The sequence below is a fragment of the Zootoca vivipara genome, chromosome 15, assembly GCF_963506605.1.
Source record: "Zootoca vivipara chromosome 15, rZooViv1.1, whole genome shotgun sequence".
Classification (NCBI taxonomy): Eukaryota; Metazoa; Chordata; class Lepidosauria; order Squamata; family Lacertidae; genus Zootoca; species Zootoca vivipara.
This window is the reverse complement of record NC_083290.1, coordinates 1,817,031-1,958,616: the sequence shown is the minus strand read 5'-3', so window position 1 is coordinate 1,958,616 and position 141,586 is coordinate 1,817,031. Positions and strand designations below refer to the sequence as shown.

Here is a 141,586-nt window from a genome sequence, read left to right as displayed (position 1 = left end):
TGCTGTTCAAAGCACACTTCCTTACAATGGGGCAATGGGTGGTTAGGTTTCTGGGATCATGCAAATGGTTCCGAGATGAATATTCAGAAGGCAATGAATAAATCAGTGATGATAACGATAATAATTATGATGAAAATAACAGAATCATAGAGTTGGAAGGAATCCAAAGGATCGTATTTTGGTTTCCAATGCAGGAATCACAGCTAATACAGTACTTCAGTTTTAGCCTCTATTGTGGGCCTTATCCTTGCTGTGGGGTGTTAACTCCATTGTTGGATGAACGCTTTTAGGAAATGTTTCGTGGGCTGTTCTTTTTAATCTCCCATTCAAGTCCACCTGCTTATTATTTCATCTTCTTGTTTACATGATTTGTCTGTGCCCAATGTCAGTGGAAGACAGGAGTGCCTGGCGTGCTATGGTCCATGATGGGGTCACGAAGAGTCGGACACGACTAAACGACTAAACAACAACAACAACAACGTCACCCCTACTCAGAGCAGACCCATTAAAGTGAATAGGCACAACTCAATCTGCTCCATTGCTTTCCATGGGTCTGCGGAGAGCATCACTTAATTTGATACAACCCCCCTTTTATATGTAGAAAGAGACAAATATTGTTGATGTTGTTATCCCACATTTTCCCCAGCCCGGGACTGAAGGCAGCTTACACAAAAACCCAAACAGCTAAAACAGAAGAGAATCGTTAGAAAGCAAATAAACTCGAGCAGAATTGAAACAGTACACAATAATGATACATATATTTAAATAATAATAATAATAATAATAATAATAATAATAAACGAATAAAATACAGAGCAACAACCCCGACTAAAATGGAACCCTCTTCTCAGAGTGCTCCTGAGCATGTGCAAAGAGCCCGACGCGAGGCTCCTGCCCTGCAAAGTCAATGCGTTTCTGCTGCCCGCGTCCACTCTCCCCGCGGAGGAAAGGACCCAGGTGCCCTGAGCTCCAGAAGCCAGGATCCCTCCCTCCCTCTTTCCGAGGGTCTCGAAGGGACCCAAGCGTCCGTCCCGCCCGGCGCGGCTGCTCCCGGGGACCCAGGCGTCCTGCTTCCTCCTCCTCCTCCTCGTTCCCGGCGAGGTCGCGCCTCGCTGCGCCCTCCCGCCGCGCGCCTCGCTCCGCCTCCGGAGGGCCGGCCTTGCGCGCCCGCCCGCCCGCCCGCCTGGCTTCTTCCTGCAGGAGGCGGAGGCGCAGGAGGCGGCTGCTGCTGGCGCTGCTGCTGCTGGCGCTGCCACCGCCGCCGACGGCCGCGCTGAGCCGCGGAGCCCGGCGGCCGAGGGAGCCCGAGCGGGGCGGCGCCGGCGGGGTGGTCGCGGCGCGCGGCGCCCGCTCAGGATGTCGCGCAAGGTGCCCCGCGCGGAGGTGTGCGCCGACTGCAGCGCCCCAGGTGAGCCCGGCGGCGCCGGGAAGGCGGGCGGGGAAGGAAGGGAGGAAGGAAGGAAGGCGGGGCCGGGCCGGGCCGGGCCTGCAGCAGCACCAGCTCCGGCGCCCGCTCCGACGCCGCCGGCCGCCAGGTAGGGCGAGCCAGCGAGGGAGCGAGCGAGCGCCGAGGCCGGGCCTGCTGCTCCCGCTGCTGCGGCGAGACCCGCGCGGAGCCTCTCCGGGAAGAGAAAGGCGAGCCCTTCTTGGGCTGCCTGGCTGGCGTCGCCCCCACCGCGGGCGCCCCGATCGGCCCCCGGGAAGGGGACCCAGGCGTCCTGGCGCACCGCACCCCACCCCTGCTACACGCGCTAGGAAGAGGACCCAGGCGCCCTGGTGCCCGCACCCCGGTGGAAACACCTGCACCCAGGTGTCCTGGCGCCCCCCTCCCCCGTAAACACTAGGAATAGGACCCAGGCGTCCTAGTGCCCCCACCCCTGTTGAGGCACTGGCAATATGAGCCGGCCATTCTCTTTCCCATAGAAAGAGCAGGAATAGGACCCACCTCCCCATCATAGGGAGACTAGGAATATAGGGCCCTGGTGCACGCCCTCCTTACCGTGGAAGCACCAGGAATAGGACCCAGGCGTCCTGGTCCCCCCCCCTTTATCATTCACGGACAGGGATATTTGCATTCTTAATCTGCTCATGCCGCTTCTCTGAGCGATGGGCTCAGGGGCAAGGAGGACACCTGCTCCACATGCAGAAGGCACCAAGTTGGCTTCCGGTTGGCCTCTCTGGTTAGGGCCGGTCGAGAGACACCCCACCTCTCTGGTGTCCTGGGGAACTGCTGCCAGTCAGTGTGGGGAGTACAGGGATCGATGAGCCAATGGTCTGACTGCCTTGGAGCCTCCTGCCCCACCCAGACCCTCTTTCTTTTTCCTCCTCTCCCAGGCATCTTTTGGGGCCCCTCCCAACCAGCACCGAGGAAGGAGGACCCCCCCCCATGCCTAGGCCTTCACACACCCCTTACTTATCACACTTCTAGTGACCTGGGACAGAGCCCAGCAGCGCTCCCATCCTGCAAGCAGAACCCAACTGTCTGGGTGCGCCCCCTGACATCCCCCTGTACCCTCGGAGAGACATGTGTACACATGTGACCCCCATCTTTCAGCTGCCCAACCAAGGCCTTCCTAAAGCGGCCTGGCATTCCTTGGGGTCAGTGTGTGTGTGTGTGTAGGAGATTGTAAGATCATTGGGGCAGAGTTCTCCCTCTTCCAACTCATTCCAAAAAAAAAAAAAACATCCACCACTTCCCTGTGGATCTGAAATGGGGTGTTTGCTCGTTATATAAAATCCGGAGGCCTGAATTGTAGAACATTCTTCTCCGGCAGGAAATCGCAGCTCTTTCTCTCCCTCTCCCCCCTTTCGCTAATTAATAGGAGATCCAGGGTCTTGGTTGCTATTTGTAGTTTCTCAGGAGTTAAAAGTTTCATGGGGGTGGGGTGGGGAGATCCCTCACCAGGTGTGTGTCTGCGTGTGTTGAGATTTATCCTCACCTGGGCACAGGTGTGATCTCTTTTGTGGTTGGGGGTTTTTTTTCCAGGGTTGGCTGGTTGCTTCACGGAGCAAAACTAGGCCCCTATAATTTAGGAACAGAGGAACTTCTATTGGGTCAGAATGTGACTCCGTGTAGCTCAGTTGTGTCTACACTGACTGGCAGCAGCTCTCCAGGGTTTCAGGCAAGATGCTGCTCTGGACGGTATGGCAAATATCTAGATTTGATAACACAACTTTTCTGTAGAAGTCTACTGAAAGCAGCTTAGCGCAGAAGGAAAATAAATGCAGATCATTGCATCATTACGGCGGCAATCAAATATGGCTAAATTGTTTCAGAATGTAACAAACCTGCCAAATAACATTGTTTGATTATGTGTTTGAACCAGGGACACCCTGTCCCATGGAGCTAGGATACTTCCTCCTAGATTGCAAGCTGCCTTATACTGAATCAAGCATTGGGCCACCTAGCGCATTATTGACTGGCAGCAGCAGGGGGGGGGGTCTTTCCCTGGGCTACCTGGGAATGCTGGGGATTGAACTTGGGACCTTCTGCATGCAAGACAGGTGCTCCAACAGGAAGCTACAGCTCTTCCTTTAAAACAGAAGACAAGGTTCCGGTCCTCATGGTTCTGAATTAAAGGCTGCTTTCAATTGGAACAGAAGAATCCATCTGCAGAGTCCATTGTCCACCCGGCTCAGGGCTGTTTACTCTGACTGGCAGCTGCTCTCCAGAGTTTCAGGCGGAAGATATTCCCAGCCATACCTGGAAACAGCAGAGATGAAACCTGGGGTGTGCTGTGTTCAGGACAGAGGCTCTACCATGGAACTATAGCTTTTGGCCCCAGCTGGTTAATGACTCTGACTATTGATACTGGGAGATCAGTATCTACTGGGAGATCTACTGGGAGATCTCTGGGTGGTTTGCAGCAGATCCGCAAGGATTTCTTACTCCTGCTACGTTAAATGACTTTTCTTCCCATCCCTGCCATTAGGCTCCTGAAATGAAGAAAATTTGATGTAACTTGGAACAGATTTTTGGGGAGATATGGAAGGACCCTCAGCTCAGTCCTAGTACAGTCATACCTTGGAAGTCGAACAGAACCCATTCCGGAAGTCCGTCCGACTTCCAAAACATTCGGAAACCAAAGCTTGGATTCTGATTGGCTGCAGGAAGGTCATGCAGCCAATCGAAAGCCGCAGAAGCCCCGTCAGACGTTCGGCTTCCAAAAATCGTTCGAAAACCAGAACACTCACTTCCGGGTTTGTGGCATTCAGGAGCCAAAATGTTTGAGAACTAAGCTGTTTGAAAACCAAGATACGACTGTACTCGAAACCAATCTCTGTGCCCCATCATGCCCTTTCATTCTAACTTGGCTCACTCTCTTGAGCTGTCCATGGACCATAGCCCAGTGGTAGAGCACCTGAAGTTCTTGGGTTGAACTGCTGGCATCTCCAGGTAGGGCTGGGGGTGTCCCTTGCCTAATATCCTGGAATATCTGCTGCCAGTCAGTGTGGACAATACTGAGTTAGATACACCAGCTTGCTACATTCTTATTTCGAGAACCAATGTGGTGCAGTGGTCAGAGTAGGACCTGCGAGAGACGAGGGTTCAAATCCCCCTCGGCTGTGAAACTCGCTGGGTGTGACCTTGAGCCAGTCACTGCCTCCCAGGCTGACCCGCCTTGCAGGGCTGTTGTGGGGATTAGAATGAGGAAGAGCTGTCACCTTGAGATGATTGGAGGGAAATGTGGGGTAAAAAAGAAGAGATAAACAAACATTTAAGCCAGCCCTATATTTATGAGCATGTAGCCTGGTATCTTAGAGGGTTGTTTTAAAGCGAAGAATCATAGCTCAGAGGTAGAGCACCTGCTTGGCATGCAGAATGTCACAGCTTCAATGCCTGGCATTTCCTGGTAGGGCCTGAAACCCTGGAAAGCTGCTGTTGCCAGCCAGTGTAGGCAGTACTGAGTTAGATACCCTAATAGTTTGACTCTGTCTGTATAAGGCAGCCTCCTATGATTACCGGCAGTTGAATGTGAGAGCTCAGACCTTTCTTTCCTTTTTTTAACAACCCCACTGCACTTGCAATGTGGTAGGAAATGTTCTGTATTTACAGCATTTCAGCACAAATACCGATTCTGGGTCAAGGGGATGACTGTGTGAATCGTTCTTTAAAAATGGGAAGGGGGAGCAAGGTCCTCAACTGCTTATGAGTCCTTTGGTTGTGGGGGAAGAAAGGGCTAGATCGGAGCAGGAGCCAAATTTGAGCCTCCCTATACAGGAGCAGCCTACCTCGGAGTGCCCTGCTTGTGATCTTCCTTCCGCTTGCTTTGTGGGGAAAAGACTGTGGCTCCAGTCCTTTGTGGCACCTACTAGATTGGGCTGGGTATGTGCCCCCCCAAAAAAAACTCTGGAGAGAACTACTGCTGCCAGTCAGTGCAAACAATACTAAGCTAGGCAGGGCAATGATGCTAGTGTAGGGAGGTTTCTGTGTTGGCCTGGAGGATTCCCTGGCTTGGGTCTGAAGTCCTTATCTTGCAGAATGGCCTGTTGAGGAAGTGAACAATAGAGAAAAACATTAGAGGGGGGGTCTGTTTCCTGCAGAGGGTAAATGCAGAATTTTGCTCCTTGCTCTGCCTTGCTATCATCCTTATGTGTGGGTAAGACACACCCTCCATCCACATCTCCCCGCTCTGCAAAGAATAATCTAAATAAGTTGTTTTTAATATTGTGTTTTATTTTATTTATTCTGTACAATATATGCACTGTTTGATTGTAAAAGCAGCAACAACCCTCAAAGCAGTTAACAGTGAAGATACCGGTAACACAGTAAAACGATCAAGGGAGTGAATTAATCACAATAATTTTAGACTTATTTTAGACTTTAGTAAGAGCTGTTCGGCAGTGGAACTTGCTACCAAGGAGTGTGGTGGAGTCTCCTTCTTTGGAGGTCTTTAAGCAGAGGCTTGACAGACATATGTCAAGAATGCTTTGATGGTGTTTCCTGTTTGGCAGTGGGTTGGACTGGATGGCCCTTGTGGTCTCTTCCAACTCTATGATTCTATGACTTTGGAAAAGTTAAAAGAACGACAGAGCAAAACTCACACCAGCTATCTAAGCATCTGGCTAGGCTTGCCAAACAAAACTGTTTTTTAGCAGGAGCCGAAAGGGGTTTATAGCTACGGAGGCTGCTTGGTGTCCATTGGCAGGGAGTTCCAAAGTGCAGGTACTGCCACCCTAAAATACTGAGCTCTTGCAAATGTTGCAACATGCTATGGGACTTTACATACATGCCTAATTTTATTTGTATTACACCTTCTTTCCACATTTCAAGCCATGCGCAAGGCAGCTTGCAACATGAAAACTATACATAACTGCAACATCGCAAGCGTAGTCATGAACAATAAACAAAACATCGAGAAATACTCAACCAAACGGAACGGTTTCCACATAAATCACAAGATCTGAAATACAGATACACAAAAACCAACAGCAAAAACACCCCACCCCATTAAAACCCTCCCCCTAACAACACCGCAGCCTAAAAATCTCTTCAGTTGCCTCCGCTATTACGGTAGTTTCTCTGGTGGTGGTGGGGAGGAAATAAGAAATTAAACCAGGGGTCAGCAAACTTTTTCAGCAGGGGGCCGGTCCACTGTCCCTCAGACCTTGTGGGGGGCCGGACTATATTTGGAAAAAAATATATGAATGAATTCCTATGCCCCACAAATAACCCAGAGATGCATTTTAAATAAAAGGACATATTCTACTCATGTAAAAACACACTGATTCCTTGGGCCTTAGTTTGCCTACCCATGAATTAAACTTAAGGTTGCAGGTGCTGGGGTGGCCCTAGCGTCCGGAAAGCTTCAATTTCATTTATTATTTCTCAAAATCTATATACCACTTGGTTATTAAAAAAACCCAAAACCTCAATGTGGTTATGAAAAGTATAAAGCAAAATATAATTATGAGTAAGAACCATTAAAAAATAATTAAACCAGCAATGAACAATATAATCAAATAAAATACCAGTATTCTAGATATCTGGACTGGCTTGTCAAAACAAAAATGTCTTTAGCAGGCACCGAAAAAAATACAGTGAAGGAGCCTGTCTGATATCAAGAGGCAGGGAGTTCCAAAGTGCAGGTGTGGCCTCTGATTGCTGGGTGTGACTCTGCTGGAGATTCCCAATGTAGATGGGCTAGACCTGATATTGGGCCTTCCGCTGTTCGTTCTTTCCTATTTCTCCCCTTTGTCCTTTCCTTTTGTTTAGAATGATCACAAACTTGGGGGACGCTTTAAAAATACATTCTTCCGTGGTTTTGCAAGGCCTGTCCCAAGGGTGGGTAAAACCTGTGGGACTCCAAATCCCATCAGACCTAGTAGCTGGGAGTCGGGGATGATGGGAGTTGTATTCCAGCAATATCTAGAGGGCCGCAACTCCCCTGCCCCAGCTTATGGGGTGTTTATCCGTCTTGTTCCCGTGTCGCTGAGAGTCAAGTGATTCCTACTGGTCACCGGAGCACCCCAGTTCCTTGTCTTGGATTTTGTGGGGCGATATTGCTCTGAACCCGGGGTGGGGGGAGGCTCCTTTCCGATACAGCCGGGGGGGGGCACCAAGGATTGGAGATCTAGCTCCCCTTCCCACCTCCAGCCTCGGTTTCCTTGGCGGCAGGAAGAAGAGGGATGCCGCTGGCAGGGAAGGCTCTCCTGACGCATGAGAAGCTGTTCCTCGGTGCCAAAGGCTCCCGGAGGCACAGAATGCAGACATCTGCCAAGTCAACTCTCTCTTCACTACCATCTGTGCTGGATGAGCCCCCCCCCCACATCCTTCAAGACTTGGGAATGGGAGGCTGGGAGGAATGGCTGGAGAGATCCTTGCCGGTGCTTCCGGTTGGCGCTGGGGACCCCGAATTGAGAAGGAGGGGCATGAAAATCCTGCCTGAAACCCCAGAGAGCTGCTGCCAGTCAGTGTAGACAGTACCGACCTAGAAGTAGTAGTAATAATAAGGTTGCCAGTCAAAATAACCTTCTCAACTCTGGCCAGCTATATGAACTTAGTAATAATAATAATAATAATTTATTATTTATACCCCGCCCATCCAGCTGGGTTTCCCCAGCCACTCTGGGCGGCTTACAACAGAAAAATGAAATAAAACAATTAAACATTAAAAGCCTCCCTAAACAGGGCTGCCTTCAGATGTCTTCTAAAAATCTGGTAGCTGTTTTTCTCTTTGACATCTGATGGGAGGGCGTTCCATAGGACAGGCGCCACCACCGAGAAGGCCCTCTGTCTAGTTCCCTGCAACTTGGCTTCTCGCAACGAGGGAACCGTCAGAAGGCCCTCAGTACTGGACCTCAGTGTCCGGGCAGAACGATGGGGGTGGAGACGCTCCTTCAGGTATACTGGACCGAGGCCATTTAGGGCTTTAAACACTTTGAACTGTGCTCGGAAACGTACAACCATTGGTCCAAGCAGTGTGTGATAAAATAAGAATAAAGTGCAAATGATTACAAACTTGGGTCAACAAAAAGCGATAAAGCAATCTCTATGCAGCTGTACAGTTGAATAAAAGAATCCCAATGTGTTGGCAGTGGATATAATGGAACAGTGAGTTTGCCTATGGAACTCGCTGCCACAAGGTAGATGGTGAGAAGTCCCTGGGTTAGATGACTTTAAAAAAGATCGGACATCATGACCTACTGAGGCCTGTGAGTCTCTATGGCCGTAAAGAGTCTATCACCTGATATACCGTACTTGGTGAGCCTCTGGGTATATTGGGTGAGCACAGAATTGTCGAGTTGAAAGCAGCTCTTACTATCAGAGAGTTCTCCCTAATGTTTAGCCCCAAGACCCTGCAGGCATCTTGTCCTTGGCTGTCCACTGTCTGAAACACAACACTGGGTTTGGCGGTCATCTGATTTAGCATGGCATTTTTCGGTATCCTATGAGGCTGAGTCTGGCTGACAGATGGCAAAGTTGATAGGTGAATTGGATGCTGCCCTGGGCTCCTTTGGAAGGAAGGGGGCGTAAACTAAATTCATAAATTATTATTATTATTATTAAGAATGATGCTTCTGCTTACACACATGCCCTATGTGCTGCAGACTCCAGGATCCCAGAGCGGATGGTACCACTACTTGGGGGGCGGTGGGATTCCCTAGGGCAGGCATCCCCAAACTTCGGCCCTCCAGATTTTTTGGACTACAATTCCCATCTTCCCCGCCCACTGGTCCTGTTAGCTAGGGATCATGGGAGTTGTAGGCCAAAACATCTGGAGGGCCGCAGTTTGGGGATGCCTGCCCTGGGGGGGGGGAGCTGAGAGGCAGGGGGGGGCACCGATGCCAATGCCAGCCAGACTTTCAAAAGTAGCTTTCCCTGGCTCAAGCTCACCAATTTCGTTGAATTAATCAACCACAAAGTTTTAACTTTGAACAAATGTGTGATTAATTGTTTCATTGTGCTGTGATCTTCCTTCGTGGGCCATGCAAACCGCTGTTCTGAATAATGCTTTTTCGTGGGGTAGGGGGCACTGCGGATGTGTTTATGGAATGGGGGGTGTCCCCTCAAATAAATTGGGAACCACTGAACCAGATCCTGCCTTGTTTTGTCAGCCGGGGCTGGAGATTGCTGTCCGTTCTTTCCATTCTCCGCAATCCAAACTTCGCAGGTCAGCCATAAACTTCCCCCCAGGCCAGGAGAGGAAGGAAATGTCGGGAGGGGCTCTCCATCTGCAAGCCCTGGGCATATCCTGCCTTGAGTTGGGCTGTGGTGTCAGGCTTGTTTTCAAGTTTGGGGCTGGGACTGCCTCCCCCCCCCCCCCCCAAGTCTGTCGACACCTATCTTGCCTTCTCTTCTACACAACCCCATGAAATCACAGTTTGGTGGGGGGAAAGGGACCCAGGAGTCCTGCGGCCCGCCCACTTTTCCAGGCCTCATTTCCTAGCTGGGGGCGGGGCGGGGTTGGCTCTGTTTTAAGTTCCTCCCCTTTGTGGGTCTTAGGAGCTCCTTAGCAGTTGCCCATCTATGTACCTCAGTGTTGTCCACACTGGCCGGCAGCGGCTCTCCAGCATTTCAGGCAAAGGGCGTTCGCAGCCCTGGAACTTCTACATGCCACGCAGGAGCTCTGGGGCTGAGCTACAGCTTATCCTCTAAAAATAAAACCAGGTTCTAGTCTTCACGGTTCTGACTGAAGGGTTGGTATAAATAGGGACTTGTGCAGGCCATTGGGCTATCCTGCTGGCTACTGCCTGCACTGACTGGCAGCAGTGGCTTCCGGGTTTGAGGCAAGGGATCTTTCCCGGCCTCGGGGAAGGGCATGGCAGAGTTGGGAAAGGTGCAGGAAAGGGCGACCCAAATGATCCAGGGGGTGGAGTGACTCCCCAGGGAGGAGAGCTGGGTCTTTTTTCATTTACAGGAAAACTAAGAAGTGGCAAGAGAGGAGTTAATCAAATTATGCAAGGCAAGGAGAGAGGCGGGAGAGAAAAGCTTTTCATTCCCACTCATCATGCTAGAACTGGTGGACACCCAGCGAAGCTGAAGGCTGGAAGATTCAGGGCAGACCAAGAAAGAGTTGAACTGTGGAACTCCCTCCCACAGGAAGCAATGATGGCAACCAACCTGGGTGGCTTTAAGAGGACTGGGCAAATTATTGGAGGAGGAGGAGGAGGAGGAGGAGGAGGAGGAGGAAGAGGAGGAGGAGGAGGAGGAGAGGGCTATCGCTGGCTGCTAGCCAGGAGGGCCATGCCCTGCCTCCATAGTTGGAGGCAGCCATGCGTCTGAATGCCAGTTCCTGGAAAACTCAGGAGGGGGAAGTTGCTCTTGTGCTTGGATCCTGCTTGCTGGTTTGCCATTGTGGCATCTGGTTGGCCCCTGTGAGAACAGGAGGCTGGGCCCTCTTTTGCCTGATCCAGCGGGCTCTTCTGGTGAATGCCAGGGGTCAGACCTGCGACCTTCTAAAGGCAGAGCAGGTGCTCTCCCACTGAAGCACAGCCTGCTTCCCCAAGCCATTCCTCACCAGCAACTCATCCTAGCATTTCAGGGGGTTGGGCAAGATGACCACTTGGGTCCCTCTCAACCTGACAGTTCTTTGGGAACCAACTCCAGGTGCGGCAGGAATAGGCAGCAGCAGGCTGCTCACAGTTGATTCGGGGGTTTTTTAGGACGAGCCTCTGCGCTCCCAGCTGTCTCCCACGCCCTGTTTCTGGCGGAGATTTGCATCCCACAGGCCTCTCCGAGACATGATTGAACAAGGCCAGGCGGAAGCTGCGGCCTGCGAGCGATTTGGGAGCCGCCGCTTGGCTCTGAAGCCACCGTACCCACATGAAGCATGCCCCCCCCCATTCGCCCAAAGAGGGAACAGTTGTTGCCAGCTGTGGCCGCCCATCCAAGGAAGCTGGGGAACTCTGAAGCAAAGGCTGGGTGTTTGTTGTGAACAATGGAAGTGGCACAGAGTTGGGTGAGGAATAGGAAGCGGACATGGAGCAGCCGCTTGGCAGGCAGAAGGTCCCTGGGTAGGGCACGGAAGGGCTCCCTGCCCGAAACTCTTGTGCATTGCTGCCAGTCTGTGTAGACAGTACTGAGCTGGATGGACCAAGAGTCCGACTTGGTAGAAGGCAGCTTCCTATGTTCCTGTTTCAACCCTTTATTCAAAACCATGAGGACCAGCATCTTAGCAGTCAGGTTTTTGGGAACCATCTGGTTTTAAAGAAAGGGCTCCTGAGAGTTCTGTGCTGTTTTTACTCTCCAAATTTTTGTTACTTTATTTTTGTTTATTAAATTTGTATACCTCCTTATACCTGCAGGTCTCAGGGCAGATACAGCATACAATCACAAAATACATAATGAAAATGAAAACAACCCTTTAACGCCCCCTCCACCAGCACATTTTAAAAGGGCACATTGCATGTCAGCCAGCCCAAGGCATGGTTGAAGAAGAACATTTTTGTCTAGCGCCTAAAGATATATAAAATGATTTTTTTATCGTTTTGATTCTGTCAGAGCTGAATTACCTTTCAACGATTAGCTTTTTAGCTGTTTTGTGTTTTCTCTGAGTTGCTTTTAATTTCTTGCAAGCCACGTCGAGTCCTGGTCTGGGAAAAAGGCAGGATATAAAAATATTCAATGCTTTTTTTCCTTCAAAAACAACCATGTTTAGGGGTACTCTCATTTTCCTACGCCTATTGAAATGCTGCCTCTCAATTAGGCCAAACTTAGATTCACAAAATGTTTAGGGGTATGCGTCCCCCCCTTACGGGAGGCTGTGGTACTTTTAGGGGACTTGGAGCGTGGCCTGTTGGCCATGGCAGGGTCAAAGCTGGGTGAGGGAGCCGGCGGGGTTGTGGGCGGGTGGGCTGTCTCTCCCTGTATGCCTCCTTTGCTGGTTGACCTTTCCATCCTGCTTGCTTCTCTGTTCTGGAAAAGAGAATGAAGAAGAAAAGGCCCTCTTGTCAGGGCGGCACAGCTCCCCTCCCTTGCAGACCCACAGCGGGGAGGTGGCGATCGAACCAATTTTTCAGCCGTGTGAAGTACAAGAGGGCGCAGGGTTGATCCCTGGCCCGTCCTGGTTGAAAGGACCTCCGTTCATGGGGAACAAAAGAATGAAGGATCTTAGAAATTGCAGATATTCCAACCCCTGCAGCGCTGGAATTTGCAACTGTCCCATATGGGAATCGAACCAGCAACTTTGCTGTTATCAGCACCACGCTCTAACCAGCTGAGCTATCCAGGGAGTGTATCGTAGAATCGTAGTAGCATTGGAAAGGACCCTGAGCGTCATCTTGACCAAGCCCCTGGTGAATAGGCATTCCTCTGTGGCGACCGTAACCTAGGTTTAAAGTGCCGTTTGGTGGTTAGCTTATATATCTGGGTTTCTAACACGCGGCTCAATGTCAGAAGTGAGGTTACAGGGAACCAGGCAGAAAGCCTTCTTGGTGGTGGCTCCCACCCTGTGGAATAAACAGCTATATAGTGGAACCTCGGTTTTTGAGCGTCTCGGAACCTGGACGCCGAAAACCCGGAAGTACAGTGGTACTTCTACTTACGAATAACTCTACTTACAAATGTTTCTACTTACGAATAGAGCTCCGTCTGCCATCTTGGATGCGGTTTAGATAGGATTTTTTCTACTTACGAATTTTTAGATAGGGTTGCTTCTACTTACGAATTTTTTCTCCCAATGCATTCCTATGGGATTCGACTTACAATTTTTTTCGACTCACAAATGTGCATTCGGAACGCATTAAATTCGTAAGTAGAGGTACCACTGTAATTGCTTCTGTTTTCAAATGCGCCTCACAATTTTTGCCATTGAAATTGCCGACAGCCCTTTTGCGCCTCGGTCGTCGAATGTTTTGGAAGTCAAACGGGGGTCTTCCGGTACAGAGGTTCGACTGTACGACTTTTAGAAGACATCTGAAGGCAGCTGTGTTTAGGGAAGCTGCTAATGTTTGATGTTTTATTGTGGTTTTTATATCTGTTGGAAGCCACCCAGAATGGCTGGGGCAACCCACTCAGATGGGCGGGGTACAAATAAAATTAATAATAATAATAATAATAATAATAATAATAATAATAATAATAATTTATTATTTAGACTCTTGATTTAACAGCCTTCCGAGATGGGGAGGAGAGGCCCCTGTATAGATTGAGGCATTGCTTCTGTCTGGGGTGCCCCTCTGAGCCAGACTGACTGGGGCCTCTCTGTTCAGGGTGGCCCTTTGTGCCCTCAGTCTCTGGAGGAACGGGGGACCTCCTCTAGGCATTGGGTCAGGGTGGCATCTTCTGAAGCGGCCCTGCCTGGCAGCTGGCGTGAGTCTTCGCTGGGTCCAAGGCAGGGTGCCGGCCATCTCTCCGCCCCCACCCAGCAAACAGCCTTCCCCGGTTTCAAACGGCCTTTTGTGCCAGAGGAACAAAAGGTCCCCAGTGATTTGGTGGCAAGGGGGGAGGGGGAATCCAGGGACTGGGCCTCCCAGCAAGGGGGAGGCGAGTGACGTCTCAGAGCCTCGGGGCAGCGCCCAGGGCCCAGCGTCCCCTCCCAGGGGCATCACAGTGGCAAAGGCAGCAGAGGCCACACTTAGAAATCTTAGCAAAGAGGATTCCAGGGCGTTCAATAGTTGTGATTCCTGCCCTCCAGGGGGACTCTAAGGATCCCTTCAATTCTGTGATTTAGCCGCACCTTGTTAATTGTTTGTTTGTTTGTTTTTTCAAACAAAACTAGTTTTGAAATAATTGTAAATAGTTGGTTTTTTAAACTGATTAAATCAAAGAATTGTAGACTTGGAAGGGACTCTGAGGATCATCTAGTCCCGTTGTTCCCAATGTGGGGGGCAATTTGATTTTTTTTGGGGGGGCGGCAATTCAAGAATGAGTTAGACCAAGTTAATGGCCTTTTAGGCTTCCTCCATGTGAATAAGAGTTCACTTTCTGAATAATAAGAATTCTATGTCACACTGGGGGTGTGTGTGAATTCTATGTCACTGGGGGGGAGCAGAATCAGGATTTTAGAGATGCTTAGGTGGGGCATGGCCAAAAAAAGGTTGGGAACCACTGATCTACTCCAAACCCCTGCTGGTGTCTTCTTCTTGTTTTTTGTAAATTATAAATCTTGTATTATTGTAAATTATAAATCTTTTGTATTATAAATCTTGCGAAATAAATAACCTGAAAACTTGTTTTTCCCTCTCTTGTTTCTCCAATGCACCCCCCCCCCAAAAAAACCCACAACCTTATCAGTGATATCATGGGTGTCACTGAGTGCAAACTCGTGCTCGGTGCTCTCTCCATTGTCTCTTCGGACTCTTGGTGGTGCAGAATTGGGCCTTGGGTACATTGAGACAGAGGAAACTGCTTTCTACTGAATCAGGCTATTGGCCCACCTGGCCTGATCTTGTTTATACCATGCCTTTAGGATTTTGGGCAGGGAGTGTCTAGAGACCCTAGGCATCGAATCAGGGACCTTCTGCATGCCAAGCAGAGCTGTGGGTGGAGAATAATAATTTATTATTTATACCCCGCCCATCTGGCTGGGTTTCCCCAGCCACTCTGGTCGGCTTCCAACAGAAATATTAAAATACACTAATTTCTTAAAGATTAAAAGCTTCCCTAAACAGTGCTGCCTTCAGATGTCCTCTAAAAGTCTGGTAGTTATTTTTCTTTTTGACATCTGGTGGGAGGGCGTTCCACAGGGCGGGTGCCACTACCAAGAAGGCCCTCTGCCTGGTTCCCTGCAATTTGGCTTCTTGCAGCGAGGGAACCGCCAGAAGACCCTTGGCACTGGACCTCAGTGTCCGGGCAGAACGATGGAGGTGGAGACGCTCCTTCAGGTCTACTGGACCGAGGCCGTTTAAGGCTTTAAAAGTCAGCACCAACACTTTGAATTGTGCTCGGAAACGTACTGGGAGCCAATGTAGGTCTCTTAGTACTGGTGTTATGTCAGGCATCCCCAAACTTCGGCCCTCCAGATGTTTTGGACTACAATTCCCATCTTCCCCAACCACTGGTCCTGTTAGCTAGGGATCATGGGAGTTGTAGGCCAAAACATCTGGAGGGCCGAAGTTTGGGGATGCCTGTGTTATGTGTTCTCGGCGGCTGCTCCCAGTCACCAGTCTAGCTGCCGCATTCTGGATTAATTGTAGTTTCCGGGTCACCTTCAAAGGTAGCCCCACGTAGAGCGCATTGCAGTAGTCCAAGCGAGAGATAACTAGAGCATGCACCACTCTGGCGAGACAGTCTGCAGGCAGGTAGGGTCTCAGCCTGCGTACCAAATGGAGCTGATAAACAGCTGCCCTGGATACAGAATTGACCTGCGCCTCCATGGACAGCTGTGAGTCCAAAATGAGAGTCTTCTGCGTGCTTCTGAAGGAGATGGCAGTGTTCTTGGGCTGAGGAACACGTAAGCAAATTCTGCAATCCTCCTGAATTGGGGTGGGGAGTGGAGGGTTGGCACTGCAAATTTCGGTGCATCCCCGGGGAGTACAGGGTGGGGGTGCCAAGCTTGGAATAGCTACTTGCGTGGGAGCCTCTCTTTAGGTTTTTAGTTTTATTTGCACATAGGCAAAGGGAGGTGTGAAGATTGCACAATGTTTTAACCATGAAGTCTGGTAGCTGTGCGGTGCAGAAGGAAATCGGCGGTGGTGGTGGAGGGGGCATAGTTAGAACAGGGTGAATGTTGCAGCCTTGCTTCTTCCTCTCTCCTCACCCGCTCCCTCCCCCCCCCCCAAGATTGTTCCTCTGATGCTTTATCTCACCAAGACGCCCATTCTGCCCCACTTTTGGGAGCCACATTGGGCGTCTCAGAAAGATGAAGGTGCCATTTGGTGCCTAGTTTATATATCTTGAGTTTCTAAAATTGCTCGCTGCTGGAAGTGAAGTTACAGGGAACCAGAGGGCCTTCTTGGTAGTGGCACCCCGCTGTGGAACGCCCTCCCATCCGACGTCAAACAGATAAAGAACTATATAAGTTTCAGAAGACACCTGAAGGCAGCCCTGTGTTGGGAAATTGTTAATGTTTGAGGTTTAATTGTGTTTTTAAATCTGTTGGCAACCCAGTCAGATGGGCGGGGTCCAAATATAATAATACAGTGGAACCTCAGTTGCCGAATGCTTCAGAAGCTGAACAATTTGGAACCCGAACGCCCACAACCCGGAAATGAATGATTCCGTTTTCGAACGCGCCTCAGAGGTCAAATGTGTTTCTCCATTTTTTAAAGGGATTTCCGGTCTTCCAGAACAGATTACAATTGACAACCAAGATTCCACTGTAACAACAACAACAAGTATTTAACAGCCTCCCTAACTTATATATCTGAGTTTCTAACATTGCTCTTATGATGTCATTATGTCCTTAAATCAGGCTATGGTGAGGTGAGGTGAGTGGAGGCAGTGGAAAGAATGAGATTCCCACCTGAGGATGCTTTTAAAGCAGGGGTCGGTAAGGTTTACCTCGCCTGAGCTGGTTCACTCCAGCGGAGATCCCTCTGTGGGGTGATTTCTGGCATTTGCGTCTGCGCAGGCGCAATTTCCGGCTTCTGCGCATGTGCAGACGCGATTTCTGGCTCCGCGGAAGCGAGTCCCCGTCCATGTTGTGCCGGTTTAGCGCAGTGCGCAGGGACTTGTCGAGCAGGTGGATCGGTTCGTGGACCCGTTAAACGACCTCTGTGGGCCGCTTGTGGCCCATGGGCCTTAGGTTGCTGACCCCTGTTTTAAAGTGTCAAGGCCTAAAACACACTCGATTTCTCTCTTTGTCACCTTGCTGGAAGGGGAAGAGTTGTCTCGATGTTTCTAGGGCGGCCTTTCGGGTTTCCTTAGCAACCAGGCAGGAGAGACAAGGTGTGTCTCTTCTGCATCAATAGATTTTTGATGGGTGCTCTCCCACCTCCTAGCTTTCCAGTGAAGATGGGAGGGGAATTCCCTGGAATAAGGTTTGCTGCGGAGGGGGCAGAATCTGCATTTCCAGATCTTGGGGGGGGGGAGGGAGGGCCCCCCTCCCACAGCCAGTGGTCAAATGGAGGAGTGTGGATGCCATCAGGGGCTGTGGACTTGAGCCCAGACTTAGCCCCAGAATGTGTGGGACGAGGATACTGTTCTCTGAGCATGTACAAAGGGTTTTTTTGGGGGGGAGGAAGGAGCATGCTGCATGAAAACGTTAATGTTTCGTATGAAAATTGTTCTTCTTTATGGCACAGTGCATATTTTTTGTTGTAAATTAGCAAGTATGGCAAAGGAAACATCAAGCTAAACTATGCCATAGGAAAGAGGAATAAAAATACAAGTTTTCTTTAAAAATGAAGTTTAAAAAAAGAATGACTAGTGTAAAATATATTCCATTGTGGGATGCACAGTTCATATTTATATAAAATGTATCAAGTGTTCAAAAACATTGCCAGATAAAATCACATTTAGTAGTCTATTTGTATGTATAGTGTAGGGTAGTATATTTATGCTTTCAAACGCAAAACAAGTTACCTTTTAAGTAACTAAGTGATGGCTAATAATAATAATAATAATTACAGAAAAGCTTCTCCTCTCCCTGCTCCCCAAGCTGAGAGTTAGAGGCAAGTCAGAAGTCCAGAGGCCCCCAAACCTATTTAAAAAAGAAAAATTAAATGTGCTGCCTTTGCATCTGATGCCATCTTGGTTTTACTGGATGATTTAGTTATTTTTAATGATCTGACAATATGAGGATGCCTTTGTAGGTGTGAAGAGGCAGCTGTAGCTGTTTTTAATTATAAAAATTAACTCATCAGAAGCATCACCACCCCCATTTCTGCTTCCCGATATTGTTCGTGTTATTCATTTACAGCTTGCCTTTTTCAGAAAAGCGCATGAGCCGTCTTCACATGAAATCAGGATAACACAAGGCACCCAGGTCCCCCTCCTGTAGCTCAGGGGTTTAGAGTACTTGCTAGGCATGTAGAAGGTCCCTGGCTCAGTCCTTGACATTTCCAGGTAGGGCTGAGAGAGACTCCCTGCCTGAAACCTTGGAGAGCTGCTGCTGCTGCCAGTCAGTGTAGACAGTACTAAGCTAGATGGGCTTAGTGGTTTGGCTTAGTATAAAGCAGCTCCCTGTGTTCTTTCTCCAAAAACACATTTCCATTTTCTTTTCGTGAATATACTTTTAAATTTCGTTTTATAATGTATATAAAACAGAACCGAAGTTAAGAGCTGAAAGTTAAAAGATGAAAAAACAAGAAGCTATAAAATAGGCACGGAGAATTGAGTCCAATTGCACGTGGGTTAAAATAACAAAGTCCAAGTAAAGAATATTAGTGTCATCTGATTATCAGCTCCGGTACAAGGTTGGGACGAGGGTTTTCTTGAAAATGTTGGCTCTGTTGTACATGTAATAAAGGAATACCAAATCATTTTTAAAAGGCCTGGTCCTTGTCAAAATCCCAAATTATGCGTAGTTTTCTCCATTCTAGCTCTATTCCAGAGTGATTAGTACCAAGCGTCCAGAGTGATATTTTGGACCATTTCCCATTGAGTTGCAAATAACTATTAGAGCTGCCAAGATCATATAGAAGACCAATTCTTTTGGCACTATATCTACATTGGCACCATCATAAACATTAATTTTGGACAACAGACCATGGTTTCTTTAGTAACATGTATCGTTTCCATCAAAATTAAGCTCCAGGAATTTTGCGTTGACTTACATTGCGACATTTCCGAGCACAATTCAAAGTGTTGGTGCTAACCTTTAAAGCCCTAAACAGCCCCGGTCCAGTAGACCTGAAGGAGCGTCTCCAGCCCCATCGTTCAGCCCGGACACTGAGGTCCAGCACCGAGGGCCTTCTGGCGGTTCTCTCGCTGTGAGAAGTGAGGCTACAGGAAACCAGGCAGAGGGCCTTCTCGGTGGTGGCGCCTGCCCTGTGGAACGCCCTCTCACCAGATGTCAAAGAGAAAAACAACTACTAGACTTTTAGAAGACATCTGAAGGCAGCCCTGTTTAGGGAAGCTTTTAATGTTTAATAGATTATTGTATTTTCATATTTTGTTGGAAGCCGCCCAGAGTGGCTGGTGAAACCCAGCCAGATGGGCGGGGTATAAATAATAAATTATTATTACATTCCCATCCTAAATGTGCCGAGTTCATCGCAGCAACCACCTCCAACAATTAGGTGACACGGAAGAAAGCGTTTCTGACATTTGCAATTTCAAGGCGTTTTCCCTAAGGAAACTGGAAACAGGCATTAAGGGTCGCGATTTCCAAACTTTGAAGCTTGTGTTTTCTCTCCCTCCAGACCCTGGCTGGGCGTCAATCAATCGCGGAGTGCTGGTCTGCGACGAATGTTGCAGCGTCCATCGCAGCCTGGGGCGCCATATATCCATTGTCAAGCACCTTCGCCACAGCCCTTGGTCTGCCACCTTGTTGCAGGTGGGTGGGGGGCACCATTTGGGATTGGGGCGGAGGGACAGTGGCACCCCCAGAAGGGTGGCACAAAGCTGATTTTGAAGCGTAGTCTGCTATTACCGTGTTGGCCCACATATAAGCTGCACCCGCATATAAGCCGCACCTTTAAAATTTGGCGGCTTGGGGGAGGTTTGGGAACGGGGGGAAGGCTGGGCACCGTTGCCCCAGGCTCCTGGGTTACTTCTGGGGGGGGGGGGCCAGGGAGCCATGTCACTTTTGTCGGAAGCGTAACGTTGTGAATATAAGCCACACTTTAACTTTTCACGATCGGAATTTGGAAAAAAGGTGCAGCTTATATTTGGGCCAATACAGTATTATTATTATTATTATTATTAATTTATTATTATTACAATATAAATTACAATATAAAAAAACAAAATATTCCATAATCCATATGGCGAAACTTACCAGAAGAATAAGAAATCAAGATAGCAAACTTTCTATAAAAGAAATGGAAAGGTTTTATTGAATATTTACAGATAAATTGTAAACAGATTTAAAATGTTGGCTGGGTTGTTGTAATAACATGCCGTTTCATAAGCGTATATATTTAAAGAAGATGAATAAATGAACATATTAAGTTAATTTGGATATGCAGAAGATATTAAAAATAAATTTAAGGAACCGCAGAAAGTGGGGGGAGGAAGTCAAGTTTTGAAATGTCAAAATGATTGTAAAATCAGTGAAATGTATAAATCTGAGAAGTATAAATGAAAATTAAAAAAGAAGACAAAAGTAAGAACCAAAACAAAGCACTATAGCCCTCCCACAACACATTTAAAAGGGTATCGGATATCCCTCAGCCAAAGGCCTGGTTAAAGAGGAATTGTAATCTCCTTGGGGGCAGGGGGCTGTCTCTTCCATCTTTCTTTCCAGCACACCAAAATGCAATTTTAAAAAAAATTATTAAGAAGATCCCCAATGAAGGAAGGTTGCAGTGTTCAAATTAGAAAGAAGGCAAATGAGAGGCGATGTGAAAGAAGTTTATAAACATATATATGGCATAATTGGTTGTCCATGTGCTGGAACTCATAGACATCCAATGCAGCTGAGTCAGGGCCGGATTGAGGTTTGATGCGGCCCTCGGCTCCTAAAGGGAATGGGGCCCTTTATATGTCCAGCTGTCCTTTGTCAACAACAAATTCTTGCTGTTTTTTGTGTGTTGAATATATGCTATATGGCAATTTAATATACACAAAACACTGTTGCTGTATGTAGGTTTTATTTTATTTGCTTTTTATCTTACATTTTGGAAATGTACACCCCGTTTTCCCCCCTTTTAACTTTTTTTGGGGGGGGCCAAGAGAGTGGGGCCCTAAGCTATAGCTTGTTGAGCTTATACGTAAATCTGGCACTGAGCTGATTGTTGGGTGATTCAGGACACACAAAAGGCAGGACTTCTTCACACAGTTAAACTGTGGAACTCCCTGCTGCAAGAGGCAGGGACAGCCACCAACTTGGATGCCTTTAAAAGAAAAATGGACTCATTCATGGAGAAGGAGTTTCTCATTGGGGAATCTGGTTGGCCGCCGTGAGAACAGGATGCTGGCAAAGGGGGCCCTCTTTGGCCTGATCCAGCAGTCTCTCCTTATGTTCCTAAACAAGTTTTGCTCAGCTTTGGGGCTGGGGGGAACCATGCCACAGTCTTTGCAGGAGTTACGGGGGCACGGGAGAGGCAGACCATGGAATCATTGAGAGAGGACGTTCAGGGCCTGTATTGTTAAAAAGCAATGAACAGCAGGTATTAGAAGCAATCAAAAGGTAATTGCAACCAGCAGCATACCGAAAAGGACACGTGTTTTAATCTCGACATTCTCCATGCCTGGATGGCCGAAAAGAGCACACCGACGTCAACAAGCAGGGAGTTCCAAAGAGGTTGGTTTCTTCTTACAAGCGTGTTAAAACGAGAATTATTCTGGCACCTGTAAGAAATACCAGTTACACACAGGCCAAAGTGGTCAGACGAGCATCGATGCAACAAGGTGATCCTGCAGGTGAACTGGCCATTTTCCTTTTGATTTTCTCTCCTTCTTTTTTTCCCTTCCCACCCTCCCAATCCCCGCCCCCTGGTCCTCAGATGGTGCACACCCTCGCGAGTAACGGTGCCAATTCTATATGGGAACACTCGCTGCTTGATCCGGCGCAGGTCCAGAGTGGGAAGCGCAAAGCTAACCCCCAGGATAAAGTCCAGTGAGTGCCAGTGGATTGGGGAACGGGGTAGACGGGGGAAGGATTGGGGGGGGTACCTACCTAGAGAGATGGGGGGGCTCATTCCTCCCGCAAGGAGGGGTGGCAGTGGACATTGACCATTCTGCAATTTATGTGGGGGTTACGGGGTGCATAGAGAAGGGAGGGGCTGCTGGGTGATGCCTGCTGTAATTAGGATTTTCTGATAAACCCCTGTCTTACTCACGATGTCAGTGTTGGACCAGTTAGCCTCCACTGACAACTCATCTTAACTGGAGCCATTAAAATAATAATAATTGTTTGACGGTTATTAACAACTCCCAGATAAAATTGCTGCAAATTGCAACAATCTGCAAGAAAATACGACTTAGCGTAAAATTGCAATATTTCTTCTTAAAACGTCTCAAAATCTACTAGGATTTGCTTTTGTGGGAGGGCATGGTTTTATTGACAATATTACATAGGGGCAGCCGGTTTCCCCTGAATTGTTTTCTGTACTCACTTGCAATTCTGGCCCTTGAGGCATCGTTTTTCCTGCCACTGCAGCCAAATCCCAAATTTTATTGAGCATTCGTTCCAAGAAAGTAACTTTTGAGCCATTAGCAGATAGCATGCAAGTTCCTTAAGTGTTCTTTGCATGTGATAGGCGATGTACAGTTGAGCAGTATCGACCGTGGATCTAAGGGAACTTTGCGTTTCAATATGTTTCTTATCATTTTATCACGCACCTGGAATTGGAAGGCAGACCGTACAACCCAAAGGATGAGGGCAGCTTAATTTTAAAGCCCATCCTTTTATTCTGTATAGAGTTAAATCTGCTTTTGCCAACCTGATGGCCTCTCAGAGGTTTTGGACTACAGCTCCCATCAGCCCTCAGCAGCCTGGCTTTGTCTTGGAGTTGTAGTCCAAAACCTCTGAAGAGCGCTAGGTTAGGGACAGCTGTTCTATACACTCTCCAAAGGCCTCTCTGATCATCGAATCATAGACATGTAGAGTTTTAAGGGACCTGAGGGGTCATCTAGTCCAACCCTCTGCAACACAGGAACCTTTTGCTCAACATGGGACTCGAACCCACAACCCTTTGATTAAGAGTCTCATGCTCTACCGACTGAGCTATCCCTTATGCCTCTATTCTTTAACTGTGGCCGAATTCCTGGCCTACTCGGACATCTCAGCCTCCTGCAAGGGCCCTTTTAATAGTTCTGCAAACGAAGCGGGGAACTAATTTTGAACTTGCTGACCACAGCAGAGAGAGGAGAGACCCAAGAGCTCTATGTCTATTTTGGAGCGGAAGCCTGAAAGCGTTGGAGAAGGAACAGGAGCGGCTCCAGTTGCAGAAGACACCTGACGAAGTCATAACTCTGCCTTTGCCAGATGTTTCAGACTACAACTCCCAGCATCCCCAGCAGGCATGGCTGTCTGACGCTGGGGCTGATGGGAATTGTAGTGCAAAGGATCTAAAGGGCACCAGATCAGGCAGAAGCAGAGTTTAGATTTCCATGGACACCGTCGGTCATTTCCACACTTCACCCGATAACTTAGAGGATTCAAACTCTTTCAGAAATGATGTGTGGGTTGTCTGAGGTGGTAAGGGACCCACAGATCATTTCTGACAGTGTTTGAGCTACTGCAAAATCAAAGGGAAATTATTTTGCCCTTCACAGAGCTTGCATTTTTTCCAAGTTTCATTCTGTTCTTACTCTGCACATCGCTCTGATGGCTTTAAATTCTGATGCCACCTGCGCTTCCTGCATTGCAAGGGGTTGGACTAAATGACCCTTGGGGTCCCTTCCAAGTCTACATTTCTATAAGATGATGATGATGGAAGAAGGCAAAAACAATGCATAGCTGCCAAAGTGTTTTGTAGGTCTCTAGGTTCAACTGCATTTCTTGGGTTTATTATTATTATTACTATTGGGGTTTTCTGCCTTGCAGGCAGCCTTCCACTTTACATTCCAATCCATATTTTGTTGTTTTTAATAAAATGTTCAAACCAAGAATTAGGGCCTTCCCAGGGCAGGGCCTGAAGCTTGTGCTGGAGGAGGTGGAGCAGAGAGGGAAAGAGTGCCTCTGGTCATATGCAGAGGTGCTCTTAGCCCTCATTATCCAGAAACTTGATGGGCTTCCAGGCTGTCTGACTCTTCTCAAGGCCACTGCTGTGAATAAACCCCTGATGGGGAGAAAGGCCTCACCTGTACAGTTCATTTAAAGCCGCATCATACAGTTGTAACAGTCTTGGCTTCCCCCAGAGAATCCTGGGAACTGTAGTTTTTTGTTAGGAGATCCCTCCCTCTGTGCCCTTCACAGAGCCACAATTCCCAGAGTTCCCTGGAAAAGAGGAATTGATGGTCAGAACAATTGAGGAATTGTACTTCCGTGAGGTGAGAATGGTGTGTGTGTGTGTGTGTGAACCTAATAACACTCAACACTCATGACAAGCTACAGATCCCAGAATTCCTTCTGGGGAGGAAAGCCACGATTGTTTAAAGTGGTATAATCGTGCTTTAAGTCTGTAGTGCGGACGGCGCCTTAGTGTGGTTCCTCACTGATCTGCTCCTGTCGAAACAAAATCAAAATAATTCCTTCCACTTATCTGAAGAAGTGTGCATGCACACGAAAGCTCATACCAATAACAAACTTAGTTGGTCTCTAAGGTGCTGCTGGAAGGATTTTTTTTTTATTTTGTTTCGACTACGGCAGACCAACACAGCTACCTGCCTGTAACTGATCGGATCCTGTTCTGTATCGCAGCCCCACCAAGTCTGAATTCATCCGTGCCAAATACCAGATGTTGGCCTTTGTCCACAAACTCCCGTGCCGAGACGACGACGGCGTCACCGCCAAGGACCTCAGCAAGGTAAAGACCTCTGTGTGCGCACCTGAAAGGGGTTTACGAAAAGAAGAACTTCATGAAACCATCAGAGTTAAAAGCAATCCTTTTTTTCTTTTTTAAAAAAGTTTAGGGGTACTCTCATTTTCCTACTCATATTAAAATACTGCCCCTCAGTGAGGCCAAACTTAGATTCACAAAATGTTTAGGGGTATGCACCCCCTGTGTCCCCCCCCCCTGAAAAAAAGCACTGGGTAAAAGCAACGATTTAAAATAATTCCAAATATTAATGATTGGAATAAGGTAAAAACCAGATGAAAACACATGTCGGACTTTGCCTAAACAGAGAAGTTTTTAACAGCTGCTGAGCAGAGTACACAGCGAAGGCGCCTGGCTGATATCTCTAGGCAGGGAGTTCCAAAGGACAGGAGCTGCCAGGCTAAAATACGGATTTCTTACAAATGAAGAATGAGTATTGTGTGGCACCTGTAATTATGGCAGCTTCACAGCCTGGAGTGGTTGAGAGGGATTAAATGGGGTGTATGAGCTCTTGTTTTCTGGGGTCTTTGTCCCTCGGTGTGTGTGTGGGGGGCTGGCCTGTTTGTGTGCGCACATGTTTGTAGATAGCTTTGTGTGTTTTCTTCCACCTGACATCTCTCCTCGTCATCCTCCTTCCTCTGCAGCAACTGCATTCAAGCGTCCGGACAGGGAACCTGGAGACCTGCTTGCGCCTTCTTTCCCTGGGCGCCCAGGCCAACTTCTTCCACCCGGTGAGCCCCCACCCCCCGCCACTGCCCCATCCCCCAATGTCGGGTTTCTTACCCTTCCGCATCCTGCTAGGTCTTGGAATATCTGCCCTTTTCGCTTAATTGGTAGAACAGCCGGGAGAGAGAGAAAGAGTGCCTCTGGGCATGCGCTGTGTGTGGTGGTACAGCAAAATCCTCTGCTTTTTGTAGGAGAAAGGGACGACGCCCCTGCACGTCGCTGCCAAGGCGGGGCAGATACTCCAGGCAGAGCTGCTCGTCGTCTATGGGGCAGACCCTGGGGCGCCTGACGTGAACGGACGCAGCCCCATTGATTATGCCAGGTGAGAGTGTCTATAAGATTGACATGCATGCCCCCGCCCACTTCTGACTCTAGCCCCTCCCACTGCTGGCCCAATATTGCCTATCAACGGGGTAGCACTGTGGTCTAAACCCCTGAGCCTCTTGGGCTTGCCAATCGGAAGGTCAGCGGTTCGAATCCCCGCGATGGGGTGAGCTCCTGTTGCTCTGTCCCAGCTCCTGCCAACCTAGCAGTTGGAAAGAACACCTGTGCAAGTAGATAAATAGGTACCGTTGTGGCAGGAAGGTAAACGGCATTTCCGTGTGCTCTGGTTTGCACCAGAAGTGGTTTAGTCCTGCTGGCCACATGGCCCGGAAAGCTGTCTGTGGACAAACGGCGGCCCCCTCGGCCAGAAAGCGAGATGAGCGTCGCAACCCCATAGTCGCCTTTGACTGGACTTAACCGTCCAGGGGTCCTTTACCTTTTTAGCTTTACCTATCAACAGTCTAATAGATGGTTACCTATTTGTGGTTCCTGGTTGCAGCAGATCCATTCTGTTGTGTTGAGTTTGGAACAGGTCTCTTTCTCTCTTTCTCTCTTTCTCTCTTTCTCGTTCTCTCTCTCTCTCTCTCTCTTTCTCTTTCTCTTTCTCTTTCTCTCTTTCTCGTTCTTTCTCTACCTGGGCTACCTCGTCTGACCAATGTCCCTCCCTCCCCACAGGCAGGCATCTCAGCACGAACTGGCCGAGCGCCTGGTGGAATGCCAGTACGAGTTGACGGACAGGCTGGCTTTCTACCTCTGCGGGCGAAAGCCAGGTAAGAGAACGGCACACCGTTCTGAGCAGGAGGGAGCCGATCCTCTGGGGTAACAACCTACTACCGCTGCAGCTTCCCGCCGAGCGGCCTGTCCAGCCTCCCTTCTGAACACAGATAAGCTGGGGGCCAAGGGAGGGGTCCCTGTTCAAGACAAAACAGCTGCAGAGCAGAAACAGGGTTGGCAGCCCATTTGCAGGGTGGGGCCTCCGTACCGTGCACTGAGCCAGACGGCTGGCCCGCCTAGTTCAGCGTTGTCTCCACTGCCTGGCAGGAGCTGTCCAGGATTTCAGATACAGCATCTTTCCCAATCCAATCTGGAGATGTCCAGGATTGAACCTGAGACCTTCTGCATGCAAAGCAGGTACTCAGTGCCGCCGAGTTGCAACCCTCTGAGCCAGCATACGGAGTTTCCTGTGCTCCCATTTAAATCAGCTCCTAACTCAGAACCGTGAGGACCGAAATCTAATTTCTAAGAAAAGGGTTGGCAGCTCGTTGGGAGAGCATCTGCTTTGCACGCTAGAGGCCCCAAAATCAATTCCCAGGTCTCCAGGTAGGGCTGGGAAAGACAGCTCCCCTCCAAAAAATAACCATGGAAAGCTGCCGGTCAGTGCAGACAACACTGAGCTAGATGAGCCAATGAATCTGACTTGGGACAAGGTGTTTTGATATGCTTGTGTGATTCCTTTCCCAAGTTCCCCATTTGTGCGATATTTCTATTTTTCTTGGTTTATTAAAAAATGCAGCAATCGGAATTGTGTTTACCGTGAATGCAAGGGTTGCCTGACTTGATTCTGTTTAGGAACTTCCTCCCCGTCGCTCTTCTCCCAGGAAACTTCGCCACAGGGCCATTGCTCTTTCGCTCACACGTAATGATGGCATGGCTGTTGTTGTTTAAAATCCTTACCTTTCCAAATAATTCCTGGCATTCACTGTTTCTGCTGCAGCAGACCAAGTGGGAATGTATATTTCGGTGGTGCTGGGGAACGAGCCATCCTGCTAATCTTTGCGGAACCAAGGAGTCGGCCCAGGGACCCCCAGGGGTCATCTAGTCCAACCTCCTGCAATGCAGGGGTCCCAGTGAGCCAGCGAGCCCACCTCTGTGCAAGGGGGTGGCAGCTGGATTTGGAAAAGCTGCTCTCGATCTCACTCAACCCATTTCCTTTCTTCATTTTGTCTCTCTACGCAGACCACAAGAATGGGCACTACATCATCCCGCAAATGGCAGACAGGTGGGGAACTGGCACGTTTGTTCAAAACGCAATTGAAACCATTTAACTCAACAGAACTGGCGGACTTTATGCAGGGAGGCCAGCTATTTCAAAGTCTGATAGTCGTTTGTGTCCCTGCTGCCCGCATGCCTTTTAGCCTCCCACTTTGAGAACCACTGCTCTGGGCTCCAAAACCGCGTCCTAGTACAGTCGTACCTTGGAAGTCAGGCAGAATCTCGCCCAAAGTGAGACTCGAACCCACAACCCTGAGATTAAGAGTCTCATGCTTGACCAACTGAGCTATCTACAGCTGAATCAAGAGCCTGCCATGCCGTTGCTCCTCAGCTCTGACCTTTTGATGCTTCTGCCTCAAGGGCTGGGTGGTGGTGGCCCCTCTGAATTCTCCCAGGAGGGTTCTTAAGCAGGTCACTCTCACCCACCCCAAAGGGGATCCTCTGCACCAGATACAGGGGGCCCTGGCTGCTTGTCGGGGTCCCCAGACTGTGGTGTATTTTTTGTCTTAGAATCATAGAATTGTAGAGCTGGAAGGGCCCCTGAGGTTCATCTAGTCCAACCCCCCTGCAGTGCATCCCTCGGCTCAGTTTCAGGCATGGCCTGGGTCAGTGTTAGGCGAGGAGAGGTTGGCTTGATATCTCGACCCAGCGAGCCTCTGCAAGACCTTCAGGAGGCGAGTGCGAATCCCCACCCTTTGGCTACATAATGCTCTGCTTTTGTTTTTTCTTAACATCCTCACTTCTCCTCTCTTTTTCCAACCCCTCGCTGCCTTTCCGGAGTTCAGAGTGCGCCCAAAATGCATGTCTCAAAGGTACTAAGGCCTCAGCTACGTCTGCATAACACCCTTTGTGCCACACGCACCCTCCAAATTTCCGTGGGGTCTAGGGAGATATAACGTGGATTAGCAGTGTCCGTTTTATGGGGTGGGCTTGGAGGAGTTTGGGTGCAAAGGGGCAGGGAGGGTGGGAATAGAATATTTTGTGATCATGTGTGGCCTATCAGTCTGTTGCCACACCCCCAGTCTTCTGCAGGGCTGGAAAATCCCCCAAGATTATGAATGCTTAGAAGGTTAGGTTACCCTTGAGAGAATCTGCCCAAGGGTCTAGGGATCCGAACAGAGCCTGGAGCCCACCTAGTCCAGCACCCGCTTCTCACTGTGGCTAGCCAGATTTGGCTAAATGCCGACACCACTGGCGGCAAGCAAAGTCGTATGGAAACCGGAGGGAAGTGCGATATAAATGGGCATAAGAAGGGCCTATAATCTCCAGTGCTCACTCACCTGAATCCATCGGTCTGAAGACGAACCTGCCTCCCTAATAATAATAATAATAATAATAATAATAATAATAATAATATATTTATACCCAGCCCATCTGGCTGGGTTTCCCCAGCCACTCTGGGCGGCTTCCAACAGAAAAATAAAACACAGTAATCTATTAAACATTAAAAGCCTCCCTGAACAGGGCTGCCTTCAGATGTCTTCTAAAAGTCTGGTAGTTGTTTTCCTCTTTGACATCTGTTGGGAGGGCGTTCCACAGGGCGGGCGCCACCACCGAGAACGCCCTCTGCCTAGTTCCCTGCAACTTGGCTTCTCGCAACGAGGGAACCGCCAGAAGGCCCTCGGTGCTGGACCTCAGTGTCCGGGCAGAATGATGGAGGTGGAGACACTCCTTCAGGTATACTGGACCAAGGCCATTTAGGGCATTAAAGGTCAGCACCAACACTTTGAATTGTGCTCGGAGACATACTGGGAGCCAATGTAGATCTTTCAAGACCGGTGTTATGTGGTCCCGGCGGCTGCTCCCCTCCCTCAATTTTGATAATAATAACAGAACTGTAGAGTTGGCAGGCCCCCCCCCAAGGGTCATCTAGTAAGGAATCCCTAAGCCAAGGAATCCCTGACCAATGGCCACCCACCCCCAGCTTAGAAACCTCCAACCCGTTAAAAATCTGTTAGTCGCAACTTCTTCGTTGGGGGTATTCTGCAGATTTGAACGGTCTGGTGCCAGGCAGGCAGCGTTTGGAGGACGCCAAGGGCGTGTGTGTTGGTGGGGTGCATGGAAATGGGCGGCGATCCTCTCTTCCGCGATTCATTCCCACTTTTTGCCCTTCTCCCCACAGCCTGGACCTCTCTGAGCTCGCCAAGGCAGCCAAGAAGAAACTGCAGGCGGTAAGTCTTCTTTCCAGGGATTATTGCGGACGGTTCTGGGTTTTGTTGTGGGGGGGGGGGAAGGTTCCTGGGGTGTGTGTGTCGTAAGCCTGTCCCTGAGAGTCAGGAGGCCCCCATGGCCAGTTCAAAAACAAATCTCCCCGCCCAAGGCTTTCTCCCCCTTGAAAATGTGCTGGTTTTTTTGCCCCTGAATTGGGGAGCCATCATGACCCCATCCAGATGTTGCTCGAGTCCAGCTGGGGATGATGGGAGACGGGAGACACACACCTCCAACATCTGGAGGGCCTGCAGATCCCCTCCCATAAATTGCTTCTCTTTTGAATAAAGACGGGGGCAGTCCAAATAGAGGCATTCTTCCTTTCCTTGCTTTCTAAAAGTTACCGTACTTTTCCGTGTACAGTGGTGCCTCGCTTAACGAATGCCCTGCTTAACGAAATTTCCGCTTAACGAAAGGATTTTTCGAGCGGAGGTTGCCTCGCTAGACGAATGCGTTTTATGAAAAATTCGTCTAGCGAATTGCGGTTTCCCATAGGAATGCATTGAAATTCAATTAATGCGTTCCTATGGGCAAAATAAAATAAAATTCAATGCATTCCTATGGGATTCGCTAGACGAATTTTTCGTTATAAGAAAAGACCCGTGGAATGAATTAAATTCATCTAGCGAGGCACCACTGTATAAGACTAGGGTTTTTTACTCAAAAATAAGCTTTAAAAACTGGGTGCGTCTTATACATGTGTAGTAGTGGGTCGGGGTGAGGGGTGATTGGCTACGGCAATTGTGGGCAGACGCTTGTAGAATACACGAGCGATTGTCAGCTGGCTTGAGCGATTGCAACTGTCAGGTTAGTGATTTACTGCATTCCCACCTCCCCCCAAAAGCTCAACAGCTCTGGGCAATCTTCCCCCCAAAAAAAGCTCAACAACTTTGGGCCGTTTTCTGAAATTGGAGCCCCCAAAATTAGGGGGCGCCTTATACAAGGGGGCGTGTTATTATACACGGAAAATGATGGTACTTTAGATTTTCTTTGGAATACAGTGTTAAGTAGTTTATAAAGCAAGTTTCTCTCCTGCGTCTTACACCCCCAAGGAACATAACAACACAATGAAATTCAAAGCCATTGATTGCACATTTGTTCAGAAATCCAATTAAAAATATGGAGGTTAATTAGTTCGAAAAACTGATGAACTTGATGCAGTGACCCCAGCTTTGGGGAAGTCTGAGAGTCATTTACACCTCTAGCGTGTGCATGCGTGCGTGCGTGCGCGCGCACACACACACACACACACACACACACCCTGCCCCCTTGCACTCTTCCCCCCCAGGGAATCCCACCCCCACAACCCACTTGGGGAACCTCTGGGTCATGGGATTACTTCCTACTCACGAGTCTGGCTCCTGGCTGGCTGTAACTATTAAGCAACGCTTCCCCCTCTGGACGGCCCAGTTAAAACCATTCCCTTCTCTGCTCTGACATTTTCCTTCCCCAATTGCCTCCTGGAATCCTATTAATGAGCCGACTTCTTATCTCATTTCTTTCCCCTCCCACCCCATATATATATATATTATATAGCTAAGCAACCGTCTCTTTGAGGAACTCGCCATGGACGTCTACGATGAAGTGGATCGCCGGGAGAATGATGCAGGTGAAGAGTTTTTGGGGCGGGGGGCTCAGGGGGGGTTTGAGGTTGGGGGGTCATCTAGTCCAACCCCCTGTTGAGTGAGGGTGGGGCTTTCCCCTTTCTCAGTCATATCCTCCTAGTCTTTTGTGGGGTGGCAAGGAGATTCCAATGCTTATAGGCTTTGCCTGGCTTGAAGACTTATGAATAAGGAGGGGCAGATAAAATCTCTCCCCCCCCCCTTTTCAAATCAGTTAATTCATTGTAGTTCCTCCTCTGGCCTTTAGGTGGCAATATGCACTCAGTTGCTTGTGGTAATATCATTGGAAGAATCTATTATTATTATTATTATTATTATTATTATTATTATTATTATTATTATTTGGGGAGGGGGTGGATGGATTCGAACTCTGGCTTCATCCAGATTCCCTCCAACACCCTCTAGTTCAGGCATAGGCAAACTCTGGCCCTCCAGATGTTTTGAGACTACAATTCCCAATATCCCTGACCACTGGTCCTGCTAGCTAGGGATCATGGGAATTGTAGTTCCAAAACATCTGGAGGGCCAGAGTTTGCCTATTCCTGCTCTAGTTCCACTGCCCAAACTTATTTCTGTTTCCTTTCACCTTGTATTTTCTCCCCCCAACTTACATTTTCTCCCCTTATCTGCAATAGCTGGGGTTGGGCTAGAGGACCTTTTTGCTCCCTTCCAACTCTGCAATTCTGTGATTGATCCCCTGCCCCAACTTTGGTTATGGCAGTTTCTGTTCTGAAATTTGAAAGAACCTGTTTCTTTCCTGCCCCGCCCCCTTTATAAAGTATTTTAGTGGTTTACTCCAAGAAAAGGCTAAAGATTATTAAAGGGGGGGGGGCGTCAATGCAACTTGGCTCACTCTGAGAGCCACCTGGAATCATTTTGCTGTGCCAGAGTTCTTGTGTGTTCTACTCATTGGCGTCCACTGTGGGTGGTGGTGGTGGAAAGAGAGCTGTCTCTCCCCCCCCACAACTGACAACCCATAATTTCCTGGGGTGTGAGAACCGGAAGGCCAGAGAAGTGAGGTTCCTCCGCTCCTTCCTTAAGCTTGCCTGCCACCTTCTTTTGAGACAGGATGCTTAAAGGAAGATTTTCCTGCTGGTCTGAATGTCTTTTGTATCTGGGAGGAGGCAGCTGCCATCTTCCTCTGTGCTACAGGCTACAAAATATATTGTGTCGGCCCTGGGAAAAAGAGGCAGGGGTGTTTGTGGGGCAAAAAGATGCCATCACCTCCCAAGGGGGGGGGGGAGAGTAGGGTTCACCTGCCCCTTCTCTATGCCCCCACCCTGCCTGCTTTTAAACCTAGTTTGGTGTTTTATTCTGGTGGGTGATGTTTGTTGTTTTTTACTATTTCATTTCATTAAATTTACACAACACTCGATTGCAAAGCAAACAGGCAAAACTCTCAGCATTTTGCAAAAAGAGCAAAACAATGAAATTACTCGTTAAACACAAGTGTTCAAAAACCTGCAAAAGAAAATTAAGACCCAATGATAAGCTAAAATAGTCTTTGCCTTAACGAAAAACGTTTTTAGCAGGCGCTGGAAAAAGTACAGCGAAAGCACCTTCCTGGTGTCAAGAGGCAGGGAGTTCCAGAGTCTGGGTGCTGCCGTACTAAACGATGGATTTTTTTTTACAAACGCAAAACGAGCATTGTGTGGCCAGAGCCTCTAATTATTTAGTTCTGCTGTTGCTGCTAGGTCTTGTTTTGGTGCTGAAGTTCCTGCCGTTTTAATTTGTGGGTTGCTGTCGTAAGGATTGCTGCGAGTTCTTAATGGTTGCAATTTTCAGATTTGGTCTTGTGTGTGTAAAATGTCCGGCGTTTGGTTTTCATCTCGAGAGAGAGCGGGACCCAGGTGTGAGAATAAATTCGGGGCAGGATGGAGAGAGTCTCCGGGGAGCTGGCTCCTTGCTGCAATTCCCGCATGCCTCCACTCCCCTTTCCGCAGATTCGAATTCGGTACACACATTTGCAGTGTGTCAGCCTGTGTACATGCAAGACACATTTAAAGCGCGTGTCCCCCCCCCCCAAAGTGTGCTGGGAACTGCAGTTTACCCCACGCAGGGCTATATTTCCCAGAAAACTACAGTTCCCAGGACTTTTTTTATTGCAGTGGGTGGGGAATACACTTTAAATGCATGACGTGTGCACAGCGCATTGAAACCTCTCCGTTGTCCTGTGAATCAGGACAATGCGTGTGGCTCACTGCCGTCCTCTGCCCCCCAGGCTAGCTTGGGAGAGGAAAGCAGCCAGTGGTTTGTTTGCAGATTGTTTGGGGGGCTCATAAATCAGCCTCAGGCCAACACAGCCCTTGCATCCTGACTGGGAGCCTGCCTCTTTAAAACCAAAAGTCACCTTCTCTGAAAGCTGAATTCTGTCGCCGAGATCAGAGCCTGCGGAGATGCTGGCTGCTGGATCAGACCAAAGGCTTTTAAGGTTTTAAAGCAGAGGTTGGCTGGCCATCTGCCATGGATTCTTTAGCTGGGATTCCTGCATTGAAGGGGGGGGGGGTCTGATCCAGCATCCTGTCTTCCACAGCTGCCACCTGGATTCCCATTGTAGGAAAGCCCTCAAGCCCCTGGGATTCGAACGCAGGATTTTGACCAGGCGTCTCCCTCTCTTCCCCACTGCTCCCCCCCCCAAAGGCTGCTCCTGGCATCTTTGCAAATCTGTTTTCGTCCGCTCCTCCGGCAAGAAAGAAAAAAACCACTCCGCCAGCGATTCCTTGCCCAGGCGCGGCTCGTTCATCTCCTTGGCCCGAAGCCCGAAATCTTGGCCGTGTGGCTGAGTCATCCCAAAACCCAGCCCCTTGGGAGAGCAGGGAAAGGGGGGGGAGCGGCATGGGAAGGGGGGGTGTTCGGGAAGGGGGGGCAAGCCTGACATCTTCCATCAGGCTAAGTCCTGCATTGTAGCAAATCTCCCCCCTCTTCCCCCCACCCAAAAGAGCGAGGCGGCAGAACGAAGCGCTTTGGCTGTAGTTCTGTGGGAACGTGGCCACTTTCTCTCCTTTTCCCGGCCACCCTGGAGCGGGCCTCACTCCCCCCCCCCCCCCGTTTCATTCCTGGCTGGCCGCATCCTTTGCAGGGATAAATCTTCCCTTTTGCTCCCTCTGCAAACTCCAGGCCTCTTTCTAAAAGTTGCCCCAGAGTCCGGACGAGGCTGGTGCTTGGTAAGAGGATGTTTGTGTGTGCATTCGGGGACGGGGGGGGGGGGGGAGAGCGGTTGGACTGTCCCTGGGCGAGGTGGGTGGGTTGTCGTGGAGCCTGCTGAGTTTGGGGCCAGAGAACTCCCAGGCTGGATTCCTTTCTTGGGGTGGGGTGGGGTAGGGTCACCCCCCACCAACACCCACCCTGTCTGGGCACCAGCCAAGGCTGCTCCCTTCGCTGCAACTCAGGAGTAGCTGGTTTCCTCCCTTGCAGTGTTAAAATGATTTACGCATCTTCCCAGAGCTTGCCTGCAGAAAGGGCATGGCTTTCAAAAAGGCCACAGGGAAGTTGTAATCGGTACAAGCGCTGTTGTCTTTTTAGCTGTGGCCCAAGGGATCCGGGTGGCGTGATGTTGAGCTGGGGACTTGCCTGGTTTTGTTTTGTTTTCGGGGGGGGGGGGCACGGTTGGGGTGTTTGTGTTCCTGGAGGAGTGGGAACATCAGGTGTGTTTTCAGCTTTTGAGGCAACTGTTATTGATGATGGTAAAAGAGGAAAGAGGAGCAACTGGCCTTTTCCCAGTTCAAGAGTCCAATGATGGGACAAGTTTATGTGGAAGGAATTTGCCGCTGCCACCAGCGCTTGGCGTGATGTTGCCTCTCTGGTGAGCTTGCAGCCTCATATTTCTGGGGAAAGGCTGTTCCTCGTTTGCTGAGCATCTCCGTTGCATGCAGAAGGTCCCGGGTTCAATCTCCAGCAGAACCATGAGGACTGGAACCTTACTTTAGAAGCAGGACCGCAGCTCAGGAGTAAAGCACCTGCTTTGTATACAGAAGGTCCCAAGTTCAATCCCTGGGCAGCAAAGGAGAGACGCCCTTGCCTGATACCCTGGAGTGCTGCTGCCAGTCAGTGTAGACAGCGCTGAGCTAGATGGATCAAATGGCCTGACTCCGTACAGTGGTACCTCGGTTTATGAACACAATTGGTTCCGGAAGTCTGTTCATAAACTGAAGCGTTCATAAACTGAAGCGAACTTTCCCATTGAAAGTAATGGAAAGTGGATTAATCCGTTCCAGACGGGTCCGCGAAGTACTTAAACTGAAGCGTTCATAAACTGAAACATGGGTGTAATTGGTTCCGGAAGTTTGTTCATAAACTGAAGCGTTCATAAACTGAAGCGAACTTTCCCATTAAAAGTAATGGAAAGTGAATTAATCCGTTCCAGATGGGTCCGCGACGTTCATAAACCGAAAATTCATAAACCGAGGTGTTCATAAACCGAGGTTCCACTGTATAAGGTGGTTTCTTATGTTCCTGCTTGAACCAGCCCTTTATTTGGAATCCTGAGGACTAGAATCTTACTCTGTTTTTAGGGCAAGAGCTCAGTGGCAGAGCACCTGCTTTGCATACAGAAGGTCTTGGGTTCAATCCCCATGGCATTTCCAAGTGCTGGAACTCAGGAGGGCCTCTGCCAGTCAGTGTTGGCAATACTAAGCTAGGTGGTACACGGAGCTCCTTGATTATTAGGTTCCTGTATCTTAAGGGGCAGGCTGTAGCTCACTGGTAGAGCACCTCTTTTACATGCAGAAGGTTGAATCCTGCATGGCATCTCCAGGCAGGGCCAGGAATATCCCCTGCCTGAAACCCTTGGAGGGCTGCTGCCAGCCAGTGTAAGCGAGCTAGATGGACCAATAGCTCCCTGTGTGTTGTAGTTGTGTGTGTTTGTGTGTTGCATATGCATCCTGCTGCAACAACGACCCTGTGAGTTGCTCATAGGACAAGGAACTGCCGTTGGCAGCATGAGCGAGTCGCTGAAGGGTACTTAAAGATACGAGTGGCAGATTCAGAGATTTGTCATCTGGGCGTCTCCGCTAATAATACACACCCCAAAGGCAGTGATGTTTACGGAGCAGTGGCTGGGAGATTTCAGCAGAAGAGAGCCTTGCAGCTGCGTCAGACCAAAGGGGAACCCACCTCGCTCTGCATCCTGTTGTCACAGCGGCCAGGCAGGGGCCAGGCCTGCCATCACCGAGGACCTCGTATCACTTCCAAGAAAGGTCTGCTTCGTCTCTTTCAGGCCAACTGCCCTTTCCTAAGAAGGAGAGACAACAGCGCAGGAAGTGAGAGGCTGGAATAGGGCGTGAAAGTTTTAATTTGTGCAGCCCAACGTGTCTTGAATCCTCTTCTTTGGGGGTATCTAGCCCTTTTCTTTCCAAAACAGGGCCGACAACGGCACGGGAAGGGAGAGCCTGTAAAAAGGGTGTGGAAGCATCAATTAGTGCTGTTTTCAAACTTCCTCAGGGGCACTGATAAAATATGTTGGCATCCGTCTATCCTGAGAGACAATGGAGTGGGCCTCTGCGGGTGAAGTCAAACAGCTGTGTTTGCAGCACCTCCCTGGGGTGCAAAAGCCTGGGCAGGGTAGAGGGAGGTCCTGGGCTGCCCAGATGACAAGATGTGGTCCAAAGAAAAGCAGAGTGAGACGTTTGGTACCAGTTTGGCTGCAGGAGTTGCTGGAAGGAGGCAGACAAGGTGCCGTCCGACCGTCTTAGGGACTCCACTCCGGATTTGTGAAGAGTTTACTCCTGAGCCTTTTCTTCATCCAAAGATGGCAGCAGAGATTTAGGATCAGAGTTTTCCTTCTCCAAGATGGGCTCCCTTCCCAGGTGGACGAGCCCCACCTGGCCCTCCCTTCCCTCTACAGCACACGCAGTATCTGCCTTCTTGGCCATTGGATCCACTCCTGTTGTTGTTTAGTCGTTTAGTCGTGTCCGACTCTTCGTGACCCCATGGACCATAGCATGCCAGGCACTCCTGTCTTGCACTGCCTCCCGCAGTTTGGTCAAACTCATGTTCGTAGCTTCGAGAACACTGTCCAACCATCTCATCCTCTGTCGTCCCCTTCTCCTAGTGCCCTCCATCTTTCCCAACATCAGGGTCTTTTCCAAGGATTCTTCTCTTCTCATGAGGTGGCCAAAGTATTGGAGCCGCAGCTTCAGGATCTGTCCTTCCAGTGAGCACTCAGGGCTGATTTCCTTCAGAATTGATAGGTTTGATCTTCTTGCAGTCCATGGGACTCTCAAGAGTCTCCTCCAGCACCATAATTCAAAAGCATCAATCCTTCGGCAATCAGCCTTCTTTATGGTCCAGCTCTCACTTCCATACATCACTACTGGGGAAACCATAGCTTTAACTATACGGACCTTTGTCGGCAAGGTGATGTCTCTACTTTTTAAGATGCTGTCTATGTTTGTCATTGCTTTTCTCCCAAGAAGCAGACGTCTTTTAATTTCGTGACTGCTGTCACCATCTGCAGTGATCAAGGAGCCCAAGAAAGTAAAATCTCCCACTGCCTCCATTTCTTCCCCTTCTATTTGCCAGGAGGTGATGGGACCAGTGGCCATGATTTTGGTTTTTTTGATGTTGAGCTTCAGACCATATTTTGCGCTCTCCTCTTTCACCCTCATTAAAAGGTTCTTTAATTCCTCCTCACTTTCTTCCATCAAGGTTGTGTCATCTGCATATCTGAGGTTGTTGATATTTCTTTCGGCAATCTTAATTCCGGTTTGGGAATCATCTAGTCCAGCCTTTCGCATGATGAATTCTGCATCAGATGGATAAAATAAAGCATCTTATATTTCCCATGGACTCACTTTGTAACAGGGCACATAGGAAATTGCCTTGCGTTATTTCCCCTGTGTCCCTGATGCAGACATTTTGAAACACATTGGGCTGAGTATAGGGGATATTTCTGCATCTAGCCTTCCCTTCCAGCGAAATCATTTGTGGTCTGCCCACCCCTTCGACTGTGCCCCCTTATCGGGGTGAGTCTTGGGATGATGCTACCTGGCCTTCCAAAACCTTTTCAGGTGTGTCTGTGCAGGGCCGGGTGGCTAGGCAGCTGGCTAACAATACCCTTTTGCCTGCCCTCCTTTCTCCCTACAAAGTCTGGCTCACGACGCAGAACCACAGCACCTTGGTGACGGAGCGCAGCGCAGTCCCCTTCCTTCCCGTGAACCCCGAATATTCTGCAACACGCAACCAGGTAAAGTGGGTGGGACCCTCCTTCTTTCTGTGTGGCTGAGGGCCTGTCTTCTCTGCCTACTGTGGCTCCAGGCAAGGGTTAATTCTTGGTGGGCAGGGATGGAGAGAGGTGGCTGGGGCTTCTATCTTGCCCTTGAACCCAGGTCTGGAATCCCTGGGGCTTGCCCAGATACCAGAGAGCCAGTGGGGTGTAGTGGTTAGAGTGTTGGAATAGGACCTAGGAGAGTTCAGGGTTCGAATCCCTCTCTCGGCCAAGTAGCCCAATGTGTGTGGCCTTGGGCCAGTCACCTCCTTTCAGCCCATCCTACCTTGCAGGGTTGTTGTGAGATAAAACGGAGAGGAGGGGAACTGTCTTGTCTTTTAATGCAGAAAGTCCTAATCCTGACTCTGGGTGTTCATCGCGACTCCTGGATCTGGGCCGAGCTCTGCCTCTGTTCTGAGCTGGTCCACCTCCCTCCATATAGATGATTCTGATTCCCTCCCTCCCTCTCTCTCTCTCTCTCTCTCTCTCTCTCTCTCTCTCCCTCCCTCCCTCCCTCCCAGGGACGGCAGAAACTTGCCCGCTTCAATGCCCGGGAATTTGCCACCCTCATCATCGATATCTTAAGCGAGGCGAAACGTCGGCAGCAGGGCAAAAGCCTCTCCAGCCCCACAGGTTAGGGGGCAAGAGAGATGGGGCGCGGTGGGAACAGGGGGGCTGGAGGTCCACCCTGTCCCTTTATGGGGTTGTCACCTTGTCCCTGCAGAGATCCTCGACTCCTCCCTCCACGGGCCCAGCGACCTCGACGACCAACACGACTACGACAGCGTTGCCTCAGACGAGGACACGGACCAGGAGCCCCTCCGCAGTGCCAACGCAGGCCGCAATAACCGCGCTCGGGTAAGCCTCCCCCATGGGGAAAAGGGGGGGGGAGGGAACTGTGACATGTGACGATCATCAATGAGGACTAGTTTCCTGAGTAGTAGCTTTCATTTCCATCAAATTCAAATTCCAGACATCTTGCCCCATCTTATGTTCCCACCATAAGTGATAATGCTCACCAAGTTTATTGCAACCCTTCCAACACTGGAGAATGACATTTTTGACATTTGCAAAGGAGTGCAGTCATTTCGAAGAGTTTTCCCTAAGGAAACTGGAAACAGATTTTTAGGGTCACGATTTTCACATTTTGTTCTAGTTGTTGGGGGGGGGGGAATGTGCTCCAATATCTGGTTCCTATAACTTTGTAAGGGGGATTAACAGATCTGTAAATTACATGAAGAAATATAGAGTACAGTTTAGAAACTAATAGGGCAAAAATTCTTCCAGCTTTTTCTGGGGTGTTGGGAGGGGGGGCGGAAACTGCATTTCCTGGCAAAATCTGCTTGGTTTGTTGCTGTTGGCATTCCGCACTGATTTACAAGCATTCCGCAAAGCATGTCCCCCTCCCCATTTTCCCCTTCTTCTTCTTCTTCTTCTTCTTCTTCTTCTTCTTCTTCTTCTTCTTCTTCTTCTTCTTCTTCTTCTTCTTCTTCTTCTTCTTCTAAAATATTTTTTATTGGATTTTATCAAGAGAATACAAAAAAGAAGAAAAAGAAATAAAAACAAAAGCAAAAATAAAAATAAAAATACCATAGCACAATTCTATAACTTCTGATCTAAACATTTCGGACTTCCCCATTTCCCCTTCTTGAGTTCTAATTATTATAATAACTCTCACAGTTTCCAAATCTAAAATCACATTCTTTTTTCTAGGTTTTAACTTCTTTATTACTAACAACCTTTCTCCCTTCAAAATTGCTATTATTTAACTACCGTACTACTCTCTACCTCTTACCCAAAAATATTTAAACTTAACGTCCAAATCTTTTACCCTTTTGTTCCCACCCACACACCAGAATCCCACCCCCCTTTCCCTGAAGTCGGTGTCTCCAGATGCATCAGCCAGGATCTAACAAAGCATGTTGTTTTATCCCTGGAACATTTTTGTGTCAACCCCAGTAATGACCCCATCTGACTGAGCTCTCTCTCTCTCTCCCTCCCTGGAAAAAAAAGAGCATGGATTCCTCGGACCTCTCAGACGGTCCCATCACTCTGCAGGAGTATTTGGAGGTCAAGAAGGCGCTGGCCACCTCGGAAGCAAAAGTGCAGCAATTGATGAAAGTCAACAACAGCCTGAGCGACGAACTGAGGCGGCTGCAGAGAGAGGCAGGTTGCTGTTTGGGGTTGGGGGGTGGGTGGGAAGGGAACGCCCTGAAAGTGGTCTGAACAGGAGCAGCAACCGCGCAGTGAAATTTGGCAACTTAGAATCATAGAATCATAGAGTTGGAAGATACCACAAGGGCCATCCAGTCCAACCCCCTGCCAAGCAGGAAACACCATCAAAGCATTCTTGACATATGCCTGTCCACCACACTCCTTGGTAGCAAATTCCACTGCCGAACAGCTCTTACTGTCAGGAAGTTCTTCCTAATGTTTAGGTGGAATCTTATTTCTTGTACCTTGAATCCATTGCTCCGTGTCCGCTTCTCTGGAGCAGCAGAAAACAATCTCTCTCCCTCCTCCATATGACATCCTTTGATATATTTGAACATGGCTATCATATCACCCCTTAACCTTCTCTTCTCCAGGCTAAACATACCTAACTTCATAAGGTGGAAGGAAGGAAGGGTCTGAGATCGATGGCTGAGGCTGAGGCCAGGGGAATGGAGTGGTGCTGCCGTATGTTACGTCACGACTGTTGGTCCAGATAGTTCTCTGCAGTGTGATGCAGCAGCAAAAAGAGCTAGTGCTATTCTAGGCTGCATCAAGAGAAGTCTAGTGTCTAGATCAGTGATGGCGAAACTTGGCCCTCCAGCTGTTTTGGGGCTACAACTCCCATCATCCCTAGCTAACAGGACCAGTGGTCGGGGATGATGGGAATTGTAGTCCCAAAACATCTGGAGGGCCAAGTTTCGCCATCAGTGGTCTAGATCATGGGTAGGCAAACTAAGGCCCGGGGGGGGGGGGCCGATCTGGCCCAATCGCCTTCTAAATCCGGCCCGCGGACAGTCTGGGAATCAGCGTGTTTTTACATGAGTAGAATGTGTCCTTTTATTTAAAATGCATCTCTGGGTTATTTGTGGGGCATAGGAATTTGTTCACTTTTTTTTTTTTCAAAATATAGTCCAGCCCCCCACAAGGTCTGAGGGACAGGGACCCTGCTGAGAAAGTTTGCTGACCCCTGGTCTAGATCAAGGGAAGTGATGGTCCCACTCCCTTCTGCCTTGGTCAGATCTGTCCTGGAATACTGTGTCCAGTTCTGGGTGTCACAATTTAAGAAGGCTGTTGACAAGCTGGAAGGTGTGGAGAGGAGGGCGACCAAGATGATCAAGGGCCTGGAAACCAAGCCTGATGAGGAACGCTTGAGGGAGCTGGGATGTTTGGCCTGGAAAAGAGGAGATGTGAGAGCCATTTACAAATATCTGAAGGGCTGTCAAATGGAAGAGGGAGCAAGCTTCTTAAACTCCCTTGATGATAATAAATAAATAAATAAATAAATAAATAAATAAAATAATTGATTATTTATACCCCGGCCATCTGGCTAAGTTTCCCCAGCCACTCTGGGCGGCTTCCAACCGAATATTAAAAACAATACACAATGACAGTATTAAATGACAATACAACAGAGATCTGGAGACTAGACTTCTCTCGATGCAGCCTAGAATAGCATTAGCTTTTTTTGCTGCTGCATCACACTGTAGACTCATGCGAAACTTCTGGTCCACTAAGACCCCTAGATCTTTTTCACATGCACTGCTAGTAAGCCAGGTGTTCCCCATTCTGTATTTGTGCATCTGGTTCTTCCTGCCTAAGTGCAGAACCTGATATTCGTCCCTATTAAAATCCATCCTTTTAAATGTGTTTGTGGGAGTGGGTGGGGGAGTTAATTGGTTTCCCCAAAAATGTATTTGTGTGTTTTTATCTTGCGCGTTTATGCTGTGGACTGCCCCGAGATCTACGGATGATGGGCGGTATACAAATTTGATAAGTGCCATAAACTTCGCTAGCTCTGACCCAGTCCTCCAGTCCGTTAAAACCCTCTCAAATTGTGATTCCGCTTTTGGAGGTATGAGCCGCCTTCGGCCGGATCCAGCCCTGACAGTCCTATGCCCCTTCCTCTCGTGTTTCAGATCCACAAGCTGCAGGCGGAGAACATGCAGATTCGCCAGCAGGTGGGGCCCACCCACCCGGCGGCAGCGCCACCCCCCAGCGAGCGCCCCGACCACGGCCACATGGCCTCCACGGCCACAGGAGCCCACCGCCGGGACCGCCACGCCTTCTCCATGTACGAGCCGGGCACCGGGGCCCTCAAGCCCTTTGGCCAGCAGCCGATGGACGACCTGGTCACACGCCTTTCCACCCCGTTCCACCCCGGGGTGAGTGCCGAGGGGGGGGGTGCATTTGTGGGTGTGCGCCAGAGGACCCAAGGGTGGGTGTCAAGTCTTTTCCCACCTGACCTCTTTGCTTTAAATGAGAAAAAGTGGCTGGCGGGTTCCTTGCTGTGCGTAGCTGTGAGTTGAGAGTGACGTCCGCAGGGTTGGGATTCTGCCATCCAACAGGTGCTGCTTCTTTGTTGGGGGTCGCAGGGTTGCACCCCCCCCTGCTCACCCCTTGTTCTTCTGCCATCACAGGAGGTGGACGAGGAAGCCTTGTATTCCATCCACAACCAGGCCAGCATCTACCGGGTGAGTGGTGCTTCTTCCACCATTGCTAAATCCTTCAAAGCCTCAGGGTCCAATGTGACGACAACACTCTACCAGTTTATATGTACAGATACCAATTTTCACTAATTGGTAGGAAGGGAGTTTCACTAGCCCTGTGCTTTGCCGCAGAGCCCTATGAGCAAAGTATTTATTTATTTACTTTGTTTTAAAAGGGGGGAGGCTCAGGGTGAAAGATCTGGGGCTCAGCCGCCCCGCCCCCCCCCAACGTGGTTGCTTTTTACGACAGACTTCGTCGACCTCAGACCGCAACCCTCATCATAAACTCGCTAACCCAGGGGCTGATGGGAGTTGTAGTCCAAAGCAGCAGGAGGGCACCAGGTTGGCAATGCTGCCATTTTTCATATTTATTTCATGAAAATTATACACTGCTTGACTGCCGGGGGGGGGGGGGACATTGAAGCAGTTTACCAAAAAAAGATAAAACAAAAAGATTACCAGTAAGAAGAATTTCTTACTGGACCATAAAGAAGGCTGATCGCCGAAGAATTGATGCTTTTGAATTATGGTGCTGGAGGAGACTCTTGAGAGTCCCATGGACTGCAAGAAGATCAAACCTATCCATTCTTAAGGAAATCAGCCCTGAGTGCTCCCTGGAAGGACAGATCGTGAAGCTGAGGCTCCAATACTTTGGCCACCTCATGAGAAGAGAAGAATCCTTGGAAAAGACCCTGATGTTGGGAAAGATTGAGGGCACTAGGAGAAGGGGACGACAGAGGACGAGATGGTTGGACAGTGTTCTCGAAGCTACGAACATGAGTTTGACCAAACTGCGGGAGGCAGTGCAAGACAGGAGTGCCTGGCGTGCTATGGTCCATGGGGTCACGAAGAGTCGGACACGACTAAACGACTAAACAACAACAACAAGAAGAATTTTAAAAATTTGAGGCTTTTAAAAAGTTACAATAAAAATAGACTAAAAACAGATTAGAATTCACACCAGTTTCTAAATATGTAGGTAGGCTTGTCTAAGTGAAAATGCTTTCATCAGGTGCCCAAAAGAGCATATACCTACATGGTTATCAATCGGCAGGGAGTTCCAAAGTGTAGGTGCTGCCACACTCAAAAATGGGTTTCTTACACTTGTGGAAGGAGCGTTATGTGGCACCTTGCAACAGGGACAGTTCCACGGGTCAAAGTGGGCCACCCAGAAGACTTGAAAATAAAATCTCCTTGGCAAGAGAAATTGATGAACTATGCTGGGATGACAAGAAAACTGGGAAAATTCGGAACCAGGAGGACCAGACTTTCCTAAGGGAATGGACAAGGTTTATGGTATATTTGGAAAGCAATTGTAATCAATTAACATCTCTTGTAGGGTTGAAAGAAGTTTTGTAAGGAGTATTATATAAATTAACTGCGAAGAGAATTAATAATAGCTGTATTTAAGATTTGGATTTGTAGCAATAATTATAGGAACAAAATGCACAATTAGAAAAGACTTTAGAAAACAATCAGTTGGAAGAGACCACAAGGGCCATCCAGTCCAACCCCCTGCCAAGCAGGAAACACCATCAAAGCATTCTTGACATATGCCTGTCAAGCCTCTGCTTAAAGACCTCCAAAGAAGGAGACTCCACCACACTCCTTGGTAGCAAATTCCACTGCCGAACAGCTCTTACTGTCAGCTCTTACTATCAGTCGAGGTTGAAGGAAGTCCTAGGCTCTAACTGCTGCCTCCCGCCCTCTTCCTTTCAGATGCGGAAGGGCGGCTCCATCTCGTCAATGCCATTCCCTCAGTCTTCTCCCCTCTTGTCCTGCGCTCCTGAGAGCGGACGTCACATGGTGATTTAAGACATTTCAGTTTGCAGGGTGGGGTGGGGGTTAGTGTCTGAAGCTTCCTTTTTATTCCAGAGCAGACTCTTTGCCCATCTAGCTCAATGCTCTCTGCTCTGACCGGCAGCAGCTCTGCAGGGTCTCAGCGGGTGCTTCCTTTCCTAGCCCTGCCACCTTTTTTATTCAGCAATGGTGGGGATTCAACGTGGGACCTTTTGCATGCAAAATAGAGGGCTCCACCCACTCCCTGTCTGGCTGGACTCTTTGCCCACCTAGCTCAGTATTGCCTGCTCTGACCGCCAGCAGCACTTGGAGTTCCTTTAAACTAGAGGCGCCTGGGAACCCTCGGCATGCAAAGCAAGCCTCTGCTCCGGTAACACAACAGGGGTGCCTGCCGTCAGCTCCCCGCCCCCCTTTAACTCTGCCCAATTTCTCTTCCCCACTCCTTCCTAGACTGGAAAACTGGACCGACACGGCAGCGGCACAGACAGTGATTATGACAACACGCAGGGCGGAGATCTGCCTCTCAGGTGAGGGCAAGGGCTGTGCAGGGCATCCCTTGCGGGGACTTGCCCAGGACTAGCTGCTTGAGAAGACCTTGTGGCTCAAAAGTGACTAAGAATTCCAGGCATCCAGTGTGTTATTCTGGGAGCAGACCCGGTGACATGAATAGAGACTGTTAAGTCCATTCTCTGCAGTGGGCCTACTCTTGAGTAGAGTTTCATTGGAAACACCCCTCAGCTGCTGGCAAGCCAAATTCTGCGTCGAGGGAAGTTAGGTTCTGCAACCTGCTAGCATTATGCCACTCTGTAAACTTGTGCAATCCTTGTTTTGACAAACTGGGATGTGAGGGTCACATAAGCAGCTCGGGTATCTCCCCTCTCTTTTTCAACAGCTGGAAATCTTACTCAGCAATTCTCCAAGTTTTTGTGGTTTTCTTCTCTCTCTCCCCCCTCACCCACCATAAGGACTAGGAACTTACATTTTTCCTTTAAACAGAAGCGAAGATTCTTCTGGCGCTCTCCGTGGTCCCTGCCTAGAAATAGCACCCTCCCTTGCTCTTGATGGTGGCAATATCTGAGTTGGCATCAGGGATCAGGAGGGTAGCAACTTTCACTGCCCCCAAACTCACTCTGCCTCCCCCCCTCCTTTCTCAGCATGGATGGGAAGCGCTTGCTGGACCTCAGCAAGGATGACGACTTGCACCCAGAACCTGAAGCACTGGAAGGCGACCTGGACCCGGGCTTGCCCAGCACGGAAGACGTCATTCTCAAGACAGAACAGGTCACAAAGAATATCCAGGAGCTCCTCCGAGCTGCCCAGGAGTTCAAGCACGACAGGTCAGGATGAATCCCTCCAGGAATCCTCTGGGGAGGGCAACATGGGGTAGGAACAGATGGGTGGTGGGCATTGGTACACGTGGGCCGTGAGAAATGAAAATGAGTGTGCCTGCTGCATCTCCGTGTGATTCTCCATTCTGGTCTTCCACTCAGCCAGCCTCCGCAAGAGGGAAGGTTGTCATTCTGGTATACTTTTTGCTGTTGTTAGCATTCAGTTGTTCGCGCTGGGGAGACAGCTGCAGGATTTGGTTCCTTTTGGAGGATATAGTCCTGTTGTGTGCATCTGCATGAGTCTCTGCTCTGAGTTTGCCACTTCCTTTTTTATTTTTTAGAATTTAAATTTAACTTTATTTGAATTTAAATTAAAATACATTCACACACAAAAACAAAAACAAAACCATATAGAAATAGTGACATACAAAAAAGCAAAACAATAATATAGAAATCATAATATACAAAATCATATAGAAATAATAACCATAATAAAACATATAAAATAATACTGTATAGCTTCTACTACAAATAATATAATGTAAATGATAATAATTATAATAATCATAAACATAATAAAGACAATACAAACAATCAACAAACAAAAATAAACACTCATTCAATTATTCAATCATGTCCGAAATCACGAGATCAGCATATGCTTCAACTATATTCCTAATTCCTTATTTACCTTGTTTATTTTAATCCTTCCCCTATGTCTCCTCCTCCCATATTAGACTTCCACTTATCTCTGTCTCAGATTCTTTAATTACTATTCTCTTATACTGCTACCCCTCAATTCTATATGATTATATAAATATATAAATATATCCTATAATCCTCAAATAATATCTAAATTCAAATAACATCAAAACTCCAAAAAAATAGAGGAAAAAATTCACCATTATTTAATTTTATCCATTTAAATTTAAACTCAAATTGGCTCAATACAAGGTATTAGAAATAAACCCAAGATTTCACCGTGCGGCACTGTCCCTTTATATACTCTCCAAACTTTCCCCAATTGCCGCTTCCTTAGCAAGGAGGGGCACCCAGATCTGGGACTTGTGCAGGCGACGGGGAGGCGGCAGATTCCCTCAAATGCTCTTAAGCGATCAGAATTGCTCTGCTGAATAAAGTTTGCTTTCTTCTTAAACCCCTAGAGCAGGCATCCCCAACCTTCGGCCCTCCAGATGTTTTGGACTACAATTCCCATCTTTCCTGACCACTGGTCCTGTTAGCTAGGGATCATGGGAGTTGTAGGCCAAAACATCTGGAGGGCCGCAGTTTGGGCATGCCTGCCCTAGAGGGATCTTTGGGTGATGCTGTGACTGGTGTGGGGGAACTCACAAGACCTGTGACGCAGGTGTGCGGGGAAGGAGTCAGTGCCCGCACCCTGCGGCTTTGGGCCTGGGCCTCATTCTGTCCCTTCTTAACCCCAGCAGCTTCGTCCCCTGTTCGGAGAAGATTCACGCTGCTGTCACGGAAATGGCGTCGCTTTTCCCCAAGGTAGGAGAGAGCGAGCAGGAGAGTCGCTTCTGCTGAGAGAGGGGTCTGGGTGGGGAAATCTCCTTCCCAGCCCGGGAAACATCCTCGAAATGAGCAAACGCCACTCCCAGGGGCTTCTCCTGGACATGACACCTCCCAAAGGATGTTGGCAGAGCTTGGGAAGTTTCCCCGATGAGGAAAGGTTGCAGCGCAATTTGCAGTTTAGAGAAAAGATGGTGTGGTAGAACTTTATAAAATGATGCCCGGCATTGAGGTGGTGGATCGAGAAAAACTTTCCTCTCTCGTACCACTAGAACTTGTGGGAGATTTGGGGCAGACAAAGAAAATCCTTCTTCACGCAGTGCAGTTAAACTCTGGAACTCCCTGCCACAGGAGGCAGGAATGATCACCAACCGGGATGGCTTTAAAAGAGGCCAGATTCATGGAGGAGAGGGCTATTGAGGGATACTAACCAAGATCGGATGCGGCAACGATTCTTAATATCAGTTGCTGGAAAGGGCAGGGAGGGAGAGTTTTATCTCATGCCCGAATCCTGCTTATAGGTTTTTCACTGGGGCATCGGTTTGGCCGCTGTGAGAACAGGATGCTGGTCTAGATGGGCCATGGGCCCGATCCAGCGGGCTCTCATATTCTTACGGGGCTCCTTAGAAGCAGGGAGTGGGAAGTGATAGTTTAAAATAGGGCCGGGGGAGGGCAGCAACATGGGACCCTCTCCCACCCCCCAGGAGCCAAGCTCCAACTTCCACCTCCCCTCAACCCGCCCACCCCCCATTATTTTGAATTTTTACATACACACAGAGATGAACAAGTCTATGATCCTATGATCAAGCAGGATATAACTTTTATGAAATACGTTTTTAAAAATTCACCGCCTAATGAATTTTTGGAAATGTAAAGCAAAACAGGCAACCTTTTGAGGTTCTCTGCACATGTTTTTGGCTTGGTGAAGGGTAGGGTTAATTCAGGCCCTTACTCTGAACTGGCTGGATGTGCAGGGCTAATTCAGGCCCTTACTCTGAACTGGCTAGATGTGCAGGGCTAATTCAGGCCCTTATTCCGAAGTGGCTGTGTAGGCCAGACAGAGAGTGCCTTTAGTCAGCAGTGAGGCTGGGAGGCCGCCTTGCGAGTTCACAATAAGATGGTTAGACTTGAACTCGGGACCTCTGTACGTGAGTTGGGAGTCTTACGCCACTCTCCCTTTCCACAGAAGCCGGCTCTGGAGACTGTGCGCAGCTCCTTGCGCCTGCTGAACGCCAGCGCCTACCGCCTGCAGAGCGAGTGCCGCAAGACGGTCCCCCCGGAGCCAGGGGCCCCCGTGGACTACCAGCTCCTGACCCAACAGGTCATCCAGTGTGCCTACGACATCGCCAAGGCCGCCAAGCAGCTGGTCACCATCACCACCCGCGAGAAGAAGCAGTGAAGGGCGGCCAGGCGGGGGGCGGGCGAGGCTGGCTCAGCCCCTCTTCCTCCCCCCCAGCTCCTCCCTTCCCCAGTGGAGGATTTTGGGGGGTGGGCCATGCAGCCACTTGGAAGTGTCCTTTCCCCACCGACCCACCTGCCCCCTCCCTGCCAATTGGCCCGCCTGCCCAGGCTGGGTTGGGTCAACGCTGCAACTTACGAGGGGCGGGATCGGGGCCCTATAGGGCACACGCCCCATGGCGCTGGGGTGCCTGCGCAGTGAAGAAAACTCCCCCTGTAAATATTCCCATCTCCCCATCCTTTGGCACGGGGCGGGGGGGCATACCTGTGGCGTTAAAGATGTGGCTTCATTCCAGCTCTCAGCAGCCTGGGAGGAAGCAGGCCATGGAGCCCCCCGTCTTGCATGCTGAAGGTCCCGGGTTCAAGCCCCAACGGCATCTCCAGGCGGGGCTGGGAGAAGCCCCTTGCCTGAAACCCTGTTGGGCTGCTGCCAGTCAGTGCAGACAGTCCTGGGTGGACAAATGGTTTGGACTTGGTCCAAGGCAACTTCCTTAGTTCTCCAGCGACATCTGGAGGGCCACGGATTCTCCGCCCCTGCGGCCACTCCAGATGTTGTCCGGCTCTTGCGTTCATCATCATCACAATCAACCTCGCCCGTGCTGTCTGCTCAGGGCGGTTGCGAGTTCAAGTCTAGAGCCCCTAGCCGGAGAGGGGCCACACATGCTCCCCAGCCTCGCCTTCAGACAGGGACGGCTAATCTGGCCCTTTGGCCACTGCAGGCTTTTTAAAGAATCACTATGTAGCCCAACCCCCTGAAAGACAGGAATCGCAGCCCAAAGGGATGCATCCAGACACACCTGGGGGGGCGCAGGTTAGCTTTCCCTGCCCGTTTTAGCAGGGCGGGGGTCCTCCTGAAAGGAGTCAAATCTTCCCCCCCCCCCTGCAAACATCACTCCTCTTCTTCTTCCTCCTCCTCCTCCTCCCCACCTTCCCATATAGTGCGTGGAACTGTATGTGTCCCGTTCCTGACTCACCTGACCACGCACCGATATATATATATATGTATAGAGAGATATATAAACACCAAATGTATTTATCTCACCACGTTCCCTTCCCTGATAGTGTTAACACTGGAATTACAACCTCTAGGTGCTGTGGGTCAGGGCCTCATTCCCCCCCCCCCTCCCTGGAAACCTCCTCCGGATGGGTCACTTCTCCCTCCATCATTCCTTTTTGGGGGGGGTGGGGAGTATGGGGGCTGCCTTTGCCTCTGTAGCAAAGAATCGGTTCCCCCCACTTCCCTCACTGGCCAGTCGTGTTCCCCCCGCCCCCTTGAAATCTGTGAAGTTTTTCATGCCATTGAGGGAATGTGGGGTGGGCTACCAGAGTGTGGGGAGGGGCAACACATGGCTATTGAGGGCTGCAACTGGGCACTGCGCTGGAAATCTCGTTTGTCCTGTAAATTTGTAACAAATAAAAAAGATGTGAGCATCTCCCGGGGCTGCCCCGTTGGAATAACTTATTTCCTCGCCTCTAAAAACTGCCACCCTATAGAGGTCATTTGAACCCGTTACCCTACCCCCAGAACCGGCTGAGTTGCCTGAATGTCTTGTCCGCCCGGGAAGATTCCTGTGTTTTGAGTATGCGCACGTTCCTTGGATCTAGGACAGGAATGTCACCCAGCAGTAGAGCAGAAGGTCCCAGGTTCAACCAGTGCAAGGCAGTGTGGCATAATGGTTAGATCCTCAGACTAGGACCTGCAAGAAACCAGGGCTCAAATTTATCCCCATGCAGCTCGCTGGGTATGACCTTGGCTCAGCCTAGCCTACCTCACAGGGTTGTTGCGGCAATTAAATGAGAAGGGGGAGAACCACGTACGACACCTCGAGTTCCTTGGAAGAAAAGGTGTTGCGTCAACGTAATAAATGAACCCCTTAAAAAGGCCCCCAATGAGAGACTGCCAGTCAGTGCCAGGGAGCAGGCCCTTTGTACCTCTCTCTGCAGCCTAATCCCAGGTGGCACACACCCTCCTTGAGTGCTTTGGCCAGGCTGGAAAGTGTCCTTGAACTTTGATAGAATCAATGAATTGTAGAGCTGGAAGGGACACCAAGGGGTCATCTAGCCCAGCCCTCTTCAAAAAATTTTTTTTACGAAAACAAAAGTTTGGGGGGGGGCGTGCTCCTTTTTCTACCACTTGCACTTGCCCGGCTGCTGACATGCAGCTCACAGGAAAGTTTTAGCTGCCCCAAGCGCCTAGTCCTCATGGCTACAGAAGACCTTATCTGTGCTGCCCTCAGAAAAACCCAGGCTAACCCACGCAAAACAGACTTGGCTATGTGGCGTGCCTCCCCCCCCCCCCCCCGGATCTGCAAATCTCCTGGTTGCTTTAGGGATGCCTCATCCTGCTTTTGTAGCAAAAATAAACGAGATTTTATTGCGTAAGAAAAACAAACGAAGGCCAGGAGCCAGCTCCTCGGGAGAGTAAACAGACCACAGTCGGGCTGCTGTTTCGCCGGAACACCAAAGTTTCGCTCGCAGACGACCTCCTCCCTCTTTGCCTCTGTTGGCAAAGCCCAGATTTCTGGGAGGCCTGTGGCTGGACGTCTCCGCCAAAGAGGGTCGTCCCTAATCCGAGCTGTCGCTGGACGTCGACAAAAGAGGCGCCTTGGGCGGGAGCTGCTGCCGGCTCCGCTTCTTGCGCCTGGTCTGGGCGGAGAGAAGACGCCGCTTGATCACAGCTGCAAAAGGAGAAAGGGGAGGAAAGACTTTGCAAGCTGGCAGGAAGCTCTCGGTGCAGGAGATGGGGAGCCAGCCCTACGGCTGACCCCTTGGAGCCACGTCTCCTGCCGACTGTGGGTTCATGGAGATAGGGGAACTTAATAGGGCACCCTCCACGCCTCACCACGGGGGCCCAGCAAAGCAGTCATCCCCCCCACAACCCCCACTGCAGCCAGCCCCACTTATTTTAGGCAGGGGTCCACATCGCTGGGATGCAGGGCACAGTCTCCAACAGGAAGGTCCCAGGTCTAAAGCACAGCATCTCAAGGTAAGACTAGAGATATCTCATCAGGTATAAAACCGATCAAACAACTGGGTGGCAAACACAGAAGACCCTTCCTGAATGAAAATTTGCATCTGCGTCCTCGCTAGCCGATGGCCATTTCCAAATTGTTGTTGTTGTTAATAATAATAATATATTATTTATACCCTGGGACCCAGGTGGCGCTGTGGTTAAACCATTGAGCCTAGGGCTTGCCGATCAGAAGGTCGGCGGTTCGAATCCCTGTGACGGGGTGAGCTCCCGTTGCTTGGTCCCAGCTCCTGCCAACCTAGCAGTTCGAAAGCACATCAAAATGCAAGTAGATAAATAGGAACCGCTACAGCGGGAAGGTAAACGGCGTTTCTGTGCGCTGTTCTGGTTTGCCAGAAGTGGCTTAGTCATGCTGGCCACATGACCTGGAAGCTATACGCCGGCTCCCTCGGCCAATAATGTGAATGAGCGCGCAACCCCAGAGTCGGTCACGACTGGACCTAATGGTCAGGGGTCCCTTTACCCTTTATTTATACCCTGTCCATCTAGCTGGGTTTCCCCAGCCACTCTGGGCAGCTCCCAACAGATTATTATTATTATTATTATTATTATTATTATTATTATTAGCAATAAAAGATCAAACATTAAAAACTTCCCTAAACAGGGCTGCCTTCAGATGTCTTCTATAAGCCAGATAGTTGTTCATTTCCTTGACATCTGGTGGGAGGGCGTTCCGCAGGGCGGGCGCCACCACCAAGAAGGTCCTCTGCCTGGTTCCCTGTAACCTCACTTCTCGCAGGGAGGGAACCGCCAGAAGGCCCTCGGAGCTGGACCTCAGGGTCAGGGCTGAACGATGGGGGTGGAGATGCTCCTTCAGGTATACAACCCCGTTTAGGGCTTTAAAGGTCAGCACCAATACTTTGAATTGTGCTTGGAAACATACTGGGAGCCAATGTAGGTCTTTCAGGACTGGTGTTATATGGTTCCAACCTCTGCCGTGAACTTCTCCAGTGAGGGATGGCCCACCACACCTCTAGGTAATTGGGAGGTGGGCTGCCCGAATGCAGAGACCCCCTTCAGCTATTGCTAGAAGGTAACTCTTAATATTCACCCCCAGAATGACTTTGCCTGATTCAGAAGTGCTGAGTGTAAAATCTCAGGGGAAAACTGCTGGACTCCCATCATCCCTGATCTACTGGGCATCCCGGCTGGAGTGGTTGCGAGTTCGGAGTCCGGCAACACCCGGAAAGCCAAAGTTTCCCCACACGCTCTCCTCTAAGCCTTCACCCCTCTGGTCAAGCGCAGAGCAGGGGTAGGCCGCATCTTGCGGCCAGGAGTTCCGCAGTTTATCAACAGCCAGCAACCAGCATTTCCCACCCACCCTCGTCAAAACACGGAGCTCGAGTAGGCCGCATCTTGTGGCCAGGAGTTCCGCAGATTATCCAATCTTAGGTTGCTACAGTAAACAACCAGCATTTCCCCAGAGTTTAAAATTGGGCACTGGGTTTGCTCTGGATATGTGCACAATGCTGCACCTGCCCCACAGCATGGGGGGGGGAGGGCTGAGACCCCACGGCCTTCCCCGTGGGCCACTCACCAGCCACTGTGTCGCTCCCCTCCTCAATGCTTGTGGTCCAGTAGAGGCTTCTCCCACGGCGGCACTTCCGGTGGAGCCGTGTGTAGAGGACTGCGAGGGTCAGCACCACCAGCAGGAAAGTGAGGGCGCTGGCCGCCCAGGCCGCCTCTTCGGTGCGTGGGGTGGGAACACGGACCCCCACCTGGGACCCTCTGGCTTCCTTCCTGCCTTCGTGGCCTTGCGCTTTGCCGAGTCCTCCATCCGGACACCGGCATCCCGTGCCGCCGGACGGTCTCACCTCGGTGCGCAGGACAGGCAGCGAGGGGCGGATGTCCTGCGTGACGAGGGGCTGCTGCCCGAAGAGGCCGCCTGGCAGGGGCGTCGCACTCAGCCAGACCCGTCCACCGAGGTCCATTGACTCTGGAACGTCCTTTTGCTCAGCCTGCAAGCTCAGGGCAACAGGAGGCGGGCCACTGTTTGCGCCTTTTGCGGAGTTGGCGGTTGCAGAATGCCTTCCGCCACCCACATCTGCTTGCAGAAGGCCATCTGCCCAGCGACGAAGAGCCCGGCGCTTCCTGCCTGGTCTCCGCAGTTTCCGGGGAACTCGCGTGGCTTCCCAGCATTGGAGCAGCTTCTGCAAAGCCTGGGAATGGGAAAGAGGTGCTGGGTTTTATCGGCAAGAGTTCCTGCGGAGTTCCTGCGGAGCTCTTCCCCTTCCGCCACCAACCAACCATTGCCTCACCTGTGCCAGGTGCGTCGGGCACAAACCTCTGCCCGCCGCAGATGCTCGCTTCAGGAAATGGCAGCGTTCCCCGCCTGTCGGGGGCTTCTCAGAGCTCTGCTGGGCCATGTGGCTCTCGAGCCAAGCGACGGCCTGGGCCACTTCTGCCTTTGCCAGCGGCAGGGGCTATGAAGCAAAAGATCTGGTTAGCCAAAGCAAACACAGCCCCTTTAGCCATGATTCCTAGAATCATAGAGTTGGAAGAGACCACAGGGGCCATCCAGTCCAACCCCCTGCCATGCAGGAAACACCATCAAAGCATTCTTGACATATGCCTGTCAAGCCTCTGCTTAAAGACCTCCAAAGAAGGAGACTCCACCACACTCCTTGGCAGCAAATCCCACTGCCGAACAGCTCTTACTGTCAGGAAGTTCTTCCTGTGGCGGGTCAGACTCGTCTGGTCCCAACTACGATTCTGTGATTCCTTCCTCCCGCTCCCCAAATCCTGGAGGGCCAATGGCAGGGAATCTTCTCCCTTGCTTGGCAGCCTCTGCCCAGCACACTCACCCAATGTCCTGTGGGGCCGTCATGCGGGGCTCGGGCCTGGCGGGGCAAGCAGGCTCGGGCCAGGAAGGTCAGCTGCCTGCGGAGGAACAGGGGAGCGCACTGGTGGTCGAGAAAAACGATGCCCCCATCCTATGGAGAGAAGACTTTTTAAAGAAATGAAGGCACACACACACACACCATTTACTGATCTTGGGTGATATCCCCTAGTGGCCAGTCCCCCAAGTGCATCTGTTTAGGGGTTGGCAACCCTTTTGGCCCCAGCAGGCCAGGTCTGGAACTGGCAGAGGTGGTTGGGGCAAGGAAGGCAGAGGGATTGAGCCTGGCAGGTTACGAGATTCCATATAATGAGGACACCAAAACTGGCCTCCCCTTGGGGCATCTGGTTGGCCACAGTGAGAAGAGGATGCTGGACTCTCTGGGCCCCCTCTGGCAGCCAGGCTCTCCCAGAGTCACAGAGTAAGGATATCAGACAGACAGCATGGTGTAGTGGTTAGCGTATTGGAGACCAGGGTTCAAATCCTCCCACTCAGCCATGGGTGACTCTGGACCAGTCTAACCTACCTCACAGGGTTGCCGTGGGGGTTAAATGAGGAGTGGGAAAGCACCCAGCAACATGGAGGAAAAGGTGGGATATAAATGCAACAAACAAACTATAAACAACTCCAGGGGGGGTTGGACTAGATGACCCTTGGTGTCCCTTCCAACTCTGCTGGGAATCACAAGTGGGGAGAGTTGCCGCTGTTGTGCACAGGTCTTGCTTGTGGGCTTCCTCAAAGAGGCATCTTGTTGGCCACCGGGAAAACAGGAGGCTGGACTAGATGGACCCCCTTTGGCCTGATCCAGCAGGCTCTCCTTATGTTCTTATGGAACTTCCAGGTTCAGAGGCAGTCTATCTTGGCTGCTAGGTTTTTAAGGGGTGTTTGGCCACTGTGAGGACAGGAGGCTGGACTAGGTGGCCTGATCCAGCTCCTGCTGCGATGCTCTTTCTGAAGTTCTTACCGGGCCAATTTTACACAAATCAAGCCCTGCAGGAATGGGGCCTGGTCAGCTTGGGAATGATCCCTTTGCCAGCAGAGTTTAAAATGCCTCCTCCACCCCCAAAGCGGGTGGCAAGAATCCTGGCACAAGGAAGCCTCTCTTCCTTCCCATGCTTCTCTGTGGGGAATGAGGGGGGAGAAGGAGAGCAGAGCGGCTGCCTTCGAAATGCCACCTGGGCAATTTCTCATTGGCTCAGAGGAAGGAGGGAGGAGCCCCTGGCTTTGGGTGGGGACCAACGGGAGAGAAGCAGGGGACACCCTTTTCCCGCCTCTGCATGTTTTGGGAATTAAAGGAGAAGGGAAGAAATAGGATCCTCCAGGAAGCCAGATTGGAGGCCGTGGATCCCACACTCCAAATGCAAGCCGAATGGGTCAAGAGACAGCAAAATTATGGAAAGAAACCTCTAGACGCTGTTTCAGTACTCGGAGGCAGGGGGAGACTAATTCGTTCACTTGGGTATTTGCTGATCACTAAAACCAAGCTTTCGCCATTAACCCTGGACTGATTTGTCCTTTTAATTGCCCCGCTTTTATCAAGAACTTTAAGGTAAAGGGACCCCTGACCATTAGGTCCAGTCGTGACCGACTCTGGGGTTGCGCGCTCATCTCGCATTATTGGCCGAGGGAGCCGGCGTATAGCTTCCAGGTCATGTGGCCAGCATGACAAAGCCGCTTCTGGCAAACCAGAGCAGCACATGGAAACGCCGTTTACCTTCCCGCTGTAGCGGTTCCTATTTATCTACTTGCATTTTGACGTGCTTTCAAACTGCTAGGTTGGCAGGAGCTGGGACCAAGGAACGGGAGCTCACCCTGTCACAGGGATTCAAACTGCCGACCTTCTGATCAGTAAGCCCTAGGCTCAGTGGTTTAACCCACAGCGCCACCTGTCCCTCCATCAAGAACTTTAGCCTACAGTAATTGTTGTTGCAAATGCAGCTGGAATTTTTTGGCGAAAGGCAGTTCAGAAGGGTTTAAAAATAAATAATGTGTGTTAATAGGCTGAAGAGAACAGGTGAAGATATAAGGCGAACACATTGAGAATCTGTGCTGTGGACACAAACTAGGATGGCCTTAAAAGATGGGGCAAATTCACGGAGGAGACTGCTCTACTATCCACAAGGTAAAGGTAAAAGTGGATGGCCACATGGGTGGCGCTGTGGTCTAAACCACTGAGCCCCTTGTTGCTTGCCAATTGGAAGGTCGGCGGTTCGAATCCCCACGACGGAGTGAGCTCCCGTTGCTCTGTCCCAGCTCCTGTCAACCTAGCAGTTCGAAAGCACACCAGTGCGAGTAGATAAATAGGTACCGCTGCAGTGGGAAGGTAAATGGTGTTTCCGTGCGCTCTGGTTAGTGTTCCATTGTGCCAGAAGCGGTTTAGTCATGCTGGCTACATGGCCCAGAAATCTGTCTGTGGACAAACGCTGGAACCCTTGGCCTGAAAGTGAGATGAGCGCCACAACCCCATAGTCGCCTTTGACTGGACAACTGTTCAGGGGTCCTTTACCTTTTACATTTTTTACTATCCACAATGGTCATGTTTTCCCTCCTCTGTCGGAGGCAGTGAATGCCTCTGAATCCCAGTTACTGGGAATCCAAAGTAGGGAGTGTTGCTGCTGTGCTCAGGTCCTGTTTGTGGGTTTCACTTTGGGGTACCTGGTTGGACATTGTGAGAAAAAGATGCGGGACTAGAGGGCCCCCCTTTGGCCTGATCCTGCCGGGCTCATTTCTCAGGTTCTTAAACTCTGGAATGGGGCACACAATCCAGATTCCTGCAAAGTTCAGCTTATTTACGTTCCCATTTACCTAAAACATTGTTACACCATCAAACATCCAAGGCACTGAGCAACATTTAGAAGGCAATATACGGGTTAGCAACCACAACGCCCGCTAGCAAAACTAGCAGATAAAAGAAATTTCTAGAACAAGCGCTGGGAATAAGATGAGAGGGAGGAGATGGGAAAATAAGAGAGAGACAGACAGACAGATAGACAGACAGACCAGAGTCAAAGCATACCAGCCAGAACAACTTCAGAATTTCACCCACCAAGTAGCAGGTGGGGCAAACAAACATTCCAGGAAAAGTTAAGAACCGTTTCCAACCAAAATGCCTCTTTTTAAATTAAAAGGTGTTTACAAGGCAGAGGAATGGCTATCAGAGAGGGAGCGAAGTGGGGCCCTTCCGAATATATGTTGGTTTTTTTTAAAAAAGCACGTGATTCACACTCAAAAGCCAAAGGAGGGGAGTATGAATGAGATTTTGATTCCTTGCCATGAGTTGTAAAACCAGAATAAATTATGCAAAATCATGCAAACTGGTTGGAATTTTTGATGGTGTGGGCAAGAGAATTTGGCTTCTTGTGGTATGAGAATTTCGACACCTTGCGTGCAAATGTTTTATTTTGGGGTACCAATGCCCCTGAAAATATTTTCGGGCGATTATGGCTTGAGAGCTAGCTTTCTACCTGCTGAGGGACCGGCCAGGATACCACACGACAGCGATATTGCTCTTCAGAAGGGAGATCTTGTTGAAAACTGGGCTGCAAGGAAGAAAAGAAACAACAACTAAGAATTTCCCTTCCCCAAAAGTTCTCCCCCCCCCCCGCACTTTTTATTCACCAAACCCTCCTTTCCAAGGCAACCTATGTTTTGTCCTCACCTCTTCAATCCTGCCCTTAATCCAGAACCATGAGGACTAGAACCTGTATTTCATTTTGGGGGGAAGAGCCATAGCTCAGTGATCGGACACCTGCTTTGCATGCAGAAGGTCCCAGGTTCAATCCCAGACAGCATCTCCAGGTTGGGATGAGAAAGGGGTCCCTTTTTGAGACCCTGGAGGTCTTCTTTCTGGTTTATTAGGAGCAGCCAAAAGCCCCAACTGCAGGTCACGGATTGGGCCCAGAGGAGGGCATCCTGACACCATTGAAGTGGTCCAAAGCAGGCATTATTTGGCCACCCCTGCCTCCTACCATGTCCTGCCAGCAACATTTAATGGCCAGTCTGCACCTAAACAGGATTCAGCAAAGCTTTTAATAAGGCTCAAAGCATCTTGTTAATACAGTATGTATATATATTTTTCTTTTTCTGTAATTGAATGAATTATGTTATGTAAATAATACGTGGAACATAAGGATAAGCTTAAAACAGGATGAGAAGCGTGGGGGGGGGACAAGGGAGGGGTGGGAGGGAGGGGGTAAAGTGGGGTCAACAATGCAATGTGATACATGTTTTTATTGATTTTATTGGTCTGTATCCTTTTGATTTTTTTTTTAGATATCAATAAAGCTTTATATATATATATATATATATATATATATATATATATATATATATATATATATATATATATAATAAGGCTCAAAGCTCTGATAGCCCTATCTGCTCCTCTGCAACCCCAATCAACAGGCAATGCATTTGGAAGGAAGTTTTATTCAGAATAGATCCACTAAACTTAACGCTCTTAGTTTACTCACGTCCGTTATTAGTGCCTGTGAGTCTACTCTGAGTATGACTAACGCTGGATCCAACCCAACAGGCCGAGTGATGACCTGTTTTCCGTTCAAAATTTTGTTTTGGTACTAATCTCCTACTTTATAAAACGTGTGCACTTAACCCCACCCCACCCCAAAACAGCGCTTGGCTCACTGAACAAGGTTTGGGCGGCGGGGAGACGATCGAGGGTTTGCTCAAGAAGGTGCGTGGCTAGAATTTAGGAGCAGCCTCTGAGCACGTGCAGAGCGTGCCCCACAGCCTCACAGGATTTACGGCCCACCGCCTTCTGAGACGAGCTCTCCCACTCCCACCCCAAGCCCGACTAGCTGGTCTCCACTCTCCTAGTCAAACGAGGGATCGAAAAAAGAAGCAACAGCCGAGAGTTTTGCAGCCCCTGAACTCAACAGCTCGGGGCGAGTAACCACTAACTTTTAAGGCCACTTAAGATGCAATGGGTCTACTCTGGAGGCGGACTTAGGAGTCCCGCGCCCCGGAGCGCCTCCCTCCTTGATTGGCAGCAGGGAGGGGGTCGCGGAGGGGCGGAAAGAGAGCGAGAAGAGCGCGCCGCCTCTGCCTCACCTTCCCCGCCTCGACGCCGGGCGCCAGGCTGAGCAAGAAGAGCAGGATCGGGGGCCCCGGAGGCGGCGGCGGCAGCAGCAGCGGCTCCCCCATCCGGTCCGGCGGCGGCGGCTGGGCTGGGCTGGGCCGGGGAAGGCTGGGCTGGTCCCTCGGGCGCCGCCTCCTCGCGCTCCTGCCGTGCGCCCTGCGTAAAAGCGCACCGCCTGGCGGCCGTCGGAGTTCCGGGCGCTCCGGGCCCCAAGCTCGGCGGGAAGGCGGAGCCTGGGAAGGAGCGAGCCGGCTGGCTACGGGCCAGGGAGGGAATGCCGCTTCGCAAGCGCTGCTCGCCTGCTGAAATGTCTCTTTACCAACTCGGAACAGCTGGAAAGGGGAATCGGACAAATGCGCGCAGGAGAAGCGCTGCCAGCCATGAGGGCGAGCAAGCGTCTCTGATCTCTCCCCGCTGGAGAGGGCTGATGCCCTCGGGTCTCACTTGCCGGCTTGCTAACCATGCAGCGGGTTGTCTGCTCGAACAGGCCTTTGCCCCGATACGCGGCAGCTAGCAAGCTCTCCTGAGGTTGTTTTTATTCATTTGATTACGATAATATCCCACCTTTGCCCCAAGGAGATCCACGTGGCTTTCAGAGTTCTCGCTCACACGGATTTTACTCTCAAAACAACCCTGGGAGGTTGCTCTCTTTCAGCTCTTCTTATGTTTTAATGGAACCTCCAGGTCCGGAGGCAGTCTATCTAGATTCCTTAGTTCTTTAGTGATATTTGGCCAGTGTGAGAACAGGATGCTGGACTAGGTGGGCCCCCTTTGGCCTGATCCAGCAGGCTCTTCTTACCTACTTACTTGGAAACAGTGGCAAGCTCATCACCTTGAAATTCTCTGCATTACAATTAGATCCAAGGAGTCAGCCATCTTGATTATTAATTTAAGGCTCCAGAATCATAGCTGCCAAGTTATCCCTTTTTTTAAGGGAAATTCCATTATGCTGAATAGGCTTCCTCGCGAGAAAGGGGAAAACTTGGCAGCTATGGCCAGAATACCAGATGGATGGAAGTCAGTCTTTGTTCAGCCTTGAGTCATAACAGCCAGATGGACACATTGAGCGGTGCGTGGGGGAATGTCAGTCTTCATCCTCTTGATTTGGAAACAGAATAATTAGCGAGGAACAATTGAAGGCTAACTAATTCCCCCAGTGATGGCTGGTGGCCATTGGGACTGATAGGGCAGAAGGCAGGGAGTTCAACAGTAGGGGGCGCCAGAGCCAATGACAGGCAGAAACATCAAATTCCAGTTTTGTCCCCAAAGCTCCCCACCCCACCCCTGTTGAAGTCTACAAGGGACAACACTGAGACTAAAGTGGGGGGGGGGAGCTGATGGGTAGGGCCACCCTCTGGACTGGATGTGGGCAAGCGGAGGTTGGTGGAGCAATGCCCCATTTCCCCTCCAGGGCTAATCACCTCTGAAAACAACTAGGAGCAATGGTCTGCTGGGCCAGGGCAGCTCTCAGAAGTGGTGGTCATTGGCAGACACAGATGATGACACAGTCTCTCTCTGCTTTTAAGTGGCCCAAGATCTCTCTCTCTCTCTGTGTGTGTGTGTGGTTTTTTGTTTTTGCTGTAAACCTTAAATGACCCTTTGAGGAGGCAGCCTTCAGGTCCCCTGAAGTTTAAGGGAAATTCCTCCTCACCCAAACTTCAGATGGGTTATGTCCACATTTTGGGAGAAAAAGCACACTTCTAAATTATATTTTTGTACTTTTTTGAGCTGTGAATTGAATGCCAAAAAAAATGGATGTACTGTATGTGAAATCTGATGAACAATTGTGCTCCAACTGCAATGGCACCAAACAGGATTAAAGCCCAAACCAAGCAAAAAAATAAGGATTGCAATGTTGTTGTTTAGTCGTTTAGTCGTGTCCGACTCTTCGTGACCCCATGGACCATAGCACGCCAGGCACTCCTGTCTTGCACTGCCTCCCGCAGTTTGGTCAAACTCATGTTCGTAGCTTCGAGAACACTGTCCAACCATCTTGTCCTCTGACAAGATGCAATAGCTTTGCCCAGATTTTGTACAAGTCTGCCAAAGAAAGAAAGAAAGAAAGAAAGAAAGAAAGAAAGAAAGAAAGAAAGAAAGAAAGGGCAGCCAGGCCACCTGTTCCCTTAAGTCAGGTGTGGAGAACCTTTGGCCCTTCACAGAAGCCTAGTCTCCAGATCAAAGGAAGTTATAGAGCCACTCTATTCTGCCTTGATCAGACTGCACTTGGAGTACCTGTGTCCAGTTCTGGGTATCGCAATTTAAGAAGGATGTTGACAAGCTGGAAGGTGTGCAGAGGAGGAGGACCAAGATGATCCAGGGCCTGGAAATCAAGCCTGATGGGGAACGGTTGAAGGAGCTGGCAATGCTCAGCCTGGAACAGACTCCCTCAAAAGTGGGTTGCCTCTCCTTCACTGGACATTTTTAAACAGATGCCAGAGACTCATCCGTGAGAAGTTCTTTTGCTCTGGATTGGAGCATTGCAGGAGGGTGGATTAGATGACTCTTGGAGTTCCTTCCAGTCCTACATTCCTATGATTCTATAAGCGCTGATGGACTACAGCTCCCATCATCCCTGGCCATCGGGGCTGATTGCAGTCGTCATTCAACAGCATCCAAAGGTTAAAGAGGGGAAAGTGTCACCTTGTGGTTGAACGAGGCAGAGTACTAAAACAGGAGGCACTGGGAGAGAGAGGGAATATCTAATATACAGGATAATTAGTGCTTTTCTTCTGGAAAAAAATTGGTGCTGGTGGTACTCACCATGAAGTTGTTACAGTTAGTGCCAGATTTTTAACCAGTTCTTTTCTTATAGGAAAAAAAGGTGTCTGTGCTGCGTACCTTTATATACCCCCAGGGGGAAAAAGCACTGAGGATAATCATCCCCCTTTGGGCCTCTGGAAGCAGAAGGTGAACAGCTCTGGAAGCAGAAGGGTTAACCCACTTGCAGGAACAACACCCATCACCCCTGCTTTCCTGCCCCCCCCCAGCAACCCTCAGACAAATAAATTATTTGCTTAAGTAACCAAGCACCAGTTCGCTCCAGAAAAAGCTGGCCAGACTCTCAGCAAGTTCTAGTGAGGCGTTTGCCTGAGGCCCCAGCAGCCCAGAGGCGATGGTTTTTTGGGCCGTGGGGTGCATCCTTCTGGGCTTCCTCACCTGGTGGCTCTGGCGGCCCCAGGGTCTTCTCGTCAGATCCACCGATGGCAAGAGGCGGCCGCGAAGATGGGGACCCGCAGAGGAGGAGCGCAAGGCTGCTGGGGTCCCTTTGGGAGAAGAGCGGGGGTCTCCTGTAGGGGGCTGCCGCCTCATCTGCAAGCCCTCTGCCCTCGCTCAGGCCCTGGTCAAGAGCTTCTGCCGCTCTGCCCACCTGGAGACCAAGCGGTGGTCCTGGAAGCGGTGGCCAAACCTGCAGACTGCCGTGCAGCTCCTGTGGCCCCCGGATCGCCCACTGGAGTTTTCCAGGGACCACCTCCAACTGGCGGACGGGGGAATCGTTGCGTTGGATTGGGTGGCCGGGCCCGCGGACGGAGGTAGGAAAGCGACTGACGCGGCGGTTCTCCTGGTGGTGCCCAACGCCACTGGCGCGATCAGCAGGAACGTCCAGCAGCTGTGCCGACTGGCCCTCTGGCAAGGCTACTATCCGGTCATCTTCAACCGGCGTGGGCACAACGGCTGCCCACTGACCACCCCCAGGCTGCAGCCCTTTGGCGACCCAGATGACCTGAAAGAGGCAGTGGCATACATCCGGTTCCGGCACCCCGGAAGCGCCCTGTTTGCCGTGAGCGAAGGGTCAGGGTCAGGCCTGCTGCTCTCTTACCTGGGCGAATGGGGCTCGTCCAGCTACCTGTGTGGCGCTGCCTGCGTCTCGCCCATTCTGAAGGCCCAGGACTGGTTTGAGGCTGGCCTTCCTTGGCTGTATGAATGGAGCCTCCTCCTGCCCCAGAAGAGGAGCATCAGCAGGTGGGTACTTTCCAAAGCTTCTGCCATAGCACGCCCTCCCACATTTCTCCGATGAAAATAGGAAAAGCAGGACATAAAGGGATCAAATCAGAAACTGGGACGGCTTCTGTAAATGCGGGACTGTCCCTGGAAAACATGGACACTTGGAGGGTCTGGAATAGGGCCTGAACCAGTGGTATGGGGCGATTTTTTTTTGCAGGGGAACAATTAGGACCAGAGGGGCCAGTGAGGGAGATTGGGGGGGGGCATGTTACAAGCATGATGCCTTGATGGCCTGGTGTTGCTCACATGAGCATCATGCCTCCCTCCCTAAGCTGGGCAGAAGCTTCCCAGGTTTGGGGCACGAGGGGAACATTTAGAAGACTAGCCTAGTCTCCCTAGTCCACTGACCGCATGCCAGTAGCCTGAACTGGGTGGTGTACATAAAGGTAAAGGTACCCCTGACCATAAGGTCCAGTCGTGACCGACTCTGGGGTTGCGGCGCTCATCTCGCTTTACTGGCTGAGGGAACCGGCATACAGCTTCCGGGTCATGTGGCCAGCATGACAAAGCCGCTTCTGGCAAACCAGAGCAGCGCACGCAAACGACGTTTACCTTCCCGCCGGAGCGGTCCCTATTTATCTACTTGCACTTTGATGTGCTTTTGAACTGCTAGGTTGGCAGGAGCTGGAACCGAGCAATGGGAGCTCACCCCGTTGGGGGGATTCGAACTGCTGACCTTCTGATCGGCAAGCCCATGAGGCTCAGTGGTTTAGACCACAGCGCCACCCGCGTCCCTGGGTGACAGGGGCACCCATAAAACTCCTAAAGGCCCCCTAACACACATACTGCCCCACCCCATGGTCATTACGTGGTGAAGGCGGTTTCTACCCCCCCTTCAGTTCCTAGGGGTGATGGAGGAAGTGGAAAGACTGACACTCTTCCCTACTTCCTGTTGTGGCTTTGTGGTCTTCAAAGCCCAGATTTAAATCTACAGGATCTGACTTTTACACAGGTGCCTTTCAAAAAGCGAAGTGTGGGTGCCCCCCTCTTTCATGTGGGGGAAACCGATCCAGGGTGGGAAGTGATGAAAAGGGTTGGCACCCCTGGCACTCGCTCAAAAGGAACTCCTTCAGTTAAGCTGTGGAACTCCCTGCCACAGGAGGCAGCGATGGACACCAACTTGGTTGGCTTTAAGTGAGGATTAGACAAATTAATGGAGGAGGAGAGGGCTGTCTGGCTCTGCTCTGCCTCCAAAGCAGGAGGTGAAAACCACACAAGAAGCTGCTCTTGAGATCGAATCCTGCTTGCAGGCTTCCCATAGGCATCTGGGTGGCGGCTTTGAGCATAGTACGTTGGACCAGATGGGCCACTGTCCTGACCTAGGAAGCTTGCCTTCTGTGCTTAAAAATCTCAATGAGCTCCTTGAACTCTGATGGTGCCCCTTGGATAGAGAAGCAGGGTGTGTGCAGAAACCAGCCTCCTTTCCCTTCCGGCCTCACCCACCCCTGGCATGTGGCCCCCTGGAAAATGTGGACCCCAGCCTGAAAAAAGCTTACCCACCCACTTCTCTGTGTTCCAGGTATGCCAAAGCCCTGGAGGTGGTGGCGGAGCTGGACGGGGTCCTTGGGAGCAGCTCCTTGCGAGCTTTTGAAGCTGCCCTCTTCTGCCCACAGCGGAAGATGAGCTGGGAGACCTACTGGGCCAGCAACGACCCCCTGCGGGATGTGGACGAGGTGGCCGTGCCTGTCCTGTGCCTCTGCAGCGCCGATGACCCCATCCGGGGGGCTCCCGAGGACACCATCCCGTGGGAGCTCTTCCAGAGCAACCCTTTCTTCTTCCTGCTGCTGAGTCCACATGGAGGACACTGCGGGTTCCTCGGGAAGGATCTCAAAGGCTCCTGGGGTAACGCAGTGGTGCTGGAGTACCTGCAGATCTTGGCGGAGTTTCTCCGAGGGGAAGAGAGGATGAAGGACAAGCCCCGCCGAAGGACAGCCACCGCCCAGCATCGCTGCTGCCGGCGGCGCGGCCCTCTGCGGAACAGGGGGGCCGCCCTGCCTGGCTTCGACCTCTTCAGCTGGCAAAGGTCGTACACACGGTGACAGAGCAACAGGCTGCACACGACTCCTGGAGCAACCGGAACCGGAACCTCGAGGGCAAATGGGCTGGGTATTTTAAGGGATGTAAGGGTCTGTCCTTGCGGAAAGGGAGCAACAGAATATTTGGCCCACATCGTTCTTGCCTAGAGTGCCCTTAAAGGCAGCTGAATTTCGCTGCAATTCTTGCATTGAACAAGGTGGGACTAGATGACCCTCTGACTTCCTATTCATTCAATCTCTGAGCATTGCGGCTGTCGTTGCTTTACATCATTTCTGTCTTACAACCCATTTGTACATTATGATACTTGGCTGCCAGTGTGCTTGGTTTTGTTTTGCTCAGGTCCATGACGACATCTTAGTAAAGAATCTGTTATCTGTAGTTGGGAAATCGTGGATTACTTCGACCTGCTCTTGCGAATCTGGAACAGCCTTCCCTGAGCTGGCGCCCTCCAGCTGTCTGTGGACGGGGCCGCAGTGGGCAGATGGGGGTTGCCATTTCAACTTGCCACAATGCCCCCAGCCCAGGATTGCAAGAAAACAGCGGCCGTCCTTTCTCTTGCCACCTACGGTTCAGATTCTTATTGATGTTCTTAGCTGCTTTTGATGTAAAGCGCTTTTGAGTCCCTCTTGTGAGAATAAGAGCGAGCAGGAGTAGGGAGCCTGTGCCCTGGGGGCCAAATTTGGCTTGTGAGCTTATCTGTGCACCCTCATTAAACTTATTGCCTGGCTGGAAATGTTGCCTTCAACTTGCTTACCTGTGTATGTGCAGAAACACTAGCCTACTGTGCAAAGGTAAAAATTTGCATGCATTGCCCCACCCACTTTTACCTCTGGCTCCGCCCACCACTCTCATGTGACCCCCCAAAAAGGAGATTTGGCCTGTATGGGCTGTAAAAGATTCCCCACCCCTGTTTTAAGAGGGAGGGGTAGGCAGAGATGGGCATTGTAGCAGCTGACCAGAGGACTGTGATTCCTGCATTGCAGGGGGTCAGGCTCGATGACCCCTGGGGTGCTCTTCCAATTCTACGATTCCATTATTCCAGCCCCATACTGACCTCTGTTAACAAACCGAAGCAGAGACGCCGTCTACTAAAATTACTTTATTACAGCTCTCTTTTTTTAAACATTTCCTTTGCTATGATACAAAGGATACTTACAAACAAAATATTACATATCACCTCTTTTTGTTCTCTTGATTTCCCTCCCCCTCCCCCAACTGCCCCCCAAACAACTTGGTTGGTAACAGCTGTAAATGCACAATCTATACAATTAATACAGGTTATATGAGCTATCGTGTACGCCTGAACCAGAAGAAAAGACGGGAATACTGACGAGAAGTATTGTACAAGAGAGAGCGAGGAGAGAGGCTCGCTTTGCCCGCCGGCGAAAATGCACACCTCGAGCTGGGTCTCAAAGGCAAAGCCTCTGCCTTAAGCAGCTGGGGGACAACATGGTCCTTGTTTAGACTTGCGTGCAACTGACTTGCTATGGATAAAGCTTTTTAAAAAACAAAACCCCCCAAACCAAAATAATGAAGCTGTGAAGCTTCCAACACAACTGTCCAGCCAAACAAATGCACCTCAATCTTTTGTGAAACCAAGACAAACTGGAGGAGGTTTGGTCAAAGGATGGATGAGCTCAGGCTGACACCATTTAAAAAGGGTTCCTCTGGATCTTCTCTGCCCCCCAAAAGACCGGCTGCTCAGTTGGCTCTGGAGAAGGGTTGCCCCAATGTTTTTAAGGAATCTGGGTGGAAGGTGTGGACTCAAACGTTAAAAAATAAAAACCTACTGTGGGCCTGGGCGCCATCTTTTGCCAACCGGGTTCTTTTCCATTTTTATTTTTTTTGCGCTACAATTCCCATCAGCCCATGGCAGGTTCAAACTTCAAGAAAGAAGATTCCACCTAAACATTAGGAAGAACTTCCTGACAGTAAGAGCTGTTCGGCAGTGGAATTTGCTGCCAAGGAGTGTGGTGGAGTCTCCTTTGGAGGTCTTTAAGCAGAGGCTTGACAGGCATATGTCAAGAATGCTTTGATGGTGTTTCCTGCTTGGCAGGGGGTTGGACTGGATGGCCCTTGTGGTCTCTTCCAACTCTATGATTCTAGGTTGACAGCCCCCATCAGCCCCACTTCGCATTGCAGGGGGTTGGACTAGATAAGTCTTGGGGTCCCTTCCAACTCTGCAATTCTAAGATTGCTTTCAATGCTCAAAAGCCAGAATGACCCCTGGAGATCTCCCCTCCCCACAATCCATCACTTCTCTCTCCTGAAACCAAGGGATCCTTTTAACATTTTGCTGCCTAACCTATTCTACCAACCCAAAGTTATCCACAACTACAAGTGGGCATCTTTTTTTCCCATTTGCAAATCTGCTCCCTGGGTTTGCTCGGTTCCTTCTTCCTTTCAACTGATGGTCTGTTTAGGGGGGTAGGAGAGCCAATGGTCAGAGATAATGACCAGAAGGCTTGCAGAGTAAGCTTCAAACTGGGAATGATGAAATAAAAACAAGACAGGAGGATTGCATTGAAAAATATTGAAAATGCCATAATTGTAATGTAAAAAATGGGATTTTATTTAAATGGGGAGGGGGTAGGCAGGGTCAGGGAGACCCTAACTTCAGACCCAGACTAAAAAGCCATGAACGCAGGAGGAGGAAGGGAATTAACTATACAAATTAATAAATAGAACATCCCACTGGCAGAATAAGCCATGCTTATGGCTTACAAGTCAGGAGGAGGAAGATTATACATTCAAGATGCTTTCGTTGAACCCCAAGTGGGATAAAACTTACACCAAAGTTGTGTTAATAGTTCATTAGAAATCAAGTCTCGCTTTTTGTTTTAAAGTAATATTCACGATACAAGCAAGCTTTCAGGTTGTTGTTTTTTCCTTCTAAATGTCAAATGTACACTATTCACAACTCACACTCTCGCCTCGGAGGCCTTAAGATGACGACGGGCAGAGTTGCCCACCTGTCCGATTAATGCGAAGAGGAGCCGGGCGCTTGAAAAAACCACACTTGACACAAAGTCATTTCCTTCTTGGCACTAATCTCCCATCAGAAGTGATTGCTGGTGCCCATTGAGACTGGTAGGGCGGAAGGCAGGGAGCCCAACAGAAGGGGGCGCTAGAGCCAAAGACAGGTAGGGCCAACTAGTTCTGTCCCCCTCCTCCCTGCTGCTGAATTTGACAAGGGGGAAACTGAGTCTGAGGAAGAGGAGGAGGAGGAGGAGGCCAATGGACAGGGCCACCCCCTGGGCCAGTTTCATGTAAGGAGGCAGGCAGGAGCAATAGATGTGTTCATTATTTTAAGAACAGAAACCTTTTAGTGTTTTTACACCCATTTCAAGCCAACGTAGCTTCTTTGCGTGTGGGGTTGTGTACTGGAGGGTAAAAACAAACTCCACACCATCTGCATCAAACCTACTCTCTAAGCTGGAAAAACAAAGGGGCACACATTTTTTGTAGCGATCACATTTGCTAGACACCAAAGTCACTGCTTTCTCAAGGCCTGTGGGTCAACTCAGCCCCACACACCAACACAGAACCAGATGTATCCAGGGAACAATTCTCTCCCCTGCCTACATTTAAAGCTTCCCCTTTGGGAAACTTTAGTTCACCCTGCCCAGAGCTAGTTCCCGGTACCCTTCCAAAACTACAGTTCCCAAGACTCTTTGGGGGGGGGGGAGTGACGTGCTTTCAATGGACTGTGCAAATGCAGGAACACACCTTCTGCCATAATACAGTCACATCTTTACAGGTGAAATGCTCAATTCCCCATCGCTCCTGCAAAAACCACCTCCTGCTAGATCTCACATTCTCTATCAGAGGGTCCAGCTGGCCACGTTCTTTTCTTTCTCTGAGTCAGTGTCGGACCCTAGGTGCCGAGAGAACTCCCGTTTTTACTCTCAAGCAAACCTGATAGGCAGAGGCCAGGGGGGCCTCAGTAGCACAATCATTCACAGGAAAGTTGAGGGTGGCTCAGGTAAGAGCTCCTCGCATCTCCTCACACAAACAGAAAATGGAGGGGAAGGTCAACTTGCAGACTGGTCAAGAGTTTACATATCGCTGCCTTTGAGCCAGGATTCTCCCCCGTTTTATTTTATTTTTTTTTAAAAAAACTCCCTTCTGCTGCAAATCAGAGTTTGGAAGTTTCCGTTCATTAGCTTTAGTCTTTTCAGCTTTTCTGCTGAGCCAGCAGTTGCCATAGAAATCTGCCATTCTGGGCTTAAACAGCAAGCAAATGGGGCTTTATCCAATCCACTGCTTCCCTAAAGCTCTGGGTTTTAGGACTTTGTCCTCTCTTGAATCCAAGGGCAAATGTCTCCCACACCTTGTAAAAAGTAAAATAAAAAATGGCACAGCTAAGAGGATATTTGTTTTTAAAACAGACAGACAAGAAAGAATCCAGCCACCCCAAATTTTGGGAATCAGGCACAAAGGGTTGTATCCAATGTTAGCCCTACTCAAGAGTAGCCCCACTGAAATCAATGAACAGGACCAAGTTTGGCCCATTAATTTCAACTGAGTAGTCTTGAGTAAACTCAGCTGGATACAACCCTAAACTTCCTCAAGCCCATATAATGTTGAGTTTGGATAAAGAGTCACCTTATGAAATCTTTTGAAACTCGTGTTTCCCAAACTTGGGTCTCCAGCTGTTTTTTGGACTACAACTCCCACCATCCCTAGCTAGCAAGACCAGTGGTCAGGGATGATGTGAATCGTAGTCCAAAAACAAGTAGTCCAGGGTCCAAGTTTGGGAAACGCCGATCTAAACATTTTGTACCGAAAAAAAGGCGGCAAGGAGAGGGGAGACTTTCCAGAATTCAAGGGTAACCACATATATGCTCCCGTCACTCAGGTCAACTCGCTGCGATTGTTCTTTATAGGTGAGCAAACACATTTCCTTTCCCACTAAATGAGTTGCCAGGGATACTATGCATCAGAGGGCAGGAGGAGGGATGAGGGGCTAGTGGCGAAGTAAAATCCTCTTTCAATGTTTGCATTGCTTCCTGATAGCAGGAGACTGGTCCTCAATAAGACCAGGCTGCGTTTGGCTGGGGGGGGGGGAGAGGTCAACATGGATGTTTGGGTTAAACAAGGCTTAAATGTTTTAAAATTGCTTAAAGGAAGTTAAAAATGTGTTAAAACTACTAGGTTTTGCTACAGAAGGATGGTCCACATATTGCACCCCATCCTCCACTAGGAACCTAGCCTGGAGTGGCATCCACGGTTAGGGAAGGGACTGGTTGCTAAGAGGCACTCAAGCTTGCAGATCAAACACCTCTGGGAGCAGGTGTTTGCCTAAGATTTTGGGAGAGGGCTCCCACAACAGCTGGGAGGGTTTTTCCGAAAGGGACAGATGTTCCATTCGTTACACAACCGGAATCGGACACCAGAAAATGATCCTTGCTTGGCGAGAGTAAGCCAGACTCAAACACTGTGAGGCAGTCAAGCTTAGAAGGAATATTGAGAGATGGGAAGAATCAACAGCAATCCTGGCTCAGAGATTCCTGCCGCTGGTTCAGATATGTCCTCCCTGAGCTACGGTGAAGTCTCCTCCAAGGACCCGAAGGATGTTTTTAAAAAGACCAGGGCCAGGTCTTTTTTGAAAGGAAGCCCTTGGGGTTGTGGGGTTTGAAGGGCAGGAGGCCACAGCTCAGCTTCCAAGCCAGACCAGGTCACTTTCCAATTTATCTGCTGCATTACTACCAAAAAGTTAGAGAACTCAAAACAGCTACCCTTGCTTTTGTATGTGGGACCATCTACCTCTAGGGACTTTTTAAGGCAGTGTTTCATTTGTGCCCCCATTGCAGGGATGGGAAACCTGCCCCCCCATGTCGTCGGGACTCCCATCTTCCTTGCCCACAGACCCTTCTGGCTGTTGGGAGTCCAACCCCACCAGAACCACCACTGGTCTCTCATCCATGCCCTCTCAATACCTCTCTGCTAGAGGAATGACTTATCGATTCAGAAGTTTGCATTATCTTGGTACAGTGGTGCCTCGCAAGACGAATTTAATTCGTTCCGCGAGTCAATTCTTTTTGCGAAAAAATCGTATTGCGAATCGCGGTTTCCCATAGGAATGCACCGAAATTTACTTTTTTGCCCATAAAGGTAAAGGTAAAGGGACCCCTGACCATTAGGTCCAGTCGTGACCGACTCTGGGGTTGCGCGCTCATCTCGCATTATTGGCCGAGGGAGCCGGCGTACAGCTTCCAGGTCATGTGGCCAGCATGACAAAGCCACTTCTGGCAAACCAGAGCAGCACATGGAAACACCGTTTACCTTCCCGCTATAGCGGTTCCTATTTATCTACTTGCATTTTGATGTGCTTTTGAACTGCTAGGTTGGCAGGAGCTGGGACCAAGCAACGGGAGCTCACCCTGAACAGGGATTTGAACCGCCGACCTTCTGATCAGCAAGCCCTAGGCTCAGTGGTTTAGCCCACAGCGCCACCTGGGTTTGCCCATAGGAACACAATAATTAAATTTCAATGCATTCCTATGGGAAACCACAATTTGCAAGACTAATTTTTCGCAAAACGAATTTGCCTTGCGACTCATTATCAGATTGCAAGATGCATTCGTCTTGCGAAAAATTTGCCTTGCAGGGCATTCGTCTTGTGAGGTACCACTGTACTTGCTAGCTCTTACACACACACAAACTTTGCACTGGCTGCAAAAGTCTAGAAATCAGACCGATGGTCTCTATCCAAACACAATCTAGACCAGGTACGTCCAACCTTTTCAGACTTAAGACCCACCCAATGCAAACATGCATTTGGGGACCCATTTCTTTCTCTCTTTTACCATATCTTTGGGTGGTGGTAGTACTTCTGTTGTGACCCACCTTGGATCAGGCCACAACCCAGTAGTGGCTCCTAACCCACCAATCGGAAGACCAACGATCTAGACCTCTTCATTCTCTCCTTCAGACACATTGGCTTACAAGATTCCAAAACAGCCAGTTTTCATAAGGTGATCTACAAGGTGAGACGGGGGTCTCCCCCCCCCACAAATCAACCTGATGCAGACTGAAGGGTGCCCCTCCCTCAAACCCTGGTTCATGACAGCGGGCAGCAGCTGCCAAAGAGGAGAGTTCATTACTCTATACAGAACATGTAACTATACAGAACATGTAACTACAGAACTGAGAGCCTGTGTTTATAAAATGGGATGTGCTTGTGAGGATTTTTCTATAAAATGTAGCCCCAAGAGACGTATGTGCATTTTAGAAGGTGAGGGGCTGTGATGCACAGGGGTGGCATTGCCCGTCCTAGCACAGGATGAAGGCTGTTAGGATCAGAGGGCCTGCGGTTGCGCAGCTAATGTGAAAAGAGGAAAGGAAATAGAAATAAATCGGCCACGTGAAACACCCACCTAGAGGTGTCCTTCTGAGTCAGCTTTCAACCTCCTGGGAAGGAACCATCTCTTGAAGTCCCTTGACTACAGGAGCCTCTAGTGGGTTAAAAAGAAATTTACAAGACCTGCAGGGTTTTTATTGGGGGGGGGGCGTTGTGGCTTTTTAAAAAACAGATGTCACAAGATGCCAGACTGCTCTGGCTCTACCACCCTCAAAACAGAAAGCTAGGAAGTTGGAGAGCATAGTAGAGGGTTGGACTAGGCAACTCGGTGGGATTTTATTTTCTCAAAAAAATGTATAGAGAGGAGGGAAGCTGCTTCAAAGCCCCAAAGAGAAGGTAGGCTCCCACCTGAAATTGCTCCTACAGCTCCTGTTGCTCAAGGCAGTTGCAGTTTGGACTTGTTCCTTTACAACGGTCTTTTTGCCCACCTGGTGCCCTCCAGATGTTTTAAACTACAACTCCCACCCGCCCTGCCCAAAGCTCTTGAAGGGGGCCAGGTGGCCTAAAGGCGGCTTTGCAGATTCCACTGCTGATGTCAGGACATTGTGGAGAAGGCTGAGTAAGGCCACCGGGAGAAAGATGAAGAGATGCTCCTCCACCACAAGTCAAGGGAGGGGAGCCTGTTGTCCCTTGCAGATGTTACTCATCAGCCAGCAGGGATAATGGACAGGGACCGTGGCGAGAGCTGTAGTGCATAGAAGTCTAGAGGGCCCCAGATTCTTCAGCTAAAAATAAATAAATGGGAGGGAGGGAGGGAGAACACCAGAAGGCAGCTTCTAGGGATAAATATGAAATGAATGAACGATGCTAACAAGCTTTTTTTGGGGGGGGGGAAGGGGAGGGATGCAAGTAGACCACACAACGCTCTTCAAAGTTGGGTCCCCTGAAGTTGTTGGACTACAACTCCCATCATCCCTGATCATCTGGGGACCCAAGGCTGAAGAACACGGCTGGAAGGTTGAGATTTTCTCAAACATCTATCCGGTTTGCCAATCATTTCAGAAAGCAGGAAAAAAAGCACAAATTTAAAATCTGGCTTTCTTACTGACCCATCACAGGAAACAGGAAATAGAACCTGTATCCGGATGGAATTAAAAATGCAAATGGCTTCCCTCAGTGGGGATTTCTGGTTTGCTCAGGCCCTCTCAGCACACACACACACCTGCAAATATGCACACACACACACCATTTAGACCAATGGATCTGATGCAGTTTTTGCAAACTATTTTAATTAAAATATTAATTCCTTGAATAAGTCCAGGGTCTGGCACGTGATGAGATATACATTTGGGGGTGGGGTGGGGTACAAGACCACAATTCTCTTTTTTTAAAAAGCACTAATATTGAAATGGGGCAGCATGGAAGGGGGGGGGTGAAGGAGGCAGCAGTCAGGCCTTGTTTTGCATCACACAAACAAGATGATTTTAGGAAAGAACACTCCCACCCCCCCTCCCAGTGTTGAGCCTGCCCAAAATGTCATCATCGATGCAAGCAAAAAATGCATGAATGAAGCGACAGGGAGGGGGTTCTCAAGTACCGCTCATAATTCAGCCCCCACCAAATTGGGGCTCTCCAGCGGCTTCAGCTGATGGGAGTTGTAGTCCGAAGCAGGCAGAGGGTCCCAGCTTGGCCAAGGCTGGCTCATATCATTGCTCCTTGGTCTGTGTGTTTGTGGACATGCTTGGGAACGAGAGGTGTTCCCCTCTTTGCCCCCACCCAGAGAAAAACATTCAATATTAGCACCATGTTACTGATGTGGTACTGCCTAGAAATGGAGACCCATTCCAGGTTGTCTAGGGTGGAAGGGCCTTTTGGAGTTAAATGACAATGTTCTTCTTTTCCGCTCTCCCCTCCCCCTTCTAAAAATAAGTTAACTAGTTCAAATTTCATGTCAACTGGAAAAGAGAAGAGGGATGAGAGTTGTCCTCTCTGTTAAGTTAGTTTCGCTAGGAAGGATCTGAGCACTACTGAGATCTTTCTCACGGAGATACACAGAACACATAGGCAAAAGGGGGTTTGCCCACTGCAACCCTTTCCAGAGAGTCACTAATATGCTAAGTGGAGGACAATGGTGCCCAAGTCAAGATTCTCCTCACCCATCCCTCTCCCCCCCCCCCCGCCCTTGGAAGGAGCTGATTTGGCTTAGTGGCCTCCTGCTTGTTCCCAGTGCTATGATCAACCAAAGATCTGGAGGGGGAGAGAGGGGGAGGGAGGGAAAGAAGGAGAGAGAGAGAGAGAGAGAGAGAGAGGATCTGGAGTGGTTGTTTTTTTAATTTAGCTAAGATTTTTTTTTAAAAAAGGAGAAGTCACACTGATAAAAAAAGGAACTGAGCTGCAGTGTGAAAGACATTAGAGTATTTTTCTATACAAGGATGTCGCGTTGGACACCAAACACATTCGGAAGAAACCTTGCAATTCTGAGCCCTATAAGATGTGTTAAAAGGCAAAATAAAAAATTCTAGAGTTAGTTAGCTAGTGTTTCATTTGCTTAAATGTGCAAGGGATTTTTTAATTTTTTTTTTACAAAGAATAGCTGAGGGAAGCAGCTCCTGTAGTGAGAATCTCTTTCTTTCTTTTCCTTTCCTTGTAACCTCAGGCCAAGCTGCTCCCTGCTTAGCCCCGGGGTTGAGTCACGGTACCTCTTTTGCTGCCTTGGCAACTGAGGTCCCAAAGATCCTGAGCGCAAAAGGAGAGGGGTGTGTCTAGCTCTCCCAAAAACCTTGTCCTCCAGCCCCAGAAATCTACATATGTGTGTGTGAGCATGTACAGAGGCTCTTTGGAAGCAGAGCCTCTGGGCAAAAGGTCACCAAAAGCAGTTGCAAATGGCTTTTAAAAACGGTGTGTGGGGGGGTCCCCCACCTCCCGAGAACTCAAAACGTCAATGGAGGCAGCTTAACAGGCTGGTCAGCAGCAGGGAAAGAGAGGCGAACCCCCCCCCCCGCCCCATGGCAACTAAAACACACTTGGAAACACGTTGGCTACAGCTTTACATGTAAACGAGGGAAAAACTGTGGCAAGCCCAAGGTTAGCCCCCCCCCCCAAATAAATCTGGCATAAAATAAAATAAAATATGTAGTGTCAGAAAGGAGAGAGAGATCTCCTTGCCTGCCCTAAATGGCATGTCTGAAACTTATGGCATCAATCACAATACCTCTGGAAATTTGGACTGGCTGGTTTGAAAGTCTTTTATATATATATATATATATATAGAAGTTTCTGAAGAGCAGAGCAGGCAGGCAGGCAGGGGAGGGGGTGCGATCCCGGGCGCCTCGCGAATTGTTCTGATGCTTGACTAACGTGAGATGTCACAGTATTAAGCTAGAAAAGAGCAGACCCTCCCTGGCCTTGCCTCTTCCCCCTCCAGCAACCACACAACCATACACACACACACACACACACACACACACACACAACACAACACAGCCTGTTGGGCTGAACTGCAAACAGGTTTCTAGCAGGTGCATTTGACTAGTGCAGTTCTGTCCAAGCAATCAGGTGTGCTCCAAGCGAGCGGCTTCACCTTAGTGCAACGGGGAGACAGCATGCGCCAGCAGGGGGGGTGGAGTGTCCAGAGCTGTCTGCTTGCCCCCTTTCTCCCCCCCCCCAGCTTCTATCAGCAGGCGCGGTTCCCCTCGCCCTCCTGGACCTCCTCTCTTTAGTGGCACACCTTCCCCCGAGTCCCTTCGTAGCAATGAAGCAGGGGGAGGGGAGGGGCATTTAAATACAGAGAGAGAGAACCAAGAACCCACGGGGTTTGCCCTCCCAATGTGCCTAATTCACCAGGAGCTTGGAATAGGGGAGACCGACCCTTCCTTCCTTCCTTCCTTCCTTCCTTCCTTCCTTCCTTCCTTCCTTCCTTCCTTCCTTCCTTCCTTCCTTCCTTCCTTCCTTCCCTCTGTTAGAGAGAATGGCCTCCCCTGACCCCTTGCCACTGGAAAAGCTGCACCTCTCTCCCAGACTCCAAACCGCTTTCTTTAAAATAATCTTTCCTTTTTCTTAAAGAAGCTAAGAGAGACTCTGCAGCCAAATACTATGACATCCCAATTAGTAAACCCAAAACATTAAATGCTGCCCGAAATGAACACGCTCGCCAGTCAGCACCCGGAGTCCGTGCTGCCCGGGTCTGGGCTCCCAGGGAGGGGGGTGGGGTTGCCCCTTGGCAGCTTCTGTTGGCAGACAGCTCCAGTGGACTTGCCACCCTCAGGGACAGACCTCTCGAAGCTATTATGTATAAGACATGTGTGACCCATTGGATATTTGCGACGTGACGCTCGTGCTCCTGCTCATGCCCGGCTCCGTCCGTCCCCCGGAGGACGTCCGCCTCAGAGCCTGGGGGCTGTTGCGGACCCCCAGCGAGCTCCCCCGGGGGACCCCCTGCATGGGCCCAGAGGGGTGACCCCATGGCTGGGGGCCGCCCTGCATTGGGTGGCCCCATGCTTGCGGCGGACCACCTATGGGGTGACCCCAGTGGGGCCCTGCGCCCCCAGAAGGGTGGTGGGACCAGCTGGAAGCTCCCGGGTAGCTGTGGCTGAACGCCTCTGGGGAGAGGTTCGAGAGGACCATGTTGCTGAAGCCCAGCCGCATGCTCTCCGAGTCAAACGCCTCAATCTCCCGGGCCTGGCGCTCCAGCAGGCTTCGGATCCGCTCTGTGCGCTCGTTCTGCAAGGCCAGCATCTCCTCCTCGATCTGGGCAGGACAGAATTGGGTGGGGGTGGGGGAAGATGGGGGGGTGGGGTTAGATCAGAACAGCAAATACCGAGCAGGTGCCCCGCAGCGACTTTTAGAAGGTGGTGGAAAAAGCAGTGCTGATGCAAAACAGGTGCTGCTGTTCCCCAGCACCATAAACCGCAATATTAACAAACACTGCGACCTGTTGGCCTCGGCCTGCAAGAACTGGTGCTTCACCTGCCCTCATCAATCATGGCACACGTTAGTTATTAACAGACTCCGGCAATGGATTAGGGTGTTGCTGCTTCCACCCCACAATAGGCAAAGAAGTTGGGCAATCAGAACCTGCTGCCTGGAGAACAGGATTTAGGTCAAGCCACAAAACAAGCCTTGAAGGGAGAGCTCACCAGCTGCCAGCCTAGGTTTTCTGCCCAACATCCACACAATCCGGACAAATTAGGGTGTCCTGGGTGAAGACCCCTGCTCACTCCCAGGGGCTGTCTTGGGGGTGACTCACTGTGGAGGAGCAACTAAGAGCCCTCCCCTGCCCATTCCCATCTCTGAGGGCACAGGGTCTTGTTGGCGGGGGGTGGGCGGCAAGCGGCCTTTGGAGTAGATCATCCTTGTGGTCCCTTCCACCTCTTCTATGATTCTATACAGACACAAGCAAAAGGCCTTGACTGCATTGGAAAATGATGCACATCTCTGCTCAGTCATTTAGCTCACTAGGTGATCTTGGGCCAGTGACTACCTCTCAGGCTAACCTCCCTTGCAGGGTTGTAGTGGGGATTAGAAGAGGAGGAGAATCATGTAGGCCTCACCTTGAGCTCCTTGGGGGAAAAGGTGGGCTATAAATGAAATAATATAAAATAAAATAAAAGGTAAGCACCAGCATGCGCCTCAATGAACAAATAAATCACCACTTCACCCTGAAGCTGCTTGAGTTAAAGGGGTCAAAAGTTGTGAAGTCAAGAGTCAAGTCACAGGACAGCCACACGCATAATCCAAACGGGACTCTTTCCAAAAACTGGAGTTGTCTTTGGACCCTGAGAGGGACAGTTTCTCCAGAGACATGGCCTAATTTCAGGCTCTGTAATGGAAGGGAACCACGGAGCTTCTTTTATATGCAGAAAGGCAGCTGGTTTTCATTATAATGCATTCTGACTGTATCACAATTTTCAGGAATTTCATTCACACCCACGAGATCTGGACTGAGTTTACAGAGACACATACCTAGAGCCACACTGGAGGAGGCCAGCAGGTGGCAGCAGAGGTTGCGTGGTTCCATAAAACAGGGAATGGGGGAACCTCTGGCCCTGCAGATGTTGTTGGACTGCAGCTGCCATCAGCCCTGCCTGGCCCTTGGCCGTGCTTCTTGGGGCTGGTGAGAGCTGGTGAGAGCTGCAGAGCCAAAAGCTTCCCTGTACTTGCACTATAAGAAAACGACTTTTGCACAAAAACTGTAGAGAGGTAGAGGGCTTCTTCCACCACTTGCCTCGTGCAATGCAACCACCACTCACTCACCAACACACAAAACAGACTAGTAACTCTGCACAGGGAGAGAGAAAGATTGGGACAGCATAAAGCTCAAACCTAATCTCAAGTTGCACTGCCACCAAATTCCCTATGCTGACCTTAAACTCCAAGATACGGCAGCAGAGGAAAGTTTGCAGCATCGTAACTTCAGCCACTTTAGCTATGGCACCATTGTTAACGACAGGTGGGTGAAGGGAGAAAAGGGGTAGAGATGGAGGCATGGAGGTTAAATCCCACCTCCCATACAGTGACAGCGACTGCTGTGGGGCGACTGGGTCACCAACGACAGTGTTAGTGTAGGGACATTGCCATTCCTACAACAGCGCTTTTTCTAATAGTATTATTATGCCTTTGGTGCGGCAGGTGAAGTGTAGGATGCTGCACAGCAAAGAAAACCGTGGCGGGGTAGAGGTTTGAGTCCGGCACAAGGACATGGGAGAGACCAGGGTTCAAATGCGGACAGACCTTGGGGGCTGGTCACTATTTCTCGGCCTAACCTACCTCAATGGCTGTGAGCTCCTTTGAGAAAAGGTGGCAAATAAGTATTATTTTTACTATTATTACCATCACCAACTTAGCTGGGCCACAGGACTGGGGTCCCATGGCCACTTCCTTGTACCCCACAGATCTGCTGTCTATTGCCTGGTTCAAACACAGCACAAAGCCATGGCCTGATTAACAAACCATGAGTTAACCACAAGTTGTCCCACAGTTTAGTCTTACGTGTGAACTAGACCCCAAGACCTTGGATGGCTTCTTCCGCACGTCAAGCAAAATGACAGAATTCTGAAGAATTCAGTGTGGAAAAATGCTGTGTGTGTGTGTATGTGTTTGTGCCCTTGTCCTAATTTAACGTGCCAACGTCCAGGCTGCCTGCCCTCCTACCTTCTGCTCCAGGAGGGCCCTGCGCAGGGACACCCGCTGCTCCAGCTCATGCAGCTCCCGGTCGTGCTGAGCCTCTGCCTGCATCTTGATCTTGCTCTGATAGGCGTTGAGCAGCTCCAGTTCCTGCTGCAGCTGCATCTTCAAGACCTGACACTCTGCTTCCTGCGCCTCGTCCAATCGCAGCTGCAAGACAAAAACAAACAAACTGAGCGGAGGGAGAGGGAAGCTGGTTGTGAGGCTTGCTAAGAAGGGAAGAGGGAGGTGGAAAGGGCTCCTCACTCTGGTGTTCAAAAGCCTGCAATGAATGACTGCCCATGTGTTCCCAGGCCAGCTTCAAGATTCCTCCATTAATGTACAAGGCCCTGAACAACTTAGGTCCAGGATACATTAGTATAAGGATAGAATTCCTTCTATCGCTGCCTTGTCACAGAGATCTTCAGGGGAGTCTGTTAGCAGTTCTTCATGACTCAGACGCAAGGCTTCTATACCCCAGAAGGCGTGCATTCATTATTATGGGTTGGATTCTATGGAACTCCCTCCCAGCTGAGATTATACAGTCGTCCCCTCCCCTCCCCAGTGAAACTTCAGGTACCTGACAAAGACTTTTCTGTTTCAGCAGATACTGTAAGGAAGTACTCCATCTTTAGGATGAATGGTCATTGACCTTGATGACCTTCTGCTTCTTAATTTTTATGCAAACCACTTAATGAATGAATGCTTCTATTTCATAAAATCTATACACTGCTTCATTGTAAAAAGAAAGAGGAAAAACCCTCAAAATGGCTTACAAAAAAGAATGGCTTAATTCTGCAATTAAGCAGTCTATTAATAGCTTAAATAAATAAAATATTTCCCAGGGAACCCACAGAGGCAGCCCCTGGCTGTGGCCAAGGCTCAGCAATGCTCCACCAACACCATGTCTGGTCAGCCTGGATACCTCAGTTGGATACATGAGGTGCTGATCATGCCAAGGTTGCAGGTTCGATCCCCATATGGGACAACTGCATATTCCTGCATTGCAGGGAGTTGGACTAGATGGTCCTCAGGGTCCCTTCCTACTCTATTTTATGATTCTATGTCAATTATGGGACTGAACAGCTCCTCCCCCCACTGCCAGGAAGGAGAGGGCTCCATGGGGGAACTCACAGCCTGCGTGGAGAGCATCTCATTGATGCTGTGGTCGTACTGCTCTGCCAGGATGGCCAGCTTTCGGGTCTGCTCCTCCTTGAGCCTCTTCAAGACAGCCTTGTGCTCACTCTTGGGGGTGGTCTCCAGCAGGTGGTTCCGCAACGCCTTGTACTGCCGGGTCTGGATCTTGCACGTATCCTGGAACTGCTTCTTGATCTGGAGCTCTTTAGACTGGAGGGGAGGAGAACAAAGGTTCTGCAGCAACCTTCTTAGAGGACATGCCTGCCATGTCAAGGGGTTTCTAATGGGCTTCAAGCTGCACAGCCATCTCCAGCCTGGAAGCCCCAACAGCACCACCAACGGCACAATCCCCTCCACGAAAGGCCTGCTGGTGGCTTTTTTCCCACACCCTGGGACAAGAACGCTGAACATGCTCTGAGAAGTGCCCCACTTGAAACAGGCTCTGGGGACAAACCCAAACTCAGACCCTGCTTTACTGGGAAAGCAAAGCCAGGCTTCCCTGGAGAAGCAGAGACCTGCTGCCTTATGCACTCACACAGTATGTTGAGTCAGTTAAGGGTAGTTTAGACCTTACTGCAGCCTTACCATAAATGAGAGGGGGAGATGTAGAATAGAACGTAAAAGAGTATTGGCAAGAAACATGATGAGCTGTTTAATTCCAAGCCAGACAACTAGGTCCATCTGGCCCAGTACTGTCGACACTGACTGGCAGAAGCCCTCCAGGGTCCCAGCCAGGGCGGGCTTTCTCCAAACCACACCTGCAGACACAGTCAGCGACTGAACCTGGGACCTTCTGCATACAAAGTAGGCGCTCTGTCACTGAGCTATGGCCCACTTAAAACCTTCAACTGTGGTCACGCAGGACACCATGAAAGGGAGGCCCAGCCTGCCAGCCCTCAGCTGCCACACAGCAGTTTCTGGCCTGAAGAGCCTGTCACCCTGTTGGTAGCAGCACATATATTTTTCAGGGCTTGGGAGACAGAGAGGAAGCTGGGTCAGATATCCAGAGGCCAAAGGGGAAGGCAGGCAACAGAGCCCTGCAGAGAGCCGCCTGCCCTCCTCCCTGCCCAACACCATCTAGATAAGACGGGGTTATGTAAACAGGAGGAAATTTGAAAATGCGCTCAACTTGCATAATTTATACAGGTCACTGAGCTGGGCTTTCCTTGGCACAGGATCTGGGTCACCAAGGTGCAGAGAGCCGCCTCTGGTCAGTTGCCCAAGCCAGAGGGAGAGATGCATGGCCCATGTGCCTCACCCAGTTTCCTGTTCCTGAGACAGCAAAGTCAGAAAGACGGCTGGAGCCTTGGACCTCCTTTTGGTGGGCAATGCAACTCTTCCTTCCCTTGGCACTCCTGGCTAAACAATCGGCTTGGTGGTTCCTCACTCATCTATCTTCTGGGGTAGGCAAAGCGCCAGGGGCAAGTTTTGGGTTCTGCCTCAGCCGGGAAAGGAGGAGCTGGGGGAAGGGCTGCAGCCCAGTGGTAGAGCATCAGCTTCACTCCTTGACAGCATCTCCAGGCTGGGCTGGGGAAGATTCCTTGCCTGAAACCTTGGAAAGCCACTGTACACAATGTACTGAGATAGATGGACCAATGAGCTGGGCTCACTGTAAGGCAGCTTCCTGTGCAAAGGACATGAGCCCCAGAAGGCAGCCTGGGATCACACAGCCCCAGAGGTCTCTAAACCCAAGAGGCAGGGGGAGACGACACCAGAAGGCAGCAAATAAAGGGCTGCTGGAACAGCCCTTCGGCCTGCAGACTAAAAGCTTGAGGAAACAAATATGTCTTCCCAGGGGCTCAATATGGGCCGAATGCCACAAGTCCTGGGCAGTGCCTCCCCGCAACACACAATGGGGCCCAAGGGAAGAGGGCTGCCTACCTCCACCCCCTGAACCAGCTCACCTTGAGGCTCTTGGGCTGCTGCCGCACCTCCATGACATGCTTGCGCCGCAGCTCCCTCTCCCGCCGCTTGTTATACTCCAGCTGGTTGGTGAGCTCTGTCTGGTGCTGGAGCCGGATGAGCTCGCAGCGCATCTTCTGGATGGTGTTGAGGTGCCGGAACTCCAGCTCTTGCATGGACTCGTGCTGGCGCAGCAGCATGGCATGCTCCAGGTCCTTCTGTGTCTGGCGCTTGTTCAGCTCCTGAGACACAAGGAGAAGGGGAGTCATTCAGGGGAAGCGAGGAGAGGGGACATCAGGACCAGCCAAGCCTTTTCCTGACTGGGTCAGAGAGCCTGAGGCAAAGGGGGCTGCCAGGGGAGGGGAGGAAGGGGGAAGCTGTCCCCTCGCAGCCAGAGATAGATGGCCTCTGCACATGGAGATTCCATTATGCTACCACAGCTAGGAGCTGCCAACAGACTCAACTCCCATGAATGCCCAATCACCCTTTAGGGAAAAAGGGTCTCTGAGCTACAAACCACCACCTCTATCTATTGTTCTTCATCTTGTTTTTAAAGTACCTTATCCCATTTTATCTCATTTCACACTGCATCAATGGCTGTTGGCTATGAAGAGCTTTATAAATCTGAACAATTATGACTTGTGATCTGAGAGAGTACTTCTGAAATGTGGCCTGCTTCTGCCCATCCTAAAACATGGCTGTTTTACTCAACCATCAATCCAGCTGCTCAATCTGTAATGGCCACTGATTGCATTTTTAAGTTTTTCTATCCTTTCACAGTTTTCCTCCAACCCTGATCTGCAGTTGGGCTGGTTGTTTTGATTATTGCTGTACAGAGCCCTGAACTCTTTGGACAGAGGTCAAGTCAAGCCTTCCAGGATCACCTTACCCCATATATGCTCTCTCAACCCCTTCAATCAGCAGATCCAGCACTGCTACAGGTGCAACACCCTATCTGCATATGTAAGAACTTCTTATTTTAGTGTGGCAGCACCCACACTTTGGAACGCCCTGACTGTTGATATCAGGCAGGTGCCTTCATCGTATTCTTTTTGGTGACTTCTAAAAACATCCTTATTTAGACAAACCTATCCAGATATCTAGAACGCTGCTGCATGGTTTAATCTGTTTTTAGTTTAATAACTTTTCAAAAAAACAAATTATTTTTGCTGATTATGATAATGCTATTGTTTTATCTGTTTAGTAAACCTCTGTTGTTGTTTTTTACAATCAAGCAGTGTATAAAGATGGAGGACTCAGGAAATTTAAAGTCCTTCTTCACACAGTGCATAGCTAAACTGCGGAACTCAGTCCTACAGGAGGCAGTGATGGCCACCAACTTGGGTGGCTTTCAAAGGGGATTAGACAAATTCACGGAGGAGGAGAGGGCTATTGATGTTTACTAGCCATGGTAGTTACGCAGAGGCAGCGATGCTTCTGAACACCAGCTGCTTGAAACCACAGGATGGGAGAGCACTCTTGTGCTTGGGTCTTCTTTGCTGGTTACCCTTTGGGTACCTGTTTGGCCACTGTGAGAAAAGGATGCTGGATTAGATGGGTGTGGGCCCTCCCTTCCCTTCCCGGCGCCCTCCTATGCACACCTCCCGGACAAGGTCCTGCTCCAGGTTGTGGCGCCCCAGCAGCATCCGCCGCTTGAAGCGGCGGCACTCCAGCTCCAAGTACTGCCGCTGCCGCCGGAGCAGGTTGGCCTCCTCCTCCGCCTGGAAGTGCTGGATGTTCTCCTTCTGCTTGGACAGCCACTCCTGCTTCTCCTTCTTGGGAGTGCTCTGGTTCTCATTCAGCTCCTGGAAGGAACAAGAGCAGGAAGTCTCCCGTCACAGGGGGCAGGGTTCAATGCAACATCATGGGAGGGGAGCTGCCTGCTGCCCTTGGAAGCCCTGTAAGAATAATCTCCTGCAGGAGGACTGTGAGCAACGTAATGGGAGGGGCTGTTTCTAGGACCGAGGTGAAACTGTCAAGCTCCCTTGTTGTTTTTGCTATTGGTTGGTGGATGTTGCTTAAGGAATCTTGTTATATTTGTAGTACTGAAGGTTTGTTTTTTGTATTATGTTTGCTATTGTGTTGTTTTGCTATATTATTATGACATTGTTTTTGTTTTGAAATGCATTTCTGTTTTGTCATAAACTGCTCTGTTTGTGGAAAAGCGGCATACAAATGAAATGAATAAATAAATAATATGAGTTAACTTGGCTTGTAGGAAGATGGGAGGAGGGGAGGAGGAAAGAAGGCTCCTCTCTATCTACATCCTTTGGTATTGCAAGGAGTGCAGAGATGAGGGCACACACGGTTCAATGGAACAGAGAAGCAGCAAGAAGGGGACATTCTGCCAACGGAGGGTTCCCTGCCATCGTGGACGGATATTGTACACCCAGGATAAAAACATCTATGGGAACAGAAGAATCATTGCTGAAGGACAGGCTTTCCATTCCACGGGCACAGCCTGTAATAGGCAAATTTCTGCATGAGTGGCTAAGCTAGACCAGGTACAATATTACAGGAATGCCAGCGGTGACATTGTCCCAGAAAAGAGAGGGATTTTAAAAAATTGGGTTTTCGGACAATGCAAGAGTCAAACCTCTATAAAACAGGACAAACACCCTTTTCCTTCCTGGCTTTTGACAGTTGAGGTGCATGTTTTTAGGATCCACCTTATTTTTATGGTTCTAAGTTGTTTTTAATGCTGTAACCTGTCATGGGACCTTAAGGTGAAGGGCAGGTAATAAAAAAATCAACAACTGCCACCACTATTTCAAAAAGCCCTGCTAAGCAAAAGTGCTAGTGATCACAAGCATCTTGAATAATTGTCTTAATTGTACAAAAAGGCAAACTTTTTCTAACTGCCAATCAGCCCGGTGACTAGATGGATGGTCTTTTGCTGCCATCAGTCCCCCCCCCCCAGCTTTCTAAGAGATGAGCTTTACCTCTTTGAGCTGTTCCTTGCGCAGTTTATACTCTCTTTTCTGGGATTCCAGGAAGCTGTTCAGCTCTTTCTTCTGCTGGGCTTGAATGTGCTGCTGAAACTTCTTCTCTTCGTTGGCCATGATTTTCGCCTACCCAGGAGAAAAGGCCCAGGAGAGAGTGGTAAGCGGCTCAGGGGACAACCAAGGGCAACAATGTCTGCATCATCAGATATGCTTGAAATGCAGAAACAGTAACACAGGCCTGCCTATTCACACACAGACACTCTGAACACAAGCAGAGAATGCATTAAGCCAACCTCTGCCAGCCTGGGGCCCTCCAGTAGTTTTGGAAAACTCCCACCAGCCCTTTGGCTCCTGGGCCAAGTTCAAGGTGCTGTTGTTGTTGTTGTTGTTGTTGTTGTTGTTAATTTATTATTTATACCCCACCCATCTGGCTGGGTTTCCGCAGCCACTCTGGGCAGCTTCCAACAGAAAAATAAAATAAAATAATCGATTAAACATTAAAAAGCCTCCCTAAACAGGGCTGCCTTCAGATGTCTTCTAATAATCTGGTAGCTGTTTTTCTCTTTGACATCTGATTGGAGGGTGTTCCACAGGGCAGGCGCCACTACCAAGAAGGCCCTCTGCCTGGTTCCCTGCAACTCGGCTTCTTGCAGTGAGGGAACCGCCAGAAGGCCCTCAGCGCTGGACCTCAGTGTCCGGGCTGAACGATGGGGGTGGAGACGCTCCTTCAGGTATACTGGACCGAGGCCATTTAGGGCTTTAAAGGTCAGCACCAAAACTTTGAATTGTGCTCGGAAACGTACTGGGAGCCAATGTAGATCTTTCAAGACCGGTGTTATGTGGTCTCGGCAGCCGCTCCCAGTCACCAGTCTAGCTGCCGCATTCTGGATTAGTTGTAGTTTCCGGGTCACCTTCAAAGGTAGCCCCACGTAGAGCACATTGCAGTAGTCCAAGCGAGAGATAACTAGAGCATGCACCACTCTGGCAAGACAGTCTGCAGGCAGGTAGGGTCTCAGTCTGCGTACCAGATGGAGCTGATTGACAGCTGCCCTGGACACAGAATTGACCTGCGCCGCCATGGACAGCTGTGAGTCCAGAATGACTCCCAGGCTGTGCACCTGGTCCTTCAGGGGCACAGTTACCCCATTCAGGACCAGGGAGTCCTCCACACCTGCCCGCCTCCTGTCCCCCACAAACAGTACTTCTGTCTTGTCAGGATTCAACCTCAATCTGTTAGCCGCCATCCATCCTCCAACCACCTCCAGGCACTCACACAGGACCTTCACCGCCTTCACTGGTTCTGATTTGAAAGAGAGGTAGAGCTGATGAACACCCAGCCTATATTAGTATAGAAAGCCCTTAACAACTTGGTACCAGTTCACCAACGAGATTGCCTTACCCCATATAATGGTACAGGTGCCATGTAATACCCGTTCTGCATTTGTAAGAACTTGAATCTTTTAGTGTGGCCTCACCCGTACTTTACAACTCCTTGCCTATTGATATCAGGCAGGCACCTTCACTGTCCTCTTTTCAGCGCCTATGAAAAATATTCCTACCCAGATATTTAGAAAGTTGATGTGAGTTTTCATCTGCTTTTAGTCTATTGTAATTTAAACTTTTTGAAAGTCTTAAAGTAGTAAAATGATCAGCAATATATATTTTCTTGGGTAAACCACCTTGAGGGTTTTTCATTTAACAATTAAGTGGTGTATAAACTTTATAACATAAAACAAACAAACAAAAACATTTGGAGGGCACCAGGACGAGCAAAGGCCACATTGGCTTTGACCTATGGCTGGTCTGAGTTGCCCAACCCTTACCGGAGAAGCTGTGCGGAAGCAGCTGCCCCCTACCTCCTTCTCCATTGCCGCCTGGTGCTTCTTGATGAGCTTCTCCATCTCCGCCGCAAAGTTGTTGCGCTGGGTCTCCAGGTCCTTGTCCAGCCGCAGGCGGTGCTCGTCCATCTCGGCCTTCAGCTTGTTCTCCAGGGCCATCAGCTGCTTCTGGTGCTGCCGCCGCATCCGCTTGTAGCCGGACATCTGCTCCCGGAGCTCCGAGTCTTGCTCGTGCTCCTGCATCTGCCTCGTCACCTGCAGGGAGGGCGGGGAAACAGACCACAGTGACTCTGAGGAGGAGGAGAGGTTCCCCAAGGCACGTGAGCGCAGGCCTATGGGCTGCACAGCTCAGTATTGAAACGCACACTTGGCATGCAAAGAAGTCTCAGGTTTGATGCCTGGCAGCATCTCCCAGTAGGGCTCGGAAAGGCCTGGTATGAAATCCTGGAGAGATGTTGCCACTCCGTGTAGATAGTACTGAGCTGGATAGACCAACAGTCTGATTCAGTGTTAGGCATATTCCTATGTCCCCATTAAGTCAGCCCTTAACTCATAACCATGAGGACTAGAATCTTGTTCTATTTTTAGGGGAAGATACATAGCTCAGCAGTAGAGCCCCTATTTAGTCTGCAGAAAGCACCAAGCTCCATCCCTGGCATCTCTGGATAGGGCTAGGAAATAACCTTTATTTGAAACCCTGGAGAGCTGCTGCCAGTCAGTGTGAACAGTACTGAGCTAGGTGGGCCAATGGTTTGACTCTGTATAAAGCAGCTTTCTACTTCTCTCTTTCCTTTCTATGTCAGCTGAAGGAATTGTTATGGGGAATACTGGGGGCACCCCTCAGCTAGCAAGCATCTAGAAAAGCAACGTGTTAGAGAATCAGATCTCCTCCTCCTTTTGCAAAAAACATTTTATATATAAAAAAACAAGCAAAACAGCATTTCTCTCAAGTTTAAAAATTGTCATTGTGTTCATGTTACAAGACTGTCTTGCAGGATAAGGAGTCCAATACAGCTGCCCATTAAACATAATGGAAAGGTTTCTCCTTAAAAAACAACCCAGGAATTGGCTTTGCCCCTTGTTTTTGCTAAGTTGGCTATTGAAGCAAAATAAAAAAAATCCTTCAGTAGCACCTTAAAGACCAACTAAGTTTATATTTTGGTATGAGCTTTCGTGTGCATGCACACTTCTTCAGATACACTATTGAAGTATGGCTGTTATGAGTTGAATCTAATGTTACTGAGAGCAGGCATTACACATAAAAAACCAACCCTGAAAAGCCCCACGATTGTCGACACTTAGCCAAGGGCCTAACCCGCTCCACAAAGAGAGAGTTGAACCTACCAGTGACGCTGTGCGTATAGTAGCAAAGTGCTCTCGGTTGCGGTAGTGGGATCTGTGGCGAGACACTTGGGGTGGAGACACTTGGGGTTCCGACGCTCTCGATCGGGGGTCCGGATCCTCCCTGTAGTTTTCTTCATCCTTGGGAGGAGGAGAAATATCAGCGGGGCTGATAGATTTAAAAAGAAACCTCTTGACCCTTTTGGCTCCAGGTGGGCCATGGGAAGAGACACAGATCATGCCCTCTCTGGGCTGCTGTATGAATTACCGGCTTCAAGTGGATGACGGAGCTGTTGGACATCACCGTGTGGTCACCCTCCATCATGTCCAGCTCGCTCCTGTCGTCCGAGGCATCTGGAAGACTATTAACACTACTGCTTTGGCTACTGGCACTAATGGACATGCTGGGGATGGACTGGTTGCTCCCGACACTGTTCACTGTTCCCGTCCGGCCCATGCCGTGGTCTTGCTCCTGAAAGGGAGAGGGCAGAACATCACAGAGGGTTGTTAGCAGGGCGACCCACTGCAGCTGTAACATGAGAACCGTTGCCAGTGAGGCGGCAGCACACAGATCTCTTCCCAACTGAATGCTCAGCTTTACAGGTAGCCAAGGAAAGGTCCTGAGTCTTTTGGGGAAAGAAAATGTCATTTGGGTCTGCCGGACATTTGCTAGTTTCACAAACAAGAGCACGGATTCAAATTCCGTTGCTTGGCTGGCCTCATACAGAATGCTCAGTTCTTGATCTAGATCTTATAGGGGGGAATTCTAAAGGATAATTCAGACCTTGTTAAATACCAAAGAAAGAAATCGTGTGAATAAGTTGTAAAATACTGAGAATTGTCCCAAGAGCAGCACTTACAGCTGCAAACACACACACACACACACACACACACACACACACACACACACTGCCCTTTGCCACAGGTGAGAATCCAACAGGCTTGGATTCAGCAATGCTCTCTTTTCAAAAGTTACCAGAAAGGAATGTTCTGCTACAATTTTAAAACACGACCCTTGCAAACAAGCAGCACCTAACTGCTGCCATTCCAGGCATTGGCACAATCTTCACCCAACCTGGTGCCCTCCAAGTGTCTGGGATTACAAGTCCCTTTGGCTCCAGCACTGTGCTGCCTGGGGCTGATGGAAGCTGTGGTTGAAAACATCCAGAGAGCTCCAGGCTGCATGAAGGCTGTGCTAGCCGAACTGCAGCAGGAGGAAAGCCTTGTTGCATGATGGAAGGGAAGGCCGTGGCTTGACAACAGTTGAAATTCACAACCCTGTTTTCAGAGGGGAAGGGCAAGCCACTCACCCAAACTGCAGAGGGCAGTTTATGGTGGACATATCCCAAGATACAGGTTAAGCTCAGATGGAGATATATGAATGGGCTGCTGGGAAAGAGGACCGTGGTGGCCATGCCAGAAGCAAGCACCACGCAGTGATGAGTAAAAGGCTGGTGAAGAATTCCTCCCCACCCCCCAAGCCCAGCCTCTGCTTCTACCTCCTCTTCCTCCTGGGTTTCCACCGCGGGCCCGTTGTGCGCCTCCTGGAAGAGGAGTTTCTTCATCTTGCGATACTGAAGATTGTCCAGTTCTCTGACTGCATCCTTTGTTCTCTGGATCAGGTCTATTAACACTGTCTCAGGGCGCTCCCGGAGGACAAACACGTGCTGCAGCAGAAGACACAAGCGGGCAGGGGAGTGTCAGTGCCCTGTGACATCAGGCTCTGCCCACAAACCACAGCATGCCATGGCTACAGGCAAAGTGTTCTCCTGGACTGGGAAAAGATGTAGGTGCTGACTGCAGAGCTGGTCTGGCAAGGCTTCCGTCAGTCTGAAGCCCAGGGAATCCCTTGGCCTGGCAAAGGCTTGTGGGAAGCTGCATGCAGAAGTGCTCAACTGGAGGGTCCCAGGCAGAGAGACCCAGCACTCGAGCTCCAGCATGTTTACTCCCTGTTTAGATAAAAGCTCACCACCACCAGAAACTCTTAGCTATGATTCTATGACTTAGGATGTCTGGAAGCGCAATATTGCGCTGGGTCAGTCCATAAAGGAAAAAGAACCTCAGGGAGCAGCTGATGGCAGAGACCACGACCCAGGTAAGCCACTGCCAGTTGGAGCAGCTTCAGGATAAGGCAGCTCCATGGGCTTTGCTTAAAAATAAATGTAAATAGAGAAAGCATATTTGCAGTGAAGAAGAACTACCATCAATAGTGAACAACACACACACACCCGCCCCGGTTGCTGCTGTCTCTCAGCAGAGCAAATGAAGTTAGATCTACAGGGAAGATGGGAAGGAGAAACAGAATGGCCTTTTCAAAGCAGCAGGCAACTTGTACACAATCTGTGTCAGGGGAAGGAAAAACATGGGAGCGGTAAGATGGGAAGCCTGCTTGCACGCGTGTGTGGTGGTGGTGGGGACTATATATATATAGAAAAGAAACACACACGTGATGTAAATAGATGAAGAGGGAAAAGGTAGATCGTTCGTTAACTAACATGTAATAGGTATTCACGCAACTCAAAGGTGTAAGGAGGTCGTGTACTGGTATCCAGATATGAAGATGGGAAGCCCCAAGAATGAGAGGCCTGACAAGTTTGCTAAGAGGATGGATGGAGGAATGTTGAAAGGTTAACTTACAAGGCTCAGAGTGCTGACCATCAGGTCACAAAATAGCCAGGTTCTGCTAGGCTTTGGGAGAAAATGATACAGTGGAACCTTGGTTTATGAACACCTTGGTTTACGAATTTTCGGTTTACGAACGCCGCGGACCCATCTGGAATGGCTTAATCCATTTTCCATTACTTTCAATGGGAAAGTTCGCTTCAGTTTATGAACGCTTCAGTTTAAGTACTCCGCGGACCGTCTGGAACAGATTAATCCACTTCCCATTACTTTCAATGGGAAAGTTCGCTTCAGTTTATGAACAGACTTCCGGAACCAATTGTGTTCATAAACTGAGGTACCACTGTACGTGAAAACCATGGAAAGACAAGACTGAAAGCGTAACTGACACATGCGATTCTAATATTGGGGGGGGAGGGGGGTTGCTGACAGATGAAGAATAAAGAAAGCCAAGCAAACCTTCAGGAGCTCCTCCGATGTAGGCCTGTCTTGGGGGATTTTCTGGAGGCAAGAATCTACAAAGTTTCGAAAATAATCAGACCTATAAGGGGTAAGGGAAAACAGAGGTTTTAAACTATTGTTTAGTCAAGGATCAGGGTGCCCCCCTCCCAGGCCTTTCCAGACACAGTGGGGCGCGGCAGCCTTTTTCGCCCATGTCAACACATCACTTGCACAGGATCATTGCAGAGGAAACACAGCAGCTGGGACTGAGGGACCAGAAGCCACTGCAGGAGAGGCAACCGCCCACGATTACAATCCAACATGGCAAATGCTGCTCTCATGCAAACATTGCTGTGATGGATCTAACAAATTTTATTTTTGCTCAAAAAAATAAATAAATCACCAAAGTGCTCACTTATAAACCCATTTAGGTACGCTGATTCCGAAACCCAGACAAGTGACCCCAAAACATGTTGCTACCTCTCCTCCTTCGGCCATTCACTCACCATTCATTGGACTGGAGTGTAGGGGATTCATTCTGCGCTATGTGATATAAGGCACTCATTGCGTTCATATTAAACAAGGGAGGCTTCCTTTCCGCTGCACAGAAAGAAAAAAGTGTTTGCTTAATGGGGGGGGGGAAGCAACTGGTGGCGCCCCAGCCGGCCTGTGCCTGATCCTTCACAGAACCAGGTGGAGCGAGTTCACTTGCACCTGCCAACCCCTCCCGCCCCTCACTGCAGCAGAGGTGGAAATGCCATGACTGTTGCACTTTCAATGGCCAAGTGAGCCCCCCAAATGCCAAAGGGGTCGAGGGGGGGGTGTTTCTCCAAACTGATGGATGTTTTGCACAGCCCTACCACTGACATATCTGCTTTCTACCAAATCCTTTTATTAAAGCCACCTAAGAAATCACTGTCTCTTATGTCAGAAAGTTCTGCAGTTTAACTAGAAGCTGTGTGGAACCCTAACCCCAAATTCTAAAAATATGAATGAGGAAAGTTTCTTTCTGTTCCCCTCCACCACCACAATTCATGAACCTCTCCAACTTATCTTTTCTTTTTAAAAGACCCACACTCCATTTTTTTCCGCCAAAGGGGGAAAATGCTCCAGCCCTTGATCGACTTTGGTTGCTTCTTTTTCTATCTTTCCCAGTTCCAAAATCTTCTTTTTTTAGATTGGTCAACACATAATTTAGCATCAGTGCTGCTGAAATACAGGAGGCCTCATCACTACTGGCATTCTGCTGGCTCTCAAAGACATACCGGTTTAGACTGCAATCCCTTTGATTTCCTGACCTGAACATCCTCATCTAATCATTTTAACTGCTGTTTTAAACTGCTTAAATTATTATGCTGCTTTAGTGGTTTGTTTTATTGGACAGTTTAATTATGGGTGCTTTTTAATGTTTTGATGAAATTGTTTTGTTGTGTATTTTAGTTCTGTGGGGATATATTTCTGTAATTGGTTTTACACTTATAAAACCACTTAGAAGCCATTTTGGCAAGCAAGCAGTATATTATTATTATTATTAGTAGTAGTAGTAGTAGTAGTAAGAAATGTACAACTTTTGACTGGGAGAAGTCAGAGCTCAAACAGGCGGACATGGCCTACCTAATTCAATACACGTTATCCCAAGTGACCACACGTCAACTTTACCATCATATTGCCCTTCATCCATGGCTAAAATCACTTCCGGGGCCATCCTGAAGAGAGAAAAATTAAGGTGCTTAGCAGATCCACTCACCAAAATCCTTGACCATTTCTGTCTTGCTCTTTAGGATGAAGACTAACACTGACTACTAACCAACACTAACTAGCCTGAGGTGTAGAGAAAACAATACAGGATATGAGTATATCTAGAGGCCTGGGGTCCCAAGGATGCTACGTAGTTGCTTGAGGAAACCCAGTATGTGGTGGGAACACAAGCAGGGCTGAGGGCTCCTGAAATGGCAGAGCAGGGAGAGAGAGAGAACGTATGTCTCGCATGTGGGTGTGCTCTTATCATCCTCTCCCTCTACATCATTTTCTTGAGTCACTTAATCTTCACCAGGAGAAGGGAAAGGAGAAACCAGGATGGGCCAGAGAAAGATGCAATGGCAACTGGGTGTCCCTTGGGACTGGTAGGGTGGAAGGCAGGATGACTGACAGCAGGTGGAGCCAACTGGCTGTAAGTAAGAAAGCAGGCAGGTGGGGCAGAGGCCCTCTTCTCATGTGCTCACACCTACGGTACCTCTACCTTAAGGGGAAGGGCTGTAGCTCAGTGGAAGAGCATCTGCTCTGCCTGCAGAAAGTCCCAAGTTCAATTCCCAGCATCTCCAGGTAAGAGAGAGACCCCCCCCTGCCTGAAACTCTGGAGACCTGCTACCAATCAGTAGGGGACAATGCTGACTTAGGTCTCACTAAGTATAAGGCTGCTTCCTATGTTCCTATCCAGTCTTCATAAGCTATTTCAGGAAGTACTAAAGGGGGATGTTGTGCTGGCAAGTGGGAAACGACTCCTTGCCCAGACTCCAATATTTACACCCTGGAACGACAGACCTGGCACTGAAGTGATCTCCTTTCCAGCCCACTTTAAGGGTCACCCACTTTAAGACCATTCACTGCAAAACATTAACTCCCACAGCAATGCCGATGCTGAAGCCTTCCTTACCAATATGGTGTCCCCACAAACGAATTGGCAGGAGATGCTATGGAAGCAGATCCAAAGTCAGCGAGTTTCACCTGGCCTGGTTCCGTCAGTAGGATGTTTCCTGCCTTGATATCTCTGGGGAACAAATAGAAGTCAACATGCCATGCTTGTTTGCTGGCCCCAACACAGGAACAGCCTGCTGCCCCGCCCCCCTTCATGGATCTTGTAGGACTACAACACCCAACATCCCACACCTGCTGGGACTTGCGAGTTATAGTGCAAAGCATTTGGAGGGCACCATGTTGGCTACCCCTGCCATGAAGAGAATACATACAAACACAGCTGTAGGGAAGGAAGGAAGGAAGGAAGGAAGGAAGGAAGGAAGGAAGGAAGGAAGGACTAGCATCACCCCAAAACATCTAGGGAAGATGAACCAACACAGTGGCAAGGGGGCGTGAGCGCCTACGTGCTCCACTAACTGCAATCCTGCCCCCAACAACAGGACCAATGAACCCATCCTGTGTCCACCCTGCTGTGGAGCCTCAAATAAAACCATGGGGTGGCAGGCTTCCTGTTGGAGCATCTGGTTGGCCACTGTGAGGGTACTGAACTAGACAGGCTGCCATTCGCCTGCCGCAGGACATGGGCTCATGCCCTTCAAAGTCACCGCAGGTTCAGGCTGCCAGTAAAGCTTGGAGGGTCATACCTAAGTAAATTATACTCAAAGCAGACTGACCTGAAATTAAAAGCCCTGGGCGAGTCACACCTAGACATTTCAATGGTCTATTCTAATGAGGATGACTAACTCTGGATACAACTTAAGTGTGTTTCGTGTTTATTTTCTGATAAACCAACCCCTTGTTTACACTGATCAGCCTGGACACAGATCCAGCTCCAAGAGCCTTCTGGCAGTTGCCACATTGCGAGAAGTGAAACTACAGTGTGAAGTGAGAGCCAGTGTGGTGTAGTGGTTAAGAGCGGTAGACTCGTAATCTGGGGAACCGGGTTTGCGTCTCCGCTCCTCCACATGCAGCTGCTTGGTGACCTTGGGCTAGTCGCACTTCTCTGGAGTCTCTCAGCCCCTCACCTCACAGAGTGTTTGTTGTGGGGGAGGAGGGGAAAGGATATTGTTAGCCGCTTTGAGACTCCTTCGGGTAGTGATAAAGCGGGATATCAAATCCAAACTCTTCTTCTTCTCTTCTACAGGGAACCAGGCAGAGGGCCTTCTTGGTACTGGCACCCACCCTGTGGAATACCCTCCCATCAGGTGTCAAGGAGATGAGAAATTATATAACATTTAGGAAACATCAGAAGGCAGCCCTGTATAGCGAAGCTTTTTAAGGTTTAATGTTTTACTTTGTTTTTATATATGCTGGAAGCCACCCAGAGTGGCTGGGGTAACCCAGTCAGATGGGCAAAGTACAAATATATCATCATCATCATCATCATCATCATCATCAAAACTGCAGCTCCTCAAATCTGCCTGATGTACTGAAGAAAGTTGAGTTGGATTTTTAATCACCTTATTTGCTTAATTGTTTGAGAAAGGCAGTGGTAGTTGGGGTCTTTAGAGCACCTCATGAAGACTCTAGATCTGCATTGGGGAGTTTTAACACATAACACACAGTGACCTGTACACAAATGTACCCCCATACTGTGTATGTGTCTGCCCTATTAAGTCAAGTTATCACTGCATGTTCTCTGTACACCTGACGAAGAAAGAGGGAAAGCCACCCCATTTAGAAAACCACAAGCTTTTTGCCCAGAAAAACCATAAACACAGGTTAAGTTCAAGCGGGCACCACTGGTGATGTCGTGTGGAAGAACTTACCTATGGATCATGTTGTGAGAATGCAAGTATGCTAAACCTTGGAGAGCACCGTGGGTAATTGCAGCAATTTCCAGCTCTTGCAATGGCTTTTTATGGACTTGAGGAAAGAGAAACTCAGTTAGCAAAACAGGAAGGGCACAAGCTGAATATGCACGGTGCTGACTTGACGAGGCCCATTAAGGTAGGCGACAACACAGAGACGGCCAGGTGGATTTGGGAACAAGACAGTCTGCAGTGTGCCCTGAGATGAACTCAAGAGCCGGCACAAGTTACTTTATTGCCTATGTTTCCCCAAATATCAGTTTGACAATCGGCATCCAATCTGTCAAACACATCACAAGCCTCCACAAACGAACAAATGAGCAAAAAGGTTGTAAAAGGTTAACCTCTCCCCAGCCACTATCAGGGGTTCTCAAATAACAGCAGCACAATGAAAGCTCACCTTGCTTCATCAGGCTACTACAAGGAAGCATCCAGCATTTTAAGAAGGTAGACAATTAGGTTAGCAGTGGGCCTTGCCCCCTTACAAAATCATTTTGTGGGTTACATCCCTTTGCTGAGCAGCACCAGGCAGGGTCAAAGACTCTACGTAATCAAATAGGGAGAAGTTGTCTGATTGGGGAAGGGACCGGTGAGAGGGAAGCAGCAGAAAAAGACCATCAAGTTTTGAAAAATTGGCTCTATAAAATACACCTAATGGGGCATTCCAGGGGATCTCCCTTTCCCTCCCTTTCACACAGCATGGGGTCACCTGGCAATCAAAGGGACTGAGAGGAACATACCTTCTAATAAATCTGATGCTGATCCTAAACAGTATTCCATAACAAGCTGTATAGGACAGAAGGGGGGGGGGAAGTGTTAGTAAGCGCTTCGAATGGCAAGGGTGGCACCCCCAATGCCCTAAAACAGGGTTTCATGCCAACCTGCTCCTCAGACAGAACCCCACCACCCCCATATTCCTCAACAGGCGGTCCATTAGCTTTCTTTGGACCAACCCTCCCCAGTCTTTCCCCACGGCTTCTGTACAGGGTAGCCATACAGAGGCAGCCTGTCTCCACCACCAAGTTTCCCTCAAGGTGTCCCAAAGAAATATGTTAGCAGGGCCCCGACTGTCAACCTCCGATGATTGGGAGGAGCCCTTGCCCACCTGTCCATTTGACTGAGGAACAACATTGCCAAAGTTTTAAAGTATCTCACAAAAGGCACGTCTATCCTGATCTTCAGGAACATGCCCCCTCTCTCTCCTCATGTTGATTGCTATTTATTTCATTTGTGCTTTATAGTTGCCTCCTATGAGGCATCCTGAACTCATTTCCAGGATTTATATGCACAGTCACATGCATAGAAAACCAACTGCATATATAAAAATAAAAAAACCACCCAGTTATAAACATAAGAACAGTTTAAAAGACCAAAAACACATAGATAAAATCCACTCCATCCCCAAGACAGACACCAACTGGGATAAATATTTCAGAAGCTTGTCAAAAGGGGGAGGTGTCTTTTGCAGAGAAGGTTCCTGTGGGATCCTCATCAGAAGAGCGTTCCAAAGGGCAGGTGCCACCACAATGAAGGCCCAGTTTCAAGACTGTGCAGAATGGAGCTCCCGATAGGAAGAGACCTGCGAGATGCCCACTCCTGCCAAGCGCAGTGAATTGTTGGGTGTGTAAGGGAGGTATCCTAGCCCCAAGCTGATACTTTTTATTTATTAAATTTATATCTCAGGATCCTGCTCTTATGCTTGGGGTCCTGCTTGCATCTGATTGGCCCCTGTGAGAACAGGATGCTGGATCTGACGGGCCATTGACCTGCTCCAGCCAGGCTCTTCTTCGGGTCTTACCTTTTGTGCCAAAGGAGCCCAGGGCTCCACTAACCCTAGAAGGCAGGCTTATGCCACACCAAAGGTCCTTCCCAGCCTTTCTGCACAGTGCCTTTGTTCAGTGGAGATTCTGGGGACTGAAACTGGGGTTTTCAACATGCAAAGCTTCTGCCCTGCAGTCTGAGCTGTGCCTACCCACCCGAATCCAAGTGTTCTATAGTGGGACTTCCTCTCCGAGGGACATCACAGACACAGGGATGCCAGCAACTGACTTCTGTTCTCAAAAGAAGAGGCTTATAATTTGGGTTTTGCACAAGTTGTCCCCTTTCCGTCAAAGCTGAGAGAACACATTTCTGCATTTCTTGTAGGATTTAAAATTCCAGAGGAATCAATAAATCTCCTATCACGCAGGCAGGGCATTATAACTAGAAATTCAGTCCAAATGGGAGAGAGAAAACTTCAAAGGCTATTTATTGGCTTAAGAGGGCAAGAAACCAGCTGAAAGTTTGGTCTCGTACTTGTGTCACATGGGATTTAGTCAATCATCCAGAAGGCTCACTCACTGGCAGCCAGCTCCAGCAGATGTTTATGTAGAATTAAGACCCACTAATTTTCCGGTGTGTGTGTGTGTGTGTGTGTGTGTGTGTGTGTGTGTGTGTGTGTGTGTGTTACTTCCAAATAAGTAAGCAACTGGACTGCAACTGTGTGAGAGCCATGTTGGAGGATGACTTAAAAGCTGCTTCCACATTTGCTTAAATTTGAACAAGGGCTAAAGGGGCACTTTGGACTGGAGGTTTCTAGACACACCCGCCCTGACATGTTAGCATCCCAGAGCCTGAAAGTGAAGCTAGAATGATGGTTTTATGGGGCATTGTGTAGAGCACAGGTGGGGAAATATCTGCAGCCTTCCAGAGATTGCTGGAATCCCATCAACCCTGACCACTGTCCATTCTGACTTTGGGAGCAGGGAGTCCAGAGACATCTGGAGGGCCACAAGCTTTGGGAAGCCCATAAAAATACCACAAAGGCCTTCCATATTGCAATTCTCAATAAAGAGTGGCCAAGAACTGGCCAAAAGCTAAAGAAATATTACATGAGCAATCTATACAACAGAGCAAATGTCTTATGCCGCTTCAGTTAGAACAAACCCTTCTCATGAATGCCATAAATCTCATCAAAGCTTTGATGCTGCGTTTTGTTTTCAAGAGAGATGCCTGGTATGATAGGAATCTTGCTGGAGCTTTGAGTCTCAAGCAAGAGTAGAAGCAGGGAATGAGTTTGATGATAAAACCGTGCAAGGGGGTAAAATAAAAGGTACACAGCTATCTCCAATATACGGGGTCAGAATTTTCACAAGCCAAGGGCATTGGACGACAAGAGTATTGCCTCAATAATCCAGTCAATGCCTGCTGGACAAAGAAGTTTACAGAAGCTCAAAAGATCATAAGAGACTGCCTTAATGCCATATATACCCAGGTGGTCACTTCGTTCTGCAGGAGAGTTCCGCCTTAAGTCCCCAAAATATCAGAAGTTGGGTCTACAGTAACTCAGAGCAGGGCTTTTAGTGCGACAGCCCCAAGTTCTGCAGAATGGCATGCCTGTAGAGAAATGACAGGCACCCGCTATCTGAACAATTGAAGATGTTTTTGTTTCAACAAGCTGTCCCAGCTGAATAAGTCAGTCCCTTCCGTGGATGCTCATTTTGTATTGTTTTTAAAATGTACCTTTAGTTGTCTTTTTGCACTGTTTTTAAAACTCACAGCTGTTTGTATGGTGTGTCTGTAAATCACCTTCATATATATGTACCGTAAAAGACAATTCATACATTCATTCAATAGCAATAGTAACAAACTTTCAGGAGGTAACAACTGGGAAAAGGCAAGTGCTGGCGAAGTGTGTTGATTCAATACCCTAAGCCAGCAGACACACATTTGCTTTTTACACAGCTCAAAACACACACACACAAACACACACACACACTCCACAAAGGGAGAGGAAAGATGCGCTTACCCATGCTGTATGCTCCCGCAAATAGCAGCCTTTGTATTCTATACTGTTTGGATGTTTAATTCTTTGTAGGAACTTGACTTCTTTAATGATATCCTGCCATTTCTACAAAAGGGAGAGAGAAAAGGGAAAAAGTCAAGCTTTACAGATGAGAGAAAATGCTTTTGGGGAATCGGAGACAGAGGGCAGGTATGATCTGACCAGAACAAATACATAAGCAGAGGACTAAGAAGATCAGAAGTAACAAGGCAGAGGAACCGCCACATTCCTAATCAGCCACCAGCTGCCCTTCTCCATTCAGAAACAAGATTCACTTAAGGCTTTATGTTACCCCTATCAGCTGACCCTTATAAACTTAAGTTAAAACATATTTATCCCTATTTCAACCCATATTTCAAACTGCCTTTCCTACTGACCCCCACTACTGAACCACAGGGTAGGGAACTTCTTTTTTTTAGCCCAAGGGCTGCATTCCTTTATGGGTAACCTTATTTGGGGGGGGGGGAGACCATTTGCCAGTGGTGGGCAGGGCCAGAGGCAAACCAGGACAGAGCAACGGATGCAACCCTCTCCTCGGGAGAGCAGCCTACAATTCAGTCGGGCAAATGTCAGAGGTTGCCTCGCCCACACGTCTTTCCATCCTCCATCCAGGCGAACGCCACTGAGGGCACAGAGCAATGCCAGTGAGGGGTGTATCCTAGGGAGACGCCCAACAAAGAGGCCTGGCAGTTGCCACCCACCCCACCCCCAGGCCTGAGGTCCCCAACCACTGTGTTCCAACTTTCTTTGCACAAGTAGCCCCCTAATGCAGCTGCTGACGGAGGACAGAAACAGTGATTTGCCACATGGAAAGACAAGCATTACTCTGCTGCACCAAGCGCTCTTGCCTAAGCAGGAGTGTTGTGGCACAGATGGAATTCGGAGGAATTCAGTCCTCTGATCAGCCACATTGGCCCATGGGGAAAAACTGACACAGAGAGAGGGAGCTCTCCTTCATCAGAAGAATTTAAGCACAGGTTGGACAGCCACATGCAAGTGACACTTCAGCTCAGTGGCCCCTGGGGGGTAATGGGACTGCTTGGGGGTGCACTAAGAGGCAAGGGGGTGGCGGGGGGAGCTGGAGGTTTATATGACTCTCAGGTTTTGAAAAGCTGAGATCACTAGACCAAGTGTGCAGTTCGAAAGCACGTCAAAGTGCAAGTAGATAAATAGGTACCGCTCTGGCGGGAAGGTAAACGGCATTTCCGTGCACTGCTTTGGTGCGCCAGAAGCTTAGTCATGCTGGCCACATGACCCGGAAGCTGTCTGCGGACAAACGCTGGCTCCCTCGGCCTATAGAGTGAGATGAGGTCCAGTGCTGAGGGCCTTCTGGCGGTTCCCTCGCTGCAAAAAGCCAAGTTACAGGGAACCAGGCAGAGGGCCTTCTCGGCAATGGCACCCACCCTGTAGAACACCCTCCCATCAGATGTCAAAGAGAAAAACAACTACGAGACTTTTAGAAGACATCTGAAGGCAGCCCTGTTTAGGGAAGCTTTTAATGTTTAATAGATTATTGTATTTTAATATCTGGCTGGGGAAACCCAGCCAGATGGGCGGGGCATAAATATATTATTCTTAGCGTGCAACCCCAGAGTTGTCCGCGACTGGACCTACTAACAGTCAGGGGTACCTTTACCTTTATTATCTTCCTTAATGGGTTGTGCAACCTGCTATTCTGAATATTTCTTTTTATAGGGTAGGGGGCACTGGGGATGAGTTTATGGAGCCAACGGGGGGGGGGGGTTCCAAAGAAGTTTAGGAACCACTGCTTTAGCTGATCCTGAACTGAGCTGGTGTGTGAGTAATAGATGACCTCCAACTCTTAGGATGGCATGATGATTAAATGTAACTGCAACTTAAGCTGCCTTCTCTTTCGGCAAGAGAGGAGCAATCTAGAAAGAGTTTTTAAACTGTGTTTTTCAAAACAGACACACACACCCGCCCACTGGAGACAATCCAGCCTTATTTCTGAAGCGGACAACATGTGCTTCATTCATGTGAACGGAGTATTTATAGCCCAATAGTAATTAAATCAGCAGGATGAGGAACAGGTATAAATTAGACTTTCACCATTGCACGGTTAAACAAGACGCACAAGGCTTCAGGAACAGAATAAAAATGGAATGCGGGAGGCTGGTGTGGGGAAAACAGAGAAAGGACTCCTAGTTCTGCAGTACCTCAAGGCACAGGTAGGAGAATGACCACTAAAAGGCATCTTTACATGGCAGCCAGGCCTCCTACTCTACATTCACCCTGAAGCGTTCAGCACCGGGGCAAGTTCAGAGCGGGATGTGGTTGTTTTGTTGTTTTGTTTAAAAAATACAAGTCCTCACAGCTCAATTAGGATGCTGTTGTGCAAACCCCCTGCTGGTTGCTAACACTCCATGTCACACACCTCTGCCTTTCTCCCTCCTCCTCCTGCAGTGATCACTAAGCCTCAGAAGCTGTACTTAACAGCCGAATGGGCTTTTGATGTGCCAGGCTTTGGGCACAAGGCCAGCAAGAAGCAGCAACTAGGCTGTTCTGCCCTGGCCTCCTGCCCTCACCAAGCCTCGGAGCCTGCTGGTACCTGGGCTCTTCCTTTGCTGTTCTGAAAACATGTTCAGTTATTCCATAATGGGGGAAAAATGGTTTAACAATAACTGATCTTTGGTGCACAGGATGCGCCCCCATTCTACTGACAGTCCTGAATAAATAGCTCTGTTCTGTTAAGGCTGAAGTGGCAAACCTCAGGCCCTGCACCTCACCAGCCCTGTTTAGCACCCTCCTTGAGTGTTTTTGTCTAGCTGGACTTTGTCCTTGAACACTGATAATGCATCTTGCTTGTCTGGGCAGAGGGCGGAGGGTGTGTATGAGCATGTGTAGAAAGCAGCCTATGGTTCAAAAGTAGAAGTTTACATTTGCAACTCCACCAACTTTTGCTTCTGGCACCACCCACCACCACCATGCGCCCCCCTCCCAGATGATTTCCATAAAGGGAATGCAGCCCTTAGGCTGAAAAGCAGGCAAGGGAAGCTTCGGTTCATACAAAATCCAGACAGGGCTGCAGTTCTTGAAACACAGCATAATATTAATCTCCACATGACCTTTCAAACATGAAACTAAAGGGTCTTCAGCCAAGGATCTAGAACTCAAGCGGATCTAGGGTTGCCAGGAGAGTGGGTGACATTCCTAACCTCCAAGGCTTGCTCTTGCTGGTAGCACTCAAAGCTGACCTTAATCTGCCTGGCCTGCAATTTTCCCACGCTCACACCGTTTCCCCACTGTATCTTTCTGAAGTTCCTTGGGATGGATTTGTTCAAAGCAAAGAGCCAGGAAGGGAGAGAGGAGCTTCTGCTTGATCTGCCTTTGATTAAATTCTGCAGGCAAGCAAGCTCTGCTGTCTGAGCTGGTGCCTCTGCTGCATTCATGTCTACCATTCCTAGCAAGTTTTCTCTAGCTAGCTAGCCAGGCGATGGGGCTTTGGGTGTTTTGTTTTGTTTTTAAGCAGAATTTTAGAATGGAATGTCAAAGGCCAAAGAGGAAAGCCAACGTGCGCTTAAGTCAAAATACCACAGCGCTAGGTTCATTTCAGCTTTCGCTATTGATGTTATAATAACATGCATTTTGCAGAGAGAGGCCCTTTTTAGGTTGTAGGACAGCTGGCCAGTCCCCGGCTAAGTCAACACGGAGTAGCAACAAGACTCAAGAAATCCCTGGAGCATCTCTTGCGGCACTTCTTTCCAACTTCATCACTAAGGCTGCAATCTGGAAGGATAGGGTTATGCCTACAAATAAAGCTTCCCTGAATGGCATTCAACTGATCTCCAAGAATCCCAGCTCCTGCTTGGGTTTTTGAAAGCATACTTCTACTCTTCATGATTGCAGATATAAAGTTTAAAGACAGGGGAAAGAAAGGACCTCTTAAAGGCTCAGGGAGGAGGGCAGGAAAATGTTTCTTGTGTTCAGGGAAAGAACAATCTTTTCCACACTTAATCTCTCTGGCTCCCTCTTCAGAATTCCAAACACCGCAGGCCCCTCACCTGCTGCCTACCAATTCCTGAAGCCGTATTCCCCTCCCCTTCTAGCACAGACTGAATTTTCCCACTGTGATAGAGTCCCTAGAGACAATGAATACTCAAAGATACTGGTTACTACTGCTCTTTATATTTGCTTTGTATATTCATTCTGTGTGCAGTTCAACTAGTCAAGTGTTGTAGGGAACATTCTGAGGAAAGAACCCTGAGGAGTTCCTGTCACCCCCAATGGTTGCAAAGCTTAAACCAGCATCACCCCGGACAACATGTTACTGCTGCTAATGGGAGTTGTAGTCCAAAACCTGTGAAGGGCACCAGGTTGGCAGAGACCGGCTTGAATGAACTCACGTCAGCAGATGCAGCACAACCATTCACAAACACCTCACGTACCTCATTGGATTGCTTCCCACTGTAAGACATTTTCTTGATGGCCACCACTTCATTGGTGCGCACATCATGTGCCTGCAATGTACAAAAAACAACAACCAATAACCACAACGCTGTCAGCATTTATTCTGCAAGCAGAAGATCCTACCAAATTGAAATCCAACATATCAGGACTCAAACCCACAGTAGGTCTTGAAGCTGGAACATGGGGATGTTGGGGAACAGATTGTAGTCAGCACCCAGCACTGGTCAGAGGAAGGGAGCTGCTGGGAGCTTCCCAGTGAAAAAGTCTCTGAGCTGTGCACTAGAGCAAGCAAGGCAAGCAAGACTTCTTGAATTCTGCTCACTTCTCAGCTGTTGCTGCTGCCAGTGCTGGGGATAGACTCCCTTTGTCCCTGCGAGGATCCAGAACTGACAGCCCGCCATTTGGGAACCCCCTCTTGACCACAGGTGCCAATCAAGCAGCCCCAGCGTGGCCCTGGACCTCTGCAGGTGTGTCACACAATTAAAGCCTCCATGGGCAAAGCACACGACTACTGTCTCTGGCAAAGACACCCCCTGGACAAGGTGAGGAAGTGGGCTTGGCCTGGCAAGTAACCAGGCAAGGACCAAAATGCGAAATGTCATTTATCGCAGGGCAAACACGAGAATCTGCATTACTGGCAGACTCCACACAGTCTGAGTACTAACATGACGTAATGGCTGGGCAAATACCCTGTTTATGAGCCAGGGGGTGGGGAACCAGTTTTGATTTGGTGGAAGAACAGGGCTCAGTTAGAAGGAGCAAGGGAAGGTGCTGGAAAAGACTGTTCAACCTTTTTGTCTGATTTGCTTAGCTCCTCATTCAAAATCAACATGATTAGCAGAAGCCGCAAAAAGAGAAGAAAGCTTGAGGGGGTCTGAGGCCAGAATGGATCCTGTAACCCTATTTTTTTATGCCTGTATCCCTAATTTTATTAGGGATTTAAGCCTCCTATGCATCCTTCTTGGGAGGAAACTGACCATTCCAAGGCTTCTCTCAAATTCCAAAAGCTGGATGACAAAAGGGACATGGGGCTAAGAATTTAGGAGGACTCAGAAGCCCAGCCTTTTGTGTGTGCATTTTTGCCTTGTCAACCTGCAAAGCCTCAAGAACAGCCTGAGTTAAAATTCCAGGTCACTTGGTTCAGAGCTTGCATGGCCTCCCTCAGGACCACACGCCGCAGTGCTCTAGCAAGTGCAAGAAGCTTGCGGGGGGGGGGGGGCTGACAATTCCCAGCTGTGTTCCACAATGCCACACTGACAATAGATGCCACACTGACAATGGATGCCAGTACGCAGCCTTGCAAAGCATCTCCACTTCCACACAACACACTTTTGTTAGGTCCGCTATTGTTCCAGGGAGGCCCTCCTTGTCCCCGACAAGGACACTGGAGTTGAGTACTAATAGCCTCAATGACAAACCTCTAATTCAAGACGAACCGGAAACAAAGCAAAGCCCTCACTATCCCTGCTCCCGTGACATGGGTCACACAGAAGACACACACACCTCCCGATTGCACTTGTCAAGGCCTCCATGGCTTGAGCCAGCTGTGTGCGTGCACCCAATCTTTCTGACAGGCAAAGCTATAGTGCCCCCTCACCCCCACCCCAGAGCACCTTAGTAAACATGGGATTAGTCTACATGGGCTTTTTTTGCTATTCCAGCCCTTAAATAATATGCAGACCCTCTGAGGGGAGCTCTACCCAACAACTAAAGAGGGAGAGAAAAAGAGGGAGGCAAATGAATTAAGAGCTGTGCAAAAGAAGCAGGTGCAGGAGAAGAATAACTCAGCATCTGAATAACTCAGCATCTGAATAACTCAGCATTAATGAAGATACAGGCAATGGCAGAGTAAGAAGTCAATGGGCCCTTAGTGTGCATAAAAACTTAAGGAGAGCCCTGCTGGATCAGGCCAGTGGCCCATCTAGTCCAGCATCCTGTTCTCATAGTGGCCAATCAAATGCCTGTGGGAAGCCCACAAGCAGGACCTGAGCACACAAGAGAGAGTGCTCTCCGCTCCTGCAGTTTCCAGCAACAGGCATTCAGAAGAATTATTGCTTCTGACTGTAGAGGCAATGCACAACCATCATTAATGTTCATTAGTGGTGCCATGTGAGGCAAGTGACACCTTGCGGTTGCCAATACCTAGCTGTGAGTTTATTCTTTTCCATGTGCCCCACAGCACCTCCATGCCCAACCCCAGCTCTCTTACAAAATAAACAGCTCCAAAGCTTCCATGGCCGATCTCTCGGAGATCCGTGAAGAGCTTCTCTGGGTCTTCTTTGAAGAAGAGCTCTGCAATCTCGGGGTCCTTCAGGCTGCCCGCTCGGCTGGTGGATGGCATTCTGCTGGGCAGTTAGCCAACCGACTATCTGGGTTTAAAGTGCCACCTCGACCCTGGGCTCATCTGTATGAATGGAGCCTTTTCAGCATGGATCACTGCAAGGATACAGGGGAGAGAAAAGGCAGCAAGTTACAGGAAGGGAAATCAAAATACAGGTACCACCAAATCCTCGGCCAACCGCTGCAGCACTGCAAAGGTTCTCTTTGCACAAGGCGTCCACTTCAAGCTGCAGTCCACGTTGCAAGGTGCTCTCAGGGGAAGGAGATCCTGAATGCCACCAAATTGTGTTTATGCAGGACTCCAAAGCAGGCACTCCTGTTTATTTACTAAATTTATGTCCCACCCTTCGTCCAGGCAGCAACACTGTATCATTGTCCTGTAGGCTATTCAGAGACTGGGCTCAGGAGCTCCCACAATGCACAGCAAACAAACCGGGGTCTTCCTCTTTAAGGGTCACACATGGAAGTCCAAGGTGCCTTGGCTAGCATCTCTATGGAGGATCTGCAGTAGTAGGGCTGGAAAGCCAGAGGGAGAATTGATGAGTTGCTGTCAGTCAAAGCAGACAATCTTGGGCTAGTGATCAATGGTCTGACTCTGCCCAAGTGGCGTATGTCTACTTTTCAATGCATGCTGCTTCTCCCAAAATAACAGCAAATTAGAACAGCACTTGCATAGATCAGGCATGCCTAGATCTACCTAGATGGATTACACAATTAAAACTCATACGCAACTAGATCTTCAACACTGTAACTGTATTCCCAGTACCACATCAGATCAGCAAGCCCTGTTTCTATAGCAATGGAAGCAGAAATGTAGAAACTGTGCAGTCAAATCTGACAGATCTTTAAGACCTTCATCTCTACCCACCCCTTCATATGCATATTCACATTCTTGCTAGCCAAACATAAAAAAGATAATGTCGGGACCCATTTCAAGAGGAATTAACCCCATGATTTCATATAAGATTGGGGAGGGGAGATTCCAAACAGAAAACAATTGCTAATTCTCCAAGGGCAGCAACCGAACTCCTACAATGGACTTTACAGCAATTTCCAAACCCAGCCAATATTGCAAGTGTCTAGAAACCACCACACCACCCTTTTAGTCTACCCCTACCTAAAGCCTTCTCCCTGGCTTTTTAAGTTATTGGGCCGGGGTGGAGAAATTCAGGTCCCTGAGGGCCAAATGCAGCCCTCCATACATGCCCCCCTCCCGGACTCTCCCCAGGCCCTGATTCACACCCTGCTTGAGTGTCTCTTGCTGGAGATGTGTCACTGAACTCTGATAGCACCCTCTTGCTTGCCTGGATGGAGGATAGAGATGGTCGTGCCATTTGTTTGTGTGTGAGAAACTAGCCTGCTGTTCAAGGCTGAAAATTTATATCTGTTGCTCCACCCACTCTTACCTTTGGCCCTGCCCACCACTGGCATGCAGTCATGGGAAGGCTCCCCAGGAAGGACTGCGGCCCTCAGACTGAAAAGGGGCACCTCTGAACAAGGCCTTTAAGGGAAGGTAGCGAATAAAGGAGCTGGGTACAAGCTCCCCTCTGATGTTCCCCTTTCAAGCTCAGTTTTGCACATGATCTGGATCAGGTCCCCAGAGCAGGTGGGGTGAGGGCTACTGGAACTGTGCCTCCCCTTCCACCCGTGGCCGAATAACAAGGCTGATTGTGGAAAGGAACACACTGCACACAGCCAAAAGAATTAGGTGCAAGCTAGCCAGGCCCCATGGAAAGCATGCTATCTGCCGCATTCCTTACATAGGAGGGAAAAGCCCAACAATGCTACAACTTAATCCTCACTCTGAAAAAGGAATTTAAGATTATAGAACACTTTTTTGCATTTTCAGTCCATTTCTAAAACAAACAATAAACAGAAGCATCAAGCAGAAGAAAGGGTGGGGTGAGAGGCGCTGATAAGTGACAGCACACTCCGTATTACTGGGAGAAATTCTTCCTGGCTCAAAAAGTAATGAGGTCATATTCCATCTTTAAGCAGCACTGGGTCCTTACAAAAAAGACATTGTTTAGGATGCAAATGCTGCAATCCCACAAATGCCCTTCTGCTGCCCCCCCCCTGCTCATATCTGTTCGTGTTAACCAGAGAGAAGAGGGCTTCACACACCTGCCCCTGGGCGAGGCTATGCAATCTCTGGGTAAGGAGACCTACGTACGAGAGGCAGCGTCCATGGCCTGCTCCCATCCACAACCACCACCGCGATGTGGATGAGCTCTGAGCCACCAAGAGACAGGGCAGCAACAAGCTTCCAATGCCAGCCAACACTAGCTGCAGCTGCTGTTCAAACAGTCTCCTCCCAAGACACAGCAGCCCATTCACCTATGGAGGAAACAACCACTTTGCGGCCTTGCAAAACATCATGTATGCACGTTTGACTCAGCTGCAAGAGGGTGGTAGCCTACTATTCTGGTCACTCAGTTTATGACTGATCCAGTGCCTTTGTGCAAAGCTTAAAAACGGATCCTCCAACTCTCCAGCTCTCATTTGAAATTCCCAGTTCCAAAGGGAAATGCTGCAGGCAGCTGACATCACCAAAATCAATTTCACAATAAAAACGGGGGGCGGGAGGGGGGGGCGGGGGACAGCAAAACAATGGAAGCAAACACGCAGCAAATTAAACTGACAAATACAACAAAAAGTATTCGCTAAGCAGCAGGTAAAAAGTGTTGTTTGTTAAAGGTCCTTGAACAGAATGGAGCTCAATAAATTTTCCAGCAAAAGGAATTCCACATCCTGAGTAACACCAGCCACACCCTCAAGGGCAGTGGAGGCTGGTCCATTAGGATGACAAGGACCGCCCCACCTGCCTTCTTACTCAGACGGTCCAGAGGGTGGCACTGCCCACCAGCCGCCTCCTCAGCCTCAGTGTTGCCCTTATGCAGTGTGTGTGTGTGTAATATAACACTGAAAAATACATAAAACATAAAAATACAAAAAACATAAAAATATGCAACTCAGCAGGGAGGGGGGAGAAAGCTGGAAAGGGGGGAGGACTCTGCTTGTCACTGGCTTTGGCAACACCTACTATTGGTCTCCTACTATTGGTCTCCATAGGGACGCGGGTGGCGCTGTGGGTTAAACCACAGAGCCTAGGGCTTGCTGATCAGAAGGCTGGTGGTGTGAATCCCCGTGACGGAGTGAGCGCCTGTTGCTCGGTCCCAACTCCTGCCAACCCAGCAGTTCGAAAGCACATCAAAGTGCAAGTAGATAAATAGGTACCGCTCCAGCGGGAAGGTAAACGCCGTTTCCGTGCGCTGCTCTGGTTTGCCAGAAGCGGCTTTGTCATGCTGGCCACATGACCTGGAAGCTGTACACCGGCTCCCTCGGCCAATAACGTGAGATGAGCGCCGCAACCCCAGAGTCGGTCACGACTGGACCTAATGGTCAGGGGTCCCTTTACCTTACTATTGGTCTCCCTGCCCAACTGTACAAGCCACTGCGGCCCAATAGTGCCTCAGAAGTTGGCAGGATGCGCAAAAGGGCCTCAACGGGTTATCAAAATTGACAGACAGTTTCATCATGTCCCTAGCAGGGACAGAGAAATAAGTTTCTTTTGTTGCCATGGCTGCCTAATGTGAGTTTTAGCCAGGTTTCAGCAAACTTTTCCAGCAGGGGGCCGGTCCACTGTCCCTCAGACCTTGTGAGGGGCCGGACTATATTTTTTTGGGGGGGGGGGAATGAACAAATTCCACTGCCCCACAAATAACCCAGAGATGCATTTTAAATAAAAGCACACTTTCTACTCATGTAAAAACAGGCTGATTCCCGGAACGTCCACGGGCTGGATTTAGAAGGTGATTGGGCCGGATCCAGCCCCTATTTGCCTACCCATGTTTTAACTCATCTTGGGTCAAGGTCACCACAAGGTTGTCTTCTGTGATTCCAGACACCTTCATCTGAATCTCTGCCATCAGCTGCCCAGAAACTAGGAAGCAGATCTGACTTTAACCAGGGGTGTCGAGGATCATATCCCCAATCCCAACCCACTAGAAACCCTGCACTTAATGCTTTTTAATTTAATTATTACCTTTCACTCCATTTACCATGAAACAGCAAGCACCTGTTTCATACTGGACCAAGAAATATTTTTGAGGGCAGGTGAGTGGGTGGGTTCACAGAATAAAGCCATATTAAACTTTGTAAGACAAAGAAAGAGGGAGTAGCTGTTATAAGTCTGTGGCTTTAGCCATTATGTTATTTTATGACCAATGATTTTTTGATTAATGTGCAAGCTCTTTTTCTAGCTGCTGTTAGAAATACCCCTGCCCAGTCCTGAAGGGTTGCTTAAGAGTTTGGCCTAGCAAGGCCATCACCTTTCATGTCCTCCCCATGGCACCACTGCCTTTAATAGGGCATCTGGTGTACCAGGAGAATGCTAAACAATGAAGCTTTTGCAGTAAATCGCGGGAGAATTCAGGGATCCCACCAAATGACTTGAATGCACTGGATCCCCTTGTGCACAGTAAGAAAAGAAGACTATTTCCATTGGGTTGGGGAGGGTGTCGTGTTGCAGATCCCCAAACATTAAATTGATATTCTGCACAAACATTTTAAGATTGGTTGTCATTTTGAGTACCACATGTTTTCACAGTTGGTTCTGTTGTACCCTAGTTTCATTTCTTTGACAGTTAAATCTAATAACTCCAAAATCTCCTGACCTCTTTGAGGCATCAGTGCAGCTTACCAGTTTTGATTTTTATTTAACTTATTAAGAAAGCTCTTGCTGTCTGGTCTACTTTCTGCTAAAGGAAGCTGGTATAAGTCATAAAATTACGTTATTAAAAAGTAATATACAGCTTGGATGATATAACTGACTGTGGTCATATAATTCTTTTCAAAATGGGATACTTTTAGTCCACATGCTCTGGAGCTACCCTAAGATATCAATGCCCTTACTACATCTTCAACATTTATTATGAGGATGAAGCCCCAGTTTTAGATGCTTGGAGACCAGTGGCTTCTGAGCATCATTTTCTGTTGAATTAGCCTACTTGCCCTCCACGGCCACAGGAAGGCCCAGCAAGGCCCTCTGCTGCTGCGGGGATGCCCACAAAGCCCTCCGCTCCCACGGGGAGGCACAGCAGGGCCCTCCATTGCCATGGATAGGCGTGGTGAGGCCTTCAGCTGCTGTGGATAGGTGCAGTTATCTAAAACTTCTGGAGGGTCCCAGCTTGGGGAAGACTGTACTATATGCTCACTATCAAGTCCGGAAATGGTTGTAATAATCTACAGAGCAATATGTCAGGTTTGTCCTAAAGCAGGGATGGGCCCTCCAGATGGTGCTAGAATGCAGCTCCCATCATCCCTGAACAGAGATGCCGATAGATGGAGGCCAACAACCTCTGGGAAATGCCAGGTTAGCCACCTCGGTCTAAACGTCTAACCCTAACCCAATTGGGCACCTCAGGTGACACCGCACCAGTTGGTATTGTTTGCTTATTTATCAGACGCCCATAATCTCTCAGTACTGCACAATAACACAATTTTAAAACACAAATCCCACACAATGCAACACTTAAATCCAATCAAAGAAGGCAGCCGGACTCAAAATGGAGAGTAAGCATAATGCTGGCCACCGTCATTTAACCTAATCCTACAGAAAGCTCAAACAGACTACTCTCAGGCTTTGGCAAAACACACACAGAGAACACATACCCTAATTGGAGAGGTTGCATCAAGGAATCCTATGTGCCCTTCCTGTAGCTTCCCAGAGAAGTTATTCCAAATTAAAATAAATACAGTCATACCTTGGTTTGAGTACGCTTCGGTTTGAGTACTTTCAGTTTAAGTACTCCATGAAACCGTCTGGAACAGATTAATCCACTTTCCATTACTTTCAATGGGAAAGTTCGCTTCAGGTTAAGTACGCTTCAGGTTGAGTACTCCGCGGACCCGTCTGGAATGGATTAATCCACTTTCCATTACTTTCAATGGGAAAGTTCGCTTCAGGTTAAGTACACTTCAGGTTAAGTACAGACTTCTGGAACCAATTGTGTACTTAAACCGAGGTACCACTTATTCTGAAGGAGAAGACCAAAGCTATTGTAAAGAGAGCCTGACGTCTCTCAACAAGACTTAAACCAAGGGCGAGGAGCCTTTTTCAGCTGAGGGCCACCTTCCCTTCTGAGGGTCACACGCCTACACTCTCTCACACACCCCAATAATCATTATCAGAGTTCAATGACACATTCCAGGCAGGCAGAAACACTCAAGGAGGGTAAAGGCCAGGCTGTTGAAGGGTGTGGCCTGAGAAAAGTTCCAAAGAACCACACAGAGAGCCCCATTCAGCCCCTGGGCTAGAAGGGGTTTCCCACTCCTCTTCTAGACAGACAGATCCAGAGCAGGGAAAAACCCAGAAAAAAACCTTTCAAATTCAGGAGAGACAATATGTTCAGGCTTCCCATGAGGTCAAGGCAAAAATTATTTACCAATCTCACTTGCCACTGTTACAGAGGAGTGGGCTTGGAGGACTGACACCTGAAAGAATCTGGAGACTGGGGAAAAGAACTGGGGATCAGAGAAAAGAACTGAATAGATTGAGGTTTCCACAATGGACTCCTAAATGAAGTTGTCATCTTTTAATGTCTCAAAGTGCTCTGCCCAGGAAGCTAGACCTTACAGAAGGGACTGCGGCCTGTGCTGGAAGAGGAGAAGCCTTGGGGGCCTAATAGGCTTGCATAACACTAACTTTTACCCACCTTGATAAAGATGCTGTCTCAACCTTTTTGCCTGCGTTTATCGTGTTCTGACAGGTTACAAATAATGACACATCTGTCCTAAAAGGACCCAGCCTGGAGCTGAAAGTCCCAGCTGTCCAAACATCTCATCTGCTCCCCCTTCTTCAGAATGAGGAGAGTGACCATGAAACATGGAAATCCAGGTTTGGCTAATGGACAATCTTAAAGCCCCCACCCCTCCCTCCCCAAATTCCAATACTCTACCTGCTACAGTGAAAGTGAGAAAGGCAACAGAGAATTGACTAAGCAAATTGGCTTAAAAGCTGGATTAGTTACAGTGCGAAGGGCCACATTTAAATACCAGAAGGAAATCTGTGGCCTGGGGTGGGGAGGAGCATCCCATCTCCCCTAAGCACAACATGGCGCAGCAGAGTATTGGGTTTAAAACAACTCAGGCTATCTCACTAAAGAACAAACCCATTCAGATTGTGCCATTGGGAGGACAAGTTGGATCTGCAACAAAACACTGCGGTGTGTCAAGAGCAGCAAGGACAGTTCCTGCCCCCCTCAACCCCCATCTCTCCTCCAGGGTACTTCTCTTAAGCTGTCGGGGACTTGAGCAGGCTAATTCCCTTAACTTCCCTGCCCCCGTCTCTAACCTTCCGCAAGTTGCCACCTCACCATTCAGAGAAGCCTATTTCATATTTTGAGGTTTGAGGAAAGCACAGAAAGAGAGGCCTGCTGAACAATTTCTTGATACGTCTGCTGTGTCTGAAGACAAAGAGTCCATTATTAGAGTGTCAAAGTAACAGACCAAAGGTCAAAGATGTGCTTGTTGAGTGCCTTGTTATTTCCTGGCTTCATGGAGGAGCCTCAGATTGGCATCCATAATCAATATATCCTGCTGCTCTGACACTGAGGTCCCCCACTTTTGGCTAAAGATTTGCCCACCCACTAGGTCAAGGAAGCAGCAAGGTAAGACGAATCTCATGGCAATAACCAGATGCAGGAAACCTTTGGCTCTGCAGGTGTTACTGAATGACAACTCCCTTCATCCCCGCCCACTGTTTTCTTCCATCAAAAAACAGAAGGAAGGAAGCCCATGGCAGGGCCCTGATATTTGAAACAATGGATCCCTAAAGAAGGGTGACTATTATTATCTTATCTGAAGATCTGAAGAAGTGTGCATGCACACAAAAGCTCATACCAAAATAAAAACTTAGTTGGTCTTTAAGGTGCTACTGAAGGAATTTTTTTATTATTATCTTGATTGACCTCTTGTGATGAATTCTGTTGATCAAGGTCATCAGCCTAAATTCCCTGTCTGGAGGCAGAATTATCTGGTGTACCATTGAATACAGAATCACCCCCAGGTGTTATATTAATTGGATTGGTTGGGGGAAAAAGGGGGGCTGTTCCATTTGACCAGGAAGACAGCTTCTAGTGCTGGACTTGTAGCTGGGAGACTGGCGTTTAATTTCCCACTGAGCTATGAAACACATTGGGTCACCTTCAGACAGTCACTATCTCTCAGTCTAACCTACCTCATAGGCTTGTTTTTAACATAAAATGGGAAGAGGAAGAATCATGTATGCCACCTTGAGCTCCTTGGAGGAAAGAAGGGATACAGATATAACAAATAAATAATAATAATAATAATAATAATAATAATAATAATAATGCAATTTACTTATGGACATGCTAGGTATGACACTTTCACACCAAGCAATCTCAAGTGGCAGGTGGTAAAGACAGGAAGCAAAGATCATCTGTAGGGCACAATCTGCATGCAGATTGTGCCATGTTTCATCTCTAGGTAGGGCTGGGAAGAGCCCTGTCTCGATTTTCTCCATCAGCCAACATTAAGTCACCATGGGTGAAGTGGAGAGCTCTAAAAGGTAAAACCTGACAGCGAGAATGCACTGAGAGAAAGCAAGGAAACCTCTAATGCAATATTATCATGGGCACAAGGAAATAAGCATCTCTTCATGCCATGAAAACCACCCAATGGGCAGACCTCTGTCACAGGAAGGTACACACACATTCTCCTTGAGGAGTAAAGCTACGCTGTACACCTCAGCTCTCTCATCTAGTGGGACTGTCGATACAATGCAAGCCTACGATAATCCTAAAATGTTCTAGAAGGGTAATAAAGTTTATTTTCCTATGTGATTTTTATTATAATATGACAATCTGTTTATAATGAATTGTATCCAGCTAAGAACTACTTAGAGAAAATCCCATGAAATTAAGGCAGCTATGGTTGAAATTACTCTACATGACTTGCACAGGCCCACTAATTTCAAGAGGTCTTCTCCTAATATGAGTATTGATAAAATCCAATATATTTAGGGTTATGACTATACAATTCAATGTCAAGATTCCTGCATTGCAGGGTATTGGATAGATGACCCTCTGGATTCCTTCCAGTTCTACAATTGTATGATTCTACCTCAATAAATGGGACGCGGGTGGCGCTGTGGGTTAAACCACAGAGCCTAAGGCTTGCCGATCAGAAGGTCTGCGGTTCGAATCCCCGTGACGGGGTGAGCTCCCATTGCTTGGTCCCTGCTCCTGCCCACCTAGCAATTCGAAAGCACGTCAAAGTGCAAGTAGATAAATAGGTATTGCTCCGGCGGGAAGGTAAACAGTGTTTCCGTGCGCTGCTCTGGTTCGCCAGAAACAGCTTAGTCATGCTGGCCACATGACCTGGAAGCTGTACGCCGGCTCCCTCGGCCAATAAAGCGAGATGAGTGCCACAACCCCAGAGTCGGTCACGACTGGACCTAATGGTCAGGGGTCCCTTTACCTTTACCTCAATAAATCTGTGGATTTCTTAAATGCAATTCAAATAGTGTATTGTTGTCTTTAGAGTCAATCCACTTACAAAAAGCAGAAAGACATCCTACCTCCAGAGTAGAAACACGCCTATATAATTATTGTCACCATGTAACAATATTGCCAATAATTAGTGTGTCAAATGAATAAATCTTCTCTTCAAATTCACTCATACATTAAAATATGCCACTTCCAGGCCCATGAAAGAGCCCCATTGCAACACAATTAATTTGCAGATATAACTTCTCGTTAAACGAGACCTAATTGCTGTTAGGAGAAGAATACATGTTGGGGGGTTCTGATTTGCATTACATTTGTTGAAAGCCTCCATTGGTGGGACACTGGTGTGTAAGGAGGAAAAGGCAATGTAAATGGTGACTATACATTCTGCATCTGAAGGGGGTACAAGGAAGACCCCCAAGCTATTGCATACAAACTTGTCTTTCGTGATACTCAGTTGTCTGCTTTCTTATTTCTTCTTCGCTCCCAATATAACAAAAGTCCTCACCACAATGGCCATGCCTGGAGACAAAACTCCACTATGTGTTTTATTAGGAGAGGCAGTTTCTCACCAGCCAACTGCTGTGTTCTTTTACTTTGATGGTAAGCTACTTGTGTGCCCCTTACAAATGTTTAAGGTTTATTTCATGGTTTGTAGTACACAAGGGTTCCTTAAGGATCTGGTGAAGGTGAGCATACGTCCTGAGATCTTTTGATAAAGGGCAGTATATAAATTGAATCAATAATAATAATATTCACTGAGAAGAAACACTGGAACTTATCAGGAATTACACATATAGAGTGGTGCTTCAGGTTACAAACTCCGCTAACCCAGAAATAGTACCTCAGGTTAAGAACTTTGCTTCAGGATGACAACAGAAATTGTGCTCCAGCGGCACAGCAGCAGCAGGAGGCCCCATTAGCTAAAGTGGTGCTTCAGGTTAAGAACAGCTTCAGGTTAAGAACGGACCTCCGGAATGAATTAAGTTCTTAACCAGAGGTACCACTGTATAACATTGGCACCTTATAGGCACCTTTTGAATAATTCTTGCGGGGAAGATACCACACAACACTTCCTGCTGAGACATCTGACAGACGCAGACAGGATCGAGTGTGATGTTCCTAGAGGCTAACTCCAAGCCCTGTGTGTTAACAGGTTGCTTTCTATGGGCCTGAGAGGCATATAATCCACCCCTGGAATGCCACCTGAGGCAATCTTGAGAAAATAAAATTAAAGGTTTAGCACATGTGCCAATGCTATCACAATAAAGGGAGTGTTTGCACATAACTGCAATCTCCTCTTGTGTGCATGGACTCCTATCACATGACTAATTTACTTTTACACCTAGTTTCTGGTTGGCAGGAGTAAGAACTTCCGAAAATAAAATATCCAGTAAGCCTTAAAGACATAAAAGAAAAAGCTTATTACAACGTTAAAATTTCATGTGAAGTTGTTGAATAATAGAGCATAAATTATTTGAAGATTTTTGTACTGGTGAAGTTTCTAACTTTCTTTAAACCTCCTTTGGGGTTATTGGAGGGTCATTCAGATCCCCAAATTTCCCTTCTCACAACTTTCAAGTCAGAAGCACTGCTAGCTGGGTTTTTGAAACAATTTCACTTGGGACAAAACTGAGGACATCATGATAAATGAAACTGCAATGCTTTTTTTAAAAAAATGCTTGTACAAAGTTAAGGACAGTGTTTGGGATTTTGCAGCATCGAAGCCAGATGCAGAGCAACTACTGTTCCAGTTGTCTAATTATTTTCCTTCTGCAGTATCTAATGTAGAACCAGGAATGAATTTCCTCCTCTAATAATTGCCCCACAAACACACACCTACCCCCTCATCCCCCGCAATTGCTTAAAAGGACCTGGGAGGAAAGGGATTTTCTGTTATGTTGCATGAGGTTACTTACAATTCCACAAAGTGCATGAGACAGAGATTAAAATTATCCTCTAAACACACCATTAAATTCTTCCTGAATGGCTTTCAGCTGACAGTGAGAATTATCATCTCTTTTATGAATAGGGAGGCAAACTGAGAGTTTCACCAAGTTTATTCCTTTCACTGTTACCTATTATAATGATGCCTGAAAGCAGAATTAAATTGAAAATATGCTTGAAATATAGAACTGGCATGCCATAGCCTCTATCCATGTCAAATGACAAAGTGAGGCTATGAATCAGCAAAGTAAGGTTTGAGTGCAAAAGGCACAATGAACTTTGCTGGCTCCTGCTCATTTCCATGGGGCTCAGGGAGAACCTCTCTGTGTGAATTTGCACTGCAACAAACAACAACTTCTTCTGTTCTTTGACTTTGAAGACAGTCCACATTGAGGGTGCAAATCAAGGGCATTTGGAAGAGAGAAATCCATCTATTCTACAAGGTGCAGAATTAAAAATTGTCCCTATTACTCAGCCACAAAGCAGTGAGCATTTCACACCTCTCTGAAGACATTTATGCATCCTCCATTTGATTTCATGGGCCAACAGTCACCTCATAGCACCATCCTGCAATACTGTGTTTTCTTGGAAGCTACGGTAGTTCATCTGCATTCAAAAGGCACTTATTACCTATGAAGTTCACTGACAATTGCAAGCGAAATATTGTTAAGTGTTGATTTGCGCCAAAAAGGTCTGTGCAGCTTTTCACCTCTATCAGACTTCTGCTATTCCACACTCATGGAATTCAGTATCACAGGTGGTGTTTGGATTTCAGTCCTGTCCCTCTACATTTCCGGGGGGAAAGAAAAATACAATCCACCCTCACAGCAATGCCAATGGCAAAACTCGCATGTTTTTCAACAGAGCTGGACTGGACCCCCAGGTCTCTCTCTCACATATACACAGAAACATAACTGAAGTGTTTAGGAAGTGTCTGTAAAAGGCAACAGCGTTCAGAAGATAGAACCTTTGTGGCTTGTAAGCTTGGTTGGCAAATAGCCCCTCCCTTGAGCTTACCTCACACTAACACAACACTGCACTTTAGTCTTTGAAAGCTACAGGCCTGCAAAAAAAAAAAGTTATTAGCCCTGCTGGGGGCTGGCATAAAAGGGACAGGGAATTTTACTGCATGTCTATGCTGAGTGTTTAGGAAGGGGCTCATCTCTTCTGGCAGGAGGGGGGAGGACACTTTCTTCCACAACATCTTTCAGCAGCTAAAAAGGAGCAAATCTATGGAAGGCGTCCTGTGAGCAGCTATATGAGACAGCTACCTCCCCCTGAGGTCATGCCACTTAAGCTTCAGAACCTCCAAGAGAACTTTAAAGGGCAGTAAATGTGAACTTCACTGGAGCAATTGGTGAAGCATTAGAAGTGGTGTCATCTTAAACCTGAGGCACAGAAATAGCAATGAACAAGTAAGGGCTCTTTGCAGGGCCTCTAATGCTAAGGATGGCCATTCATCGTGCCTGTCTCATGCTGGTTCCTCTGGGTATCCAGGGCCTGTTCAGCAGAGCAACAAAGTAAGAGGCAGCTCCCATGGAAGTTATTTTGGCCAATGGAAAGGCTGCAGAGCACACTGAAAAGATTTCTGCATCCAGACAGAGATCTTCTAAAGCTATCAGAAGAAAATAACGATGTGTCAGGCAGCTAGCTCTGTTTAACAAACACTTAAACCTTGCGAGGTCTCCTCTAAATAACCTCTTTTAAAAAATCTCTTCAAGGAAGTTTTTGTTGTTATTTATTAAATTTATATACCGCCCTATATCTGCAGGTCTCAGAGTGGTTCACTGGATAAAGATATAAAACCACAAAATACTGTACATAATCAAAACAAAAACAACCCAATAACCCCTCAACACATTTTGAAAGGGCATACGATGTCAATCAACCAAAGGCCTGGTTAAAGAGAAAAATTTTGGCTGGTGCCTAAAGGTGTATAATGAAGGTGCCAGGTGAACCTCCCTGGAAGAGCATCTCAGTGTCAGGGAGCCACTGCAGAGAAGGCCTGTTCTCATGTTGCCACCCTCCGGACCTCTTGAAGAGAAGGCACACAAAGGAGGGCCCCAGAAGATGATCTCAGGGTCCAGGTAGGTTCATATGGAAAGAGGTGGTCCTTGAGGTATTGCGGTCCTGAGCACTTTGAAGTAGTCCTGGACACTAATTGGTAGTCAGTGAAGTCAGATGAGGATCGGTGTAATATACTCAAACCGTCTTTTTCCGGTGAGCAACCTAGCCGCTGAATTCTGCTCTAGATGAAGTTTCCAAACCATCTTCAGAGGAGTGAGAGGAGACAAGGGGCAACGATGGATTTGCACTTTTAACTTTGAGGGGTGGGGGGGAGGTGGGAGACCCAATCCAAGCAACAACCACCATACACTGAGGAGTCAGGATGCAGAGACAAATTGTGTCCTATGTATCTGAAGTGCAGCCTGTTTTTGGCATATCAGCCTTCAAGTCACTTGAGTGGCAGCGCCCAACTGCAGTCGTTTACTCAAAAGTAAACGCTATTGATTCTCCTCCTTTGTTGCCTGTTTGTTCCTGACCTGCTCTCTTGGGCTGACTCCCCTGGTTCTTGATGCTGACTTGCTGCTCCAGTCCTTCCCGTCAGCCCTGAATATCCTGCTTGCATCTGACCATGCTTCAGTACCTATCCTGCTGGACGGGCTCCAACTAAGGCTTCCTACCGTAGTGCAAATCTAACCATGGCAGGCCTGCCTACCCCTTGGTATCTGGAAGTTGAAATCTATGGAATGCTGTCAGGGTATGGCACTGAACAAGACAGCCCAGTTCACACAGCCCTCAAAGGCTAGGGTGACCAGAGAGCAGCCAATCTAATAAAACACCTACAACATCTATCACCTACAACAAATGTGAATGACACACACAACAGATTGGGGGGGGGGGAGCTTCATCTGCAAGCACCTCTCAGATCAGCTAAAACTAAAGTGTACCAGAAAACAAGCTATTATCAATTTGGAACAAGGTGGAACACTGCTTGAGCACCAAAGTAATGGGATAATTAAAACGAACAACCTTGAGAAGGCAACAACCAAAAGCTGCTTGAATTCTGACATCTCAGAGAGATAGCAGAAATCAAGGGTGAGGAAATTCATTCTGCACCTCAAATCTTTCATAGCAGCATAGTCTTAAACTGAGTCAGACCACTGGTCCATCTAGCCCAGCACTGTCCACACTGACTGGCAGTACGTCTCCAGGGTAACTAGCAGGAGTCTCTCCCAACCTTACCTAGAGATACCAGGAATTGAACCTGGGGGCTTTGCATGCAAAGCAAATATCCCAAAGCCTATTTGATTTGCCAAACTAAATCACATACAAGATATAAATCCCTCAAACAGGAGAGAAAAGATGAACTAATGAGATTTTCATTCATGGCAGTGTTCAAACGGTAATTCGTGGCAAATTCCCTTGAGAAAACAGATCAAGCCAGTCAAAAGAAGCAAAAAGGAAAAACAACTAGAACTTGAAGATCAAGCACATTTAAAAATCAGTGACATTGTAAAATCTGTATTTTTGAGAATTGGTGGTGGGAAAGTTCAAGAAAGAAAAGTTATAAACATGTCCATGTTTTGTTTTAGCATCTAGGATGTGGAAAGATGTTTAGAAACTGGCTGGTTCACAGCAGAATTGTGTGACCAGAAATGCTAAATTCTGCCAAATATACTTAGCAAACCAAGGAAATCATGCTGTTACTTTTCATAATTCTGGATGCGGAGTTTGCCTTACGTTGCCATGGCATTTTCTTTGTTTCCTAATCCCAGATTCTAAGCCTCTGTGGACTGAATGAGCCAAACTACTACCGTTTTACATGTTTCTGAAATGTACCACTCTATTCAGACTACGACTCCCACAAGAGAGAAAAAGCAACTGGTCCTGCTTTACCAGGCCAGTATGACTCCAACATTTATCCCTCCAAGCCTCACATGATTGAATAGAACAACTTGTTAACCAACATGTGGGGAGAAGATGAGTAAAAACAAACACACACAGCCATTGTTCTTCCAGCCTAGTGGAAGGCCTGCATCCCTAGCAAGGTCCAGGAGTCAACTTCTTCCTCTCTCCCTGCATTTCAATAAATTTCAAGAGGGCAAAAACACAATCTATCAGATAGATATTTCAACTAATGCTATATGGCTGAATTTCAAAGAAACAGATTTTTCTTATAGACAATGTATCAGCTGCAGGTTCACACAGAACTACTTTTGTGCACTCCAATAGAGGCTTTGGGCTCATTTTTATTGAACGCGTGCACACAGCAAGTTCTTTGTGACCTAATGTTAAATTGGAGCAGAGGGTTAACACCTCAGTCCAAACTAACTGGGAAGGATCACAAAGGAAGGTAGTTTTATGGTACGTACTTCTCACTTCCAAGCACTCCAATCCCTGTTTTGCAAACACAGTGGTACCTCGGTTTTCGAATGTCTCCGTTGATGAACATTTCGGTTTTTGAACGCTGTAAACCCAGAAGTAAATGCTTCGATTTTCGAAAATGCCTCAGAAGTCAAACATACTATGCGGCTTCTGTATTGAGTTTTCCGTATTGAGTTTTCGGTTTTCAGATGTTTTGGAACTCGAACAGTCTTCTGGAATGGATTACGTTCGAAAACCAAGGTACTACTGTATGCTTCTCTTCTCAGTCAGGAGGCACAAACTGAAAAATGGGTGGAGTCAACTGCAGGTATAGGGAATGGTTTTATTCCCTACCCATCTCTACCTTCACCCAAGATCATCGTGGGGACAGAGAAAAGTGGTTTGCACTACATATTTCCAAGAAAGGGCCAGTAGAACATAGGAAGAAAACAAAAATGTTTCTTTGGGTGTAACGATGAAAAATTAGCTCCCCTCAAAGTGTTTTGTTAAACCAAGACTTTAGTATTTATCTGTGCTCATTAGAACTAAACAACTATTATGCAAGTTGATTATTCAGCACCACAAGCAGCTTAGCATCTCATCTGAGCCCAACAGAGTAAGGCAAATGAGAAGTGGATGGAGAACAGTTCTGACTACAGAAATGCTACCATTTCTCTGCAAAAGTACCTAAATTTGCTTTTTCAAGTAAGTCTAACTGAGTGGTAAAGGTAAAGGGACCCAGACCATTAGGTCCAGTCGTGACCGACTCTGGGGTTGCGACGCTCATCTCGCATTACTGGCCGAGGGAGCCAGCGTACAGCTTCCAGGTAATGTCAAAGCGCACGGAAATGCCGTTTACCTTCCCGCTGGAGCAATACCTATTTATCTACTTGCACTTTGACGTGATTTCAAACTGCTAGGTTGGCAGGAGCTGGGACCAAACAACGGGAGCTCACCCCGTCGCGGGGATTCGAACCGCCGACCTTCTGATCGGCAAGCCCTAGGCTCAGTGGTTTAACCCACAGCGCCACCCACGGCCCAACTGAGTGGTAGCTGGTGTTTATTGGGACTGGAAAGACAATGACAGGCAGAGCCAACTAATTCTAACTTTCTCTCCACCCTCCTCTCTGCTGAATTCTAAGAGGATGACAAAGTGGAGGAAGCTCACACACAGTGCCATCAGTAAGAAGGGAAGCAGGTGAGGGCAGGCTGGGTGAGATTGGTGGATCAGAGCCCTATTTGCCCTAATCGACCAGCCTCCACTGGCCTTGCTTTCCCAAGGAAATTGCCAAGGGCTTCATTTTCCTCTAGTACATCTTTTCAGTGCTTCTCATAGATTCTGAATCAGTACTGGCGAATTCCAGTCCCAAAAAGTCATGATAGCAGCAGTGACCTTGGAACACAGCCCTCTCTCTGCAAATTTACACTCACTCTTAGAAGCATCTTTCCTTGTATCTGGCCCCCTCAAACTTGCTCACAATGACTCACACATTTTGTTTATTTGCAATGATACACGCATGCAAAAAGAAAAAAGTATCTCAGTAAAATTTCAGTTAAATCATTTGCCTCCATCTAGAATGTAGCTGGGTAGCAGGCTTATAAGCAGCCACTTACATCATCAAGAGACCAAACAAGAAGGGTTTTAGAAATCTGAACAGTTTCTTATCCTCCTTTCAAGCAGATGATGTGATTAGCAGAGATGTAGGTGGGCAAGTAAAAAGATGGTGAACTACCAGCTTTTATGCATTTGTTTGCAAGGGCAACATGTGCATGTATGCAAAGAAATAATGCAACAACCACAAACGCCAGAGTCATGGCAGGCCCCACAACCTATCTCCACAACATCAAGCCACTGGCAAATCTTTCCTAGGTGTCAGCCTGCATTAACAGCAAATATATCCAAGTCATCAGGCCTATGAACATAGGAGGTAACCTAATACTAAGTCAGATCAATAGTCCATCCAATGCAGTATTGTCCACACTAACTGGCAGCAATGGCTCTGCAGAGTCTCAGATGGATGTCTCTTTCCCAGCCCTACCTGGAGATGCTATTTGGGGACTGAACCAGGGCCTTCTGCATGAAAAGCTGGTGCTCTACCACTGTGTTATGGCCCTTCCCAAAGGTCTAACCCTCAATCATGCCTGGCACTTGATCCAGTTAAAAATCCTCTACTCCAGGAGTATTTTCTGCTCAGTTTAACATTTACAAGTTTTATTAGACTTTGTTTGCTATGAAATTGTTTGACAGACAATTTTTCACTGAAAGAGCAGAAATGAAATATAAATCAATAAAACTGCTACCATATCTAATTCTCAGACAAAAATAACCACCATTTCTCCATACAGCATATTTGTTTATAAATTCATTATGTTAGTTATTATTATTATTATTATTATTATTATTATTATTATTATTATTTTATTTATACCCTACCCATCTGGCTGGGCTTCCCCAGCCACTCTGGGCGGCTTCCAACAAAATATTAAAATACAGTAATCCATTAAACATTAAAAGCTCCCCTAAACAGGGCTGCCTTCAGATGTCTTCTAAAAGTCTGGTAGTTGTTGTTTTCTTTGACATCTGGTGGGAGGGCATTCCACAGGGCAGGTGCCACTACCGAGAAGGCCCTCTGCCTGGTTCCCTGTAGCTTAGCTTCTCGCAGCGAGGAAACCGCCAGAAGGCCCTCGGCGCTGGACCTCAATGGGGGTGGAGATGCTCCTTCATCTATCCTCACTTCACATTGTTGAGTAGTTATAGCCAAGTTAGACCCCCAGCCTAAATATACATGAAGCATGACCAAAGAAGATTATCTTCTAACAGCCACACTGATTTTTTTTATATTAAAAAAAAAACATGTCCCAGTGAAGGTTCTCAAGCTTTCTACCTTCAGAGACACCTATGTACATGTGTCTGGTCTGCCATGACACTCTTGTGCATTGCAATAGACTCAGGAAGAGCAATCAGTTTCCACAGGTCCACCAGCTAGTTTTGTTGGGCCTCATCATTACCCTGAACCAACTTGAGCATGCATCTCAGTGCCTACCCAATACAATGTGCCCTGTAGCTAAAACGCTGGAGGGGAATATTAGTAGGGCTGGGGAAGCCATCTTGATAACAGTGGACTGCCTTCTCACAGTTCTGTGAAACAGTTTGGCTGCCGCTGCACTAACATATTATCCAAAGCAATCAGGCAACACCTTATACATCCAGCAGTGTAATGCATCTTGAAGCGAAACAGGTGTGGTCCCTAGGCGCTCTAGTCCTACAACAAAAAACCACAAATATGTTTGAAATGATCAGATGCTTCTCTGCCCAATATCAGGAAATAGCTGACCTGAAAACCAAATGCCAAGTCAACTCATACCTTTTTATCAATTAAACACAGTAAGTAAATAGGCATGCCAGGTGTACAGTCTAGCACCTCTAACAAGGAAACAGTCTGCAAGCCCAGAGCTCCCAAGCACTGGTATAGAAAGAGAGGTTCTTAAGGCAATGTACCCCATGCCAGACACTAAATTAGATATCATCATCTAAACAATCAGGGTGGGACCAACAGTTCAGAAGTCTTCAAGCCCCAGCCAGCTGAAACAATCATTCTATCAGGAATGGAAGCAGTGGCTCAAGTGTGGGGAGACTGGCCTGATTATTATCCCCCACCCTTTGTGGCCAAAATTCAAAAAAAGGGTGGAACTGCCCACCTGTCAATCACAATCACAATGTCACAATTATGATAGATGGCCTCATTTGCCCACAAGGGTCTTCAGATGCCATTCTTAGAGTGCTATCTTGCCCTGCACTTTGAAAGGGGCTTTGCAGGCACGACTGATGACTGGTGCCTGCAAACTCCCTTTCAACCAAGCCCTGCCTTTGCCTGCCCCACACCTAATATCAGAAAGTAATCCAGAATGAAGCAGGCCACTAAAAGGAGAGACAAAGGCCAGTAGTAGCAGACAGGTGAAGCAGAGAAGTCATGACGCATGAGAGGCACTCTGATAGAGACAACTTATTGTCCATGGTGGGGAGGCTAACCTTTTTGGGCCTGAGGGCCATATTCACATGAGGCCTACTCTCTGGGAACCGAATGCTACTGGTACACTCTTGCATGCAAGCACACACACACAAGCAGGCAGCCAAGTTGCATGCAGATCATCTGAGAAAAGAGGGTTATTGCCTCCTTGCCGCTCATAAAATGATCCTTTTGATGTTGGGGAAGGGGCAATTTGTTTCCCTGTTGGGGAGCTAAGCTACACCCATCCAAGCACTATGTCTTCTTTTTTCATTTTGCCACTGTTGCTAAAATTGGTTGGGTCTTGAAGGAGGGAGCACTGGATTATAGATGCAGGAAGCTTTTTTTCTCAATTGTCATGTGTATACCTTTGTATATATACTCATATGGGTTCAGAGAATTCTTTTTGTAAACAGTAGAACCAAAAGGCCACAAAATAAAAGGTGTGCCATACACCTGGCTAGACAAACTGATAGAGCAGCAGGATGGCAGCAAATGTCTGCCCACTTTGAAGGGTCCAAAACAAAGAGGCAGACTGAGGCTTTGGCAGAACAAGATTCATTAAGTTCAACGAAGGTAAGACAGACGTTGTAGGCTACACCAAGACATACACAATCCTGAGGCTGAAGGTTCCGGCCTAATTAACACAAAAAAGCAGTTTAAATATTAGAGGAAATGTGAACATTTAAAATGTGCTGAACAAGCAAACAGCCAAGTTCAAAGTCATTCAGCCAGAATACTAGCCTTGCAAGATCTTCAGGTAATACGCTCTCACAGCATCGTGACGAAACAAGACTACCTCATTCTGCACATCATGTGCTACTGTAACAAATATATCTCTGAGAGTATAAAGGCAGGGTCAGTTGAAAAACCACAAGACAGAAAAAATAGCAAATCCCAAAACTTCAGAACTTAATGGGGTTTTCCCATTTGACTCTAAGCATCTTTTTTTTAAAGGAGACTATTTCCTGCACTTTCAACAACGTTTAACTCTTCACACAAGATCCTACAAGGTATGTTTCTTGAGAATGGCTGTCATGTGATTGAGGTGAACTGCCTTGTAATATTTACATACACCATGTATACAGGTATCCAATGAGTACAGTGATCTGTAAGAAGAGTAAGGTATAGTGTATTGTCTTACACACCCTCATCTCTTATCTTCATAATTTTTCCCTCACATACCTGTATCCCAGGAAGAAGTATGTAAGGAGATATGGGAGTGGCTTAGCATTATGTAAATAAGCCTGGATGGATTCTCTCCTCACTGTTTTCCTGGCAGACCATAGCTTACAACTTCACCCAAACTGGCAAACTATGGTTTGGAAGAAGGAGAGAATTGCCATGAAAGGTGAAGAGGGAGAGCACAAGTCCAAGGATTAGGCACAATGCACCGACTCCTCTGCATTCAATGTTATTATTTTGGTTTAAAAGCAACAGCTTCTTAAATGCCAACGCAGAAAATGTCTGGACCATTATTTTAAAGGGGAAGGGGATGATTATGATGTTTTGTAAGAAAGAAAAGACATAAATGTTCCCATTTTATTTTTTTAAGTCTACCTTAGCTGTTACAAAGTTCAGAAAACACCTACATGCAAAAAATTAATTTTGATGGTCCATGTTTTTTTAAAAAAGCACCCACTAACCTCTGCACTTAGACCAGTTTATTGTTTCTAAAGAAACAGTGCCCTTAAACCCATGATTCAGAATGAGTATTTCTTTGACCTGATGTCTCAGTATGACACAATAAATCTAAGGTGGTGATGAGAAGCGGACACGGAGCAATGGATTCAAACTACAAGAAAGAAGATTCCACCTAAACATTAGGAAGAACTTCCTGACAGTACGAGCTCTTCGGCAGTGGAATTTGCTGCCAATGAGTGTGGTGGAGTCTCCTTCTTTGGAGGTCTTTAAGCAGAGGCTTGACAGCCAATGTCAGGAATGCTTTGATGGCGTTTCCTGCTTGGCAGGGGTTTGGACTGGATGGCCCTTGTGGTCTCTTCCAACTCTTTGATTCTATGATAATGATTAAAAATAATAAATGTCTCCAAAGTATAGAACAGAAAAATATACAACAGAGTACAATAAAATGCAAGAAAACCAATATAAATCACAACACAAGAGACCTAGAAAAATATCTTCACAAGCTGGATGATTAAGAGGTGCTCTCAGCAACCCCACATACCAGAAACCTAAACACAGAATGATAAATACCGTACTAAAAATAAAAAAGCTTATTTCACCGCCACCCCATTCTATCTATTCAGGGGTTCAGAAGCGAACAAATAATCCATGTAAACTGTCAAAATCACCTCTAAACCAAGAAAGATAGAAGTAGGAATACTTACAATACCCATTCCTTCCCCAAAGAGTCCAGAACTGCACCCCATGCTTTCTAGGCAGGTGCAATCCATCAAAAGCTTGGTATAAAAAGGAAGTGGCCCCTGGCACACCAACAACACATGAACATATTTTGAGAAAATGTATGGATGTAACACAGAGGCACATCAGCTCGAATTAGCACTGTACAAATGTTGCAAAGAATTTGACCTGGAAGGTCAAACCCATTGTCAGTCATGCTTGTCCTTGGGCAAAGCAACTGGCAAATAGTAAAAAGATGCATTGTAATTAAAAAGGGGTGAGGTCTGAAGTTATAAGCATCCATTTCTTCTGTGAAAAAACAAGCGTATAGCAGCCTACAGTACTGTAGAAATATCAATGGTAAGAAATCTACATCTCTATGAATCCTACTGCGTGGATTCAAGTTCCATATGCAATGATGAACTGCATTCTAGAGCAGTCTTGTTGACATGCTACTATATTAATGGCCTAAACAAAACACTTGTTCACTTTGAGACAATTCTTACCGGTACTAGCCACAAATGGCCAGCCAGGCAAGTTGCCACTTGCAAGTCTGAATTGCAGCACACAACAAGACTGAAAATATTTTGCCCACTTTTAACCCAAATAAGCATCTGAGGACCCATTTCTTACTCTTTTGCCATATATTTGAATGGTGATAATGCTGCTATTCTGACTCACCTTGCATCAGGCTGTGACCCGCTAGTGGGTGCCAACCCACCAGCTGAAGACCAATGTTTTAAAGTATTGCGTTTAGTCAGAAGAAAGGAAGCATACATAATATAGACAGCATTAATGCCAGAAAGTATGTGGCACATTTACAGGTAACATTCAGAGTTTAGCCAAGAATGAAAGGAACAGTTTTGCTTAATTTTCTCAACTGAAACCTCAGCTGCTGCCCCCCCCCCCCCAAATAAACCACATATAAAATACTCTGTCATGATAAACAGAAAATACCTTCCTCTTGGCTACAGAAATAACCTCATGAAGACCCAAGGCTTCTGAAATGACCTCATAAAGATCTAAGGCTTAAGTTATGGTATTTATCAACATACTGAAGTAATGAATATATTACTCACATGACAAAACAATTTTAATTTCACTCCGTTCCTTGTACCACACCCCTCACTAAGATGCCAGAGTACTTTTATGTATTGGTATCCACCAAATAATATTTTCAACCATCTTGCCAAACAGCAATGAGTACGATAGTCAAACAAGGTATCATAAAGGAGCGAAAACTCATAAGTCCTGACACTTAGATCCCAAAAGATAACTGGATGCACTGAAATGATTGTTTTGCTGCTGGGCACAGCAATTACTAAAGAGAATCAACACAAGGCCTTTTTAATATAGGTCACAGCCATCAATTAGCAGCCTGGGCACCATGAAAAATAAAGCCTTTTCCACACTACACACCCCTTTCTCTTGTCACTCTGAAAGAAGGTAGTTTCCAGCAAAAATAAGCAAGCCAGTTAAAAGGAAGACATGAAGTAAATGTTGTGTTCATTTTCACATTTTTTTTGAAGCTTCCACCCAGGGTCTTCACTAGGATGTGATCAGGCCAAATCAATGACAAGTGGCCCCACTGACTGCCATCCCCACCACAGGTCACTGGGGGAAAGGGTGTTAGGCTGCCCCTGTTATTGGTTAAGAAAAGAGGAAGCAACCCTTCCAAAGGAGGTGCCATTATGCCTCCTGATGTTCCACCTCTAAGGGTACAACACAGTTTCCAGGGCTGTGTGTGTGTGGAAATACTTCTGCAGCACCACAGGCATCCGAAAAGGGGACGATATTTCTGGCTCCCCCAGTAGGGTATAGTGGAGCAGGCCTCCAATGGTACATGGACACAACTGGCAAATGTGGGCTACAAGCTGCTTCTCTTTCCTTTTGTGGGGTGGGCGCAGCTTTCCACTCCCCTATCCTGTCCAGGCCTGTATGTTTAGCCTGGAGAGGAGAAGGTTAAGGGGTGATATGATAGCCATGTTCAAATATATAAAAGGATGTCATATGGAAGAGGGTGAAAGGTTGTTTTCTGCTGCTCCAGAGAAGCAGACACGGAGCAATGGATTCAAACTACAAGAAAGAAGCTTCCACCTAAACATTAGGAAGAACTTCCTGACAGTAAGAGCTGTTCGACAGTGGAATTTGCTGCTAAGAAGTGTGGTGGAGTTTCCTTCTTTGGAGGTCTTTAATCAGAGGCTTGACAGCCATATGTCAAGAATGCTTTGATGGTGTTTCCTGCTTGGCAGGGGGTTAGACTGGATGGCCCTTGTGGTCTCTTCCAACTCTACGATTCTATGATTCTATCTCAACCAGGAAATGCTGGTGTACTTGTGCACCCAGTCTTGGGACAAAAAAAAAGTGGGCTGAGGAAATACAGTCACATACCATCCAGAAGAACACAGCTAAAAATAGGCAGGTGGTCTTGTTGTCTTCTGCTTGGCTCCCAGGGCACAAAGAAAGGGCCCTGAGCCATAACTGAAGGGGCAACACTTTGCAAACCCTCGCACAGCCTTCCAGGAGCTAAGAATCCCCCCCCAAAGCAGACCCATTCTATGAGTTACACTACAGAAGGAGACATGTCCCTCTTTAACCCCCTCTGAGCCAGGTGTGTCTTCTACACTCTCAGAGCTGGGAAGGGGTCCCAAACTCGGAAAGGTCACAAAACTGATAACTATCCACTACATATCTAACGCTGAAAACAAACAAACCCTGCAATAACAAATCTCACTTTTAATCACAAGCATTTTTTAATCACAAAAATTAATTATAATCTTGCAGAAAGAACACCACAATTTATCTACTAGCAGCCCCTTCCTCTTCACCCCCACTCCTTGAAGCACAAGCAATTCCATTCTGCCTTCCTGTCACCTGTTCCAACCATGCAGAGAATACATCCCTAAGCAATCAACCCACAATATTGTTCCTTTGACCTCTATAAGGAATATACCCGGTAGTAATCTGGGGTGCTGCCCTCCCCTCTTGCAGCACTGCACCCAACCCCCCGGAACACCAATCAACCACGGTGGGCTTCCTGTGATATCTCCCCCTGCTATTCAACTCTATTGTTTTTGTAATATTTTCTCTAATAGGAAGATGGAATATTGTTGTTTTATTGCCTTTATTGGCATTAAGGGGAAGACGGGATATCATATTTTAAATAACAAAGGAAACCTTGATGTGCAGCCCCAATACATCACTGTCCACACCCACCCATACCCCAAAAAGTATCATGTGAGTGCCTAAATGATGTCCTAATCATCGCCTGTTCCCCAATAAAGATGCCCTCCTCTTCCACCCCATATCACATTCAGATCCTTTTCCTAGTAGGCACAACACTTTCCAAAGCCCTGACTGGCCACCTGCAATATAAAGACACCACAACCCTGTGTTATATTGTGGGGGTGGGAGAGAATTCCCCTCCATAGAAAACTATCCCTTCACATTATATTCTGATTGACACTCTCCTCACCACCAAAAACCAAAGACAAAATAAAGATACATGTTAGTTATTTTATAGAGGAAGAGAGAGGCCCAACCCCCAACAGAGGTATTACACCTGATCCCCTCCCCCCTCTTGAGGACAATTCTCTCCTATTCCTGACTCTCTCCCATTTAAAAGCACCCACGCCTCCTTGTTATTCTGTAAGTGAGATGACAAACCCCTTCCCCCTTGTATATATCCTGATTCTTCCCCAGTAGAGAAAGACACCTCCTAAGCCGCTAGTGCCCCCCCATGTGCCATTGAGTTGTATCTATATATTTATATCAATTTCTACACACACACACACACACACACACAGGATTCAATATTACACATTGCATGTCTCTATATATTTGATTATATGTTATATATATATATATATATATATATATATATATATATATATATATATACACACACACATACATACACACATGCAATATCCATACATAAACACATTGTCTCCAGTGCCCCCCAAAAGGTATCTCTGAATAAGTATGTGTGTGTGTGTATGTGTGTATGTTTGCATATGTGTATGTATAGTGTAGTGACTACACTATACATACACATATGCAAACATACACACACACACACACACACACACACACACACACATATATATATATATATATACACACACACATATACATATACAGGACACAAAACACACAGGCTTGCATAGAGATACAGACCTATACACAGATACACATTCGGAAGCCATACTCCCATGTAAATTTAAAAGGGAGAGGGGGAGAAGACCGCCCCCGGAGACGTCGACCGCTCCCCCCAGGTGTGTGTCCCCCTCCCCCCAGAAACGCCACTGCTTTTTGGGAGGAGGGAAGAGTTGTCTCCTTTTAACCCTTTCCACACTCCTCCCACACCCCCTCCACGACCCGAGGAGGCCCCGCCCCAAGCAGGATTCTGATTCTGCCGCCGCCCTCGTCTTCCTCCCGCTGCTGGATCCGGCCCTCCTCCGCGAAGCTCACCCTTCAGGTCCTTCTCGTTCTCCGCGGCCGATGTCGCTGCCGCCGCCGCCAAGGCCCCTCGCCCGCCCTGCGCCCGCCCAGTCCGCTCCGGTGCGGGGAGGGCCGAAGGGAGGCGGCGAGGGCGGGCCGGGCCGGAGGCCGCCGGCGCTCCTCGCTGCCCTCCGCGGGCGGGGCCGCGCGCACCTCCCTCACGGGTGACGGGGAGGAGGATGGTGACGACGAAGGCGACACCCCTCGCACCCCACCCCAGAGGACAACCGCCACCAGCACCGGCCTCCCCCGTTCGGACTCCCCAATCTCAGTCGCCTCAGCCGCCGCCGCCTCTTTCTCCTCCTCCTCCGCCGCCGCCCGCCCTTCCTCGTCCGCCTCAGCCACTGCCTCAGCAGCCTACCGGGCTCCCTCTCGCGAGACTTGGGCCCGGGCTCGAGCTCGGCGGCGAGAACCAGAACGGGACCATTCTCGTCATCGGCGCTCGCGGACTGACTGGGAGGCGCGGTGATTGGCAGGAGGGAGAGAGGGAGGAGCCAGAGGAGGAGGCGAAGACGGCAAATGGGCGGGCCGGGGTGAGAGATGGAATGCGCGTGCGCAGAAGGGGGAGAAAGCGAGAGGGTGGGACTATTAAAAAGCGAGAGGGTGGGACTAATAGGGAAAAAAGACGTCAACTGCTTTTTATCTTCCTCTCACACACACACCCCCGACTTGGTAAAGGAGGGTGGGAGGGAAAGAGAAGGGTGCGAGAGCGCATGCGCACAAGGGAAGGCGTACCAGAGGGGTAATCGCGTTAAGAGGGGGAAAGGAGCGTACCAAACCGTGGGAAACGGAGGGGGAGGAAGGAAAGTGGACCGTACCAAGGCGAATGGAGGGAAAGAAAAGGGAGTGTTCCTATAGCAAAATAAAGATGGGGAGCGGGGAGAGTGTCAAAAGTGCGTTCTTGGAGGGGGGAAGTGGAGCGTCCTATGGGGAAGCAGAAGAAGGGTTTAGGGGGGAGGGGGAAGGAGGTTGGAGAGGGAACGTGGGGTGTACCAAGGAGACCGAATCATGGGGGGGGGGGAGTTGGGTGTGTCCCAAAGGGGAAATAGTCCCAAATAGGGGGAGGGAGTGTACCATGGGGGGAATCGCGGGGGAAGTGAAAAGGAAAACGAAGTGTACCAAGGAGATCAATTCATGGGGGTGTTTGTAGAAAAACATAAACCACATGGGGTTTCTCTTTGCTGGTGAGGGGCTACCCAAGGGACCGAATCACTGTGAGGCAGGAGCCACCCCAAAGAAAGCCCTGTGTGTGCCATACTCTGGTAGGAATGAGGAGAGGCCTTGGGATTTGTTGGCTGGGCAGGGGAGCTGGACAACAACCCTGCGGGGTAGGTTAGGCTGAGGAGTAGCAACTGACCTCGGGTCACCCTGTCAGCTTCCTGGCTGGCCTGCCTCCCTTCCAAGCCTGGCAGAAAGAGCCTGGGCCCAATCCACCGGCTGGCTAGCAAAAGAACAGCTGCTCCAAAACTGGGTCCACCTAGCCTGGTACTGCCTGCTCTGGCTGGCAGCAGCACCTCCCCACAGCACCTGACAGATGCTGTCTGCGATTGAAGCAGGTGCTCTAACCACTGAGCAGGGACCCACCCTTCTCTGTCCTGTCTGTGAGATTGTGGGCCTTCAGGCAGCTCCTGTCTTATATTTCAATACATGTACAGCATTTCAGAAAATGCAGTGCTTTATAAACATCGCAATATTACCAGTTGTTGCTAATGTTATTGTTCATAGCAATATGTTTATTTAGCAAAAGTTTCATATGACTTGGGGAAAAAAATCTAGGGCGATAAGAGCTTTACCTCAAATGGTATAAAATATTCATTTGAAATAGCAGTCATATAGGAAGCTGCCTTGTATTGCCAACAGTGACTGGCAGGAATTCTCCAGGCTTTCAGGGAGGGAGTCTTTCCCAGGTATTCCTGGAGATGCTGTCGGGAACTGAACCTGGGACCTCCTGCCCTGCCATTGAGCTACGGCCCCTTCCCAAACAGAACATGAAGGCAGTAGTCGTTTCTGTTATAATGCATATCTCTGCCAACTTTCTCATAGCGGCTAAAAACCAAGAGGTTCTTCCACAGGATCAGCTCTGCGTAGGCACTCCTTGCTTCTGCAATCTGCAAAGGACCAGTGAATGCATCAGAAGCTTGTGTTGTGACGTGGGGTTTGTGATTTCAGCTCTCTTGACAAAACATGCTGGAGACAGTTCTCTAGTAACAGCTCTTTATTAAAGTGAACAAGACTGAAGACTGAGGAGAGGAAAGCTACATTTATAGGGACAGGGGACTAGCTAGGAAGGGATACATTTTGGAGGGAACAATATCAAGCAATCACAGTGCTGCCTTTTGGAGGAAACCAATAAGACAGAGGATCCAAATACAGCAGCTTAAATGAACCAATAGTAGCTGTACCCTCTGGAACCAAAAGGCAGTTACTTTATCCTAATGCAAATACAGACAATAATAATACAGATATAAAATCCTTTGACTCAATACACAACACCCCTCCCCCCCTAGTGAGCACAGCAGACGTAATCCCTCAGGTACTGTGGGGTCCTACAACTTCTACCTGATCTCCTGACAACAGGTGTTGCAGGTTCTGGATTGGGTGTTACCTGTGGTGGAGGGGCTGCTATAGGGGTTTCGTCAGGAACAGATGGAGTCCCAGACATCTCAGGGTCCCCTACCTGTACCTCGTCATCCTGAGGACTAGCAGACCCTGGTTCATTTGCTGAAGCCCCTGGTGACTGCACCTCTGGGCCATCTTCACTCTGGTCTTGCAGCTGTGCGTCATTAGCCAGGGATGAATTATCTGACTCCTCCCTGCTGAGCGCCCGGCGCCTCAGCTGATCTATATGTCTCTTCCAAACTTGCCCATTTTCCAAAGTCACATAATAGGACACAGGTCCACTAGCCCGGGTGATCACACCGGCCACCCACCGCGGACCTCGTGAATAGTTCCTCACCCAGACCAGATCTTCAGGGGCGAGATACCTTGTTGTGTCAGTCTCATCCTGGGGGGTTGCTCTTGAATTACGGTTTGGCATTTTATCTGGGTGGACATAATCCAGCACCGTTACCAGTCTTCTACCTAAGAGCAGCTCGGCTGGCGACTTGCCCGTCGCAGTACACGGCGTCGCATGCTGCAAAAATAACATTCGTGCAATGCGAGCCGACCAGTTACCCTCCATTAAGCGCGCAATGGATTCTTTGGCTGTTCGTACCATGCGCTCAGCCTGCCCATTGGAGGATGGGTGAAAGGGCGCGGATGTGACCCCTCTTATGAAGTTATCAGCCAAGAATGCCCTGAATTCTTGGGATACAAAAGCTGCCCCATTATCTGATACAATGGTCTCAGGTAACCCGTGGGTTGCAAACAGCTGCCTCAACACCTTGATTACGGCAGCTGATGCCATGCTAGGGACCATCGCCACTTCTAACCATTTGGAATACGCATCAACGATAACCAAAAAGACCTTCCCTTGGAATGGCCCAGCAAAATCTATGTGCAGCCGGCTCCAGGGAGTCCTGGACTGCTCCCACCAGTGGACTGGTGCTCTGGCCACTTCTGGCCGCACCTCTTGGCATGCCTTGCATGTTCGTACCCATTGTTCTATGTTCTGGTCCATTCCAGGCCACCACACATAACATCGGGCTAGCGACTTCATCCTGACCATTCCTGGGTGTCCCATGTGAAGCGTCTCAAGAACCCTGTTTCTCAGTGGTGCTGGGATGATCACCCTATCTCCCCATAGGAGACAACCCTTATGCATGGACAATTCGTGCTGCCTTGTCGCATAAGGCCTTAATTTTTCTTCATGCGGACCACCTGGCCACCCCCTCCCCACCCAAGTGAGCACACGGGAGAGAACAGCATCTTTCCTTGTTTTCTCAGCTATATCAGTAGCTGTTACAGGAGCCCCTGGAAGTGTTTCTAGCATCATAATGTGCTCCGCCGGAGCAGGATCCTCATTGCTCCCGCCAGGAAGGGGCAATCGACTCAGCGCATCAGCGTGGCACAACTGTTTCCCTGGCACATGGGTCAAGGTGTACTGGAACCCATTCAGGAATATTGACCAACGCAACATTCTGGGGGAGAGAATTTGTGGCGTTTGTTTGTTTGGGTTGAACAACCCTAACAGTGGTTTGTGGTCCGTTTCAATGGAGAAATGGCGACCGTACAAATAATCATAGAACTTTTTGATTCCTGACACAATTGCTAGTGCCTCTTTATCAATTTGAGCATAGTTGCGCTCCGTGGGTGACAACGTACGGGAATAGAAAGAGATGGGCTTTTCCGACCCATCCGGTTCCCTATGACTCAGCACAGCCCCCAGGCCGTATTGAGAGGCATCACATGCCAGGACCAGCGGCTTCGACTCATCATAATGAGCAAGGACGCTCCTGCTACTCAGCATTTCTCGCAAGGAGTCAAAAGCCTTCTGCTGCTCCCGCCCCCATCGCCACACAGTCTTTTTCTGCAAAAGTCTATGTAATGGTTCAGCTACCGAAGCTTTCTGGGGTAAGAATGAATGATAAAAGTTAATAAGTCCCAGGAATGACTGCAACTCCGTCTTGTTCTGTGGTCGTGGTGCCTCGATGATGGCCTTAATCTTAGCATCTGTGGGGTGGATGCCTGATGCATCAATTTTAAACCCCAAGAAATCCACAGTTGGCACCCCAAAACTGCATTTTTCTTTTTTCAGTTGCAACCCCACCTCCTTGAACTTGAGCAACACTGCACGGACACGCGCAACCAGTTCCTGTGGGTCTTTTCCAGCAATCAAAACGTCATCAAAAAATGGCAAGACCCCCGGCAGACCCCTTAACAGGCGTTCCATGAGCCCTTGAAAAATCCCTGGGGCCACACAAACTCCGAACTGTAATCTGTTAACTCTGAACGCCCCTTTATGTGTGACAATAGTCTGTGCTTCCGCTGATTGTGGGGTTACTGGCAGCTGTTGGTAAGCTTGTGCCAGGTCAATTTTGGTGAACACCTTGCCCCCAGCCAGTTTAGCCAACAGATGTGATACGACTCGAATGGGGTATGAGTTTCCCCTGAGTGCCTTATTGATAGTACATTTGTAATCTGCACATATCCTGACTTCCCCATTTGCTTTAAGGGGCGTGACGATTGGAGTCTCCCACTTAGCAGAGTCCACGGGTGAGAGAACTCCCTGCTTGACCAATTTATCCAGCTCTGCCTCGATCTTGGGTTGCAGTGCAAATGGCACTCGCCTTGGTTTGAGTCGGATTGGGGCCACCCCGGGGTCCAACTCAAAGTCAACTGGGGGCCCTTTATAACAACCCAGTTTTCCATTAAAGAGACCAGCAAATTCCTTGCATAATGCCTCGCTCATCTCAGGGCAGGTTTGGATTGAATTAAGCCCTGAGATACTCAGTCCCAGGGCGGGGAACCAGTCAGTGCCCAGGAGACTGGGGCGACTGCCCTTCGCAATCACCAGTTTGAGTACAGCCTGTTTGTCCCGGAACTGTACTCTCACGGCACACATTCCCATAACATGGATGCGGCCTGCTGAGTACGACTGCAAGGTTGCCGGGAAGGGCTCCAGAGGGGGCAACTTACCCCTGGGGAAGAATGTCTTCGCAGTCTGGTCCGACACGATGGTGAATGCAGATCCGGAGTCCACCTCCATGTCGCACTGCTGACCCTCAATCTTCACCTTGACGTGTGCCTTGCCTTGCGCTGGAAACTGCACGGCCCTCCCGTTGATCTCCGTTACGTAGTGGCAGTCCTTTAGAAAACGAGGTGCTGTGGGCGGTCTGCGATGCTCCAGCCTAGGTGCTCCTGTCGCTCCCGCCGCCGCCGATCTACAGACCCTGGCAATGTGACCCGTCTTTCCGCACGTCCGGCACATAGCATCCCTGAAACGACAACTCTTCCGCTCATGGTTTCCGCCACAACCTGGGCAACTGCCTCGGCGATCTTTGTGCACTGTGCAGGCCTGACGCACCAACTCAACCCCACGGACTGGGCTCTGGCTCGGAGTAGCCTCTAGCTCGTCCATGGCATGCGCAACTTCTATCTGTGGCTTAGTGGCCTTGCGACTGGCATCAAGCTCCTCTCTTTCATAATTCTCCGTGGCGGTGGCCTACTTCAAGGCTGAAGCAAGGGTAACCTCTTCTTTAGCCACGATGCGTCTTCTGGCTTTCTTGCTGCTCAGACCACCAATAAACCGATCCAGGAGAGTCTCTTCCAGATTTTGGAAGCCGCAGTGCTGAGCGAGCTTCCGGAGTTCAGCCAGAAATGCGG

General features: G+C 48.6%; 4 protein-coding genes across 7 annotated transcripts; 2 read left to right on the top strand and 2 right to left on the bottom strand.

Moving 5' to 3' along the window:
• The first annotated feature begins 1,208 nt into the window (after positions 1–1,208).
• On the top strand, positions 1,209–51,240 carry GIT1 (GIT ArfGAP 1). Of its 2 annotated transcripts, none has more exons than XM_035139350.2 (21): positions 1,209–1,408; positions 19,690–19,823; positions 21,937–22,049; positions 24,798–24,903; positions 25,560–25,646; positions 25,833–25,963; positions 26,641–26,735; positions 27,922–27,964; positions 30,080–30,128; positions 31,702–31,774; positions 38,873–38,970; positions 39,513–39,624; positions 39,716–39,849; positions 41,005–41,157; positions 43,122–43,367; positions 43,623–43,676; positions 45,411–45,497; positions 45,942–46,018; positions 46,646–46,828; positions 48,262–48,328; positions 49,536–51,240. In XM_035139350.2, the coding sequence occupies exons 1-21, from the start codon at positions 1,357–1,359 to the stop codon at positions 49,746–49,748; spliced, it is 2,307 nt and encodes a 768-aa protein (XP_034995241.2). In that variant the 5' UTR covers positions 1,209–1,356; the 3' UTR covers positions 49,749–51,240. The 2 variants fall into 2 exon arrangements, with proteins under 2 accessions (XP_034995241.2, XP_034995245.1); XM_035139354.2 differs by having other exon boundaries at positions 1,295–1,408; positions 48,265–48,328.
• Positions 51,241–52,102: 862 nt separating this feature from the next.
• Positions 52,103–60,853, bottom strand: TP53I13 (tumor protein p53 inducible protein 13). Its single transcript, XM_035140133.2, has 6 exons — positions 60,748–60,853; positions 59,142–59,216; positions 55,643–55,771; positions 55,097–55,261; positions 54,376–54,997; positions 52,103–52,485 (listed from the first exon to the last, which is right to left on the bottom strand). The coding sequence occupies exons 1-6, from the start codon at positions 60,838–60,840 to the stop codon at positions 52,373–52,375; spliced, it is 1,197 nt and encodes a 398-aa protein (XP_034996024.2). The 5' UTR covers positions 60,841–60,853; the 3' UTR covers positions 52,103–52,372.
• A 3,034-nt stretch (positions 60,854–63,887) lies between these two features.
• On the top strand, positions 63,888–66,956 carry ABHD15 (abhydrolase domain containing 15). The gene is made up of 2 exons (XM_035139952.2): positions 63,888–64,735; positions 66,297–66,956. The coding sequence occupies exons 1-2, from the start codon at positions 63,888–63,890 to the stop codon at positions 66,814–66,816; spliced, it is 1,368 nt and encodes a 455-aa protein (XP_034995843.2). The 3' UTR covers positions 66,817–66,956.
• Positions 66,957–74,320: 7,364 nt separating this feature from the next.
• On the bottom strand, positions 74,321–135,793 carry TAOK1 (TAO kinase 1). 3 transcript variants are annotated; one of them, XM_035139109.2, is made up of 20 exons: positions 135,684–135,793; positions 108,473–108,699; positions 106,242–106,313; positions 101,800–101,901; positions 98,753–98,798; positions 97,971–98,067; positions 96,161–96,274; positions 95,122–95,213; positions 94,014–94,107; positions 93,526–93,607; positions 91,944–92,111; positions 90,713–90,916; positions 90,448–90,585; positions 89,089–89,358; positions 87,263–87,391; positions 85,922–86,125; positions 84,323–84,562; positions 82,416–82,628; positions 81,270–81,452; positions 74,321–78,866 (listed from the first exon to the last, which is right to left on the bottom strand). In XM_035139109.2, the coding sequence occupies exons 2-20, from the start codon at positions 108,602–108,604 to the stop codon at positions 78,405–78,407; spliced, it is 3,042 nt and encodes a 1,013-aa protein (XP_034995000.1). In that variant the 5' UTR covers positions 108,605–108,699; positions 135,684–135,793; the 3' UTR covers positions 74,321–78,404. The 3 variants fall into 3 exon arrangements, with proteins under 3 accessions (XP_034995000.1, XP_034994999.1, XP_034995002.1); XM_035139108.2 differs by lacking the exon at positions 135,684–135,793 and adding an exon at positions 135,293–135,637; XM_035139111.2 differs by lacking the exon at positions 135,684–135,793 and adding an exon at positions 135,293–135,637 and having other exon boundaries at positions 89,122–89,358.
• Positions 135,794–141,586: the final 5,793 nt, after the last annotated feature.

Excerpts from the sequence above, each read along its gene's own strand:
- ABHD15 (XM_035139952.2), top strand. The coding sequence starts at position 63,888 with ATGGTTTTTTGGGCCGTGGGGTGCATCCTTCTGGGCTTCCTCACCTGG. Across the intron at positions 64,736-66,296 it reads CAGAAGAGGAGCATCAGCAG|GTATGCCAAAGCCCTGGAGG; the intron begins GTGGGTACTTTC and ends TCTGTGTTCCAG.
- GIT1 (XM_035139350.2), top strand. The coding sequence starts at position 1,357 with ATGTCGCGCAAGGTGCCCCGCGCGGAGGTGTGCGCCGACTGCAGCGCC. Across the intron at positions 26,736-27,921 it reads CCTCTGCGGGCGAAAGCCAG|ACCACAAGAATGGGCACTAC; the intron begins GTAAGAGAACGG and ends CTCTCTACGCAG. Across the intron at positions 43,677-45,410 it reads ACCAGGCCAGCATCTACCGG|ATGCGGAAGGGCGGCTCCAT; the intron begins GTGAGTGGTGCT and ends TCTTCCTTTCAG.
- TAOK1 (XM_035139109.2), bottom strand. The coding sequence starts at position 108,604 with ATGCCATCCACCAGCCGAGCGGGCAGCCTGAAGGACCCCGAGATTGCA. Across the intron at positions 87,392-89,088 it reads GCTTCCGCACAGCTTCTCCG|GCGAAAATCATGGCCAACGA; the intron begins GTAAGGGTTGGG and ends TCTCCTGGGTAG. Across the intron at positions 86,126-87,262 it reads GCAAGGAACAGCTCAAAGAG|GAGCTGAATGAGAACCAGAG; the intron begins GTAAAGCTCATC and ends TGTTCCTTCCAG.
- TP53I13 (XM_035140133.2), bottom strand. The coding sequence starts at position 60,840 with ATGGGGGAGCCGCTGCTGCTGCCGCCGCCGCCTCCGGGGCCCCCGATC. Across the intron at positions 59,217-60,747 it reads CCGGCGTCGAGGCGGGGAAG|CCCAGTTTTCAACAAGATCT; the intron begins GTGAGGCAGAGG and ends TCTTCCTTGCAG. Across the intron at positions 55,772-59,141 it reads CCTGGCCGGTCCCTCAGCAG|GATGGGGGCATCGTTTTTCT; the intron begins GTAGAAAGCTAG and ends TTCTCTCCATAG.